This window comes from Lutjanus erythropterus, chromosome 20 (genome assembly GCF_056507025.1).
Source record: "Lutjanus erythropterus isolate fLutEry1 chromosome 20, fLutEry1.hap2, whole genome shotgun sequence".
Lineage (NCBI taxonomy): Eukaryota > Metazoa > Chordata > Actinopteri > Lutjaniformes > Lutjanidae > Lutjanus > Lutjanus erythropterus.
In genome coordinates this window covers 29770550-29914728 of record NC_139336.1, presented here as the reverse complement: position 1 = coordinate 29914728, position 144179 = coordinate 29770550, and the positions used below count along the sequence as shown (strand labels likewise).

At 39.8% G+C, this 144179-nt stretch overlaps 2 protein-coding genes across 2 annotated transcripts; both read right to left on the bottom strand.

The window, feature by feature from the left end:
• Positions 1 to 64768: 64768 nt before the first annotated feature.
• On the bottom strand, positions 64769 to 118565 carry eng (endoglin). The gene is made up of 13 exons (XM_084746212.1): positions 118407 to 118565; positions 97955 to 98097; positions 87502 to 87615; positions 80744 to 80921; positions 75884 to 76064; positions 75695 to 75797; positions 74968 to 75160; positions 73627 to 73781; positions 73236 to 73466; positions 72892 to 72958; positions 67372 to 67482; positions 67239 to 67286; positions 64769 to 67148 (listed from the first exon to the last, which is right to left on the bottom strand). Exons 1-13 carry the CDS (start codon positions 118462 to 118464, stop codon positions 67027 to 67029), a joined length of 1704 nt encoding a protein of 567 aa, XP_084602338.1. The 5' UTR covers positions 118465 to 118565; the 3' UTR covers positions 64769 to 67026.
• A 15919-nt stretch (positions 118566 to 134484) lies between these two features.
• ak1 (adenylate kinase 1) lies at positions 134485 to 141769 on the bottom strand. The gene is made up of 7 exons (XM_084746016.1): positions 141651 to 141769; positions 137120 to 137156; positions 136357 to 136392; positions 136093 to 136256; positions 134939 to 135055; positions 134658 to 134849; positions 134485 to 134568 (listed from the first exon to the last, which is right to left on the bottom strand). Exons 2-7 carry the CDS (start codon positions 137124 to 137126, stop codon positions 134503 to 134505), a joined length of 582 nt encoding a protein of 193 aa, XP_084602142.1. The 5' UTR covers positions 137127 to 137156; positions 141651 to 141769; the 3' UTR covers positions 134485 to 134502.
• Between the last annotated feature and the right edge of the window lie 2410 nt (positions 141770 to 144179).

The window sequence follows — 144179 nt, the reverse complement described above, 5'->3', positions numbered from 1 at the left end:
TTGTTGACATGTGGAGTGTGTCAGGCATATTCAGAGGTTTGAGGCCCCCCACGCCATGACACTTACAGACTAAATATGTCTTAGTTAGGAATGGATCGCTTTCATGCATTTTGTTTCCCTCCATCTATGTGCTCTGGCAGGTATATGCACTCAGTCACCCATCCTCCACTCCTTTATTCTCAACTCCCTATTAGCTTCACTCATAGCTATTTTAATGGTTCCTGCTTTCCTTAATTATCCAATTAGTCAAAACTCTCTCGGATTGAATCAATTGGTTTTCGCTGTCTTTTAGTCTCATGTTTGAGGGATTAAACGTGCTGCCGCCCATGCTTAATGTCGATGCACCCTTCCCACCCTCCAACACCACCTGTGTTAAGACTCCATTAGCAAACAAGACAATGAGGGGCATAAATTGTTGTCCTTTAAGTGGGTTCTCCTGAATAAATATTCTGAAATGTAGCCAACCCTTTCTTGTAAAACTTTGTACGTACAACTACTTTGCTAATTGGCACAAGGGGGATTAGTGGGCTTTCATAGGCTAATATAATAATGATAGTTTGAAGCAGGGAAAAGCAGATAGCTGATTAATTGGTCAGTATAAACAATCTTTCACTTTATTAGAAACTGCATGACCGTCAAACTGAATATCTGAGTCCATGCTTGCTAGCAAACCGAGACAGGATGTTTGGCAGAGCAGCAGTTATCCTCAGTCTGATGCAGGAATATTCAACTTGCTCAGCAGAGGCCACTTTTACAAAATGACAGGAAGCCAAGGGCCATTAATAATAAATTACTCATTATATAAAATGCTAAAAAATATATATTTTCTTGCAGTGCTACTAGGGGGAATGCTGCTCTGAAGCTATCATGTTTTGACACGTGGCACCCGATATTAGCAACCTTGCGTTTAGCAATTGTCATTTGACAAATGACAGTGGTTTAAGACCTTAAGCACTGCAGCAGCCCCATGCAGCTCAGCTGTGCACAGACATGCGTCACCGTAGGCAGAGGATACAGAGAATTGGAAAATAGCTAGAGAGCCACCACGTACCCTACCAGAGACCAGATTTGGCCCACAGGCCCCAAGTTGGATGTTCCAGGTCTAACGCATGGATAATGCTAATAATTATTCCAAAAACCTTATTATGCTCATAATTAAGGAATAAAGCTTTACCTTGACTTCTTGTATGGAGCCTATGTGCAAAACGGTGATGTATGTGTGTGCGTGACTTCCTTTATAATAATCAGCATTGACCATTTTTCCTCACACAGGAACTGAACCCTCTCCTAAGTTAAAGTCCTGTGTCTTACCAATCCATCCACTCCAGCTTACTCCTGTCTTACACTTGACAAACCCACTAAAACCACTAACATCTGGCTTTTGTCTTTAATGAGAATGGTGCAATGGGCAAATAACTCTGCAGTACTCACAGGTATTTATCTGCACCAGCTCTGATCAGCAGTGAGATAAATGCTAATTTTCACCTCTTTTCTGGTGGAGACAATGAAGGATTGTCGCCTCTTAACTTGGTTTGACTCAGCACAGAGTTGTGCACCTGCTTGAATGTGTGTATTTAACCAAGTTTGTCTTGTGTCCAGTAGCATGGTGGATAAAAGTCCTCATATGTTGTTATCTAAAAGCTTTTTATGAAGCAGCAAAATCAGGAAATGTTGGGTTTTCGTCAGTAGCAACATGACTCCTATCCAGCTGAAACCGAACATGGAACAGCAAAAACTGAAAGTGATACCTGAAAGTATAAACAGCAATGCAGGAGAGAAACTAACCTTCAAACCACAGAGATTCCGTTAGAAGCTACAAAAGTACTGAGAGCTAAAACGACAGACTTTTATAAACACTTTTCTCTCTGCTGTCCTGCACACACAAATTGAGTCTCTGCTTTCTGGTGACACACCAGAAAAAATAAAACAGAAGGACAACTTGTCTACAGGCAAAGAAAAAAGTCGTCGTATTTACCTGCTTTTAAAAAAAACTGCATATATGTACTGACATTGGTGTAGATTCTGTATATTACATTTGTTCTTTGCTGCTGTCATTATACTCCACGTACAAACGTGTACATATCATGCCTAGGCAAAAACATGACCCTCACATGGTAACCTCTGAAGGATTGGCACATCTTTTACATGCTTTGGCATGAGAACAGTCTGCCTTGTTAATTCTGCACACATTTGGTTACAAAAACACTGCTTGGCTAAACTGATTTACAGGGATCTGATAAAACATTTTTAAACACCGACACATTTTTTGCTGGCCAAAACAAACATACAGCTATATCAATAAATAGGCCTCAGCCTGGACCATAAGGCCATTCAGGCCATCCAGGCCAAGCTGCCCAAGTACTTATTGTAACTCTTTGACAGCCAAAAGCCAGGCTGCCACTCTGAGACACATCTAAAAAATAAGTGAAGTTAACAGCAGAGTCAAATCCATACAAGGGTCAATCATGGAGCCAGCACTTCACTCAACCAGCACAGCTACTTGCAAATATTGAATATACTGCATTCCAAAATATTTTGACTGAAATATTGCATGTTAGTTTTAAGAACAAACAACATGCATAAAGTGCTGCTTGGGAGTGAAAACAAGGTGTCCCTGCAGTTTGAAGATCCGGTGTTTGGACATGCTGAAGAAATCAGAGGCACTCAAGAAAGTGACGATTTAAAAAGCCTTGAATAACTCTTTAACTTTAATAATGTACTTGCCCCGATTAAGGCTTTAATGGCTGAAACGCATAGACATGTTTTTAACTACTCTATCCTTGAGTGCCTCAGACTTCAATTCTAAAAGGATTTCCACAAAGCAAAAGCACAAAGATCAGTTCACCCACTAAATGTCAAATTAGACTGCTTCATTCCAGTTTCCATGAGGTAAGTCACTGAAACTTCCTTCATTGGATTAAACTCAAAGAATCTTCTGAGCTAACTTTGGTCTCACCTGCACATCTGTCAACATCTGGCTTTATGGTGACAAGTTTGCTGAGAGCTGCTAAGATGTAACAGGATGGACACATGGCCTCTTCCCGTGGTCAGTCTCACCATCATACCTATAAACATCATAAACAAAGAAGTAGCACAAGTGGATAAATGAGTAGGTTTGTAACATCGCTGACTGAAATGGGTGTATGGAAGTAAACATGAATGAGCTTTAAAATTCTCATTAAGTGACTGTTTTTACCTTTCATCCATTATAGTATTACAGTCTGTGGTAACAACATGTAGTGTAGCTCATTGTAGGTACCTCCTACAGACTTGATTATAAGTTATTTTGCATTAAAAAAAAAATGGATTATTCTCTGACTCATAACTCAGTCAAGCTGAAATACAGAAACATCTCACACACACTACTGAAATCATCACAACTTACTCTTTGATATCTGTATTTCCAATGTGCATCACGGATATACACCTGTAAATCAGCTTTGAAAAGATCACCTGATAATTAAAATCTTGCCTCACAAAAATCATAATTTTTGTTTTTCTTAGGATCAAAATAAATCCAGGGCATTATTGTCTGTACATCCAGCGTTAAATTTAGGTTTGTAAAAGTTGTGGGCTTAGCTTAGGTGTAGCCCCACAGCTAATTTCCTGCATTATTGGAAATGTAGTATTTTTATGAAATTAGTAGATAGAAAATCCAATTAACAAGGTTAAAATATGCATCATGGTCAATGGTGAGAGGTAAAAAAAAAATTGATCCAGTTTGAACTGTGCCACAGTGAACAGTGAATTTGTTAACTGCATTGTAGTGCATTTTACATTTTCTTCCCCAAATATCACAAAATATAAAAAATTGGATTTAAGGCAAGCAGACCCTCCTGCTGTGGGACTTGCTCTTTATTTAATTCCAAAGGTGAAGTGAGAACGTGTGATAATGACTTCTTCCCGATATAGACTAGCTCTGGGGCTTCTCAACATTGATGCTTCCTTGACATTGACACCTTTGTAAAATAAATGCCTCCCAGTGCTTCCAAAGTGACTGCTACAATGTCAGCGAATATAGTATTTTTCTTACAGTTTAGTCAAGCTGAGCTGTCAGACTACATGTAGGGCTGCACGGATGATTTTCATTATCAAATGTATATAAAGTATTACTGCTTACCCACAATGCAGTTGTACTTCCAGACATGGTACACAGCAGCATAAACTTGTTTCATATTAGCTGTCAGCTATGCTAAGGCCCTTTTAAGCAAAGATTAATTAGCAATAATTTTTACATTGCCTTTAATATTGCTATAATTTTACTATGTATTATCATTCTTGTGCTCCACTTTTCAAAATGATTCATCTCAGCTCAACAAATTAGAGCTTACAATGACTATTTTTAATTAATACATCAAAAACATTACAACATACTGTAATAAGCTACTAACATGTCTAGTGCATCGTAGTGGGTTTAACTATATTTAGTAAACTGGCAGCTATTTTTAAGATGGTAGTAAATGAATATAAAAGAGAAAGATCAACATATTTACAGGCCAAAACCAACAACATCTTAATTTACAGATTAAAATGAGAACATTTATAAACCAATACTGTGTGTAAGTCATTTCATATTTTTCAGTCACTTTCCAAAACAATCTGGCCAGCACACCAACAGACAGATAATACAAATATGCTTAGTATGTGACAAACTGGTCTTGGATCTCATGCCTCCAAAACTTATCCAGCGATAACAGGCTGGAGAAATTAATGGGATTTTTATGCAAAAGAGGGGATGAAAGATATCTTTTCTCGGAGACATACACAAAGAGTATTAAAGAGGTTAAGATAAGGGTTCAGATACCGAAGCCAAATATCACATCCAGCAAAGCTCTCTGAGGAATCAGTCTGTGATCTGAGCTCCATTCCCAGTTGTGGCTAAATGACACTTGAGGACTAATACTGGGGGTGGTGAACCATGAACGAAAGGTGCCCTCTGTAACAGTCGTTATGAAAACTCAGCCCGCTCTCGCTCTCAACGTGTCAAATATGGCAGCTTGGATAGCGCCCCTATGCTTCAAGCTGCTAGGTACCCCTCCAGCGTAATTTCTGAAGCCACCTCTCTAGTGTTAGGCGATATTTTGATGTGCTGTTGAAATCAGGTGATGTAATACAAAGAGTGAGAAAACCTGCATGTGAAGGAGGTGGGATGGATGGAAGGGTCAAACAAACACAGGACTTTCACTCACATTGACATATGCAAGCAGTGTTATGTATGTTATGTTAAGCAACACTGTATGCACAAACATAACACATATTTTTAGAATTTAATGTTCACGACTTACATGTCTAAGATACTTATTTTAACACCAAACCAAAATCTTTAACTAAACCTTTTCTAAAACTAAGCAAGTAGTTTGCTTGCCTAAACCCAAGTTGTTTTGTTTTCTAAACCTAACCAAATAATATTTATGCATAAATGTAAGTAAGTTTCTTGTGTATAACCTAAGCAAGTAGTTGTTATTCCTAAACCTAACCAAATAGTTTTGTTGCATAACCTGACCCAGTAGTTTTTGTGCCTAAACGCAAGTTTTTTACTTACACATGTGTGGCGGTGCGGGGGGATGCAGAAGGATCAAAGGTTGTTGTGACAACGCTACCCAGGGGAATTTCACCCCCCAGGAAATTATATGTACTGGTATACAAATTATCTACCAATTCATCCAACAATTGTTAAGGCACATGTTCGATATCATCAGGGCAGGAGACATATTCCAATAATGCAATAATATGCAATAATATTTTTTATTTAATCAGAACAAAAGAAAACAAGTAATAATGATTAAAATGTCTAGGTCACCAGGGCTTAAGGGTGAAGGCAGGTACACTAACTAAAGGTGGGGGGTGTCAGGCTGGCTTACCAATGGCGGCAGGGGACAAACACAAAAGGAGAAGGGTCCTAAAATAATCCTACACCCGTGACACAGCGCACCAACCAAAACACCACACCACCACCAGGGGATTGGACTGCCGCCAAGGTTCGCCGTACCTGGAGAAACAGAAATGAAACAATTAGTACACCTGCCCTGAAAGGCTAGCAGTGCCTGGTGACCAGACAGCTAAAATATGGTCATGCATAAAACTCATTCACTCACACACTCAAAACAGAAATCAAAATACAAAAGAAACCCAAATCCAAATTAAATAATATACCCAACAGAAATGCCAATTAACAGAAGTAGAGTAGAGCCGAATGGAGCCAATTGGAGCCGAACACAGCCGAAACAGAGAGCCAAATAGGCTAGCAGAACTGAGGAGAGCCAAAACAGTCTAGTAGAATCGAGACAAGCCGAGACAGTCTGATAGAACTGAGAAGTGCCAAATACAGCCGAGACAGCAGTGGCTTATGACAGGCCACACACCCGACTGCAGCCGTTTAGGTGAGGCGCAGCGTGGCAACATGCAGGTGGAGGAGAGCCACCAAAAGCCGCGGCACAATACACTGCAGCAAATATACAAAACAATCGACCAGGGCCCAAATGACAAGCAAGGTAATAAGGCGGACAACATCAGCTTACCATGCAGGCACCAGACAACCCACAGCACGCCGAGCGGAGCGACCCGTCTCCCGGCGTCTCAGCAGTCAGCTGCGCAACAGAATGGAAACAGCTGTCACCAAATGCGCACTGCGCGCATAAACGAGGGATACTGGCAAAGCGCATTACCTGTTCAGGTGGTTATGCGGTGCAGACAAATATTGCCAGGCCACAGACCTGCTCCACCAGGTTGTAGCCACCTCCACGAGGAGATCTCTGAGCGGAAGGAACGAGGAAGAGGTGAGGCTGCCCACCTGTATATCCGCACCTGGTGCCGCCCCGCAGCCACAGCGCTGGTAAACTTGGCACAGTGCCATGCAGTGGCCAGGAGGGAGAAGCCATCCGGCTACACATGCAGTTTGGTTCCCTAAATTTAACCAAGTCGTTTTGTGGCCTGAACCCAACTAACTGGTTTTGTTGCCTAAACCCAACTGAGTAGTTTCCCTGCCTTTGTTTTGAAGGTCTACTCAGATGTTGCATATTTATTACAACCAAGTTCACCACGTAGCTCTGAAAAACTGAAACTAGAGGGGGGCGTACAGCATCATAGTTTGAAGCGTAGGGCCACTGATCAGGCTGCTGTATTTGATGAGTTGGTAGGGAAATAATTCGAAACCTCAAGGCTATCTTAAATAGGAAGATGTATATTGACTGCATATGTTCTTGGCCCCTTTAGTGAGTAAGATTTATAACAGAGTACATATTCTGTATATATTCTGCAATAATAATGATGATAGTGGTAGCTTAATTGTAAAGATGTTATTGAAAATTCAGTTATAAATTTTTTAAAAGAACAGTGAAAGGCTCAATTCAGTAAAGAGAACATATACAGTATAGTCAGTATTGATGGCAAAGGTCAACTGAGTCAGATATTCAATTACTCTGCTGGAAAACCTATAAAGTGGAACCAATGTACAGCACAGTGTGTGACTGCACTGCTCACTGTAGAGCAACATGATCTGACTCCAAATATACACAAAAACACTCAAAACACACAGACTCAAGAGTTTTTTATTTCTAGTTCTCACTTCACAGAGAATTTTGTCTCTAGCATCTCAGTTCACCTCGGGGATTACAATAGTATGCAGTCAAAGTAAACAAGTGCACTGTAGCATCTTATCCCCCAGACAGACAGGAAAGGCAGACAGACAGGCAGACAGACAGACAGGCAGATAGACAGCAAGATAGATAGATAGATAGATAGATAGATAGATAGATAGATAGATAGATAGATAGATAGATCAGTGAACATAGCACGCTTTCCTGTAAGCCAGTTACGCTGTCATAACAATGATTAATGTTGGAGTTCGTATGTGACAAAGTGAGCTACTGAAACAAATGATAAAAGTCCTCTATAAATCTGTGTGAAAAAAAGGCTGTCTGAGTCTGCCATGCTTACAATTTCATATCTGAAACTCAACGCAAAATAAAGAAATTGTGAAGGGTAAATACAGAGCCGTATGTAGGACACAGGCGGCAGATAGGAGGAAATGACAGATAATCGCCTTGCAAAAAGAAACTGAGTTGACACATTTATCTTGAATTCATAAATAAATAAAAGTAGTGGCTGAAATGAAATAAGCAGCAACAAGGGTCTGAAACTTTGCTCACAGCAGTGGCAAAAATTGCATTTTCTGTTCTCTGATTAGTTTTTAATGTGAGGAATGAAGGTGACGCCGAAACCTCATCAGTGAGAGCAGTTGCTGGAGAAACATATCGAAGGCCTTTGTTACCGTATCATTTCTCTGTCTAGAAATCCTGATCTGGAGCGTTGTCACGTCTCATCAGTAAGGCCTGATGTTATCACTTAGCACTGCTTGAGGACAATACACAACAGTGCAGATTAGCGGAGTTAAAAAAAAATTCCAATTAATCAGGAGTTTAGCGGGAAAGAGTTTCAATTTAATCTCCCAAAGGAGGAGGCTTCATGTACCTCATTGAAGCATGTCAGAGTTCAGGGGTTTAAGGGATTGTGGCACAGGCTTACCGCGTCTGGACAGGGACAGTTATTGAGTGCACTCGTCCTTGGGGTCGGACAAGGGCTTACGTGCAAGTGATGAGAGTGACAATGGCAGTTGTCCCTGATTGTGTCCCGCAGTGTTTTGGTTTTGCAAAGGAAATGAAAAGAAAGTAAAGGAGGGAAGGAAGAGTACGGAAGAATGCGTTCAACTGCCGCTGAAACGATTAGCGTTCATTGAATTCAATTAGCGCTTGAAAGGATTATTTGATGCATCAAATAGTTGGTCGAAAAAGAGTGAATAGATAACTATTGTGATGAATTAATTAGTCGTTGGAGTCATTTGTCAAGCAAATGTGCCACACATGCTCAGGTTTCAGTTGCTCAAATGTGAGGATTTGCTGCTCTTCTCTGCTTTACATTGTTGCTCACAGAATATCTTTGTTTTCTTTTTCGTCTGTTGATTGAACAAAAGAAGCAATTTGAACATGTCATCTCAGCTCTGGGAAATTGTGGCAGGGATTTTCACATTTTATAGACTAAATGATTACTCAATTCAAGCAGTCATTTTTGTTTAAAGTTACAAACTTTTATTATTCTGTTGTTTGTTTAAGTTAAAGGTACTACATACAATATTTATTTCCTCAGTGGGTTGCAGGAGACCACCGGCATTACAAACAAAAACAAACGCATCAATAAATTTGGGGAAAACAGCATCATCTGAACACAAGCTGCTCACAAAACTCACATCAAACTGTGAAACTAGACAGTGCTGATGAAATATGGATCAACATTGTCACTACACTGTCGGTTTCTAGCCTAAAATCTTTTCAAAAACCTATTTCAGTGCACTGCTTATCTGTAATACAAGACATATTGTGAGTAGGCAGCTGCCGTTTTAGCTCTGGTTTCCAACAAGACTCCCAAAACTCAGATCAGGCTGTGAAACTAGGCAGTGTTGATAAAATGTGGATGGAAATTGCCTCCTTCTTGACTAAAAAGTTTTCAGAAACATTTTGGTGAAATGTTTAGCTGTAATACGAGATATATTGTTACTTGGATGCTGCCATATTGGCTGTGGTTTCCAATGGAGACTCCTGAAACTCAGATGAAGCTAGTCAGTGTCAGTCACAGATGGCTCAAGATTATATTACTACATTACCTATTTTGTTGCTTACATGTTTTTTTAAGGAACATATATTTATACTGTTTAGCTGTAATGTGAGATATATTGACCAGGTGGCTGCCATTTTGGCACACTTGAAACTGTGAAACTGTGAAACTAGGCAGAGATTTAATCCCAGGAGATGGGATTCCCGGGAAATTTAATCAAGACCATTTCCTGTTTCCTGGGAAATACAATGATAGGAAACGGGAAGATTTTTTAAAATTTATTTATCTTTTTAAACACAGGAGATATACTACAATATATTCAGAAAAATGTACTGTTTACTGTCATAAAACATGCAGCAGATATGTGTGCTGGTAAAATAAAACACAGCCTATTCATTAACACAAAGCGCTATGATTAAAAAGCACATGCATGCTCAGAGTCTGACCTTGTGGGGTTGCACCTCTATTGTAGGTATTACAGTAACACCTTTTGGCCCATCAGATTCATTCTGTTGCAGGCTGACCTCTTGTGATTGTGCCAATAATGCAAATAATACGGTTGGCTCACTGAATTCATCTGCTGCAGGTAGCTCGCACTCGCAGCCTTGACTCGCACCAGCAGAGCAACTGCAGAATATTTAGTTTAATAGAATGGCTTAGAAAACACCAAATTACCTGCTTTAATGAATTTTGTTAGTTTATATAGTGAAGATTTGTAAAATATCACTTTCATTGTTGTTCTCAGAAGACAAATCACAGACAATAAACTGAAGCCGACGAGCAGCAGATGTAATGAAGTTCCCGCTGGATGCGAAGCTTATATTAATTTTAATGTTGATGGACATAAATTGTGCTCTTTTGCCTTAATAATGATCAAAATAATACACAGAAAAAGTCAGGTTAGGAACACATATATGCATAATTCTTGCTGCATTTAGTGTTGATGAAATGACCAGGGCTTAGCTGAAGTTATACCTTTAAATAAAAAGGTTACACCCCAAGATTCCCAGGAAAACTGGCTTCTTTTCCCGACATAGAAAAAGTCTAATTTTCGAGAAAAATATTCATTTCTAGTGTTGATCAAAAATTGCTCAAAATTCTGTTACTGCTTTGTCCGTTGCTCATCGAAAATGTTTTCACAAACATATTTCAGTGCACTCTTTAGCTGTAATATGAAGAAGTTACTGACTAGACCGCCATGTTGACATATACAGAGCGAGAGTGACTTCATTCTCCGCTCAGAACACCATAACTCCACTATATCTTTACATAGCAAATACTTGTTTCCTGACATCTAGTGAGGCTGAATGTTGTATATTTCATATCCACATTCTTGGCACAAAGTCAAGTCTGCTCCTTCTCGGAGTAGTTTGTAGTCAACAGTGTCAAATCTGAGGCCACTGTACTCTTTGGGGAAAAGATGGCTCGCCCTCAGCTGGGATTGAGTTGTTGCCCCACATGAGGAATTTAAGTATCTCAGGGTCTTGCTCACGACTCACCAGTGAGATTGATGGATTGCAAGCCTTTTTATTTTTGCTTTGCAGTCAGCAAACCACGGCTCGGCCAGACTCCCGGTTGTGTTGCTTAAGATTCAACATCTGTGCGTGTTTTTGTCATTGTACTCTCAAAATATTCACTGCATTATCCACCCTTTTGCTCACCGGCTGTGAAGGACACAGCTCTGAATATTTGTTACTCATTTTATCAAAATTCTGTTGGTGTCAGTCAGTCAGGTTAATTGAGTCAGGGCTGATGAAAGGGCTCTCTCCTTATGTTCACCTGTGTAAGCAAATCTGAACAAAATACAGTTCAGATTGCGCTCCATGAACTCACTCCTGCTGTTGAATATAGAGAATCAAAATGACATTTTTATTGTTTATTGAATATGTTCTCTTTAATCCTCTGGCACACTGTAAAATAAATCATAGAGGAGTTTAGTGGAATCAGTTCATTTTTTCTTTTTCTTATTAACTTAAAGTAAATATACTTTTAAACTTTTAAACAATTCCTAGTATTTATTTTTCAGAACACTTCAGAACTTATAAACACGAGTTCTACTAACTTAAAGTCATTTGACTTGAAATGATGAGTTGAGTTAATGTACTGTGCAGACTTCAGTCAACTCATTAAATTAAGTTTCTAAAGAAACATGAACTGCATGTTAGCAAGCCTCCCAGCATGCATTTTTTGAGAGTTAAAACCCTTCTTTTTTTATATAGTTTTAAGAAAATATATATAATGAAAGCTGTGTTTCTCAAATACGCTTGTTTTCATAATAATGAAAACACTGCAAACCATAATGGAAGTTAGTGTTTAATTCAGTTACACTTGAAATGTAATAATATTTCACATATTGTCTTTTGCGCTGGAATAAAGTAACTCCAACAAGAGTTACTGCAGCTGTAAGTTCACTGTGGGAAATAAAGAACTTACTCTTCAAACTGAGAAAACATAAAAAGAAATCAGATTTGTTGTATTCGGCTGTCTGAGTGAAGAACTGTTGGTCAACTTAAATATCTGAAGCTTATCAGACATGTTTCATCAAGTACAACTGACCTAATAAAGTTATTTGCCTAGAAAAGTTCCTTTTTCGTGACTCATTACTTCAACTTGTCTTTTACAATTCAGTCAACTTAAAAAATCATGGCAGCCCAGACACTAATGTCTGTAAGTTGAAAGAAATTGTTTATTTTTACAGTGTACGTTTTGTAGCACGCTCTTCCAGCCACAGTAACTTGCCTCTTTTTTGAAAACTATTAAAAAAAAGAGTAGCAATGCAGAGTGTCTGTTTTTCTGTGTCCTGAAAAAAAAAAATCACTACACGAAAGTTAATTCCTCGTGCCAGGTCAGACAAATGGCATACGAGCCTGTCCTTACCGATATCATCCGTCAACCTGAGCAGGTCAGGCCCTTTCTCCTCTCCCTTGCTTCTCATCTCACCTACACTTCATTAAGCGGAGCAGAAGTTCAGGTTCAGTTGCTAAATCGTTAATATCCACGCTCCTCCAACAACGTTAACTTGGTGTCGGTTATTCAAGTTCTGCAGATCAGAAACCCTCTTTGTGCTTTTGTGCAATTCAATATTTCACTTCGTTGCTTCTCTCTCCTCACTATTGTCCTTTTACTTTATTCTTTCTTTTACACTTGAGACTCAGAACTTTGACTCCAGACATTTCTAACTTGGTTGCACACACACAATTACCCATCAGTAAAAATAATTGTACCAGACAATGTATTCCCTCTTATGTGATTGCGACTCTGGTTGAAAATGTTGAAAAATTTTCTTCTTACCATCATTGTATTTCTGTATCACACTGTTCCCTAAGTATGAAGCCCAGATATTAATGTTTTATCCCGCTATTATCATTATTCTGATCCACACATTCATCCCCTGTAGATGCCCTGCTTGCACTTTATGTTGCAGTACACTGATAAGACGTAACAAGCCGTATGTTGAATCAAATTAGACAAAAATATAAATATTATGTTCTTTATTGGAAAGTATGAGACCCTTAGAAAACTTTCTCAGAGGATAATTTGGGGCCCATTACAACAGAACTGTATTATAAACTAAAGTGTATTATTTTCATTTTGATTTTATATTTTAAAAACTTTAGTTTACAGTATATTTCTGTTGTAATGTGTCCCACATTACCCTCAAAGAAAGTCCAATAAGAGTTTAACAGTGTGAACTAATACATTGTTGTCATGTGTCTCAAATTAAGAAAATCTAATAAAAGTCTAAGAGTTGCAAATAACACACTTTAGTTTACAGTACAGTTGTGTTTTAATTTAGGAGTCTCATACTGTCTAATAAAGAATATCATTATTTGTAATTTTTGTCTGATTTAATACAAAGTGCAGCTTGTTTTGTCTTATGATGATATTCAGTATTGAGTGGGAATAAACCACGATGCACTGGGCAGAGAGAAGTCACCAGTCAGTCACAGGGGCAACACAACACACAGGTACAGCTCATATAAACACTCACTATACTGTAGGTTTAAATTGTACTGCGGGTGTAAAAAGAAAAAAGGATCATTAGTCAGGTAAGGTAGGATCATGAATTTGTTTGCTAAAATTTCTGCAGCATCTTTACTTCTTTTCCCTTCTCACATTCTCTTTTCTTTCTTTCACACATGCAAACTGGTCACATTTGAATTATGTTCAGTTTCAACTAATCAAAATGAAAAAATGCCATTAGTGCATAAGCACACACGCACATTTTATGTGTAATTTCTGTGTCTGTTTGTGTTTATAAACCTGAGGGGGGTTGCTCCTTGGGACTCATTTTCAGGCGAGGGTTTTTTGTTTTTTTGTCTTTTTGCTGGCTCTACAGAAGGCACACAGTCATGATTGAGTGCTTTTCCTTGGATCAATAATCCTGGACTATGCGGCATCAAGGACAACAACAGATTCCTAGATCTCCGCCATCCCTCTCCGACACCTGCATCAAGCCCTCCATTGTGGAGACAGGGTCCCATGGTTAAACGACGGACACGATGCACAGTCACGATTAAGCACTACACCCAGAGAGTTGAGGCAACGGCGGTGAAACAAGTTCTCATTAGTCACCCATTCCCTATTCTGCTATCTAGCCTGGAGCTAGTGCACATGCTTTGAATATATTCGCACCTCACACACACACCCATGCAGATGTTCAAATATGTTCAAATTCTAATTCAAAAATACATTTGAAATGGAATTAGGTTTAATTTTAATGGCATGTTTTATGAGACCACCGGACATCTCCTGAATAATTACACAGGGCTGTATCATATTAATGCTTATTTGTAATCTGCTTTGGTGTAGCCCTTGGCTGGACTTCCTGACTTGCTAACTGGCTGGTTGGGATAGATTTTATGCAAGCAGCGTGGGAGGTTTACATATTATCAAACTGCCGTCATGGCCTGCAGTTCATCTGCTTGCTTGTTTATCTGTTTATCCCTTGCCATTACTGTAATTAGGTCTTTGTACTGGAAGCCACAGCAGTCGTAACAAGAGCTCAGAACAGCATGTGAAGACAGAATGATGGTAAATAGGGCAAAAGCAAAATGGACTATGTGTACAGTGCGTTCTCTGAAGAGATATAAGTCAGGGCCCTGGCAGCAGTGAACGCTGTAATTGCTCCCTTCAAAGAGCCCCTGCCTTGCCAGGACACAATGGAATGACCTTTTTGTGATTGCAAACTTCTATTAATGGTGAACCTCAGTGGTCAAAGCCACAGTCTTCTACTCGTACTGTCCCACACTGTTGTAATTCTAATTATGTAATTCAAGGGTTCTTTACAGCATCACCGTTCTCTCATTTATTTCAACAGGCGGCGGTTTGTGTTTGTTCAATAGAAACCAGACCAGTTTTGCTTTGTTTCTTGCTGTTCATCCTGTGTCCTTGTTTGAGTCATTTTCGGAGAAGAAGAACACACTCCCTGGCCGTCAGCTCAGATATTCACCATCTGGCTGTACTTTGAAAGAGTGACAGTTTTCGACACGGTTGTTTGAATTACTAATTTGCTGTGGAAGTCCTTCAGTGACGTAAGGGTCCACAGGAAATACAATTTTAATGCACAGTGCTGCACTGGATGAATGTCATTATGTGGTTAAAAGCAATACACATGAGCCATTGTTGTTTGACCCCTAATTATAACTTGATAACTAATGAACCATTGCACAAATTTCCTTTACTAGCAGGTAATGATGCTGAAAATAAATGTATTGACTGTTTCACTGTAATATTTTTCATGCCTATAAGTAACTGTACATAGACAAAGGACCTTAGCACTCAAGTGAATTGGAACATGCAAATGTGTTGTCCAGAAATAAGGTGCAGTCACTAGTCTTATTGTAATTAATCCATTGTAAAAACTATCATCAATGATCCAAATATAACAGAACAGACACATATGATATTATTAGTTTTGATAAAGGGTAGAGCATGAAACAGACAACGCTTCAGCAAGGTTGAGACAGTGCTACTCCTTCATTTTCAACACCCGTTTTTTCAGCCAATGAAAGCATTCAAGAGCCAATATGCTAGGAATGTTGAGCTATTTACTTTGCCAATATGCCTTGGACTACACTGAACACCAGATGCCACCTCGAAAAAACTGCTAAATCAATGACATGCCATAGTTAACTGAGGTAGAAGTGGAGAGAAAAAGTATGTGCTGTAAGTTTTTTTCAAAGCTAACTTCATTTATTTTATTTCACAAGGAGATTTAAAGAAGCCGTATGTAAGAACTGGCAACCTGTCAAATTCATGCTCCAGAAAATCGAGTGCAGGAATTTTGGGTGTCCACGGCTATCGTAAGGAACAAGGCAATGCACAGTCCCAAGATGTTCACCACATCAAACCTTGTCCTGCTTCACCAAAATACCATTGTTACAGGCCAGCTGGCTGGAATTTATGCACTTAGAGAAAAGTGGTATCTGTGACAAAAGATGATGTTCAAAGCATTTTACAGTGGACTGTTTCAGCAGCTAGCTAACCTTTGCTATGTGGAGACTCACTGATTGTTACAGTACAAATGCAAACACAACTTGATGACTCTAGCCACTGGTTTAGGTGAAACTGCATCATGATTTAGGGAGAAATTGCTTTCTGGTTTTCCCTCAGCTTCAACTCTGCAGAACTTCTGCTAACTTAGCTGCCGCTAGCAGGTCACAGAACCACACTGAGCAGTGAACACAGCCAGAGCAAGACTTAACAAGACCTCAGAGACAACAGGGATTACAAACCAAGGTTGTTTACCCAGTTTCCTGATGCTTTCCTGAACATCCTGACTTTACCACTGTCGGTAACGTTACACAATGATCTCCCTTTATAAGCTATCACTAAATATTCAGTGTTAGCATTGACAACTTAACCAGTCTAGAAGGAATGTTGCAAGTTCAGCATCAAACTTTGTTCCTTTTTTCGCCAGCAGCCATCTGCAGAGGTGGAAAGCAACATCAATTTTAACTTTTGTTTGCCTCTATTTTTCTTACTTCTTTCTTTGCCGCCGAATGTGGTCTCTTGCCCTTGGCGCAGCATTACTTCTTCATCCTCTCTTGGTGGGCAGACTGGATGGTACAGTGACTCACTATTGCCTCTTGAGGTGCAAAGCAGTATTACAAGACATTGCAGGCCAGGGCTAGCTGGTAAGCATCCTAACTTCAGTTGACGAGCTCTCTGCAACACAATAGATAGTTTGACGCAACATCAGAACTTTTATTTCCTCACATTCTGTAGATAATTTTTGTTTTTTAATGTTATAACTCCTTCAATTTTCTATCAGGGTCTGACTCTTTCAAAGTCTTTAGCCTATTTCGAGACTGAATACATCATAACAAGGCTGTTCCAAAAGCTCCGCCATACGTAGCTGTGAAATGCAGCCTTCTGTTGCTTATATCTGAAGGACACAAGCAGCTTTTGTACACACCAGACTCATGAGCCAATCCACTCAAAACAGAGTGAAAGTAATTGGGACTACAGGAGAAAGCTTCTTTGGCTTAGATATGATGATATTGTGAACAACAAATACATTTAACAAAAATATGTGAGCAATCATAATGTGTTCTAAAGTCTAAAGTTATTCTAAAATAAATCTGTTTGTGCCCTGGCAAGGCAAAATGCAGTATTTTGTGGCTTATCTGTAGTTCACTTGAATTCAGTAAGTTATTGTTTATACATATCCACAGTTATGTGACCATTGCAAATACTGTGTTCAGAACTGACAACCTCCAATAATAATCCATTTACATGACTTAAGTGCTTATTTTGGGTTTGCAGAGAGAACTGTCGAAAGTCGACTGGTGGCAGACTGATGCCAAGCAACATGCTAAAAACAGACCTGCAACGATCCTGTGAGAAAGGCATCACTCGAATGTGAAAGATCTAATTATAAATCTGTGCAAGCTTTTTTGCTTTGCAGGATTAAATTTACTCCACGATGTCTTTGCCCACAGAATTTGATCTCCTCTACATAATTAACATCACAACGTATGATGTTTTATTTAAATATAAAAATATTGACTGTACATCTGATGCGCAGACCAACATTACGAAGGAGACTGTACCTGCCTGCCAATCACACACCCCATCAAACTGTCAGTTAGTCAGCCCCCTCCAGGATGAGTCCAGATGGTGCTTCAGTTTGAGCCAGGAAAAGCCATGGTAACCATATGTAATACATAAGCTCAGATTTTAAGGCCAAACATTTCATAAAACGTCATCAAAGTTGTCCAATTTTAAAGGCTTCCCCTAATTCAGATGTGGCCTCAGAATTGCAGTATTTCTGCATGTGTTTTAAAATTGTAACACATACACAGATTATCCACCAGTAGAACAGTAAGTATTGCATTAATAGAGAGAGGAATGGATTCGTATAGGTGGGTTTTTCCTTTACAGAGTATCAAGGATAAGCATGAATTAAGAAGGCAGAAAAACACACTGACAATTTGTCTTGATAGTTTACATGTACATACTTTACACTGGACATTTTCAGCATTTATTGACGAGTAAAATAACTTTTTTTAGAAATAAATTTGTGTGGGACACTTTTTTCTGAGAACGGAGAACACTGACAACTCTAGCAAGCATGCCAGATGGAATGAAGTGGTAGTAATGATAGTAACCCAATGCTATGCCAATAAGTTGGTTCTTCCATGTGGTGAAAAAATCTGAAATCATCCCTGACCATGCTGGGGTGAGCGAGGATGGGAGCCCCCCCCTTCCTCAGTTGCAGTAGCAAATATGAAATTCCTGCCATTTGTGAGCAAAATAAGCCCTAGACATATGCCAGAACTTCAGTGCAGAACTTGTAATATGATACAAAGTTTGATTAATATAAAACTGTACCAATACAGGATGTAATTGTACAAGTAAATGTATTTTGCAACTGCTGGGGAACATCCATGAATCCCTGTTTTCCCACTAAACATATAATAAAGAGCTGAATAGTGAAGCCAGTGCGGACGTGCTTTAAACCTGATTTAAAAAAAAAAAAAAGAAGTCTTATTGTATGTACTCTTATGGCAAAATGACCCTACTTCTCACTTGATTTGTTCAGTAAACAGTTTCCTAAAGACTTTATGGTCTTGATTGGTAGTTTCTCATCTTCTTCAATGCAGCATGATGATCATTTTGTGAATTATGGTCCCATTTAGACTAAAATAGATGATAAACCAGGGTACGCTTTAGTGGCGTGACTGCCTTGTGATTGACAAATCATTCTCAGTGATTCAATCCAGTGCAATGAACAGGGCTCAACAAAACCCGGATCAAACTCTCAGTTTCAGCAACATTGATCAGATATGGATCAAGATTGTGTTACTGCATTGCCTATTTCATTCCACTCTTGCTCTGATTGCAAAAAACTAAGATGATGACCTGCATAAAACTTGAGAACTCAGAACAACAGTCCACAAACCAATCGGTGAAGTCATGGCTGATTCACATTTGTTTTCCCCCAGACAATTTATTTTAATAAAATCACAGTTTCCATTCAAAGCTGTGAATCTGCCATCTCTATCAAACTTTAATTACAAGCTGTCACCAAGTCACACATTGAAGCTCTTAACGCTAACACATCCTGACACACACCGGATAGAAAATACTGATCTTAGTCCCGGAGAAAGCAGTTGGTATGTTGGTCGAAGCATCACAACAATATTAAAATCCAGGGTTCTGACTACATCTGCTCTGTCTGATAAAGGATGTTCCAAGTTGGACAGAAAACACCTTCCCTGACAATTGGTAACTAGGCAGTACATACTTTAAACTCACTGGATTTGAAACGTTTGCAGCTAATTAGGGTGCACCAAGAGTAACTTGCACAGATCAGTTGATTTCTTTTTAAGGGATGGCAGTTTCACGGCAGGGGTCCAACACGCCTTCTAAAAACCCAATCAGCCCAGATCAGATCAGCACAAGACTCACAAGTCGATCTCTAACCGCTTTGCTCAATAGACAATGAGGACAATCTCCCAGCTTTCCTTGCTAAAACGGGATGGAACGAAGAGGAAGAATTAGAGAGTTACAAAATTCCCTCGCTAAAGCAATCCAAAGTTTTTAGAGAAGCCCTTCAAATTGGGTAAGTGACCTTGCAACTGAGGAGAATGGAGGAAGAACATTGTTTCTGGTAAGGCACGTCCTTGAAATACTGTAAGCACCGCAGATTTGTTAGCAGCTGTTCTCGCTGCCATTCAAGGAACTACCGTGCATTGTGAAATCTCCCGACAACTGACCCTCCCTAAGTTCCTACCCCTTTTGCTCCAGTAACAATTATATCTTAAGTTAGCTAGTGTTAGCAAAAAAACAGCTAACTAGCCAGATAATTATTGATGTAGATGAGATGATAATGAGAAAGTTGACCAAACTGTCATTGGAGCACAGAGAGAGAAAGGTGCGTGGCTTATGAAAAGTCAGCTGGTAGGCAGTGAGATTTCCAGTTGTCTGGTATCATGAGACTAGATAAGCACAGTTCAATTGCCATGATTTGAATGAGTAACTCCAAGTTGCCAAGTTTTTGGTTAGACAGTCTGTGCTACATTCTCCCTTTTTCTAATTACATCCAACATCTTAGCAATACTATTGTCTGTCTGCAGGCACAATGTAAAGTGGGGCCACTGGATGACCCACCTGTAAGTTTTAACAAATCTAATGAACACAATGTCAGATGAAGCTAAAAAAAGAAGAAAAAAAAACAAGCCTGAATGTTTCAAATAATGATCCACATCAAAATCAACCATGAACTACGTGAAGAAACAAGAGATTAAGGTCTTGCATTGGAATTCACAGTCCCTAGACTTGAATATTTCTGAATGTCTGTGATTATATCTCAAATATGCAGTGCACATAAATGATCTATGAGTATCAGAACTAGAAATGTTTTGCAGGAAAATGTGGAGAAAAAAAAACTCTGAAGCAAAGGTGAATAGGTGCCTACTTGAAACTACAAGGCTGTGGTTTGTATGTTGTGTTCAAGAGTTCCCTGCAGAGGTTGAATTAACTTCTTTTTGCTTATAAAAATCTACAAAATCAACAATTGTCCGAGGGAACCAAACTATTTTCTCAGCTACTGTGTGCCTACATTTGTATTATGTCTACTTTCTCTGTGTGCCTTCCTTTTTGCCGCTGCTGCTTATGTGCACTTGGTGTATTGTACATCAGTGGATTTACTCCAAACAGCAAGGCTCCCCCCTACCGCCAGTCATCCCCTCTATTTTCTGCATGTTACGTGAGTAGCATTGATGTAACATCCCCAGACACTGCCCCGGGTTTCTTATTCAGGAGGTATAGGGCCTCTAAGTAGCCATCTATCAGAAAATCAGTGCCCCAAAACCAGTTCTAATTGTGCTCAGACTCTCTGGTGGCCACTGCCAATGCTGCATCAGATCAAGTGTGTATGACCAACCCATTAATTTCCAATCCATTGTTTCGTGAGTGCTGTAGCCACAGCGAACGTGAGTGTTGTTTGTTTTCAACCCCCTTCACCCCTACTTTGTTTCTTTCTCTCCTTTGCTTTCCCTCTAACTTTGTTAGTCTCCCTACTTCAACTTTTTCTTCATCCTTTTTTTTTCTTTGCTTCAGCTTTGAGCTTGGGTACATGAAAGCAGGGCAGCAAGCCAGTCACAGCCACGCTGCAGGACATGCTTGTTTGTCATGGATGCCTCTCAATGGGCGCAGAGAAGAACAGCAGACAGTGTTGCTCTGGGCAACACAGCCATCCTTGGGTATGGTCACTGGGTACATCTGTCTTTATGTCCGTCACAAGTGCTTTCAAGTGCCATTAGAGATGTCCATGGCTACACGGGCATTAATCAGGTTTACCTCTTAAACTGCATTAAACTCATTATTACAAATGCATGTTGAGTGGCCAGTCATCGTTCAGGCCAACATAAATTAACTTTAAAGTCCATTCTAGGTCCTGATGTTTCAAAATAACCATAGCTCGGGCAGAATTAGGAAATCATACACAAGACATATTTTTCATTTCATATAATGGCACAGTCAAAATGGCATCTTGGGTTTGATTGATTTTATTTAAGCCTTTTTATGTTTTTGTTTCATCCACAGTCAATCCTGTCAAGGTTATTACTCTGAGATATATTTCTATGAATACCTAACTACCAGGGTATTGGTTCTCAATGTTCTCGTGTCATGACCCTCCAGAATAAACCAGTTGGTGTTTGCTATACCGACAAAAAAAAAAATCCATAGTTCAGAAAGTCAGTGTGATATTTTGGAAGCGTGGTGGGAGCTCGAGGCTGAATTGAAAATGTCGGCGTGTTGCGTTTCTCAATGGTGCTGCTGTTGGACATTCAGGTAACCCATCTTGAGACACAATCTCCATTTACTGTCCAATCTCCTGTTGAGTCTTGAGCTGGAACACTTTATTTTCTGACAAGCCACTGCTCTGTAGTCATTGCTCCATGTGATAGCTGGCGAGGCTGGATTTTGCTGCTTGCTTAAGCACGATACTGTGCCACAGAAGTGCCAAAAAAAATCAATGTTTTGTCCAGTATGAACTTGTGCACACACACACTTTGGTTTGGTTAAAACCATTCCTTAGTCTAAAATGTGGGCCTCATCTAAGTAATCTAAGTAGTTTGTTAGGTTTGCTATTTTGTGCAAGAAATGCAAATGCAAAATTCATTAGTGTTTGTGTCAGAACATGGTGGTTTATGTTGGTATTGTCATTTTTGTGCTTGTGCTTATCGTTTTAACCATTAGTGAGGTGGCTGTTACATTTCTCAAGGCCATCTGTAATTTGCATATTTTTGAGTGCTCATCCCTGCTTGCCACAATATTTTATGTTATTCTCCACAACCATCTGGAGACCCCTGGGGATTATCCCACGACCTCCTTGGAGAGAAAGACTTAAAAATAATATCATAGTCTAGACTTTTCAAGGTCATGTGGCTTGTGGTAACAAATATTATACATTCAGCAGAAACACTGACATGGGCATCCTTTTCTTGTCTTGCTTTTTTTTTTCTGGTCAATATTCTTCCAACTTTAAGCTGTGGTTTGATACACGTTTCTTTTGTCTGCCGTTTCAGACCAGGCAGGTAGAATAGCATGAATTCAGCTTGTCTGAACTTGTTTGCTGTAAATGGGTGCCTATATAGAGGATCGATAGGAGCCAATGGGGAACAACCATACAGTCAGACTGGGCTGGAGGAGCCAAACAATTAGCAACAAGCTGCTATGTGTTGATTCTCTGTAGGTTTGGCAGTCGCCTACAAGCAACCTTTCTACATTACGCAGACAGTTTAATTAGGCAGACATTTATTTAGTCTTAATATCTCTTAATGGAGCGATAATCACACCTGTCCTCCATCAGTCATTCTTAATGTTTATACAGTTCTAGCTAGCGTCCTCTCCTTCTGTTCCTATACATTTTCCCTCAGTAACTGCCTCTGCCGTGTTTTCTTTCGCTCCTTTGCAGCCCACCTTCCACTACCTCTCTCTCTTAATCCCTCTAGCGATATTCCACATCTTTGTGACTCTCACTTTTGCATCTTTTAGCTCTCCCTTTCCCTCAGCTTTTCTATCCCTTCGCTTTCTCTCTCTTTGAGGTGTGGCTGTCATGAGATGAAAAGCTACTTTTTGTGTCTCCTCCTTTCCCCTCACTCAGTACATCACCCTGTATATTTGACTGCCTCTCTCGCTTCTACTCTGTCTGCCCCCTCTCACTTCCATCCTAAATCAAGCAGAGTGGCACAGCCAGGAACTGTTCAAACAAAATGCTAATGGTCTGCTAATGGATCCCTGCTTTCCGTAGCTTTGCCTGTTAGCTGGCAAACTATAGACTCTGCAGAAGAGTTTACACTGTGCAATGAGACAAAGGCCCAGCCTGAAGACATACACCCATATTCACCTTATTAGGTTCACATGCTTTGTACAGACTGAGAAAGTGCTGCTACTGTTTAAATAAATATTAGATTATGCAAGACATGTTGTTTAAGCACATTTGAATGGTATGATCTGCCTGTGCCAGATACTGCAGCTCAAGCACCCAGAAAAAGTTGTGGAGATTTTACTCCTTAGATACAGATGGGCGACAATTTAAAGAGGGAGAAAAGACATAAAAGGTCTCAGTAAGGTCTTGGACCACCAGCTTCAGGCCCCTTTGACAGATTATACAAGTCTCTGAAACTGTGCCCAAATCTCCCACCCACCTGACACCAGCCTCTGTGGAACGCTGCCCAACAAACACATTTTCACTTCACACTAGCTTTTCTTCCTCCTTCCTTATTTGGGAAAGAGACAGCAAATTTGCAGGAAGTAGGTCAAAGTTTGATAACTCTCTGCTTTAAATCAACATTATATAACTCATTATTTTACCTTAAAAAACGCTGTCAAAACGATTTTGATGTTACACTGACTTAAAAAAAGGAGGATGGTACCTCTGTCATTTCCGTTGTGCACCCCACAGTCCTATTCATACACTATTTAACCTGGTTTGCTGTGTTTGATCTTGGTGCACAACATTTTACGGCAGTATGTCGCACACCACCACCAATTTGATGAAACTGGATCATACTTTATGGAGAAATGTTTTCTGGTTCCTCCAGCTGTTCTGCCTAACTAACTGCCACTATGTGCTGTTAACTGTAACTGTTAGCTGCCGTTAGCTAGTTAGCTCAGCTGAGCAGCTAGCTGACTCTGCCCAGAACTCAGAGCGCCGGGGGAGTGTTGGTGTTTACACCACTTGCACAGGAGCTCTGGACTGCTAGGAGGATGAGGTTTTCAAGCCGGAGTCAATGGGGACCCAGTGGGGAATGCTGGCAGGGAGCAGTGCCAGAATGCACCAGAGCCGAGCCAGCAGGTAATGGAACTAGGCTCAGCAGCCTCTACTGACAACATGGCAGAGACAAAGGGACCAAAGAGGACTGCTGAGAGAGAGGGTGACCAATTAAGAGGCAAGAGGCAAGAGTAAATCTCAGACTCGCTTTTAGTTGTTGACAAGAGTTTCTCAAAATGAAAGGCTGCAAGGCAAGCACCAAGCTGGCGTTCTATTCACTGGCTCGGTTTGTGTGGCCTTGTAGCACTTGCTTAATGTGTGGCTGTATTAGCAAAGTTGCCGACTTGCTAGTATCTGATCATAATCACAAAGGCGCAGATGTAGGCTACAGCAAGCGGCAACTTCCAGGGGTGAAAAATGAAGCCAACACAGATGTGCCAAAAACTCCAGTTCCTAAAACAGCTCTGAAACTGAGTCGGTCCCCACAGACCCCAGAGTTAAAATAGCCAACCTTACCGCAGAAATAAATGTTTACAGCCTGGTCAAAAAAACCAACAACAGTTAATTTAAATTATATAAAGTCATAAACTTGTGCACAATTAAGCCCGTTTTGAGTGATAGGTGGGCGCTATCACACAGATGGCTAGCCACTAGGTAGCTACTTCATTAAGCCATCTCAGCTCCACTCATGCTCCACCTCTATGCTCATTTTTGATCAACCAGGAGTTAGCCAAGTCAGGCACCGCCAAGATGGCGACCGCCAGAAACACCACACTGCGAGCTTCAAAACGGCTCTTCAGAAACCTTTGGGTGACATCACGGAGGCTCCATACATTATTTATTATACTGTTTATGCCATGCAGCTGCACAGCTTTCCAAGTAAGCATTAGTTTTCACAGAACTACCACAGTAACCCCAACATTATTTTTTATAGCTTCTTCTTCCAACTCCTACTGTGGCATCTCTAAGTGCTCTTATGTAGTTCCTCCAGCCGGTGCTTTCCCGGGGTGCCCTCTCAGTTGATAGTGCCTGAAATACTTGGAAGAAAAATGAGTCCACATCAGGTGCCCGAACAACCTTTTCTGGCTCTTCTCATTGCAGAGCAGCAATCGATTGACTGCAAGGTCCCTCCAGATCACTGGTGTCCTCACCTCATGCATGTGCAAGTGCCTTCAGTTGTTGCAACATGAGGATTTATATTTTTGCACTTACAAATTACATTAAAAAAAACAAGTATAATTAGAACTGCATAATTATGTTAGAATTATCTAGTAATATGGAAATTAAGTGGTGCCCATTTATTTGTCAGTATTCAATTGGGGAAAATAAATATTTAAAAAAGGATAAATTCATTCAGGGTGCATGTGTAATCATCTGTATGCAATGTGGTCTCTGTGCCATTTGTAATCGTGTGCGTATGTGCGTTAGACTGGCAAAAAGAAAGTGAAATAAAACAACTGCTTTAGTAAAGCTTCATTATGAGAGCGTATGCTGGAGACTGTATGTATAAGGCATCTGTGTGTACAAGTATACAAACACTGTATCTTGTAAGCAGCTTGATGGGCTTGAGAGTAAATACAAACTATACCAATTTGTTTGCTCAGCTATATTCCGTGAATACATTACACAAAGATAAGAATGCAAATCTGCAGTCAATGGAAAAACCATTCAAGCCGACCTATCACACTTCAGAATGCAAACAAGCAGGACATTTTCTGAAGTGGTGCACGGCGAACATCACAAGAAGAGATGTCAGGAACGAAGCACCGAGCACTGTGATTCTTGATTAACCTGTCGTAAAATACATAAGCAGGCAGGCCCAGGTTTGTGCTGTAAACAGAATACACCTCTTACCCAAGGTGGGCACTCAGTCCTTCGAAAGCCATTTCTCAGCATTATCGATTCATTCCCTGCTTGGTGAACTGAATTACATTCGATCCAATTTGGTTTCCCACCTTTTCTCCTCTGCAGGACAGGAGACTTATTTGCATGAAGTTGCAATTGAAGTGTAGTGGGTAGAGACAAGAGAACAAGGGAGGAGAGGTTAGACAGGGACACAAAGTCAGACACTGAATCACAGATATTACTGCCTTTTTTTTTTTTTTTTTAATGACCACATCAAATACGAAAAAGTCATTTGTGTGTCACATTTGCACGGTTTCACTGAGGCACAAACTGTGGTCAAACAGCGCACAAATAAGATGTAACAAGCTGTAATTTGTATTAAATTAAACAAAAATTTGAAATATTATGTTCTACTTTTCTGGTGTAATTTGTCCCTGCCTACCCTCTAAGAAAGTGTAATAAGGGGCTAATAAAAAGTGTAATTCTGTCTAATAAAGAAGACAGTATATATAAAATGATATACAGTGCAAGATGTTATTCCTTATAAATGTACTGTTAAGTGTAAGTACTGTAATAAAGACCATATTATTTCTTGTTTTTGTCTACTTTGATACAAAGTAGAGCTTGTTACATGTCTTCTCACAGTGTGATCCAAACTGTGATACATAATAAACTCCAGGATAATGGTCGTCTCAGCCAGTGCAGCTGCCTGCCATACTGTTTGAACAGCAACGGAGCCTGGTTTCAAACATTATCAGTTGGCCTTGGTACTCATGTACTGTATGGCAGAGGGTTGTCGTGGTAACCTTTAAATTAGAAGCATTCCTGGGTGGAAAAGAGGCTTTGTGGCATCCAGTTTCTCAGTTACACAGGTCACACATGTATCTAGCAACAGTCAAGATATGCCACTCCGGCACATTCGGTGTTGTTTCTCGTAGCCCGGGTCACACTTGGCTGCATGTCTGCGTAGGATGGTCCAACGGTATTATAATGATGTGTGGACGCCCCTGCCACATTTCCCTCTTTTCAGAAGAACACATCTGGTAAAGCCAGGGGCTGCTGACAGGACAGCAGGCTTATTAATGATTACCTTCAGCAGGTGTCCCGTCGTACTGTATCCTCTGACCTTTCCCTCTGAAGAAAACAGTCGATGGACTGCAACAGCGCCCAGTCAGATGCCCTTCCTCCTCCTCCTTATGCCCCACCAGACATGTTAGAAAGCCAAACAGGCTAAAGCAAGGAAGCAAGGAAATGCATAAGTACTTTCAAAGCTTTCTTGTTGGTTTTAAGAGTTGGCTATTGAAGTGCATCATTACTGTTTGGGCAAAGTGGGTTGTTCAGGATGTAATTCTTTGGGCTTTTGTTTCTTTCTTTCTGCATATTTTTGCACCTTTTCTTTTTTTCCACTGCCTCCCCACAGAGGTGCTTTTTCAAAACACTGCATTTTGCGCTTTATGCCTCACAATTATGCACAAATGTGGGTCAACATATCCCTAGGATGAGAACTCAGAATTGATTAGATATCTTGACAAGCACTCCAGCTATGCCATTATCAAATATTGCCTAGAATCCCTAAGCAGTGCTTAGGGGGGGATGAATAAATTCACCTTTCATTTTTTGAGACAGTCAAATGGGTTAGCTATCCCCACATCACCTTTATTTTATGCTGACAAAAACAAATTAGTGACAGCCCTTAACGATGCCTCATCTGTTTTGTACCTGCGTGAAAAGTGAGGTGTTATCTAGCGCCCCAGCTCCCCGCTGAGGAGCGAAGCATTACCCCAAGTGTATCTTTTTTTAATTTCTTGTGCTGTGTGCACAGAAGAGATATCATGGGCGCCGTGAGCCGCACTGCTTCTGTCTTTGCTCCTGTTTGAAGCTCCTGACAGGCTATATAGCCTGAATCTTCCTCCAGGGGAACCAGCAGGACATTCCTCAGATAGAGACCCTTTAAAGGGTTCCAGTGGTTTGGGCTCTGAGTGAGAGCAGAAGCTCCTATTAGAGTAACCATTTCAATCTGAGCTGAGGCTAATTAAGAGGCTTCTCCATTTCTGACTGAAAAAAAAGATGATTCTTGTCTTGCTAATTGGGTAAACATCTTTATTTAATTTGATTTACACATTGTCTTATTTTATAGCCAATAAGGGCTGGAGCTGGTCTGCAGCCTAATACTTTCTGTGCACATTTATGACTGTATGCTAAACAACCTCCCATGGTTACTGTGCATTTTTTGAAAAACCTATAAAATATATATTATAGTGACTCCTCAGTACAGCTTTCATTACTACTGCATTATAGTAAACATCAACTACTCCCCAAAAGTAGTCACATTTTTTTTTCACCCAATAAAAATGGTCATTTCTCATCAAAAAGGTCTCAAATACAACCAGTATTGTGCCACAGACCAACCTGGCGGTAACTGAAATTCGCAGTTTACAAATGAGCCATGATCTGATTAGACTAAAACCCTGGCAGGCTTGTCTGAGTTGGAGATACTGTTTGCAGTAACAAAATGCATGTAACATATTTCCCTGAAAAAAGCATAAAAAACCTCACTCCTGAGCACCAAATGACACAGTTGGCGACTAGAAAGTGGCAGATTTAGCAGCTAAAGAGCCACATATTTTCCCCTGGGAGTTGGTGGAGACCAAAAACAGAGCTAAAAGAGAGCGAATATGGGACTTATATTCATCAAGTAGCCAGAAAAATGACTGAAAATATTCTCTGTGACATCTTATGTCTAGTATCAGATTTTGTGTTCACCCTGGCCCTCAAGAAGAGTTATCAAATGTTTAATAACTAGCCCTTAAAACTGTCTCTTCACTATTAATGCTGCAAAGATATGGTTCTGATGTCCCAGAGGTCAAATTTAATTCGAAACCTTCAACAGCTCTGTTTTCTTTTAAATATAACCTTTAAAAATGAAAAGAACTGAAGGGATAGTGGGAGCCTTCCATCTAAAAACGCCTTAAGTTCTCTTAAAACAGATGAACGACTGGTCTAGTCTTCTTAACTGGCCAGTAATAGCTTCAGGTCATCGGGAAAACAAGGATTGCCTGCGAAAAGTGTTGGAGAGTAACTACGTACATGTAATTATACTGCAAACTGCATTCCATCACAGTTACTGTGACAAAATATGTAATTAGATTACATTTGCCAATCAAAATGTTAGTGATTACAAAGGGATTACGTTGGAATATTCTTTTTGGCTTGCCTCTGCATTCTCCTGAGTGCACTCTTAAAATTCTCCTCTCACAAATGAGATCTAGAATTGTTGCAGGCACAGCACATAATAAGTATTTTAGATGTTTTTATATGCCGTAGCAAGAAAAGCACATGTGTAATCATGTAACAATGTAACTACGGCCGCATGCCATTTAGGTTTTCTGGTTTCAGAGCCCTGCTATTGTGCAAGTTTGTTCAGTGTGCACATCCTACCAGAACGCTCAAATTGTAAGTGAAGCATTGTGTGCTTTTACTGCCATCAGAGTCAAAATGTCTGCTATGAAAAGGGCTTATTTTCCAAGAATGTGAAAAGGATGTCTCATGTCTTACTTGTAATGTTTTGCAAGTCACTCAGTTGCAGTAAATTAAAGATTTGGTCTAATTTAATAGCAGTAATTAAAATGCATACCAATATGTGAAGCAAATAAAGTTGAACGCAAATTAGAATTATGTGTCGGGTTTAATAAAAGTCAGACAATTAACATTTTGATAAGTGAGTCTGAGGACCATAATAAGTAACTTATGGTGCAAAAAGCTTGGGCAGTTTTTGTTTACTCGTGTATTATTGAATCATTTGTTGTAGCCACTACAATATTATGTAATGTGTCAAGTGCCAAACACAGGAATACTGCGCTAGCAAAGATAAACAGTGCTGACAATTAGACCCACACCAACACTGAGTGAAGGACACTTGCTGGTATATTTGCTTAACAACATCACACAACTATGGCCTCATAATTTTCCAGCATTGAATCAGCATCTCCCTGACAGAGTATCAACAACAAGTCGAACATTTCACAGTGGTTCTATTTGTTGTTGTGTTATTGCACGGCGCTACATGGCACCGCAATGTGCTCTTGTTATATTATCCACCCCATGTATGTGCATCACTGTCCTGAGGGAGTCCACACTGAGCCTGTCATCCAATTAGGACTAAATCTGATTTCACTAAAAGGCTCCATCATTTAGGAGGTCTTTCAGGGAGCAGGCACTGAGATGCATTACAACTGGGGGATTGTTTGCATTCATTTTCACAGCCGTTAACACATTCTGCTTCAGCTCTTTAGCAATCTCTTCATGCCTCATGTTTGAAGGGGCAGCTGGCAGATACAGACAGTCGGGTCTATAGTCGGAAAATCATGTGCTTAAAGCAACTATACATAATTTCATAATGACGACGTGTCAAACGACATATGACAACAACGCAACAGTGTGAAAGGAGTGCCTGAGGTCTCCACGGGTTTATGTCACGAGTCTCAGCATATTGCTTAGATGTCTGGCATGTAACTTGTAGTTTCACTCTTACTGCTCTTATAGCATCATTTTCTGCCTCAGCAGGCAGCTATGAAAACCTCACTGCTGAGCACCAAACAGCAGACAGACAGAGTTAGCAACTAGTTGGTGAACATAGTGAAATATTTAGCGATTAAAGAGACCGATTTTTCCCTCAGGAGTTGGTGGAGACCAAAAACGGAGTTAAAAGATTGAATACTGGACTTTGAAGTCCAACTTAAAGTGGTAGTTCACCCAAAAATGAAAATTCACTCATTATCTACTCACCCCTGTGCTGATCTGACGATGGGTGAAGATCTCCAGTTCACTAAACACTCCCGGAGCTTCAGCGGAAAACCGTGTTGCAGCCAAATCCAGTACAATTGAAGTGAATAGTAACCAGTTTTAAAATGTAAGAAAAGAACACAAAAAAGCACAAAATGTCTCCATACTGCTCGTGTGGTGTAATCCAAGTGTCTACAAGATGCAACATTAAAATTTGACCCAAAAAGACACCATTTACACCATGTTTTTAGACTAAATGTCAACTGTAGCCTCTTAAGTGCTGCGTGCACATAAAGTCTGATGTTAAATGTTGAGTTATCGGTGAATGCAGGTTTAGAAGACCTCAGAGCTGTGTCTCTCTCCATTATCAATGCCATAGGCATCAGATGAAGCAGGAGCAGGTTTTGACAACAGAAGGTCAAAGGTAATTCTAAAGATTCAACAGCTCTGATTTCTTATACATTTAACCTTTAAAAATGAACGACCCACTGCTTTTAAAAATTGAAAGACCTTGTGTCAGGCATGCAACTTCTCCTCGGTGCTCTCATATTGCCATTTCCAGCCACAGCAGGCAGCTGTTTTCGCAGGAAGAGCTATAAAAACCTCACTGCTGAGCACAAAACAACAGACAGAAACAGTTAGTGACTAACTAGTGAACACAGTGAACAATTTAGCAGCTAAAGAGACAGATATTTCCCTCAGGAGTTGGTGGAGACCAAAAACAGAGCTAAAAGAGTGACTATTGAACTTACATTAATTAGATGGCCCCAAAAAAAACTCCAAATTAATGAAAATGTTGCTCTTTAACATCTGATTTTCATTATATTCACTTGAGACGTGTTAATGCTGTTCATCCTTGCCCAAAGTTGCCAAAATTATGATTGCAGGTTTAATGAAACCTTAAAGCTGGCTGTCTCCATTATCGATGCTGCAGGTTTTAGACGGAGGAGAAGCAGGTTTTGACAACAGGGAGGTCAAATGTAATTCTAAACATTCAATACTTCTGCTTTCTTATGAATGAAACCTTTTAAATCCAATGAATGACCTGCAACTTTTAAAAATGAAAAGAACTAATTAAAAACTAGATAAAGAAAAAGACACGCTTGCTTTAGCTGAGAGGCAGTGCTTAAATAGACATCATAAAGAGTTAAAAAGCTTATTCAACTGATTCCAGTGGAAAGTCAAGTGTCAGGGTAAAGGGTAGTGGTAGTTGAAAGGTATGCAACCAACATAAATGTAGGTTTGACATGGAACTAAGGACCTTTGAATGGGATGGCAGTGTTTACCACCTCAAGAAATACTGACCTCTCCAATGACTGCCATTAATTAAATTTAATTGAATTAAATGATCACATATTTTATGTATTTACATACAATCATTCATATTATTTGGTAGTATTAGTATTTATTAAATGACCTTATCTCAAATATGTGACATTTCACAACATACCATTAGAGAGAGTACCACAGTTTGAGAATAGAGGAGCAGTAACATCTATGGGGGAAACTACTTTTTGGTAGTTTAAGGTTTTCGGTCTAATTAGCGTGTGTGAAGTGGATAGTCTTCTGAAAGAAGGACAGTCCTTTGGCGAGGGGTGATTTCAGAAGCATCTTTATTAAACAACAGAAAAGTCGGCCATGCCGGGGACCAACCAGGGACTTTTTATAGTGAAGCGCCAGTTCTAACCATTTACTGGACATGCCTTCAAGGCAAACTGACCTGAACAAGCGCACATTTTCCAGAGGAGAAGGCTAATTAGCCAAATGTCATACGCCTGTGCGGGATGGAAAGCAGAAGGACATGGAACAATGAAGCCTTCAGTTCAGATGTCCTTCAAAATTGTAACTTGTAGATTTGTAGGTGTAATTATACTTAGCTTTTAATTAAGTGAGAACCTTTAAGTTAAAAAAGGAAAAAGATGGAGAAAGGTTTATCCCTCCATTTCAGTGGCAGTACATGAGAGCTCGACAGCCGTCTACCCAACAATTAAACAGTAAAGCTCCAAACTGCTGGTTAGACTTTTATTTTTTGAGAAAGGAGAGGAGGCTTGTGGGCAAATTTAGATCTATGATGTGTGTCTGAAATATGGACAGAGCTGTGAACAGATTTATTTTTTCTGAAATACCATAGCTCCTGCCTATGGTGAGCTTACACTGTAGCTTTACATAGACTTTAATTGGAGCAAAAATAGGGAGGAAAAGAAAAGAAAAAGTTTCCATGAAGTGGTTAGTGGAGTTATTGGTTATAGGCAGTTATGGACTTGCAGACATTACCCTGAATAGTTAGCAAAAGCTTAGAGACTAAAACAACCAATTGAGACCAACAGAGGCCAGTTTGACTGCAGAGAACTGGCCACAGTACCGAGGTGGTCTTCTTACTGGGTTTGACTCATGGCCCACTGGGACTGAGTCATGGCTAATGGAGCTAACTGCAGTCAGCAGGTAGTTAACTTACTTTAGCAACAAGTAAAGCTATCTTTCAATCCAGAGACTCCATAGATGAGATTGGTACTGCATTCCCTGTCATCTCAGAGGCTGTTTGTCCCCATAACCAGTTGTGTTCACTGGGACAGTGTTTCCCAACCCTGGTCCTCAAGGCACACTGCCCTGCATGTTTTAGATGTTTCCCTGCTCCAGCACACCTGATTCAAATGATCAGGTTGTTGTCAGGCTTCTGCAGAGGCTTGATGACGAGCTGATCATTTGAATCAGGTGTGCCGGAAACATCTAAAACATGCAGGGCAGTGTGCCTTGAGGACCAGGGTTGGGAAACACTGCACTGGGAATCTGTTGCCCGCTAATGGCAGCTAACAGCTCCGGTTAGCTACTTTAGCAACAAGCAAGCTAAAGCCCTGTTCTTGAAACCGAGAGTTGAAGCCAAGCAGCTGACGTACATCAGAGGGGAAACTCTGAAGAAAATATATTCTCCACAAAATACAATCCAGTTTCACCCCAGTCAGTGAATAAAGTTATACAGTTGTGCTTTTGAACAGTGAGGCCCGTTCCCCAGAAACACAAGCTCCAGTGTATAGATGTATTCTCTGTGCATGATCCGCCATGTAATAAGCGAGAAAGTGTTTAATTTAACATTGAATGCAAATTTAATGTACGCCTCTGTGCGCAGGATGAATCATCAACAGTTTTTAATAATTTTTCAGAAAAAGACAAACTCTGAAATGCCATTTTAGCCGAGACAAACCAACTTTTTCGTAATTTCTGGGCGACATACTGGCACGTCGGTGACATGATAAAGATTTTGACTTCTTTTACAACTAAAGCAATCAACAAGTTGAACATTTTCAACTTCAAAGTTTCTAAGTGAAAGTATGTAAGACAAGTTAGGTGCAATATTGCTATTGCAACTTCCACAATAATCAACTTGCCAGTTTTCTTGAGTTATGAGTGTAGTGGTACTTGTAATCCATTACCTATTAAAGGGCAGTTACATTAATTTGGGATTTGTTGAGGTTTTTTATATCATTCTGTAGTTTCCCTGTAGTGTTCTTCATGTATACAAATCTAATTTTGGTCGAAATATGTAGATTTTTGTGTCAAAATACCATTTTCCAGATCCTTCTAAATCTTTTTCTTAGGTTTCTGTATGTTGTTGCTATATAACCCATGAGGTTGAAGGAGCACTATGTAAAATATGGCCACCTGTCAAAGTTAACTCCAAACAAAACAGGGGGCAGCATATCACCAGAGTAACTACCAACTGCAGCTCACTATACTCTCTTTGGCTCCAGCTAGCCTCCCAGCTGCCATTAGCTCAGTTAGCTGTGTCACTACTAATATGACTAGAGTCGGGCTGGACCTGAAGCTCGGAACACCAGGGGAGCATTTATATTTACACCACGGGAAACTGAACCAGGCCCAGGCAGGCGGGGATCCGAGAAGTGTGAAGCGGAGAAGAGCGATTGAGAGGTCGGACTTCAAAGAGGCAGCGGGGAGCCACAATATTTCACATCTACCACGGTGGATTAAGGATTTATTTTCAACCAAACCAGAACTGGTGATTGTTGAACAGTGGAGAGACTAACAAAGAATGTTTGGTGACTTTTATTTTGTTTCTGTTTATTTTGAAATGTGTTTTACCGACAAGCTCATTTCATTTCTGTAAAAGAGAGAGCTGAGACGGTGCATGCTTTACTACAGACAAAAGGTGTAAGTTTTGTTTATAAGAGTTTATTTTGTTTTGCAGACTACAAAAGCTAAGAGCTTGTGAAGGTTGAATTGCGCTGCTCGCATACATCTCCCTGTTGACACTACAACAGGAGAGGAGGAGAGCGGAGGGGAGGGATGGCATCAGCGCTGAAACCTACATCACTGCTTTGTGTAACGGCCGAGTGGGCGTTTTCATCTGAAAGACCTGGAAAAGAGCAGCGCTGGAGTCGCCCTTAAAGCTAAACAAGATCTCCATCTGTGAACAGCTTATTATTTGTTATATTTATCTGATGCTTAATGACTTGGCGATGGCCTGTTTTAGCACAAATGCATCAGTTTGACTGAGCTGAGCCTGGAGTGACAGCTTGACATGAAGTCACTCTGACAGCACCCCATTACAGTCTATTAGATGAAAGAGAGCATATCAGTCTCCCACTCTGTCATGATTTTATATTGTAGGAACCTTTGAACACGTTACAGGGCTGTCTTCATCTCCAGCACGTGCCTGCTCTTAAGTCTTTTGACCAGCAGGTGCCTACACTGCAAACCCTGTGAAATTAATCTGTTTTCAGTGCACATGCTGAAGTAAGTCCTCATTCATTTTCAGTGATTCAGGAACCACAAGCATCCTGAATTGTGCTCCATCCCCAGATTAACCTGTAAGCATTCAGGTGCTTATATTGCTTATGCGTACATTGTGGTCTTTTTGTAGATGGAGTAATCTACGGCCATTCTAGACAACGCTTGTGAATACACGCCAAGTCTATTTTTGTAGGATGCTACGTCAATTAGCACAGAGCAGCTCGAATGGGCAGGAAGTCAGACACAGAAAAGGCAGCGAGAATCTGATTAATCTTCAAAATAAAAGACCCAATGCAGACTCACGATCATAAAGACAGACAGAAAAGAAACTGCTCAACCACGAAGCCTGCTTATCCATGGTAGAATCACAAAGAGCAAGAAAAGAGGACCTAATTAACAAAATCTGAGCAAGTAAACACAATCAGGAGGGCAAAACGCTCCACTGCTGAATTGCTTCTGAAACGCTGCTGGTGGGCGCTGCAGCTGTGCGGAGGACGGATCGGAACCGTGGCACAGACTGGCGTCACACCTGGTGGGATTTACCGGCTACTCACTTATTCCTTTTTATATTTGTGACAATTGAACATTGTGTCTATTATCTGAAAGATGTAAGAAGAATGCAAAATAATTTTAAAACAATAAATATAAATCATGTTTGAATTTCTGCAGCCTCAGATATGTGTTGATCACTCCTCAATATCTCTATGTAAACATAATCTGTGAGGAGTGATGAGGTCGGAGCCTCAACGCCAAACTCTAACTATGTTCTGCTGCTGCAGTAAACATTGTAAAACATGAATTATCCGACTGAATTAGTATTCAGTCCCCTTACGCTTAAAATGTAATAAATTCAGTGAGAGCAGCTGGACCAAAGTAGCTCCAACGGGAGTCACCAAAGTTTAGCTCTTTGTGTGAAATGAAAAAGTTCAAACTTAACAATGACAAACAAATTTGTTTGTAATGTTCATCAATGTGATTAAAGAGTTGTTGGTTCAACCCATTTTTTTTAGGTTTATTGAACATGTTTTCTTAAGCACAACAAAATCTAATAATCATCAGTAATCATTTTACTTGACATGTTTATTTATTTTGAATCATTACAAAATTGCTTCAACTTGTCTTTTAAAATTAATTAAGCTTAAATGTTTAAGGCAGCCTGGATACTAACTGCATTCAATACAGTTTGATCTTCACTGACTGTGATATTCATTCATGGCAGCACAGTTGTCTGTTCTTTTCTAAAACACTCCAAATACGTATTTTGCTATAATTTCAATGTTGACATATTAAGGGTTTGAGACTGTTGCATCTCGGTCTTCACAATCCCACGTACATACCCTGACTTTGACCTTCAGAACGATGATTGACACTTTTATATGCTACAGACAATTAACCAAATTGACTTGGATTTGCAAAAAGGCCAAATATGTCAATATGTATAAACTATATTGAGAAGTTGAATATACAAACATTTCGAGGGTCACAATGGGGAAACATGAAAAGATATCTTCCTTTATCAGGCGCTGGGAGCCCAGGTATAAAAGTAGACTGGCAAAGGAGTCAATTTCACCAATATCTTATAGAAAGATCTCTCAGTAGCAGAGTATCAACTCTCAGTATCACAACCTCTCGGTGAACAGGAAATTTAAAACATGATTCAGAGAGGATTTTCCAGTAATGCTACATGACTTGCAGGACAAATGCACTTGTGTGTTAATACCTAGAAAAATATTGGGCATTATGCATGTATAGGCAAAAAGGTATGAGGGAAAAAAAAGTCATACTGTAATATCTCAGGAGGAAACCTCAATATTTCACACTTCCATCTGGAACAAAATATAGTAGGCTATTGACAAAAGGAGCATCAATATGCCTTGCAGCTTCTGCTCTACCTGGAGATTCATTAGGAGGAGAAGACAAACACGTTTGTAAAGCAAACACCCCCATCGAACCATCACTGTTAAACTAGGAAAGTGTTGTTTTCTTAAAAAAGGCATGAGGTAGATCGTCTTCATTTCTTATATTATTCAGCTACTGTCTAATTAGCCGTTAGCCAAGTCTTCACTTGACAGTATTGAATATGTGTATACGGATCATTCCCTTTGTGTGCATCAAATTTACATATTCGCTGGGAACCACCAGCCCCCGAGACGACTAACATATACAGGACATGAGGCACTGACAGAATGCTAATACTGCAACAGCCAACCTTCATTATACACCCCATTAAAATGTACGACATATACAATATTTAACATATTTTATATGTATTATATCATATTTAAATAAAATTTAGTGACTAATTTTTTCCTCTTACCTGTAGCGCCATTTATCCATTTATATAGTTTTGGCATGAGTTCCTGAGTTTTGGAGACACTGACTGTAGAGATGTCTTATCTTGAATATAACGGAGCTGAACATACAGAGAGGGGTGGGGGAAAGAAGAGAAACTGTAGCAAAACAACTGAAAGAAGTGAAGTGTCTTTAGTGCGCAGATCAGTCAGAAGCTAAACTGAACACAAACACACACCACTGATGCTGCATGAGGCACGAGTGTTTTTCAAAAGTCAAAAAGTTTGATGTTGTGGCAACACTAGTTCCACTACTTGTCAAGAGAGGGCAGATAACTCGGTGGCTGATATCTCCAAAACCGGACAACTCGCACTAAAACAATTTAGACGAATAAATAGCGCCACAGATAAGAGGAAAATGTACATATTCTTGATTTTGGTGTTAACCGTCCTTTAATTTCAAATAAAAACACGACAAGGAATTCAGCTGTCTGTTGATTTCCACAGCTTTAAGCTGAATAACGGTGATGGTTGGCATGCTTCATTCTATTTTTCAGTCGCACATACACTTCTATCAAGTTCTTGGAGGCAGCTGGTTTTGGGGCCACAGAGAGATTTCCTCTGACTGGATTTTTAAGACTGTCTTTAAGGATTTGGCTCTTTCTAACATGACGTTTCTGTGACAGCATATTTCTTGGTCAGTCCATTTCTGTGAAGAAGATGCCGGGAGACACTTTCTAATACTTGGGAATTCTAGACAAAGCATTGAGTTTTCTTACTTCTCATGAAAACAGGCTGAAACTGCTGCTTTCACTGCCCTCCAGCAGCTGAAATATTGACACAGCAGAAATGATGCGCTACTCTGCACAATTTGCACAAATGTACAAGTTGGCATTGCCGTTTGGTGCTATCAAGAGTTTGAAGCATCACAGGACGAGGATGGAGATGGATCTTTTGGTTTGGGTTACCTCAGAGAAGCTTGTGCTTTAAGACCTGAACACCTGCCAGAACCCTAGGATGAAGGCTGACTTCTGCCCTCATATTTTATTACCTCTTGATGAGCAGGCCTGTGGTGCCATTAATCAAACGCAACATGGCAGACACATCCTCATAAGCCTCGGTAAGGCTCAGCTCCATCTTCTATCCCTCAGAGGCACCAACCTCCACTCTGCATTTTACCTTTGAAATTACTCTGCAGAAAATGCAAAGTAATTTCTGCATTAAATTACTTCACAAGTTAGTCCATTAATATGACGGGCTACTGAGGCTAAGCATGGTAATCAATGCCTTGGCACATCAACAAGCAGTATTTCTTGCTACTGTTGAAAGCTAGTCAAAGGCAGAATTTAAAGGCACACAATTCCAGTCAGTAGAACAGAAGGAACTATTAATTCAGACACAAGCCTTCGACAGGAACACCTCTGTGTGCTATAGAGTTACAGAAGACAAATGCGTTTTTTTAAAAAGGGAAGAAAAGGGTATAATAGAATTCCTGCGAATGTGTTGTCACTGCCTTACCTGAACCCAACAAGAAAGGTCAACCCGTCCAAGATGCACATTCCTCTGGTGAAGCATGGCCACCTCACACACCTTTTTATATAACAATCATCTTCATTGATCTTAAACCTGACATTCATGCCCCAAAGCTGCTTTTTTCCAAGTATTCTCATCAAATCCCATCCACAGCAGACACAGTGCTCTGATGCAAAATGGCCTTCCCACAGCGAGTTTCTCTGCTGCCTCAGCTCCTGTCAATACATCTTGCTGACCTCCATACGGTGGCATCTCATCCCCATCTCATTAAAGACCCTCATTCTTCTCTTTTACAATCCAGCACTGGTGAGTGGATTGAAATTTCTTTGTTGTGGGATTTTTAAGATCCGAACTAGAAACACCCCAACACTCTGGACATGTCAAAAAGTACAAAAAAAAAGGCATTTGTTCTCTGTTTTGCATTTGAAAAAATGTTTCTTTTGTTATCCTTTCTTGAGACATCCACAGTATCCTGATTTAAAATGCTATGCCTGAACCACCAGCTCTGAAAGAGCAAATGACAAAAGGGAAAAAGGGAAAGACCTGATGAGAGAAACTAGGGAGAGAAGCTGTCGCAACAGGTGTTGCCTGTCCAGATGATTTCATAAAAGCAACATGGCTGTGGCAAAACAACTGGGACATATAACACTCTTGTTGAGTTGCCAGAACCCTATGTTGTTGGACTTTCTTTTTTTTTTTTTTTTGGTTGCTTTGTTTGATTTCTCTCGTGTCTCACTATGTGTTGTTTCACTAGCGTTCCACAAAGGCAATCTGGCAAGCTGACTTGTGCTGAAAGCGGTGCATGGCATGAGGGGAAGTGTATGTTGTCAGGATGAATAATCATGGAACAGTAACTTAGACATCGACTAGTCCTGACCTGCGTGTCATCCCTGACTTCTCTCATTTAGTCCAGCTCAGGATAAATGCTAAGCTGTTTGAATCCTGCGCTTAATATAAATGACATAGATTAATTCATCCCACGTGTCCATTCAACACTCATTGACTGACTTTGTTAGTCTTTTGTCTTTTGTCTTGCAGGAAATAAATACAAAGAAAAAAGTTTAGATGCACACTACTTGTATACTTGTACACTGTAAAAAAAAAAATGAGCATAATTCAAATCTGGGAGGATGATTGTACATGATTGTTGTGCATCTTAGTGGATGTTAGCAAAACATTAGCTAATTAGCTACCTAATCATTGATATAGATCAGCTAGCTAGTTAGCCGGTGTTTTACTAACATTAGATAACTTAAGATTAATATAGGTCACTGACTTTTAGAGGTACCCTAGCAGGTCTTTTAGCTACCTAAATTTGGTTTTCATTTCTTTTCTGTATGAGCCCGGCACATAGCATATCTAAGTACAATAAAACAGAGGCAACAAACAAACTTACAAACTGTCACTGGAGCACAATGAGAAAGGGGGCAGGACTTGAGCTGACAAAAGGGTCAGTTTTCAGGGTTATATTCAGTTAATGTTAATTGTATAGCTGGAAATTCACTGTTGTCAAATTACAGAAACAAATATCAGTTCTAAATAATACACTGGTGTCTTTACTGTTGTTTCTTTGTGACTGATAAGTTGTTCTGTGACGTTACTAGGGTGTTGCTAACCAGTGACAGGGGTGTCTGTGTCAGTTGCTATGGTGATTCTGCATGGTTGCCTGGAAGTTCTGTCGGTGAGTTTCTTGGGTGTATTTCAGCACCATGGACAGGGACAGAGGGGAGTAAAGCATTGAATGGCACTGGCAGCGTCCAAATGGCCAAAAAGTACAGTGTATTGGTGCATCTGTGGCACAGCAGGTACAGCGAGACATCCACTAATCAGAAGGTCAGTGGTTCCTCTAATCTACCTGTGTCCATGGGCAAGATACTGATCCCTAACCCTGTACCACGGGTGTGTGTGTGAATGGGTGAGCATAGAATCATCATGGGGCGCTTTGGCTAGAAAAGTGCTTTATCACCCCTGATGAGCAGGTTGGCGCCTTGTATGGCTGCCTCTGCCAGCAGCGTATGGAGGCGAATGGGCGAATGTTGACATATGTTGTAAAGCACTTTGAGTGGCTAGTAGACTAGAAAAGCTCTATATAAATGAAGTCCATTTACCATTTACCGCTTATATCACAGAGATTCTCCTTGATCAGTGCAAGAGACAGCAGTCATAGCTGAACATATTGCTAAAAATGGTCAGTGCAAAGTGCATCAAATTATGGAAGTCAAGGTGGTCGTTGAGTGCCGTGTATGTGTCTGTTGCCAATTAAGCGTACACCCACTGAATCCTCTTCCATCAACTCTGAAGATTATGTTCAGTCTCTGTAATTACCACCAGAGAAGGTCAAAGTCAAGAACTCTCCAATGACTGTGACATTATAAAGGTGTGAGTGTGTGTGGTTATCTGAAATTAGAAATAAACATAAATTGAAATCAATGCAAAGGTCTTTGGTTGTGGTAATTCAATCAAATAAACTAATTAAAGGGATCATGACAATAATCAGTAATTAGTCAACTAATAAGGCGACCTTGATTAAGCTAAAATAACTGACATTGCCAATGTAATAAAGTGTGATACTTATACATATTAGGTATATTGACTAAAATACCCAGTAAACAGGCAGGAATATGAAATAAAAGAGGAATAAAACTTAAAAACAATGGATGATTAACCATAAATAGAATGGATAAAGAATGGATGCAACAGTTAAGAATTAAAAGCAAAAGAAGAAATCATATGGAAGCCTTTCAATAAAAATAAGTCTTTAAAAGGGATGGAAATAGTGATGCAACAAGCCAGAGTTCCTCAGGCAGGTTGTTCCACAGCCAAGGAGCTCTAACAGCAAACGCTCAATCCCCTCAGTCCACTTTAGTCTAAGAGCAAGTTTAGGTCTTCCAGAGCAAGAAACTTACTGGCACTGATTAAACAAACATTGTGAAATGAATATTAAGACTCAACAAAATCTTTCGTGCATTAGCTTCTAGGCTGTGAGTGTTAGTGTAAGTGTTAACTAGCACTAGTTTTAGCATCATGTTAGTTATGCTCATCATTACACTAATGTAACAACATACATTAAAAAAAAGAAACTTTGAAATTGGAAGTAGCATCTTGCAGTCCAACTTTTGGTTTCCACAACTCTCGCACACAGTTTACAGATGATTCAGTCAGTGGACAACAGAGAGTAAACAGAAGGTTAAAATGCTTGTATGTGCATCCAGCTGAGGGTTTTAGGTGTCAGTTAAAGTGAGAGAGAATTTAATTATCAGCTCAGTGCCTTCTCTGATGACTGTTTAACGTTCCTGAAATTTGAGAGACTGACTGGTTCATTCTGACCTATGAAAACCATCCAACTCTGTCTCCTGCCTGCCAAATCAATCAGCAGGTTTCACTGTGACCACTGTGTTCTTAGTCACCAAAATACACCATAAAATCCCTCGAAAGCTGCAGCAGCGTGTCCGTTGATATGTGTGGTTTGATGTGCGGTTGCCAAAGAAAATAACTCGTATAAATTTGTGCATTTGTGCACAAAACTGCAACATGCACATAGAGCGTGGACTATATTAATGCATGACATAATACAGTAATCCTGTTTTATTTCCAGGTCTAATGTCCTAGCTGGAATCCAGATATATGGATGTCATAACAGCGCTGGATATATTATTGCAGCTCTCTTCTCTTGTTCATTGAGGATTTCTCAAGTTTCGCGTACACATATACTCTTTGTCCAAGCTTTGTACATTTTGTCCTCAAAACTGCATGTCCACTGTTCTTGACCTGAGTCCCGATCTGATGTGTTTGTTCTTCTGTGGCTGCCAGTCAGTTTTAAAGTGATTGCTTTTTTCCATTGTTGTGTTTTGATTCCTGGTCGGTCTAAACCTTTGTTTATGTTTGGATCACAGAGTGCGACTTTAAAAGCAGTCTGAGAGCACTGTGGTGGAGTTGAATAGTTGTGAATGTGTGACATGATGGATGCCCGGGGCCACTGTTGTGGAAAACGTGATTCCACTTCACACCTAATGGACTGGCAAGCCATCCCCTAGACTGCTAGAGTTCCTAAATAAAGGCCTAGACATTTTGCCAAGCTGACAACAGTGCTGACATCAAATTAAAGCTTTACTATCCGTCTCCACTGTCATGGTCAGATGAACACGCCCAACATGTTGTATAACAAAAGTACAGCCTTCATGTGTGGAAATCAGCATCCTTGGTTGCAAAAGTTAAAAAAAATAAAAATAAAAATCTAAGACTTCCTCTATGCACACAAAAGGTTTACTTCTCACAAACTTTATTCACAAATTTGTTAAAAAGCTGTGTTGGTGAGCACTTCTTTGCCAAGATAATCCATCCACCTGATAGAGATGCTGATTAAACAGCATGACTGTGACACAGCTGTGCCTTGGACTGGTCACAAAAAAAGGCTACCCTAAAACATGCCGTTTTTATCTAGGAAAAAATACATTTATTCTGTGCTTACTTCACATAGGGCTACAATACCTTTTTTTTCCCTAGGAGGACAAAGTCATGACCTGTCCTACTCTGCCTCTGATTGCCTTACCCTCATATTCTTGTCCTAAACCGATAATTCCTCATGCCTAAACCTAACCAATCCAACTAATGAAGGCAATGAACCCAAGCCAATCAGAGGCATTAAAGGCAGGTCATGACTTTGCCCTCCTGGGGGAAAAAAATGCTATCTGTAGCCCTGTGTGGAATAGTCATAGTTCAGTGCTTAATAAATGCCTAAAAGTTTATAGAACACATTATTAGGCACAGAACTACTGCTATTTCCCACAGAGCTACAGATGCCAAACACTTTTTCCCAAGGTGGGGATTGGGGGAGGAGTGTCATGTCTTTCCCTCCTAGGAAAACAAATGGTATTTGTAGCCCTATGTAAAACAGCCATACTTACGTGCCCCATGAATGTCTAAAGTCAAAAAATCCTTTATTAGGCACTGAACTATGACAATTTAACATAGGACTATAAATAACCATTTTTTTCCCAGGAGGCAAAGTCATGATCTGCTTCATTCTGCCTCGTGCTCATCGCCTCTGTTTGTTGGATCGTTTAGGCTTAAGAGTGATTTGTTTGGGTAAGGGTAAGAATATCAGGCTAAACCAATAAGATGCAGAGGAGGGCAGCTCATGAATAAATGTTTCTTGTCAAGAAATGAAAATGTGGTATCAGTGACCCTGTCTGAAACAGCCATAGTTCAGCGCTTAATAAATGTTTTTCTTTGCAGATAAAACCCCAGATTTTAGAGTGGCTTTTTATTGTGACTAATCCAAGGCCCACCTCTGCAATAATCATGCTGTTTAATCAGGCAAAGTGCTCACTCACGTGGATTTTAACCCATTTGCGGATAAAATTTGAGAGAAATAAATGTTTGTTTGCACAGAAAAAGTCTCAGAACATTGTGTTCGACTCGTTAAAAATGGGAGCAAAAACAAAAGCGTTGCATTCATATTTCAGTCGAGCATATTTTAGAACTTGTATAAACCCTGCAGACATTTAATAGCTTTGGTGATGCATTTAAGTGTGAATCAGGCAAAGTGACACAATCTACCTCCAGTTGTTCAATGGTTGCAAACAAAACGACAGAAAGTACAGTATCTAGTCTCGCTTCTGTTTAGAACGGTATCACCACAAAGCCTTAAGCTTCACAGCTACGTTTGATATCATATCTCTATGCGGTGAGCTCTACGCAAGGACACACAGACATATATAGGCAGAAAGACAGTGAGACAAAGCACCATTCTGCTTCTAACCTTTTCTTAAAGCTCTGGGTATTTAGGCATCACAAACATAGAAGAGAAGAGTGGGCAAACAGGGAGGCTGCCCCAGTCTGACCTCACTAGGAATGGGATGACTTTGATATTCCCTGGGCACACGACACAAGGTACTCAGATTAAAAGCCTTTTATTCACCGTGACCTTTCCCTCGCCGTCTTTCCTCAGAGAAATCTTCCCTCCTTCTACTGCCATCTCAGTGACAGGCCATCCCCACCAAAACAAAAGGCCAAGTGGAGGGGTGACACAAAGTCAATATGGGCGACTTGTTCGCGTTTGAACACATCACACAGCAACCTCTTGTGTTATTGTTGTTTATATACCGTAACGTATAGGGGAGAGAATGCAACCTGAGATTGGGCGTGTTGATTAATCACCAGTGTTCAGTCCCTGATGCATTTGCAAATGTAGATTAACTGTATTCATTAATGTCAAATGTTTAAGTAGTACATTTTGAGTTCATTAGAGTTTTAAATAACAACCTTAAAACTTTAAATTAACATTTTCAGTCTTTTGTTTCTGGGTTTTTGCTCTAATCGTTTGCATTTAACAACAGGTACTCTATCATCCAGTGTTCTGAGGTTGACAAGACGCGACATGACACGTACCTGATTGAGTTCCAGTCTCCATCTTTGTCCCAGACATTGGTCATTATCACCTTCTCTATGTGGACGTGACCTCTCGCCCTCAATATGTCATGTCTGTGGGTGGACGTGGAGCCGATGCTTTCCTTAATCTTATATTTCGTTGCTTTATGGTGCCGCTGCAGCTCCCGCGAGGTTTTGACAGCCCACCTGTGTCAAAGGTTTTAGAGAGGTGATGACTGCTGGACTAACAAATATAACAAAAAAAAAATAACAGAATATCCTTCCTTCCTCAGCATTTTAGAAAATTAATTGTTCAGTGAAGCTGTAACAAAGGTTAGCAAGGACGTTGGTTGAACTGTGGCACTGTGTTTAGTCACAATTAGTGCCCATACTTTAAAGCAGCGGTACTCAACCTAGTGGTCAGGACTCCAACAGGGTCACAAGATAATTTCCAGGGGTCACCAGATGGTTGTGGAGAATAAAAATAAAATAACACATTTGGCAAGCAGCCCCTCAGCATCCGATGTGATCAGAAAGCCTCTTTAAGCACGTGGTTCATGCTGTTACGTGACGTCACCCCCTAGTTTTGCAATAATTCCGTCCATCTATATAGGTGCAGGGGTGGAAAAATGAAAAGGGTGCCAGCTGCACGCAGAAAGCCGGGATGCATTTATGGTGAAACAGTTCCAAACTTGCAGATTAACATTTCATTATGTGACTCAGACATCTGTAATAAAAACACAAAGGGAACTAACCATATAACCGTTTAGAGGCACATGCAGGCCAATTCATTTTCTGCCATGTAGGTAAGCCTATATGGCATCACAGTTTCTGCGCTGAAGGGCACCATGGAGGGCACTTTATCACATTTTCTTGCACCCTGGGTCACCACATAGGGCACTTTATCATATTTTATCTACCAGAGTGGCATCCATGAGTGCACTTTTGCTGTGTTTTCTGGTTCGAACACGGGGGCACCAGGGGGGGCAATAAACATACAAATGTCACTCGGGTCTGGTTAGACGCCGTTGTGGTCCTGACTCTGCAGTACACACTCTCTGCCTGTGACATGTAAGCAACAACAAAACTTTGTTTACTTTGTCTTTTGTTCTCTGCGCTCTGGCAGCCTGCCAACTGAAAAAAGGAGCATTTCTGATATTTCCCCAGAGACCTTTTTTTTCCTTCCTTTTAATGATAAAACACTTTTAACAATACATTAAAAAAAACATGTTGACATTATTTTTGACTACAAAAACAGATGACTAGTTGTGTTTACAGCTGGACTTTAAGGCATTAACTGTGGGGCATTCTGTCTAACAGGTGTACCAGCAGAAATCACAGAGTGTTAAATAGTTTAAAAAGAAAGGTGGCAAATGACAAGTAACCCTAAAAGACAAAGGCATGTTTAATCACCATGCTGCTAATGAAGGAAATGTTTTGACAGTCCCCTTCATGTAAACGCTACTGAAGTCAAACATACTCAAGGCATCAAACGAAGAATCATTACTCCATATAATAACTCTGCCTTCTGGAGGAAAAAACAAAACAAAACAAACAAACCTCCCCAAAAAAAGGAAAAAAAATACTTGCATTATTTATGAATAAATCCCATTACGTTGGCTTGCGCTTGAGCAGCACCTCACAGATTTGGAGCTGTGCTGATGACATCTGACTGCACACTCACTCTTTGGCCTACAGCCTTTGACCCACAGCCCAGCACTCACCCACAACACACTAATGATGACAAACAGGAAGTGATATGTAGCACATACTGAGTGAAACAGTGCAACAGAACTTTTATACACACTGACAGTAGTGTTTTTCATGATGCAGCTGAAGTTTTGAAATGCATATCTCTCTAATAATCCACATTTTCACTGAAATGATCTGTAATCTTATTACATATTTTTCCCTGTAACTGTAATGAAATACCTTTTTCTTTCTGATCTTCGTTACAATATCTCATGCACCTGTTACTTCCCAAGTCAGAATTTTGTTTGAAAATGTTGCCTGGAAATTTCACATTTTATAACGTAATAATACTGGTATTAAAAATTAATATGTCCAACAATCTGTTCATCTTGCTGTTATTTTTAACACATGATGAAGTTCCCCAGTAGGACTGAATGTTGGTCGGCAAAAACAAATCGCAACTGCAAACCATCATCTCTCGCTCTCCCCAAAACACACACACACACACGCTTCCTCTCCGCTTCATGTGGAGATAAAACATGGAATATAATCATAATAATTTGATTGTCGCACATTAACATGTATGTTGTTCCCCTAAATTCATTACGGCTGCGCTTTTGGCTGAAGGCTTTGTTTGTCATTGTCCAATTGGTCCATGCCACCCGCTAGTAACTTTATCTCTCAGTCCAGCTTTCCATCCACCATGGCCAATTCCTCCCTCCCTCCACCCACAAAAAAACTGTCCTCTTTGCACAAGGCCACCTCATTCATTCTAATTAAGCCAACTGAAACTAAATAGCAGAAGCTTTGTTTACAAGGGGCTAGCTGTGCTCAGCATTCTGTGCACGGAGGCACTTGTCTTTACAGCCAGTCAGGGGTTTATCTAGAGCTACACTTACTGCTTACACTAATTTACATTTGTGTTTTCCTTTCCAGTTATTTCCATATCTGCCACTGTGGGACTAGGGTGCCTTCACAGAGGAAATTTATCAATCACATTTAAACTATAACTAACACAGACTGCTGCAGCATCACAAAAGTCTGTGCACAAATTCTGTTTTGACAGGCTGAATGGTGATGCAAGCTTGTCAGCACCAGCGAGGAAAACAGTAAGCTGAGGTCAATAATGATTTTGGTCTTAACAAAAATAAGCCAAATAACATTTAAAAAAAATTCAAGCAAGGCACTTTCAAAGAAAACATCAAATCCCTAAAATCTCCTCGACGACTTCACATGATAACAGATCAAACACCGAACGGCTCAACATCATGCATTCTGTGCCATCCTTTGGAATAAAGATGAGTAAAAAGACAATATCATCATCTCTCATCATTTCATTTGAGAAACAAGACACAAGACTGCTTGTCAAAAACAGAATGTCTTCACATAAGTGATGAGATTGTGCCAAGGCTCGATTGCCTGGTTACCAAATATCTTTCACCACTGTTAAAGGCACACCATGCAGCATTTTTCTAAAATGAAACAAAAAAGCACATTATATAGACTTGTATAACATAATCCCTGTAAATCACCACTTGTGACCCACTAGAAGTGTGTGGTGGTGTCTGTATCTGCAGAAACCCTGCCCTCTTCTCTTAATTTTTTCATATTTTGCTGTGTTTGGGACTTTTCTTGGCTTCAGCCTGTTTGGCAGTCATGTGTAGCCTGCAGGCAATACAATGCACGGGTTTTAAGGTCAGGAATCTAAATGTAGCTTTGCATTATCTGTCTCTTTCCTCTGCTCTCTATCTGTTAGAGCTGCTGAAAGAGTTTCACACACGTACACAGACACACACACACACAGGCAGAGCAGACTGAGGACTGCTTTGGCTGTGTTCACACAAAATCCGGCGTTGTGCAGACATTTTATGACTCCGATTCACTGCTTTATCCTCGCTAACGATTTATTTGGCCTGACCGGAACCTGTACGGAAAACTGTGTGTATCCTAGATAACAATAACAATGCTTAGCTTTTCCAGCTATTGCTAGCTAACTAGTAATTAACATAGCAGTGACAGCAGGTACATACTATTCAAACATTTGTTAATGTAAATCATAACTTAGTGACAGTGTTGTGCAAGTTCACACTTAAAAAAAAGTTTATTTTTACTTTTAAGTTGATTCAAATAATTAAAATAGTATAATAATAATAATACATGCTAATAGAAAGCTAATAGAATAGTAGCCTCTGTTGCAGAAATAAAGGAGCCTTTTGTTTAAAATGCAGACAACATCTAAAATAATTTGAAACACATACAAAACTTTTTTTTTAATTAAGTAACATTTTTAGATACTATAGCAACAATGCGATTACTTTGAGGTGTGCTTTTATTTCAGATCAAAGGTTGAGGTTAATAGAATTTATTTTTCTTGTATTAAATGTAATAGTCTTGTCCTTATTGTCCTTACAATATAGTAATTGCATCATTAATAAGTGCACATGCATATGTTTCTCATATTAAAAGATGACTAGTGTATTTCATGTTGTCTCGTGAGTTACGAAGAGAAAAAAAATAAAAAAATGTTGCAATTGTCCCTGGTCTCCCCTATCTTAAAATATTGAGTTAGTGTCTCTGGTGCAAGTGGATTTTGCAGGTGAAACCAACCGAACTATGACATTTGTGTATCTGTAAAACTTCAGCCAATAAAGTGCTCTGGAGCGAAGACGGGGGCTAATCAGATTTCACCTTGAGCCAACGCCGAAATGTTAGCTAATTTCTTGCACCTGTGGCTGCTTAAAGTTCATATGTTCTCTAATATAACGGTTCTAGTGTTGTGACTCATTGACAGGCTCTTGAGAATTGTACCAAGTGGAAATATTAATATATATATGCATTTCATGAGCATGGTGCTAAATTTGCTGTATTAAGTAAAATAGTGCACTCATCCACCACGGTGATTAAACTATATGATTTACCAGAATATTCTGTTCTTATCCAGATACATATTTTCATGGTATCTGTTGTATCATTTTGGCTGTGTAATTTATGCATATCTCTAATGAACTGTTCGAGGGTGCTGAGTCGAAGCCGACCAACAAAACACATTACAGAGTCAAGAGGTTGCTTAACAAGCCAGTTTCAGTGGTGTCTGGCTGAGTTTAGTTACATCAAGTTTCACATGACATGCAGAAACACCACCTCAGCTGTGCACTTAATAAGTCTGGTACTGGGCTCAGCCCATTTTCAGTAAAAGCAGTAAACATGAAAAGTGCTCTGAGAGAGCAACATTAGCAGTTAAAAGAGAGAGCAACAAGGATGAGAAAGCTATAATCTGTCGTGGCAGCAAGCAGAGAGCCAACCCAGAAGAGAAACAAAACCCAATACCTGTAAAGTATTTAGCTGTGGCCAATTACACATCAACTTGATCACCAGGCAAGAAGCTTAAAGAGAAAATGTTCAGTGCCCTCCGTCTCACTCCAACAGTCGATTTTTAAAGCAAAAACATTACTCCAGTAGAATATTGAAAACAAACGTGGGGTGTGGTGGGATTGTGGATCAGGAGTGCTTATCTTGTTTATTCCGGCAGTGCAATCCAACAATGGAGGTACATAAAATCTACTGAGTGCTAAATCAAAGCAAGTATGCTGTCAGCTATTGTTAAGCCAGGTAGCCAGCAAGCTAGTAAACCCTGCCTGCGACAGTTTCTGGAAGCACATTACAATACATTTTATTGACGGCTCTGTTGTATACCATCTGCTGACCCTCACTCTGTAACATTCTGGTTTTCATCATGTCATTTCCTGTTTTATTTTGTAACTCTACCTCTTGTGTCTTTTCAGTTTCCTGTGTTTTCCTGCCTCTCATCAACCACACCTGAGGCCGCTTACTCACCTGCCCCTGATTACCCTCCTTGCCTTCCCTGTGTATTTATACTCCCACCAGCTCCACATGTCTTTGCCAGATTGTCTTTGTCTTTGTCTTTGTCTTTCAGTGGTGCTGCTTCTTGCTTTGCTGTGCTTGGCTCCATGACTTTGTTCGGACTTCGCCTATTTATGGGATTTTAGTTTTGTGCCTTTTTTCCTGTCTGTTTTTGTTTGCCTTTTGGACTCTAGTAAAGACAGTGATTTTTATTTGAACCTCACTCTGCCTCCTGTGTGTTCTCTGCACCTGAGTCTCAACCTTCCAGAGTTGTTACACACTCCTCTTAACCGGGCGCAAGGGGCTGCAAGTTATCAACAACTGCTAGGCTAAAAACAGGGCTTACCTAAACAAGGCTTGAAAACCAGGCTTACCTAGTCTTGATCTTTGTCATGGCTCAAAAACTGGCATCCAGAAAAGTTTAATTTCATTTTTAACAGTGTTATGATGAACTAAAGTTGGGCACGGTATGAGATGAATAAATCCCCACTATGTCTCTGCATGGTCCTCATATTGGAACATTCAAGGACTGCTAGCAAACAAATAAGAGATGCAAAATGCACAACAAAGTTGACTGTAATTTGTTTAATTCTGAGCCATTTGGTTGGTCAGAACTGTAAGTAATTGGACGTCTCCCTCCAAATTGAACAAACCTCCACTGGGTGCATCTGGCAGTCGTGGCATTGCAGAAGGTGCTTCATCATCTGTTGCCTGATAGAAATCTGTACTCTACAGATTGCACTCCTCTAGTTACCAGTTCTTTCAGTAAGTAAATATAAAAGGGTAAGATTGCAAAAAGCTGAGCTTTGCAAAATTAATAACTACAGATTAGATAACTGGTTATTTGTTTTTTGCCTACTTAGAGCATCTAACAGCCGTGTGTTTGCTCTGTCACATGATGCGAGGGAAATTTCTGATCATACAGGAATGTTTGAATCTGTGCATTGAGACTGTAGTTGACCTGAGTGGGCTTCACTGTCCTCCACACATACTGATGTGAGCATGCTCCAGGATGTCTAGAAGTACAGGTAAGGTGTGTTAGGTTGTTGGTGTTCCAGACATCCTTCATAATAATAGACTGAGAGACACTTTCTGCCTCCTGCTCTTGGTTCTCTGATGGTACAAGATTCTGTCTGAAGTACTGTAGGCTATATAGCTGAGTGAATGTAATGTTACTTTTTTTGGTATCGTGGATACATGGATTTGTGTTGGAATAAATGTATATATTCAAGTAAGGACAACTTGCCCTCATCAAGGTTATTCTTTTATTCACAAAAGTGAAGATTGACTAGTTGTGCAGATTTTCCGCATGGCATGCAGACGTCTGTCAGAACCATAGGTCTATGTTTATGGCAGATAAATTGCACTATTTTTGGCTCCACTTTTAAAAGAATGACTTGAAACACTCACTTGGAGCACCACTGACAACCTGGCAATTTTAGACAAGGGGACGAGCAAGGACGTAAAACTGCTCCAGAAGTGAGACCTGCTGTCCCCTTCAAGCTGGGGGTGTTCGAGCTTCTGTCGGGGACCTCCCTGGGTGGCACCCTCTGGAGGTTTTCTTAGCACAAGACCATGGGGAAGTCTGGGACACATGCTGGGAGGTTTACTTCTCTCAGCTGGTGTGGAAACAACTGAGTTGGGTGAATTCGCTTGGATGAGTAGATGGATTGACGCGCGCTGAACTTCTGGTCGAGAAATTATTCATCAGAGATAAAAGCATTTAGAATTTACATAAAGTGTTATGTGATTTTGAAGAAAAATTGTGCTTTCGGAAATTGCAACCACAAAAATATGAAAATTGAGACAAAGCACTGGTTATCAGGTGGAAATTAAATTTGTGTACGGGACTACAAGGTTTGCATGGCTACCCCCAGTTAGGAGAAACAATGTGGAGCACCGAAGCTAAGCAATGTACTGCTATGGGACAGGGTCAGCAGCAAAATGAATACTAGCCACACACAAAAGGTCAGTTTAAGTGAGGGTTATATTTAGATTATTTTTCCTGTTTTATTTTGCTGTTGGACAGCCTTTTCTGGTGGGAAACGGCCGTTACATGAGCATAACATGGCTCCCTCCAAACCAGCCAAACTCCATAAACAAAATCAGTCATTTTATCTCAGAGAGCAGAGGAGTTGTTGGTCCACCGCTCCTTCAATCTGATAGTTTGTTTGTGTTGCTGTGTGACTTTTGTGAATCCAAACTATCCTTTTAAAACCACAAAGTCACACACTAACCCTAACTAACTAACAGATCAAGGCAGCAATAGACCAGCAACTCCTGTATTCTATGACGTAAAATTACTGATTTTGCCAGTGGAGTCTGGTTGGTTTCCCACCTGAAAAGGCTTTCTGATGGCAAAGTAAAGTCATGAAAATATTCACATACACTTAAACTGATATTGATTTTTTTTTTTTTTTTTTGGTGGACCTTTTTAAAGTGGTTAAAATACCTTTTTACTGCTGACCCTGTCCACAGCAGAGCACTGCTTAGCTTACATGCTGGTACTCCAAACTGGAGGCGTGCTGACCACCATCTACACTCTCTTCAAGTACCTTATACAACCCCACTTCAAATAATCCAAACTATCCATATAATGCAAGTAAGCCCTAAATCACATAAAGGAAAATCAGCCACCTGCTGCTCATTCATCTGTTGAACAGTCACATATCCAACCCAAAATGTTTTATAACCACAAGAAGTTATAATGGCAAAAATAAGTCCTTCACTTTTATGAAATAATACATGTCTGATAGTAATTGGCATGTAGGGCAGCAGTGCAGTGGAGCAAAAGGAGAAAACATAAAAGAACAAAAAGCTGTGTTATATCACCTCCGAGGTGTTTGGGCCACAAGTCAGCTCCAGAGGTGTCTGCATTTTGAAGGAATGGGATTTGCTCCGAGCGCACAGCAGTGCCTATAAGTTAGAGGATTACCCAGGACCAGGCTGTGGATACTCAGCGAGGTGTGGGCAAGTATATGGGTGCTTGTGAGGGAGTGAACATCTCAGTGTGGGTGAGAGATGGGGAGAGAGGCTGAGCCTGTACACAGTCTCGGTGTGTGTAAACAACCTTGTGTGCAGCACAGCGCCTCAGGGTGTGAAAGTCTGAGGGAGAGGCAGCTTACTCCGCGTAGCTTCAGTTATGCTCACATGTAGCTTCCTGAATTCAACATGCCCTCCGGGCTTTATGGGCTTCACGTCAGGATCAGTCACAGATTTGTAACCCGATTCTAAGAAAGGTATTCAAATATAGCTGCATTGTAAGGTGAACTGCAAACAATGTGTAAAAAATCTGCATGTTTATGGCAAATCAGAGAACGTGTGGTAGCCGGTGTGTTTTAAGGCTGCAGCATGATGCAGTCTGCACTGCTTCGTTAGTGATTTCATTCAATTATTCCTCAGCAAATTTGCTTCACAATGAGGTTCATTGTCTTCTTCTGCTCACAGGCAATGCAATCTGTGCATTCAGAGAAAATAAAAAAAATACAGCACCATCTGCTGGTGGTCATTGTTAATCCATTTATCAGAGTAATTAAATGTAATGGGACGTTTCCCTGCAGCCACTCATTATGCAGTGTTACCAGCAAATCTAAGACTATAATGAAAGCTATAGTGGGATAGTTTATCTTTTTAATTTCATCATCGTCGCCGGTCAACTCTGCACAATTGACAGTTTGTAGAGTACTTATGCAGTGCTCAGGGACATACAATTAAACACTTGACCTTTGCTGTATGTAACCACATTAGGGCTATTATTAAACTCAGAAAATGTTATGGCTCCTATGACTCACATTTTCCCATGCTTACATGTTTTTACTTTTTTATGCATCTTTATTTGCACTGTGTGCTTCCTGTTTGCATCACTTAAAAGCACCTTGCAAACTTGTTCTTGAAAAATCCTGTTTAATTACAGGATCTTATTAGTGCTGCAATTAGTTGGTCCATAAGATGTTAGAAAAATAAACGCTGATCAGTGTTTCCCAAAGCCTGAGGTGACGTCCTCAAGTGTCTTCTTTTGCCCACAACCCAAAGATATACTGCTTACATCACAGAGCAAAGAAAAAAGGGAATATTCACATTTTCATCCTAAAAAATTACCCAACAGTTAATCAATTATCAAGCACAGGAATTTAAGCAATAGAGAGGCATTTTCAGACAGCAGTGGAATTTAATTAATTAATAGCAATTTAAATAATTGACGCTTAATTAATTTATTAATTAATACCATAAAGATAATATAGCTTTTAAGTTGCAAATTAACCCATAAATGAAAATAAATCCAGACTAAGGAAAAACTAAATTATTGTTGATGTATTTCTGTAGGTAGTCACAACCTTTAATGCATAATTTTTTTTTCCTCCTATATACAGACAAGAGGTTAATTTTGTTGAAGGACCTTCAATAACCTCATACATGGCCTCATAAATAGAGGAAGGAAATATTCAATAAAGGTTACAGAAAAAGGCCAAGCCTTTGCTTCCATTCACCTCCCAGTGATCTGTCTATTCACACCAGCTTTGCTCATCTCTCCTTGTCTGATCCCATTTTTTCGGTCTCTTTCTCGCTGTACTTTTCTGTTGCAGCTATTTTCTACATTGCAGCATGGTTAGGCAAAACTGAGAGCTGAAAGTGTTTGGAGCATATCTGTTGGCACCGTTAACGGTGGCCAAAAGTCATTCAAATGATGTTGGAACCACAAAAAAAAAAAAAAAAAAAACGTAGGCAGAACGCCCAGAGGCAACGCTGCCGCTTTTGTTTAGCAAACTTGTTTTACAGATATATGTTAGTTATGGAAACACATGTAAAGTGGACATATTATCCTCCACTCAGTGTCAAGAGGTCAAAACGCTTTCTGACAACACTTCACTGCAAATTACCATACAAGAAATGTATGGATACAACAAATAATTTCTAATGTGAATATACAAGTTTTATTTATACAAACTGATTTAACTTAAACAATTCTATTATTTATTTTCTTCAGAACAAGTGTTTTGATTTGAAATGAGTTGACTGACTTTACAGTTTGAGAGTTAAAACTCTACAATGACCCTTTTGTATATAGTTTGAAGAAAACATATATGATGAAAACATGTTCTGTGTCTCTAACACACTTTAAAATGGTTGTTTTCACAATAATGAAAATTCCACTGCAAACCATCAAGGTTAATATGAATTCAGTCCCCTTACACTTCAAATTTAAGAAATCCTCTGGGAGCAGGCTCACATATTGTCTTTGTGTCAGTGCCAGAACAAAGTCGCTCCAGCTGGAGCAGCCGAAGATGGAAGTTCTTTGTGTGAAATGAAGAACTGACTCTTCAAACTGAGAAAATGTGAAAAGAAATCAAATTTGTTTGAAATGTCCTTCGGTGCGACGCGAGAGTTAGTTCAACGTAATATCTTAAGCTACCGAACGTCTTGTCTCTCTCTCAAGTACAGCTGAATTAATATCAAGGTAACAAGGTGATTTATTATCGCCATACAGCAGAGGGTTGCACCATGAAATTTTACTTCCTTCATCCTACACACATGCAACTGACAGACACGGAACAGAATAGGACGAAAATATAGAACAAAGTAAAAATAAAAATTGACTGTAAACAGCGGCAACAAGATGGTGATGATGATATCGTCGACATCTTCACATTTACACTTTGACATCTGGGAAACATTCGAAACACAAGAGTCCACCTCGCTCCCCCTCCCCTGCCAGACTCTCGCGCATTGCCTCCTGTCAGCTCATCCACCCGTCAAATGCAACACCTTGATCCTGTGGCGGTGCAGGTCTCTCGGCGTGGGCTCAGCAGCCTCTGATTTCCTGTTGCTTGACCAGCCCAAGTCCCATTACATCTGTTTCATTTTCCTGACCGGACAAGCAGCTTTAAATCTTAGCATAGCTTTTACCCTCGCTCTCCTCTCCGGTTGTGGTCAGTGGGGGTGCGTCCAGCTGATCTGGCTGTGTGTTCTTGAGTTCTTGATCATCTCATGGTCTGGTGTTCTTTGATCCAAACCCTGTGCTTCCTTTTCTAATGACCAGGAATGTATTTCTACCATAGGTGATTCATGTTTCAGCAATAAAGCCTAAAAAAAATAACAGATTAAAGGAGAAAAGTAGCAAAATTTGAAGGCGCTTCCATCACCTATAAGCGCAGCCGTTTCCAGTATATCAAGTTTATTTGACTGGAAAAGTTTGTTTCTTTTAAATCATTACAAAATTACCCCAACTTGTCTTTTCAAATTCAATCAACTTAAAATCTAAAGGCAGCCCTGACACTAACTTTTTAAAAAAGAACAGCAGCATTCAGAAAATGCATGAACATTGGCCGGATTCCATACTGATTTATGATTGCTAAGATTTTTGATTATGTAATGGGTAAACAAGGAAAAAGTGCCTGTATAAAGTGCACCCAAAGATGTCAGCATGCATAATATAAATTTGCTCGGATTTTGAGTGTTATCTTCCTACACAGTGCAGTGTAGGTAGGAAAACTGTGATAAGAAAGCTCCAGAAAGCAGAAACAATGAGGTGTTAAATTTTTTTGAATAACATCCTTTATTGAGTTTTTCAATCGTGCAACTTGTTTAGTGATCTCAATTAACATTTTTCATTATCAGGTAATGCTGCAAGCTTGCCGCCACCATTAACAGTTACAATCTACAGTACATTACCCATTAAACTTCTCTTAGTCGACTGAACAAGAAGTTGTTTTTCTAATGTTCTGACTAATGTCTCACAGTAATGTGCCACCGACTCTGCTGCCCTTGAGAGCCTAGCAACACACGATGATGTATACGGTCGGGAAGCAATTCCTTGGCAACAATAATACAGTACTTTCATCCTCTTTTTCTTCTGGAAATGTATCTATTACATTCAATTTGCAAAGACAGAGGGTTTTTAGAGGAAGCAGCACTATAGCTCACGGCTCCATATAGTACTGATGACTGTTTCTTTATACAGGCCTTAACACACAGACTGTATGACAAGACAAAAGGAAAATCTCTCTCTCTCACAGACTCACACCTTAATTTTTATAGAACAGAGCTGCGAGGACTGCTGTTGCCCTGAAGTCTCTGTTTCATTCTTAATGCATGGACAACAAACGCACTTCAACAGGCACAATTTTTGCAGAAAATAACGTATTTGTCCTGAGTGGTAAACAACCTGAAGAGGCATTCAAGAAAGCACGCACAAACACAGAGACAGACAAACATGTCACATAATGTATCCTGTGCAAGTCCTAACGGTTTCATGGTCATACTTGGAGATGATGGCAGAGCATAAACATGTATTGTGTGCATTGGCTCAGGTCCTGAAAACATGATTGAATTTGTATGAAAAGGAAGACTCGAAACTTCAGGAAAGGCCATGGATGGAAAAAAACACCATTATTTTCATCATTCCGTCCAACAATAAAGGTTATATATGACTCATAACACCATTATAGCATGATGTTCACCATTCTTTGAGCTCATTGTGTTGCAGGTCACTCAGAAGTCAAGCTCTGCTGAATCAGATAAAAAATAAGGAGATAATTTTCTGTTATTATGTAATTTGAATAAACACATTCTCGAAAGGAATCACAGGTGCAGCGTTCAATTTTAAACCACCAATCTGTGAGAATAGCTCAGAAAAATGACATGGCAAAAATGCTACTAAGTCGTACACCATCCCCGTGATGATGTGATGACATCACTTGAGTTTCATCCTGATTGTGCACATGTAAATTAAACATATTTTGCACACTCAGAATTAAGCCTCTCCTGATTACTCTGTATTTCGCTCAAGCACAATTGCTCCTCCCTGAGTCCCGCCCCTTTTTGCTCCGTGCTCCAATAACAGTTGAGCAAATTTGGTACCTATAGGCAACATACAGGTACACATTTAAGTTCTTAGCTAAACGCTAACTAACTAGCTAGCTAATTTTAGCAAAGCACTGGCTAACTAGCTAGCTTTTCAGCTTAGATGAATCTAGCACTTAGCATATCTAAGTACAGGAAACAGTAAAGAAGAATGTTGACCGCGGTACCAAACTTGCTCAACTGTTATTGGAGCACACAGCGGGAAGGGGTGGGACTTAGAAAAGGGTCATTTTGAAGTACATGTACTTAAGAATTTCCATTTTATGCTACTTTATATCTTTCTTCCACGACACCACCAGAGTGATATACAGCTATTTTCTGCATGAATTTATCAGCTGCAGTTAATTTGCAGATGATGCTATTGTATAAATTAACTTCACCTCAGCCAGCTCCAACATAACGTGCTGCTTAGTGCTGCCCATTAAAGCATGACTAATAGCAGTCCAATATTACAATATGTACATAATAATACTGATGGAGTGACAGGTGGCATTAACAAGTACAATAATAGTATATTTTTGCTGCTGTACTGATGTATTTTTACATTGTGGTATTGCTACTTTTACCTGTTTAAAGGATCTAAATACTTCTTCCACCACTGAGCTGACTACAGGTTGATGCTGCATGAAAAATGCTATGTGATACAGGTCTTAATCTTGCATCCTGTGGTGTAGGGTGTGTGCACACTGACAGCAGGCTGCATGTTTATGAGACACCACCAGAATCTAGTGATTTAATGTGTTCAAACTGTGGCAATCTGTGAGATCTTTTCTCATCCGTCATTATGCCAAACCGTACTGTATGTGCCTACTACTCACACTGAAAGTCAGGTAAACTCTTCTGAAGGTCATGTCTATAATGCTTTAAGCACTTTCATTTTATGTGCATTTATACACCCATTGTTTATAATCATGCAACTTATAAAAAGGTTTATAAAGTTCAGCATTCATAATGCTCTGTATTGCTATAGCATGACTATGTGAGCTTTAAGTGACAGTATTAGTATAATAGCAAACACTATAATACAATTACAAGGACTTATGAGCAGTATTTGTTGGCTGCAAGTAAAATGTAAGACAAAATATCACAATGATTATCAAAATCATGTCTATTTTCCAAAAGGCACAACTTTTAACAACCTCGTAACACATTTTAATTAAAACAGACAATGGAACCATCACACCGAAGTGAGTAAGTAACCCAGCGCAGGGCGGCTGAGCTCGCACGCTCTCTTGCAGCGAAAATTGGGAGATTTCCAAATGCCCCCGGTCTTGTACCGCAGGCCACTGCGTGACTGTGCAAAAGTGTTACCAAAGTCTCTTCACAATGCTGATGTAGAAGTGTCACCGTATCAGGAACAGAGAGGTTCGCCTCACCTACCATGGATGTGACAAGTCACCAAGTGAAAAGGTCACAGCAATTGTAGCAGACAAGACCACTCAAATAAATAACTGAGCATTTTTTGCATTTCTCTCAGTTACTCAGTGACTATTTGGACTAAAGCAACCAAATCTTGACATATTTTACTTACATCTCTCCCCTAATTACCAATGCTATTGAAACTTACATCTGACATATTACTCACATTATTTATTTGAATGGAAGAAGACAGATGTTGCCACTGACAGTTGCAACATGTTAAAAAGTCATTAACTTTCAGTAAATTTTTCACTGCTTTTAGAATTCTGAAAATTTGCATTGCTTTATAATATTCTAGCATTGTTTATTTAGTAATATTTATAAAATGTTAAGGGTTTTTGTTTGTGTTATGCCAACGTTGGACTTCCTTGAGTCAGTGCACAGATGTTATAATGCTATTCAATCTCTCTCTATTTCAGTGTGAGACAAGAAGAATCGAGCAATTTGCAATGCAACGTCTTACTAAATTTATCGTTTTAAAAACTTATTTGTCACATTCAAGGTTATGAACAATCCACACGCAGCTATATTTACCTGAATGACTTGGTTATGTTGAAAAATACTGTTGTGTGCTCTATTTTGACATGGCTGCTTAGCTTGGGGAGACTCGCAGCACCCATTCAGCCGTGACCGAACATCATGTCCTAGCTAGACACACACTGACCTTGACACAAGGATTCAAACTCAGCAAGATTATTCATCCAAAAGGTCAGGACAGTGTGAAAAAAAAAACACAGCTCGTGAAAAAAATTACTTTCATACCTCCAAAACATTTTTTTTTTTTCAATAAACGCTGCAGCAGAAGTTGAATGTGTCTTCTTCCTTCCTGGTGAGGAGAGGGTCAAACAAAGTGTGGGCAGTATGAGTGTCATCATTCTAGTATGTTTCAGATTGGAGGATTAAGACTCGTTGCAACTGTCCCCCGTTACAACCGCCCCCAGTGTACCCTATTAGAGTTGCCATATTTGCTCCTTCTGTGTCGTCAGTGCTCTGCCAAGTACGCTGCATTATTACTCCCACTGGCGTGTCATAAGACTGAAAGAAAGACACAGGAAAACACACAGAAAGTCTGTCATATTTACTTTATTAAGATAATTTCAGACAAAACTTATACAGTATTTCTTCAGAGACGACACAGAATTACATGACATCAGTTGAGTACTGTCTCAACAAAATAGACCCATTTTAAATGGTAAAAGGCTGCCCACTCTAGCACAAAACAAAATAACACTGCATTTTATAAAGCAGACATTCTGACATGTTGTTAAGGCTTCCGATTCTTTGGTTAAAAAAAAAAAAAAATCAGAATTTGGACATTGTTAAGAAACTGGAGGAAGAATACGCTCACATAAATGTAGGCACAGTTTCTATTGCACGCCTACACGCAGACGCTCTCACACACGCATACAGTACATATACCGGGTACACGCACACGTAGACACACATATTTCGTTTGCTGCGTGGAGTGTCTGAGGAGGAGGATGTTGTTTTCAGACGTAACGCAGAGACCCGGAGGGTTAACAAGTGAATTAAACTGACAGTGTGTCTGATTTTACTGTCAGCGCTCAGACAGACCCCGGTGCTCACAGGGCTGCTTTAACACAGGTACAGAATACCTGACATTTGTGGCGCAATAAAGCTAATATTATCGCCATTTTCTAAAATTAAAAGGAATTTAATTAAGCTCTGCTGCATTTTCACATTTTCACAGTTTTAATTTTGAACGTGTCCTGCAGAGGACAAGCTCGTGTTGAATATTTAACTTGGAGGCTTCCCCTGTGGTGAGAGATTCAGACAATAGGACGTCAGGATGTCAATATGAGCAGAGATATGCTGTGTTTTTGGACAGCAGGGTGAATCTCAGGGCAGGGGCAAATGTGAAACAGGGATAAAACCAACAAATGTACTGTCTTCGGCATGTGATGTGACACGTACAGCCTGTGGCTACAATGTAATCGAAACTTGACTCTATATGAGAGTAAAAAAAAAAAAAAAAAGAAAGATTACTACTCAAAACAAATCGTATGCATTTGATAAGTGCCTTGATTAGGAATTGTCCCAGTTCTCCAAATACATAAAAGAACAAAGCATGTTAAAGGGATAGCTCGGATTATTTGAAGTGGTGTTGTATGGGGTACTTATCGAAAGTTGGTGTATTACCTTCAGTAAATGGCGGCTGACACACACTGAGTTTAGAAAAGGAGAGGGGGGCACTGGCACGTAAGCTAAGCAATTTACTGCTGTGGACTGGCTCGGCAACAGATTGTATTTTAGCCTTTGCTGACAGGAAACTGCTGTCATATAAGTAAAATATCACTCTCTCCAAACCAACCAAACTCTACTGGAAAAATTGGTGATTTTACCTTGCAGGAAATGGGACTTGCAGATCTACAGCTGCCTTGAATTGTTAGTTTTTGTGTTATTGCGTGACTTTGGTGAATCTGAACTATCTCTTAAAATACTTTTAAGTCACACAATACCACATAACAGATCAAGTCAGCGGCAGACCAGTTGTTAAAGGTGAAGTTTAAATGACTAATTTTGCCTGTGGAGTTTGGTTGATTCAGAGAGAGTGATATTTGGCTTGTTTAAACCAGTGAAATATTTGAAATACATAGTGTATTCTTTTTAGGTGAACCTGCTGGTGTCCTTCTGTGTCCCATCCAGCACCTGCTGTAGCTAATACACCAACAAGAACTCATGCAATCCCACAACAAATAATCCAAACTATCCCTTTAAGAAAATGGTTCTAAGTAAGAATATCATACAACACTTACAAAAAAAACAGTAAAAAAAACTACATATAGACATTAAATACAAGTTTACCTCATCATATTGCACAAATACTCAAGTGGCAATTTGTACTGGCCCTCTTTGTTCTCTGTCTCTACACAAATACACAAAGAAAATCAGGAATGCACATACATGTATGAACGCACAGTGAGGGAGCGGTAACAAGCTACATAGCTCACATACAATGAGGACACATTTTACAAATTGTTTGAATGTTTTTGAAATAAGGTTTGAAGGTGAATAAATTATTTTTTAACAATCCAAATCAGAGGGTGAGTAACTACTGGGAGTGTGAATATATATGCATCAGTAAATCAGTGCGCCAAATGTATATAAAGACGTTTTTTAACATCACAGTTTTCTCGCTCGGGTCAAAGCTATGTACTGTGGATACAGATTGCTTACTTACACCGCAAGACTTGACGTGTGATGGGAATATTTTTTTTTCAAGAGGTAAAAGAGTGGCAATAAAAATATAAAATACATTTACATCTGTACATTGAAACAAACAGTGGGTTCACGGATCAACCGCCGCGCTACAGCTGTAGCCCTCATGAAGGTCCCCATTACGCATCTAAAGCAGCTTCTGTCTAGCATTAGCACTGCAGTGGCTGATGCAGCCTATCCAATGTAGACACAGTTTCCATATCATTAGGCATGTCGTGTGAAGCTAAAGTTGAATTTTTAAAAGCAGTCTTCATGGAATTAAAACAAAACGGACTGACTAACGTATTGATGCAAACAGTACATACAGTATAAAATGTGGTCTTTTACTATTGCTGCTATTGATTATACAACGTTCAAATAGGCTGTATTCAGAGCTGGTTACTTATCTGGGAAGTTTAATTTAAAGCTGGAGTAGGCAGTTTATTTTAAGGCAATGGTTCCATAATAACCATTAAAGGGAAAGTTCACCAAGTTGATGGTGAATGTGGTCAATATAAATCCCTCAGTGTGAGCTATATTGAACAACAAAGCTGAGTTCTCCTGGTCCAGCCATGCCGGAAGTGCCTACATGTACCAGGATGCACTGGGTGCGAACTTCAGATGCCCACACCCATGTTGGCATGTATTACCATATAGCTAATGCTCTGATGTCAAAAACGTAGCATTAGGTGACAAAAATACTCATCCTATGCATCTTCTGGGTACCCAGCGGTGGAAACTAGAAATCTAAGCTGAAACTGCCTGTAGTCCTTCCTGCATCCAGTGATGTCCCTGGATGCAGGAAGAACTACAGATTTTGCAACTTTAAGAATTCAGCTTTCTCGGTCAATATGGCACACAATTTATTGCTTTGACTGACTACATTTAAAATCAACACTCAACACATAGCCACATGAAAATTGCCAATTTTTCCCTTTAAGTTTCTCCTCTTGGCTCTGTCTTACAGGAGTCAGAAAATCTAATCCTGTCAGTAAGACAGTCAATTGTTGGGTTTCATTCCCAAAACATATTTGATGACTGATATAGAGCTGCTTACTGCACCTTTAAGTCAAAAGTCTGGGGGAGCTTACAGGTGTTTAACTCAACTTTTGGGTTTAGATATATAGATATATCAAAATTACCTCTAAAGAGTCCACATGTCTGAGTTTGCCAGTTTCCACTTTAAAATGGGGTTGTCTAGCCCATTCGTTTAAAACAAACATTTGCCTTTAATCTCACAGATTTCATTTCATTCTGCGTTAAGAATGCTAATTAAATGTGGATTTCGTTATAGGACGTTTCAGCCTCCTGTTTTTCTTTTTTTACCTACAAAGGAATAAAAGTCTCCAGGAGTTCGGCCACACCGAGGCGGCAATACCTCAGGATGCAGCAGAGATCAAGGATTGTGTGTTTGTCAAAGCAGAGTCTCTGAATGCGTTGGTGATCCATAACATCCATTAGAGGTCTAAAAATTCTTTCCCTTCTGGGCACTCATCTCTAATCACAAGATAGAGCAGAACATTAGTGTCTGGCTACATTCTGAATGAAAAGACACTGAATATGAGGCAAGCAGTTTGGACAGTTTATACTTGCTTAATGTCAATCTTCCAACATAGGAAAAGTAATGGTTTATACAGCATAAATAGCTGCAACTAGTGCATCTGGTGATGATGAAACTGGCCTGAAAACACTTTGATGTGATATAAGAAAGTGTTTTTTCCATGAATGTGTTAGTGCATGTTATCACGGCTATGAAATTTATGGTGAAAAATTGTCGTTACAATAAACTGTCAGGCATTGGTGATAGACTTATTAGAGATCCTGGCAAGAATAGATATTGTACAAAGGAAAAGTACTGGAATTTCACCTCCAGACACTATTTTAGGGAAACTCCACCCTGTGGGTGTAGCTGTATGAGTAGTGCTCAGCTCCATATATAAGTCTGACGTCTGAAAAAAAAAAAGATTTTTCCTCATTAGGGAGACATTACTCAGCTCTGAATACAGCCATGTATCTCTGCGTGCTGTACTGTACATTACAAGAGTGATTACTTTTGAGCTCACATAAATGAAGGTACTTTTTTTTATAAATGGTTCATTTATTCATTCATTTATTGCTACCTTTTGGCAATATATATGAGTTAGGATTGTTTTTTTTTTGAGTTGTTATGAAATCAAGTATATTTCTCTGAGAAAAAAAATGGATTTTGATATGAAGGCCCTGATACAGCTATTGGATAGCATGAAAATGGCACCATAACTTTGTTTCAAACTATAAGATTCACTAAGTGACACAAGCAAAACAATAATTGCAAAAAATAAGATCAATTCACCAGAGAAATCTAGTGTTAAGTTTAAACTTAAGCTCCAGACTTCTAAATAATAGGAGGTAGCTGTTTATCATTGACCTCGAACTCCAATTAAGACAAATACCCCTTGAAGTGAGCATTTCATTGAGTGGTTTGAGATCCTAACACACTGAGCTTTGCAAACCCCGAGGCGTTGCTGATAACTTTTTGGACTGACCTAGCCAAAAGCCCTTCGTTTTTGGAAGCTTAGATGTGAATGCAAAACAGCTTTTCATCTGTTTTTCAAAGCGAGCCTTTTGACTGGTTTGTCTCCTGTCTAACTATTATTGTGCTGCCATCACACAAGCACAATTCATTGAAAGGAATGCAGTGAATTTCCTGTTAGCTCTTGGGGGATATGGTTTGTTTTTCCTGTTGCTGGGAGCCAATTTTTTTCTCTCTTGCCCTCTTTAACTTCCTGTCTAGGAGCTTGACTTTACAGAGAGGCTGCAGAGGTGAGCGTCAGAAGCCATTGATTAGACTTCTGTTATCCGTCACTCAGCACCCCCCCAAACCCCCCCATCCACCATTACAAACTCCCAGATCACATCCACGCCGGGCTTGGTGTGTCAAAGACGTGGGTCGTGCCTTTTAATTAGAATTTGAAGAGGGCAGGGAAGGGAGAACGCTTTTTGAGCATTACCGAAGAATAAAAAGCACAAAACCCATATAGGTGACTTTGAAGGGAGATGGTGGCCCTGCTGGTGGTGGAGATTACCATAATCTCATGCCATGCTGCTGGTCGGTGTGCTCTGGGTGCTTCCAATGCTGGCGTTGGCGCTGCTGTTCTCGGAGGGGGAAGGGTTGGTGGAGACAGGTTGTCGTTTTGCTCCTGAGCAGGGACATCCTGAAGAAAACACGAGAGATAAGCAAATTAGATGAAAAGAAGGAAAGAAAATAAAAGAACCAATGACAAGAAAAGAAAAAAAATCCTCACCAGGAAGGTTTGCTGCGGTCGAGCTAATGTCCAGACCGGTTGGGTATCCTGAATTAAGCAGAACGGGACAATTTCAATTTCAGTTCAGATCTACATTCAACCAGGAGCTCTTTATTCATAGTCATACATTTACCTGTTTTAATTTTGATAAACCACAGTGCTCCAATGAGTAAAACTCCAATCAGAAACCCTCCAAATGCGATGCCCAGGACACCAGGTAGGCCAAAATCAAAGCATGGTGGGGCTGAAACATAAACACGAAAAACAAAAAACAATGTATGCAAGCTTCATTTGAACAACAGCAATTGCCATTTATGCCAACACAGTATGAAAATAGAGACTTGAGTTGTTCTTGGTACACAGCAGGTGGTCAGTCTCAGTGAACGGTAGCAAGTTGTCGATGCTACAGAGGTGATATACTACGGTATATTGGTATATCAGCCTGTTCTCAGTCCCAGTGCATCAAACACAGCAGACTGGTCAGTGTATGATTCAAGCTATGACACTGTAGGTGACCCTCTAGTGTAATTTCTGGAGGTTATGTGTTGATGTGCCGTCAAATTAAGGTGACAAGAGAAAGCTTGTGTAAGGAGGGGATGGGATGGGAGGATGGGTCAAACAAAACCAGGAGACATTGACTTCTTTTTAACTTATGGAACATACATAAGTTACGTAAGCTAAAAAATACAGCTACATAAGAAAGTTATGTTACGTTAGCTTACATAGCTAACATACTTAAAGCTATTTTAAGCCTAAAACAAACACCCGACTTTCACCCAGGAGACTGGGGTTCATGTCTCGGGTGAAACCAATGGCCAACGTTGACTTCTTTTTAACCTATGCAAGTTATGTATGTTCCTTAAGTTACTTGATGTACATTCCTTTGCTGTAACTAACATACTTGGGCTATTTTAACCCAAACCATGATATTTTCCTACACCTACCCAAGTAGTTTTTGTGCCTCTATTTTGAAACTCTACCTGGATGTTGCATGCTGATTATTGCTAACTTGGGAAACATTTGGGTAACAGCAAAAAGTTTATAGGCTCTGATTTGAATCGGCTGATTTCTCCAGAGAACCCTAGCAAACAAGAAGTCAAAGTAGCAGTTGGCAGCAGCTAATTTTCTCAATTGTCTTGTGTGTCTAGTGAATACTTACTTTTTTAGACAGCAACATCTTGAATTTAAGATGTAGGAATGCCTGGCATGCACCAAGAAAGGTGTTTTTTTTTTTTTTTTTAGAAAGTCCTGCTTTCAACTACATAATCACAATGTCAATGAATTTTTGACAGAAAGAAAAAAGGGTTTTGATGCCTCTAAAATGACTCAAAGTAATGTAAAATACAGTATATGCATTATGCCTATTTGTACAACCTAAGGTATGGTCCTTTAATACCGCTCTTTCCCTCCTCCTGGTTACCGTGACAATACAATGAAAGCCCAGGTAGTAAATAACAGTCATTACTTCCAGGGTTAGACCTCAGCCTAAATGAAATAACCAGGGAAATTTGTGCTCTATCATTTTCTCTGTTCTAATTTAATGATACAAATTTCAATTTACAATCAAGTTTGGCATTGGCGATGTTCTTTGGGCAAGCTGTGTGCTGGCTTGTGCCACACAACGTGCTTCGCTGCGAACAAACTTAATAGAAAACATAAAACCCCGAGCCAGCAGCAATAAAAAAATCATTTTCCCTCAATTCAGCTCTGAAAGAGTAAGAGAACAGGCAAACACTAAAGCTCGCTCAAGCCTCTGACACACAGGGCTGTGGCACAGACGTACTGTACTCGTCCGGCAAGGCCGTCCCGCTGTTCTGCTGCACTCTTTGTGGTCCAACAAGGCCAGGAAAGGATTACCTTGAGACCGATGTCTTTTCAAGAAGGCTGTACAATAGATCACTGACAGTTTTCCCCTTTAGTCAGACATCACCTTTAAACTCCTCTAACATGTGATAGTACAAAAGGAACCACTCACTGACCAGTTATCGATCTTTTTATGTGATTTATAAGCTGGAAAAACATGCCAGATATTCTAAAAACTAATTAAAAAGGTTCCACCAAAATCAGTTTTTAAAGAATTGTGATGCAGAGAGCAGTTGACTTGGGAAAGTTAGAATTATGATCAAAAATTGGACTTGTATCTGCTCAGGCTGTAACGTGTTCATGCTATGTGTGTTGCATATCAAGACAAAGCTGTGTGCAAACATATGCTTTTCCTCCTCCCCTTCTTCTGCTACCTGTAGAGATCCTCCCAACAAGTATCCAGAACATTTGAAAGAAACTAATCATCACCTTTGCACGAGTTCCTCTCACCTGCCTCTGCTGCCTCCTGCCTCCTGCCTCCTGGTGGAATGTGCTAGGCTAAGAACTATACTCGGCTTCATAAATTACAGCTCTCCTTTCCTCAGGTACATTAAAGAGAGGACATGAAGACAGAAAACAGCGGGTTTGTTTTGTAGAAACATGTCACCACTCTGTGCATAATGTGTGTTTGAATACCTCGGTGTAATGCAACTTAAAGGAGCAATATGTATCACTTGGGCATACATAAATGAGTACTGCAGTCTAAATAGTAAGTTCAAGCCATACACTAGATATTAAATAGGTTGCAATCCTATTTAATATAGAGCCTGTGGGTGAAGCGAGTTGTTTCCCCCCCACCCCCTCCTCCTCTCAAGGACTCACGGAAGCTCAGGCAGACTGCAGGAGTGCAAAAACAAGCGCAACATTGCAATCTGACAATCACATGCGACGACAAGTCCTGCAGTGTAAGTTGTTTATCAATGTAAAGCGAAGCCTGTGATTCTGAAAACAAAAGCCCACTGCTCCGAAAATACACACTCTGGAGTTTGAGTTCGGTGACTGCCTGCCTTCTGCATGCCAGACTCCATAAACATATTGCTCAGTTTAACCGTTACAAACATCTGCTCCTGCTAAAAGATGATGAAGATGATTTCCTTTGACTCATAAACAGACGCTTACTCATTCAGCATTAATTTGAACCTAATCTGAACATACAAAAAATCATTCAGGCCTAGAATTTCAAAGGAGAACATCACTAATGTAGCGTCAGACTAGTATTTCAACTTTACATGTTTCCTGATGACACATCATGTTCATTTTATGATTTACTGCAGTAAATATTACAGATTTCTCCTGGACATTAGGTATAAAGCCTGATATTTGTGACTCCATAGAGTTCAATTTATTTTCTAAATTAAAATGAAATGCATTAAATACTATCATGTGATATATGATTTAACAATGCCAAATTCCAACTGAATTAAATATGACCCAGAACACTGAAACAGTGACATCTTGTGGCTGTTTGTTCCAACTGCATCCCAGACAGCCAACTCACTCTGTTGCTCTTTAAGCATGGAACATTCCTCGGCCCCAACGAATGGGCCAGAAACATCACAGCAACTCAAGCACGCTTTCTCTTGAGACTCTTTTTTTTCTGTAATCAGTCACTATGTTAGTTTGTTTAAGTGAGGCTTTGACAGCAAAGCTGAGTAAACAGGAGCAGGAAGCAGAAGCTCCAGCGCAGGTGGAGAGGAGGAGACAGACAGCAGGCCTGTGCTGCGACTCCCCCGAGCCCTCTGTATGAAAACTACCAAACAGGAATGATTGCTGAATGGAGCGCTCAGCCCTGCCCAGTGAAGCCTCGCAGCAGAACACGGTCCGCTGATATAACCCTTGTATCTCTGACGCCGGCAACCGCATAAACAGACCTACTAAAGCAGCATTGTGCCTTACGACCAGTTCATTTGGTTGTAGTCTCCAGGAAAACATTTCTAATCACGTAAGTTGAAGCAAAACAGCAAAGAGGAGGACAAACAGGACACAGGAAAGCATGGATGAGTAGTTCAGTCAGCTTCCATCACACATACCGAAGGAAATGGAGGATAAAGGAAGCTTAAAAAAATAAACAAATCCGTTATCAGTTTTACAAAAGATGTCCAGGTGATCCCCCTTTTAATCAACACTAACTTCCTTGTGTCTTTTTAATCAGAGATTAAATCAGAACTTTCCTAGAAATGAATCATCTGGCTGGAGACTATTCATTCTTTGAAGAAAGACATCTTTCCTCGTTTGAATCAACTGTTTTGAATGGTCCGACAATAGCACCAAGCCCAGTGGCTCTGTTTGGACAGCATACGGAGTCAGACCCCCTTGGAAACACAAAGGACTTAGACCCCCTCCCCTGAGGGCCATTACTTCTGATTGTGGCCACAAGGTCAGCCTGCAGACCTTCCTAAAGGACGAGGCCCTGCCCCGTAAGCCCTTACTGGCTTCGCTGCATATCCTGAGTTCACTGCTATGACAACCGCCCGCGCAGCAGCACTTGTTGTGCACTGAAAGCAACAATAGCAATGAAAATTATAGTAGCAAGCAGCAATTCACTGGCCGAGCACCAGACTAGCAATTAAGTCCTGAGGGCAAAAAAGGAAATTCAAAAGTTCTACAATTTAAAGGCTTCTGAGAGTTCAGAGAGTTTATTGCAGGAGAATTATACATGAAATATTCTTCACAGTGAGAGTTTGTCAAAAAATTACACCATCAAGACAGCTTTTCCCACAATCTTATTTGGATCATTTAGGAGACCGGACCCAGGGCCGGCCACAGGTTGTTTAAATGCGATGCAGACTTGCAGCCAACAGAGAGAGCAAGAGAGAAAGTGCTCATGTATAAGGGCTGGAGAAAGGAAGTGTGTGGATATGGACAGAAACGTTGATGTGATTTTTAACTTTCTTGGAACATTAATTATGTGGTTTATACTGCTGTTCGTTTTAATTCAAAGTGACTTTGCACAATGCAATAAAAACACTGGTATTTAACTAATTCTACAGCCTGCCCTGACTGGACTGTACCGCATTTGTTGTGTTTGGTGTGTTTTCATTGATGTGAAAGAAATTTCTCTCATGGTTTTTTGTATAAAAGGACCAGTGTCTATGATATAGTGGCATCTAGGAGTAAGGTTGTATATTGCAAACGACTGGATGGAAAAAAAACATGTAGGAGAAAACATGAGAGACCCAATCTAGAGCCAGTGTTGGATTTGTCCATTCTGGGCTACTGTAGAAACATGGCAGTTCAACATGGCGGATTAAGTTGAAGATGACGGCTAAGATAAACGGCTCAGTCTAAGATAATGATAAAACAACTGATTTTATTTTCAGGTGATTGTACACTAATGAAAATATACATTTGAATGTTCTACTCAGTTTCTGTAATATTATGCCAATAAATCCCCATAAATCTTAACATTGGACCTTTAATAGTGTCCCAAAAGTTTCTACATAGCTGTTGTAACATTTCATGTTGTATTTACCTGCTTTGGAAAAGTTTTGTGTTTCTTGTGTCAATTTTAGAAGTAAGTTGGAGCAGGAAAAGAAGAATAAACCAATAAACTGGGGCCTCGCTGCCGAACAACAAAGTGGGACTTGTGTGTAGGCACCGCAGCAATTCTGGGTAGAAATTGTTTGTTTTCTTTAAAAGTGGAGACAAGAGCAGTGAATGTGAAAAGATAAGAATACTGGAGAAGGCTGGATGCAGAAAAAAAAAAAATCCCACGATAAAGAATATGAATACTCTATAGCATCTCATCAAAGTTAACTGATCCATATTTTGTTGTTTAAACTGAACTCACTTGGTGGTTGCAGACAGGGCTGGGTAACCTCCAGGTTCCTCTTCACTCTTCCTCCATCTCCACATTTCTATTGAAGCAGTGAAAGGAAAAAAACACTTATCAACAAAAGCCAAAAGGTCACTGGCACTGGTCACGTTTGTCATAAACTTAAAATTTAATATTTTGATCAAGTCCTGCCAAAACCCTCCCACCACAACAGATCTATGCTCAATGGATTGTGTCACAAGTTATACTGAGCTGTCAAACATTGCTTTACTAATTATAACGAGAAATTTTATTCATTAATTAAATTACTTTTGATTGACGTGGTTTATTTCAAGTGCTATGTCAAAAAAATCGTTTACCTCACTGTAGCAAAGTTGGACGGCGCATTCCAGGTCCCATGTGGTGGACGACAGCTCTTGGAGCTGATCTAAGGAGAAGCTTAGTCGTGTGCTGTTGGGACAAGAATTTAAGGAGCAGGCCTCTGGTATGAAGTGCAGCTCCTTCACTACAGGGCACGAGCCCTTGGAGCGCACAACGCAGTTGATCACCTTGATGGTCAAGACAATACCTCCTAAAGTGTGCCCCGAAATCTGCAGGAAACAGAGAAAAGATAAAAATTAACTACAACAGAACGGAAAAACACAGGAATCTGTTAAGTGGGCACCAGTTAAGCGCGGTAACTGCAGGTAAACAACAACGCAATGAGTCAGGAGACGTGAAAAACCGCTCAGGGGGTGAATGATTTCTTACCTCTGCATAAATTCTCTTGTCACTCTGCACCTTGGTGTTAGCGTCCAGCGGAGAGCGGTAGTCCGGCGAGGTGTATAGCTGCATCAACAGAGGCATCTGGTGAGGGGCATTAGGTGTAATGGGAACGGTTGGTGTTACTACAACTTCTTCTGGAACTGAGAAAAGCGAGAAATGGCTGAAATTAAAAAAAAGGATCAACAAATACATCCATTCATTTAAATCACTGTCAGTGTACTGTACTTTCTTGAATGTCTCGTGAACTTAAAGGGATTGTTCGGATTATTTGATGTGGGGTTGTATGAGGTCGATAGTCAGTGTATAAGCTAAAGTAGATTGTGGTCGACACTCCCCCAGTTTGGAGAGGCAAAGCAGAGCAGCAGCAGGGAAGCTCAGTAATAAACTGCCATGGACAGTATCAGCAACTAAAGATATTTCAGCTACTTAGAAAGGTCTGCTTAAAAAAAAAAATCAGTATTAGTTTATGGATAGAATATTTTCACCATTTTATCTCATTGTCAGACAGCCTTTTCTGAGCCAGTTTTTGGTCTTTTCAAACCAACCAAACTCCAACGGCAAAATGAGTAATTTGACCTCACTGAACCCAGGAGTTGCTGGTCTACCGCTGCCTCGATTTGTGCTACTGTGTGACTTAAGTATTTTGAAAAGCCAGTTTGGATTCACCAAAGTCACACAATGACACAAACAAACTAAAATATCGAGGCAGCGGTACACCAGTAACTCCCGTGTTCTGTGAGGTAAAATGTCTGATTTTGTGTATGGAGTTTGGTTGGTTTGGAGAGAGTGATATTTGACTTACAGATTTGTGATTTCCTATATAGCGAACGCTTAAACTGATATTTATATTTTCAGGTAGACCTTTTTTTTAAGTGGCTAAAATATATTTTTGTCGCTAACCCCGTCCACAGCAGTGGATTGCTTAGCTTCTGTGCTGGTACTCCCCTCTGCTTCTCCAAACTGGGGGGTGCGTCAAGCGTTATCTACTGTAACTAATACACTGACTATTGATAAGTGCCTCAATACCCCACTTCAAATAATCTGAACTATGCCTTTAATACAAATAGCTGTCTGTTCCAGTGCACAACTTGTAGTTCTACCAATTTTCCTGAGGTCGATACCCTCAAAAGCCCACAATCTTCAAAGTTTTTAGGATTTAGCAAAAAGACTTCTACAGAGAACTTCACAGAACCTCCCAAAGGTCATTCAAAGTGCAGCATAGTACATTGTGCATGCAAAATAATATACTAAATGTGATAATGATAGTGATCATGGCATGAGAATGATTACTAAAGCAGTCATTAGACTCCTGGTGCCTTGTCTTACCTTGGTTTTCTCTTCTTCCAAGAACCAGTAAAATCATAGATTCTTCTGGTCTTAGCTCAGTATAGCTGGTGAAAGCATTGACTTTAAAATGTTTTAAAGCCTGCCTTTGTACACTCTCTGCACTGTCATTGTTCGCTGTAAGTGACGGCGGGATACTGTGTGGGATGGTGGGCAGCAGGATGTCATTGTTAGACTGTAGAAAGAGACGAGTTCAAATAAATCACTCAGACTGTCTTGTGCAAGGACTCATTCAATAATAAAGCTTATTATGTGTACAAAATCATTTAACCCTTCTTTAAGGCACTGTATCACACTACTGACAACAATGTAATCACACATGCTGTGCTGCACCAACAAGAATTACTTTTTACACACAATTAATCATGATTTCACTTTAAATTATGTTGCATTAAACTTTAAAAGTAGCCTAAAATGAAGAAAGATTAAATGTAAACCTCTCTTTAAACCACAGTTTATTTTTTTACTCTAAACCTAGATTACATTCAAATCTGTTGCACCAAAACTTTAAACTTTGAAGGTTAAGTTTTAAAATGGCTGCCTCCTCCTTTGACCAAACAAGTTTCGGTCGAAGGAGGAGAGGTAGGAAGAGGAGTAAGCAAGTTTTTTTGTTTTGTTTTGTTTTTTAAACCTTATAACTAGCTAGCAAACAATGCAAAATGTATTAAGGAATACATATCAGCCACTGTGTGTGTATGTGTAAGCTTACACCAAATTGGGTGTGTTGTGGGTTGAGGAAGGACCACGTGGTGCCCTGAGGGCCTCTCAGGAACATGCTGCTCTTCTTACTGTCTACTCGAACTGATATATTGCTGCAATATGAAGCATCAAACATTACAAGAGAAACTTCACAGCCAGAGACAGCAGAACAATACAAATTATGAATATGAAGGTTTACCGAACGCTGGCGGTCTCCGGGATGTTTATGATGTGAAGCTCAGCTTCATCTCTGGGGTTCTGTTGCTGTGGGGAGCAAGTTTTAAACGAGGAAGCCAAGGTTGACTTTTCAATCTTCATAAAGTGCTTCTCTGATGGATCTTCATATTTAAGTACGCAGGTACGAGAGCCAGGTTTGGTTCCTGTAAAAACCACAAACATTCATTTTCCATTATTGTTCATTCATTGTTAGCCAAACAAAAGTGACATCCCAGCGGAAATTATGAGTAATAAAATTATTTCTGCATGCATAATTCCATATAATAAAGAAGACAACAGCTCCAAAGCATGGACTGCCAACACTTTTGTTTAAATACATAATTGTGGCAGTGAGACTGCAGTGAGCAATTACAATTATAGGCTATTTTTGTATTTATTTAAGAGGGTCATTTGGCTGAGACTGATGCTCTGTTTCTGTTCAGTGTGGCTGCCGACAGAACTGACAGTTTACAGCATTTTACTCTGTGGCCAGCACTGGGGAGCCACGGCCCAGTGTGCAACAGGAGACCAAACTGCTGGGTGAGGCGCATTAGCACCTTGCCTTCCCTGCAATGGAAGATGCTTCTAGAGCAGTCTCATGAGAGCACGCTATGCTCAGCCTTTGACCAAATAATGGTGACGGATGGTTTACAGGTGCACCGTGGTGCAGCGCTCAAATTGCTGCACACATTTTGTTTCAAAACAGCTGTCGGAAATGGGGGTGATACACACTTCCCACAGCACCTCATATAGTCTCGTGACACCAACAGCCAAGTGTGCTTATTTGCAGCATACTGAGGCAAGAGTGTTCTGGGGTTGACCCCTGAAAGTCAAAGATTTGAATCATCAGTTGGAAACCCCTCAGTTGACGAGCAGTCTTTTTTTCAGTATGCATTAAATAACATGATAAAAAGGATAAAAGCTTACAAAAATGCACCATAAATATATTTTAATAGCTTTCAAACTTATTAAACTCTAGAAGAAAGCACTTTGTTGAAGTGCAGATCTCTGCTATGACTTTTGATTGGTAACTCTACTTTAATACACATTTTGTAACTGTAACGGATTATAATTCTATTTATTTTTTAAATTTAATTACATGCAACTAGTTCCATGTAAGTAGTTACTCTCCAGCACTGCTTGTATCCTGTTGCGTGAAATTTTGTCATACTTAGTGTATCAATTCTTGAGTTATGGCCAAAAACATGTGTTGTGAGGTCACAGTGAGTGAAATTCCCTCAAGGCGCTCTTTTGATAGATCAGTGAAATGTAAGATTAGCTACAGACAAGCTCCAGGTCAGTTGGTCACGCCTACATGCATGCAAACACACCGGCATGTGATGGAAAAAGGTGATAAAACGTTAACGGCTTAACTGAAAAATTGGCAAATCTTCATACAGAACTTGACTGACAAAATTCTGCGTCAGGTACAACCCTTGAGCGTTTGGAACACACTGAACACATGGATGCGGACACAGTGGAGTGGATTATGCCAGATTTTTTTCCACTGTCAAGATTAAAGATAAAGATTAGAACCATTAGAGTACACTGAGAGTTCTGTTCAACCTCATCACTGCTGTTCTCCTTGCATAGAGGAGAGTACCAGCTTTTACCAAGGTCCTCTCAAGCCTGCAGGGGTCTAGAATGATTTTGAGAACAGTATCACTTCAAAATACTTTTAGCTACTATGTCCTGACTGGCTTGTAGCTGGGCAACTGGAATTCAAAAGTAGCTTCCTTTAACACTGCCTCTTTTGCACTGGCGATTACATGACCTGAATTTCAATTCACATTCAGACACTCAAGAAACCTGAAGGACATGTATTCTCTCTTCTGCGAACCTTCAACTTGGCAACATCCTGCTGTGTAGTCATTGCGCAGACTTTTCAAACGCCTACAACAAGGCCTACGCAAGTTCACCTTACACCCCGTCATGGGCCAAGGGAACAACAAAATAGCGATGTGAACCGCTCCACTGCTTCGGTAATTTGAATGCCCTTGTGGACTATGATTCAGTGAAAACAACTAAGACTAAGAGCGGCTGAAAACATAATTTCATCAACACATTTAAAATTGGAAAAGAGCAGGATGAAATTGCCAGACAGGGACATTAACCCCTCACCTACTGTAACACCTTATACTTGATAGACCTGGAGAAGGAGAGGCAATCATAAAAAGAGACATTAAAACTTAATTCTGCGAAAATACTGCAGAAAACAGCGGAGCAGCCATCACTATTCAAGCATCACCATGTGAGAGCTCTGCTTTGGCACAGACCGCCTTAAGGAGGCTTTGTTAGAAAATAATTGCGCTTGCATTAAGAATCCTGCTACGACTGCTGCTGGAAATAGCAGCAAATAATATTCTTAATGTCCAGACTTTGCTCATGTTATGAAAGCTCTCTTTAAATCACACTGTTTTTCTGCCTCCATCTTCAGCATCAGTGGCCATTTGGCCGTTCCGAATCTTTTGTCACACGCAATGGCGTCCTGTCAACACTGAGAACGTTGAGCTCAGTCCCCCGGCACTTTACTTAACCCAGGATAAGGATTTGCACCGATGACAGCACTTGAGTTTTTTCCTTATGACAACCTTGTGAACGTACATATTTGTGTTTCAAACATGCAGCATTATGAGAGGTTTAAAATTAGCAGCAGTGCTTCTTGTTGTGGAATATACAGTACAAAACATTTTCAGTTTGGTTGCAAACTCAAAGCTCCATATACTCGGTGCTCCAGGTATTTATAATAAATACATCTTTTCTAAGCTGGATCATTAATGATGTTGTTTAGCTCAGTGCTGTGTATGACAAAGGATTAAAGGATTCCTTTATTGAATGGTCACACATAAGACTTGTCCAAATAAGTATGGGCAACCTTAGTATGTCCATATAAAATTTGAAAAGTATGAGTGTGCATACCGCAAGGATGGAAATATTAAAGGGACAGTTCAGATTATTACAGAGTATTACCTACAACAGACGGAGGTCGGCACGCTCTAACTTTGGAGAGCAGAAGTATATGCTTTTTATTTAGAACATTGTCACTGCTTTACCTTTCTGTCAGGCAGCCTTTTCTGATAGGAAACTGCCGTTATATCAGCCAAATATCGCCTCCTCCAAAGCAACCAGACTCCATTGGCAAAACCAGTAATTCTACCTCACACAACAACATTTTTGCTGTATTTTTGCTACCTTGATCAGTTAGTTTGTTCGTGTTATTGTGTGGGCTGAATCACACAAAAAACTAACAAACAAGGGCAGCAGTAGACCAGCAACTCCTCTGTTCTGCAAGGTAAAATTACTGTGTTTTCTTAAGGAGTCCAGTTGCTTTGGAGAGAGCGATAATATGTCTCACATAATGGCAGTTTCCTGTTGAAAAGGGTGTCTGACTGTCTGTCTCCATCTACTGTCCAACCCAACTTCAAATAATCCAAACTATCCCTTTAAGTGAGGAACTAACGGTCCCTAAACGATCAAATTCAACTTGTTGGTCTCGTAGAAATATCTGGTCAGGAACAACGCAACAAGGCTGGAATGGCAGCCCCAGATACATGTTACAGTTGTACACTAATACAGTTTCACGATGGATTAAATTATTTTTTAATAGAGCAAAAGAGCTTCCTTGAAGATTGACAGCTTTATTTTTCAGGTGATGTTAGGTATTGCGCCCACTTGGACAAGACAGACAGGATTTTTAGAATTGCATTTTGACACGGTGATATATTTCAGTGGGCTGTATATTCCCTCGCTGGTTTAAGGTGCCTGTAGGAAAATGGCCATATGGCAGTCAGTGCTTGGCTCACACACACACACACACACACACACACACACACACACACACACACACACACACACACACACACACACACACACACACACACACACTTAGAAAGAATATTCCGAATGCAAGGTATTAAAACAGCATGGGGTCTGGTCCTGGTTATGTAGCTTTAGCGGGGGCAGGTTTTGTTGTCACATCTCTCAGTCAACTCTCTACAGTTTTCATCTCATCTTATATACCTATGTTTCTGGTTTGAAAAGAAAAAAGATGTTCAAAGCCGCACATTTGATTTCCATTTATATATCTGCGGTTGAAAAATCTGACCATAAGAATCAATGCATAACAAGTGTAGTTTTAAGTTCCTCTGGCTAAAATGAAAAAAAAAAAAATTAAAAAGCCAGGTAGAAAATGCAGGCATAGCTTCTTTTTTTTTAATGCAATGTGGTCTTCATCGCAGCACAGAGTTTTCTCAGCGATTTCATCAGAAAGGGTTTTTATACACACTCAAGATAAGAGAAGAGGTTAGTAGGCAGAGAGAGCCCTGGAAACAACACTGCATCCATCCTTGATTACTATACTGCAGACCCGCTGCTGAATTATGTAAGCTGGAGCTGTATGTTGTGCCGACTGTAATTACTTTGCGCACTCCAGCACCAGAAATATTGTTTTCGACCACAACAAAGATGCAGATAGTACAGTCCAGATAAAAACTGTAGTGTCAAGGTGGATAAATCTGAAACACTTTTAGGCTGGCAGAAAGTCAATGCTGTAATGCTGCAGGTGGCACTCAATTTGAAGAGGTGTGCATAAGACTGTAATGACATTGCTATAACCACATCATGACTAGCACCTGTCATGAACATGAAGGAGTCCTTATCTCAGTGTGTCATTTGGTCAATTGTGTTTTTACAGATCGCATGGATTGAATTCTGAGTCATTTCACAGAAGCTGGAACCCAAACAAATCCCCATTTAATACTTGCATTTTACCAAAGAAATACTTAGTAGGAGGGACCATGTTAATATAAAGGGTATTATAAAATTAATAAACAATATTTCTCACCATTTGCTCCTGTCGCTGTGACTGTTTTCGGATTTCGGATTGTGGTGAACGACGTCACACCACCGAACCTCTGTCTCGCCCACTCGACCAGCTCCTCGTCTTGAATTGGGAAGTCCAGGTGTTGGAGGTTGTTGAGATGGGAGTTACCCATCATGGAAATTGAAGAGTTCTTTTTTACCTGCAAAGCAGAAGCATTAATTAGAATTAATTTCATTCTATACTATTTCCAGAAAGCTTGCAGTTGTAATTAGAACCAGACCGATGTGGGATTTTTGAGATGATACCAAGACCGACAGATTTTAGAGGGGAAAAATTCAGCGATGTGGTGGCTGATTTTGAGCTGAAATAAAAAATATGCCTTTTCTATGTGGATTGGGCAACAATTTTGCACCGATATGACTATGTAAAGGTACTCAAAAGGTTGTATTCTTAAACGAATAACTTTATTAAAGAATATTATATATCTTATTTACCATGTTAAATCATTTATCATATACATTTTCAACCACTGTAGAAAGGAACACTGAGAAAGTAAAGAATAAAGAAACATGAAATAAACAGCTAAATAAAATCAATACTGTTCAGCACTGAATTTACTCCTGCCAGGGAGCTCTTCTTCTCCTCATAAATGTCGCCCATTGTGCTAAATCTAAATCACCCCAAGCATCATTTTCTACATAAAGAAATACATTTTCATGTTGATGCATACTGGTAAACATATGTCTGTGATAAGCCCATATAAGGCCCATATCAGACTCCAGTCATAATCCTCTACGTCCTGAAATGCACGAGTCTGTCTGTCACCCACTGCGACAATAACACAGAACTGAGTGAATCAGCTTTATATTTATTTATATTTACTTCATGTCTGCTCACATTTTGTCATATCAAACATGTCTGCCCATCCCTCTCATTCTCCTCTATTACTCCACCCAACTCTCCCTCTATTCTCTGAGCAGGGTCCTGTTAAAAAGAAATGTTTATTATGGTTAAGTATCCACGAGCCCAGTTGCACAACCCTGTTGGAGCCATGGTCTTTCCTTTGCTTCCTGAGTGGGGCCAGGAAATGGGACCTTTTTTAGCTTTGTGCGTCACCACAGTCGGCTGGAATCTGGCTCCATACAAGGTATAAATATATACATCCATCCCATCGACTAGACACCGCTGTTTCCGCGTCTGGGCCAATGGGAAATAATGGAGTTTACATTGAGCTTTGCATGAATAAAGAGGCAGGGGAAGGCGTTGGGAATAGAAGAGTGGAGATTGTAGGCTTTTAGACAGATATGTAAAAATGGGCTCAATGAATAACAATTCAAGAGAGGAAACATGTGCTCTGGTTTTATTTCGGGCTCAACCTTCAATGTATTTTAATCTCCACTCATTTGTCCTTCTCTTCTTCAGCAGTCCAAATGCTTAAGTGGAATATTAAAGTGTTGTATAAGTGCTGGGCCTCTTCATTCTGTAAACACTTATGCCCACTGACACTGAAGAACAGCTCATTCTGCAGAAGGAAACTCGAAAAACCTTTACAGGACAGGACAATGAGATCACTGAGCAGAAATATTTTTAGGAGATCATTTATTTCAAGTGCAATTTTAAACCCAAATAAATTGTGCTGCATACAGTATGACTGACCACCATATTTTAGTTTATGGTTTAAAGGGATAGTTCAGTGGGATTTTATGAGGTACATATCATCGTCAGTGTATTAAGTACAGCAGATGGTGGTCTGAACACCCTGCTGTGGACAGCATCAGCAATAAAAGGTAGAATATTTTCACCAAAGCTACTATTAAATAGGCCAAATACTGTTCTATCCAAACCAACCAAACTCCAAAGGCAAAATTGGTCATTTTACATCACAGAATACAGGAGTTGCTGGTCTACCGCAGCCTCGATCTGTTAGTTAGTTTGTGTTACTGTTTGACTTTGGTGTTTTAAAATGACAGTCCGGAGTCACCAAAATCACACAATAACACAAACTAACAGATCGAGGCATATTGTGTGAGGTAAAATCACCGATTTTGCTAATGGAGTTTGGTTGGTTTGGAGAGAGCCATATCTGGCTTATTTATTCATCCTTTTTTAAGTGAAATACCTTTTGTTGATCCTGTCCACAGGGCCTACAGTACACTGATTATCAAAATAAATACTTCATACAACCCCACATCATTATAATAAAAAATATATATATATTTCATTTATTACTTTTTTGAGTATAGAAATACACAATGCTTGGAAAGTGTGATACACACTTACTGGATTCTGGCTCAACATTTATTCAGCCTCCTTTCTGTCATCAGTGTTTTTATCACTCTTAACCACAATACTTCAACTACCATACAAAAGCATATTTGGACAAGGCAACGAATGTTTTACAACTGACAGAATTTCATCAAACCGAGGCCAAAGTGAAAAAGAATGTGAGAACAGAAGAGCGGTGGTGGGCTGAGAAACTCTACAAAGAAATGTATTTTCTATGAATCATCCTCTTCATGTTTATCAAGTGTGAATATGCTTGTTTAAATAATAAAAATCCCTCTCCTGACCTGTCGAGTATGTGTGACTGTTTGTGTGTGTGTCCTTGCATCACAAAGCGAGACATGAAAAAAAAAAAATGTTGAAAGCCAAGTAAGCCTGAGGGAGCCATTGGTCTTTCTACATGAATATTTGATTGACGCAAGATCAAAAATAGCGTGAAGGGAAACTCCAAAAATAAAAGAGGGAAAACCAGTCACGACAGAATCAGGCAGATGGGGGGAGGCCCGAGAAGACGGACGGGAAGAAAAAGGGGGAAAAAAACAGTTGTAGTCATTTTAATTATTACAATGGAATTTAACTCATTAGTCATTGTGAAATCAGTTTGATATTCTGCAGGCTTGCAGAGAAGTTCAAGGAACTCAGAGAGGTTTTGAGAGAAAAACACATCTCTGGAGGTTAATTCTCAAAGCTCTGATGGTACTTCTTTCCTGTCAGTCAAATATCATGATATTTGTAACCTAAATATTGGGGTGACTCAAAAAATATTAACAAAATATTTTATAAATAATCATCAGCAAAGTGGATATGACTAAGTGGGAAAAGGCAAATAATCGAACAGCTAGATCTAGTAAATTCAGAAAATTACACCTCTAATGCAGAATTTAAAACCAGAGAAGGACATCACTCATGCCATATCACAAGATAACAATGTACAAAATTAAAGACAATATCTAGTGTTATGCACAATATCAATATAATATCAATACATTGCCCATCCCTCCAAAGGAAGTCCATTGATTTATATTTTTATGTATTTTGTAGTCAAAATCTGTTGTGTTTCAAAAGCCATAACTCTATTTCCCTGGTGAAGACTGAGGGTTTGGAACAATTATTATCACCCTATAAGATTAATGGAAATACTGTTCACTTCTCCAGAAAAGCACAAACCTTAGGTACGACTTTGGCAACTGGAGATATTTCTAGTCCACTCAGCTCATAAAACTCTTTGTCTCAGCTATGAACCAGAAAGCTAACGTAATGCTAGCAAGATTCAAAGTCAATAGCACTGCATACTGTTAACAAACAGTAAATATAATTTGACAGCATGTTTAACAACAAGATTTACTGGCTATCAAGTCAAGTTTTTGTAGTAAATTATTTGATGGTGTGCACATAAGACTGTTATTACACTGTCAAAACCACGTCATGACACCTGTCATAGCCTTTATGAATGTTTATGACTGCTGTCAAGTGTCATGCAGTCAATTATATCATTTTTGATATCACTTCATTTTTCAACATCGTTTCCTTTACAGCTTTTTCTTGTCAATTTGTTATAACCAATACAGTATTGGCTTGATTAATGTCAAACTGTCATAACAAAGTCATCTCACATTATGTCTTTGCCTTTACATTAAAAATGACACAATTGATTGAATGACACTTAATGACAACTTAATTCTTATAAAGATTTCATATTCGTATTCAGTCTTATGCACACCAGTTCAAGTCAAGTGTAACCATGGTTGCCACCGGAGGGGCAGCGCACTTTTTGCAACTTGTGTGTTACAGTCATCCTGTCATGTTCAGATGACGAGACACTCAGTGTTGTAAATAATTGCAGCTTGTTGGAATAAATTGTGAACAGGAGCTTTGACTGCATCCCTGTCGCTATGGTTACTCATTTTAGCCAACAAGAATCTAGACCATGGTATAAAAGTAAGCTTGTTATACTGTATAATGCAGTGAAAAAACTGCTTTTGTGACCAACAAACTGTTTAATAATATACTGAATAAAAGTACAAAGAGTCAAACGACTTTTATAGACAAAGATTTGCTGTCCCCATGTTTTTTCCGTTTTTTAACAGCCCTGTGTACTAAGGTCAGCTCTGAGAGGCCAACAAAGTGCTGTGATTGTGACACTGTGCCAAGCTGTCAAGCTGGTGACGTACTTTCTCAGACACAGAACAGATGCTGTTTCTCTTACACTGCAATCTGCAGTAAAACACTATTATCCCCCAGTGATACTGCTCATCCCACGAAAACATCCTGTAGTCGCAGGCAATGTTGTCCAGGCTCCCGACAGGACATGATACAGGATGCGGTATCACACTGCTGTCAGCGTATCACTAACTGATGACACTCCCATAAACATTTCATCATTCTGATTGGTCAGCTGCGATTTTTATTTTATTTATTTATGCCTTCCTTCACAGGTTTAGCCTGTCATCTAGATCTGCTGAGAATATACAATACTGCTGACCATTTTTCAAGCATATCATAGCTTGTTAAAGCTTCTTCCAGTGGTGTCAATTCACGTCAGTACAAAAGTACATTGACATATAGGTTATGAACACAGTAGTTTATTTGCTTTTCTGTCAACGGGAGACTATATTTGTGTGTTGAAGCTGTTAAAAAGTTAAAGTTTGTTAAAAATCCTCCAAGTGTGCAGGAGGAAAGCTCTGACATGTTAGTCAGCTGCCAAACAGCTTTGCTCTTATGAGCTATTTAGTCACGAGCTCAAACATGGAAGACAAACAACTAGCTATAACTTTGATGTGAATTTAGGAGCCTCTTATGTTTAAGAGGCTACATATTGGCAGCCGACTGTCAAACCTCAAGTGTTCCCAAGACGATGGTCCAAGGTTGCACAACGATATGTTTGCGGGAAGAAATAAAGCTGATAAAATGTTCATTGTGATTCTTCCTCTGAAGGAAGTTTCACATCTCAGTTCAACTGTCATGTTGTACTGATATGAACCGACACAACTGGCTCTTTGTAAGGCAAGAAAAACATTAATCAGCACACAAAAATGCAGATTTGACAAAGGAAACTGACACTAAAAACTGAATGAGGAATTTGACTAAATGGTGCAACAAAACAGCACAAGAGGCTGAAACTGCTTACCTCATGGACCGATAACCTTTGAAAAATGTCCAGCAGTGATGTTACTATGGCTGCGCAACATGATTATGGTAAAAAAAAAGAATAAATAAATAACTTAGCGATTATTTGACAGATATTGTGATATTATTCTAGATTGGTGGAGATAATCATTTTTACGTAACAATTTTCATTTTCATTTGTCCTTCATCAAAAAATTGTAGCTTCAGTGATTTGGATCTTGGACTTGGACAGTTTCTGATTTCGATAATATTTCAATTAATTGTGCCGCCCTAAATATAACCTATTGTAGTTGGGCTCTTACCATACATAATATTTAAATATTGGTTTAATCAAACTGTCCATGAGGGTAAGGCTCCTTATCTGCAGACGCTGTTCTATGTCTAGACCACAACTGAAATTAATCAGTGTTTTTCATTAATAAATGAGGTGTTTCATCATTAACATATGTAGAATTAATAGTGCAGGCAATCTCATTTATTTGGAAGCCTCAGTCCTTCTTAATTTAATTTCCTATTTAAGACAGGCTATTTAGCTTGGTGATAAAAGACAGAGGCATGTTCTAAGAAGACTATTCTGTCAAAACCAAATTTAAGGACTGAGTGTTTTGGTTCAATAACAATATTTTGTGTTAGATTCCTCACCAGTCTGATTTGAATACCAAAACAGCCTGTTACACTACAACAACCAAACCTGCAACACTTTGTCCACATAACAGTATTATTCTTAAACTTAATTAGATGCTCAAGCAGCTGAATAAAAGTTGTTTTGTGGCCTCACTAGATTTAATTCACAGATATAATCTGAGGACACAGTGTGTAAAAGTCAGAATCTCTAATTTCATTGGAACATTAATTCTACAGCCCTTCTCGTTGCTGGCCACTTTAAAACTTCTCTTACCGATTTTATGATGTGGATAATAAAAAAAACACACACACGCAAAAAAAAAAAAACCCACAAACTGCCTCATGCAGAGCAGCCACTGGGGAATATCTATGGAAAAGCAAACATGGTTCACTGTCTCTTAACAGGCCCACAGAGCCGCGCAGCTGTGGCAGTTTGACTGTATGTTAAACAGCTGGCACTTGACGGGAGCTAAGTACATCTGGAGAAATGTGAAAATTATACAATACACTTACAGTGACGTCCCCACAACCTGTTAATTTTTCATGATTAGTTAGCACTTGTCAAACAATCTTCTGGATCAATAGAAAGCTGAGAAATGAAATCACATACAAGAGAGTAACACTCGAAATAAATAATGGCACGATCAGCATTTTCCCTTCGCTCCGCACACATCCGCCCACCTTAAAAGGCTTAGCGTGAGCACAGTTGTAATGCAGACATAGAATAACAAAGAGGCATTACTCACGTAGATCTTAACATCAGAGTTGATGTTGTGAACACCCCAGGAACGGTCTGACGATGACAGGATGAGGTTCATTGGCTTGGCGTTGTTCATCATCAGAGAGAACATGTATTCATTCTGACAGAGAAACAAAAATTTTGTTACTCAAAAATGGAAATTGGAAATGAATCCCAATGCATTCTATTTACTTTAACTGTACCTTTAAATATTTACAGTCTCTCTAATTTGGCTGCAAATTCAGCGTGTTAATGAGTTAACAACTTCTAATTCTGTGCAAAAAGCAAAGGGTCTGCAGTTTATGATTGTGTTGCAGGCAGCAGAGAAGTTTGGCATTGGTGTAAATCGCAAGGTGGAACACTGGGACTGATTAGGAACACAGAGAAATCGCGTGGCATAAATATTCGCTCACCCTGTGAAGCCATCCATACGGGAACTACTGGGTTGCCTATAATGAGTTTTTTGGTGAGTGTACCATGCTGAATGTGTGGTGTCTTATGCAAACACAGCAGTTAAATTAAAGAAAAACAAAACTTTATGAAATGTTTGGAGTGCCAGAAACAATGCCTCTTGCTCCTATTATATAATAATTCTTAACTGTGTTGTCACACAGCATGGTGCAGGGACATTTAAAAGTGTAGTGCTGGAAACACTTTGGATAATGTAGGTACACAACTTAACAAAATATATAAGATATGTCTAGCATTTTTAGGCAATTTAATGCAGAAGTTTTACATATTATAGCTTTAAGTTAAATGTACTTTTTGTAGTTATAGTTACAGACTCTCTCCACACTTGTATTTTGAGTGTAATTCATTTGCCAATAAAGAGACAAAACGCACAACAAAGTTAAAGATGAATTTGATTGAAAGCAGTTTTTTTTTATCATTATCATCAATTCTTTTTTCCATGACAATCATGTCCTAAAACTCTGTGTGCTGTTTACTGGGATTTACTGGCAGAATATGACAGAAATAAAATATTAATTTTACATTTTACAGTTTCTGACATTTTACTGGGGCATGTGGTATTTCCGCGGTATTTGTGTAAAACTTCAACTCCACTGCAGACTGAACTCTCTTCATGTGGACACAGACACAGGAGCTCTGCTTTGGACCAGCGAAGCTGCAGGGTTTATTCACTGACAAACTCCAGCCTAAACTGTATATTTACTGCCAGACTGACAACTTCACCGCTCACGTTCATTTCTCCATTCAGCGTGCATTCAGCATCACTCTCTGACAGTAATCAGTGTGCCACTCGCTGTCTCTAATGATCATTAAAGTTACAAACTCACTGAGATATGCAGCTCAGCCCTTTTGCTAGTCTGCAGGGTTTACTAGCTTACCTTCATGATCAGGACTAAATCAAAAGTACTCCTAGAGCAAAGGGAATTTTCTTTTTACTAGTTATTCCTGTAACTTTATTCCTCCAGGCACCATGTTTCTCACCTCAGCTGCACTGCCTTGTCCACCAGTAGAGAATGACTTCTCGTGGCACATGCTGTGCACCATAATACAGCCTCTCCACATCAGTTTAATAGAGTGTATTTACGACAGCATTAAAAATCATACTGCCTGGATTTCTTAATACCCTGGTATACCGTAATACCTTTATACTGCCCAAGCCTTGTATGTTTTAATAAGTGTACAATCACCTCAAAATAAGACTCACTGTTTTCGTTATTTTAGAATGAGCCATTTATATATATGGAGGATGCAGATCCTCTTCCATAGAGGCAGAACTGTTTCTATAGTAGCCCAGAACAGACAGAACAGTTTCACAGCCACTGCAGGTTCTCCTCCACTTTATAGGGAAAGAAAGTGAGATGAAGTGTAGATGCCACTAAATTCTACACACTGGTCCTTCCAGCATTTAAAAAATGTGACCTTAAGTATAAGAACTTTGTAAAACTCTTAGCCACATATCAAAACAAATAATGAACAGTAACTATTATGACTTTTACACACAATCAAAATCTGCAAATATGCTGACATCTAGCCTGCATTTGTTTTGTGTGTAAAATAAGATATAACTCTTCCCCAATTTGCAAAACTCCCCATCTGGCGTGAAGTGTCATTAAATGAACAGACCTCAAGTTGACGGCGTACGGAGAGACATTTTGCTTGCAGCACCAAGTTTAAAAATAGTTGCAGCTGCAGTTTAATTTTACACAAGTTTGATTCCATTTCTGCCCTATTGCAAAAATCAGTGGGGGATATGACAATTATCTTTTGTTTTCGCAACTAGGAAATGTCAACACATGCATCTCTCCAGAAAAAGCAGTGTCAGTCATATGAGGAGGGCTCGCATAGACAGACAGGAAGCTGTCTTTGCTGTCTGCCTTCGTATTGACAGAGACATTAATGAGGTAATGCAGCTTGGTTCTATTCTTACGTTTCTATGCGGTGCAAGTCAACAAGGGGAAAAGTCAAAAGGAAATCAAGAGCTATCAAAATTATTTATTTACGTGATGTCTCATGAGTTGCATATTTTTATTTATGCTGTATGTCTTTGTAGCATTGAAACTATGAAGTAATGACAAGAATTATTTTAGTTACAACAATTTATTATCAATTTATGTATTTCTCACAACTTGCAACCCAGCGTCCTCCAACACACGGCTGATGCTGGCGGTGTTTATATACTCAATATAAACCTCATTAACATAATTTAACAATTTAATGTAATACCTCATTAACCATATTTTCAGCTGAGGGTAACACAATGGTGATGTGATTCGCTAATCACCACCACAGTCGCTCTATGAATCAGCCTTAATTACCGTGCTCCACGTGCGCGCGGGGTAAAGCTAGTACCGCTGAGCTTTACGGATGTAAGTGGTGGTGAGTAAACCTTTTCACTGCTGTATAATAAGTCTGAGTTTAGAGACTTTTTTTTTCTAGAACTGACTTAATTCCAATAAATCCGAGGCCTAATTACTTTTACTTCTGTAATAACCCCAAGATAATTGGGTTTGAGAAAGTGAAAGAGTCATGGATTTGAAATTGGTTCAATTTTATGACTCAATGCATTAGAAATGAACAACAGCTTTGAAAAAAAAGAAAAAAAAAACAAGGAGCTTGGAAATATCTCTCCAGTGGGATGCTTTTGTGGGAATTTAACATTCATAAATACAAATTTCTCCTTTCATCCATCTGTGATGCCTTTTGACACCAAATACTTTATTCTGTTTATTTCAAGGCAGATTGTTTTCAGAGCCTGGGCCTGCTGGGGAGACAATGAGCATGCTGGGGAAACAGTGTGAATCCCTAATATTAAATTCATTTACTTGCTACCTGATGCAGCCAGAGCTTGATCCAAGAGAATTGCAATGAGCTCAGGCCTCGGCTATGGAAATTTTCAGACCGGTACAGAACAAATTAGGTCTAAGGAGACCATCAACAAATTGCCTATGAGCAAAACACAGATGCGTTGGAAGGAGAGGCTTGCACCCTGTGCAATGGACAGAGGGATCTGTCATCACACACACACACACACACACACACACACACACACACACACACACACACACACACACCATATTATCAATGCCTTGTGCAGAGTGGGTTTTTGCATAATGGCTGCTGCACCTCATAAATGTGTTCAGTCCCTTCCTTTTAAAAATTAGCCAAAGGGGCCACTGCAATCCCAGGCGAAAACATGGTGACATTTGTTACTGAAAGGACCGGGAGTCAGGATCATCTGTGAAAAAGATTTGCTCACTGTTGCCTTGCTTTCTTGTTGTTGTTGCTTTTGTTTTAGCATTTTAACAAGACAATACACTTGCTCTCCATCTTCAGTGCAGAATTTATTAATAATAAAAAAAATAATATGGCTTGATTGCCCTGAAGACAGGCGGGAAATAACAGCTATTATAACATGAGTTTCTACTTACAGCAGAGACGGAGACATGAAATTGTACACCCGACAAAAATATTAACGCAATACTTCAGTTTTTCCTCCCTTTTTAAAGTTAAATTAAAAGGTCTAAGACTTCTTATATGCGCACAAAAGTGTTATTTCTCACAACTTTGGTAAAATTCCTGTTAGTGAGCACTTCTCCATTGCCAAGATAATCTATCCACCTGACAGGTGAGGAATATAGAGATGCTGATTAAACTGCATTATTATACCATCTGCATTGAACTGGAGTGCAGCTTCATCTTAAAAAATAACATTTATTAGGCGCTGAATTATGGCTATTTCACATAGAGCAGCAATAGATACCTTTTTTTCCGAGGAGGGCAAAGTCATGACCAAACTTTCTCTGCATCTAATTGGTTAGTACTCACTGACTTTTAGGACTGGGTTGGTTAGGTTTAGATATGATGAGTTACTGCTTAGGACCTGGATAAGAATATCAGAGTAAGCCAATCAGAGGCAGAGTAGGACGGGTCATGACTTTGCTCTCCTGGGAAAAAAGACATTTATTAAGTACGGAAGTACAGATACTATTCTACCATCCTAGCCAAATAGCCATAGTTTTCAAGATAAAACTCCACACCTGTACAATAATCATAGTGTTTAATCAGCATCTCTATATGCCACACCTGTCAGGTGGATGGATTATCTTGGCAAAGGTAACTAACACGCATTTTAACCAATTTGTGAACAGAATTTGAGAGAAATAAACCTTTTGTGCGCATAGAAGAAGAGTCTGACCTTCTACTTCAACTCATGAGAGCTAATACAAAAATTTTGTTATATTTTTTACGTTTACATTGTGTTGAGTGTAGTAACGCAATGTCTTCCCAGAAACTCCACTTAGTTTTTACCTGAAATGCGTTGCACATGTGTGCGGTAAATGAATGAATGTCACTTCCTACAGCGTTCATTGTGCCTCACACAGAGATAACTCAGTGGTGTTTTCCTTAAATACTCTTTTCTAATGAGCTTCATTGTCTTACTGTCTAATTTCCCTCCCTTCATCCTTTAGTAACTTTCGTTCTTTCATTCTTGAACTTCCAATCATGACTGCTGCTGACCCTGATCACTCACCTTTGCTACTTTTGTTCCTGTGCTTTCAAGATACAATTGTTTTCCTCTTCGGACCTTTTTTTTTTTTCTCGAGAGCATTTTTTGAAGGGCCTTTGCTGATGCAGTTTCCAGTTATTCTTTTGGCTCTCTCCCTTAACTTTGAATTGGCTCCGTTGGTCTAGTCTCGGCCTCATGCCAAGACCCCGACTACCCAAGCTAGTGTGTGACATCAATGGGCCCCTGTACAAGCAGCTCCTCCCAATGAATTCTCCTGGCCTGTGGCAGCCCCTTGATGCTCCCTTTATAATTCTCTGTGCGGTCAAACTGTGAGAGTCAACCGTCTCTGGCAGGTTGTAAATCAGTACGAAAAACAAAAGGGATGGGGAAGAAGGTGATAAGGAAATTTAAAGGACAAAGAGAGGGGGAGGCAAGAGCAAACCTCCCATCTGACCGGATAGTTTGGCAAGAGATGAAGACGTTCGCCTTCCTCTGTGTTTACAAGAAAAATCTGCTCTAAACAGACAGTCAAGAGCAGATAAGGGGTCTGTGTTAGGAGATCTTATGTCCACTTTCTTCTTTCATTTGATAAAACATCCACTCATAGTCCCACAAGAGAACAGTTAACTCTGTAAAACATCCATTGCGTCACACAGATCCCGACCCAAATTCCTCCCACAAGCCCCCACACCAATTTATGCCATTTTATAAGCCAACTCGCACGAACTAGAACTTTTTTGCAATAAAACGTGTATTTTCTTATTCTCCCACACAGCATAATGTGTCTGGATTTACTCTTGAGACCTGCTACGATGACTGAGAGAAGCATTTCTCTCCTAATATGCTTTAAATCTGTTTAGTCATCAAACTGCTTTTTCTTCTGATTTCCAGTCCATTAGATATGCTCTAACACCGCAGTCCATTAAATCAGACTAAAGACTTGGCAAAAGAGTTCAGCAATATTTATGCCAACAACCCAGTCTTTGAGGGAAAGACAATCATCTGCATGCACAGTGTTAGCAGTCTTACTTAAGGCTGTGACGATAACCGCATTACTGTAACACCATGGCCATGTGAGCTCATTACCGTCATCGCCACAAAATTTATTTTGAAGTGTTAGTCTCACACTGACATCAGCCAGTCGATCTCTCAATACATCTATGGATCAGCGCTGTCGCACACAAGTGAGGAACACATCTTCTGATTGGTTGACAGACTCGATCCAAGGCGTCTTGTGGTTGCTAGTGGGAAGCTAACAACTGTTTTCAAAATGGAAAAAAAAGGATGAATAACTATAGAAGAAATTCAGTGTTGGATGTATCATTACGGATGTATTTTACCACTTCTCAAAAATGAAACTGCAGTTCAAGGCTGGATTACAAAGCTTCTGAAATGGATATAATCGTACTTGAGCTAAAGCTGTAAAGGGGCAACACTTGCTTTATTGTTAGCAATTTCTTGAAGTTAGCTCCACCTGCTCAGGTGACTTTGGGGTGAACCTCTTCACTTCAGAGGTATTTCAGAAATAAGAGAAATAACTGACAAGAATTTTCTTGTTCTTGAGAAGCTCCGGCATTGACAACTGACACACATTTACTGCTGGACTTAAAAAATTTCTACTACGCTATGAGCAGCAGCGTCTCCCTCACTTGCCCGCCACACACACTTATGCACGGTCCTGTTCCTTACAGGAGCTATGCTACTCCCATGACAGTACGCTTCAATAAAGTCCAATAAAATAAAATTATTAGGGCAGTCACGGTAAACCACCATCCCATGGGAAAGTGTTGCTGCAGTAAGAAAAAATCCATACCATCACAGCCCTTCTCTTACTTAAAACAAACCTAAGTAAGGAAACACACCTCTTACAGACCTGCGTGTCAGACACTTATGTTAATGTGTCTTTGTGTAACATCAGAACTAAACTTCAGTATCCTCAAATGTCAAATTCAAAAGAATTAATTCTGAAAGAAAAGCACTCATGCTGTATAAGTCAGCTTAGCTTACCAGTGAAAGTTTCCCTTAAAAGAAAAATTATGACAGGATTCTCTAGATTCCTGAAGGCAACTGAAGGATTTATAGAGGTGATGGATTCAGGCAGGCATTGTATTGCACCATCCTGTGATGCTGCCTTAGCTTAGACTGCACATGGCACATCTGCTTCCCTCCTCATAATCAGTACCAAATGAGAAAGAATGACCAACAGAGTGCAAGAATAAAAAGAGACAATAAATAAACAGCAGCTGCTTAACACAAGTTATGTGAAAGTACTGCATAAAGAAGTCGAAGTGAGAACAAACAAAAGAAGCAAACAAACAGAGCACACTGATAAAGAAATGACTAATGTGAGCTGACCGACAATGTTGGACAGTGAAAAATGGAGTCTGGCAGAGCAATAACAACATATAGATTAAAAGTTTTCTGGAGTTACTTTCCGGTGTCATTCCCTAAAGCTAAAAGTTTTACAATCAAAATGACCCATACACTATCTGCAATTATGGTGGGTGTTTGTTTCGCTGAAAAAGGAATTCTTTAAAAAACAAGGCAAAACTTGCAGATCTGAGCTGTCTGTTTAGTCTAAAAACAAAAAAAAAATGTGGCATGTTGAGAAACCCTGTCTTTCTGTTATTCCTGGCATCTGTTGAGGGTTAGTTAGTTATTTGGCTGATAAATGTTGGACACAGTTTATAATTCGCAGTGTGGGAAGAAGATTTTTGGGGCGTACTGCTCTGAATATCACTCGCCTCACCCTCCCCTTCCAAGTGTGTAAGCGACTGCAAAACTTGCAAATAACACGAAAGGAGCCAGCGTTTGGTTTGTCCATTCTGGGCGTCTGAAACATGGCAGTTCAACATGGCAACATCCAAGGGTCTCAAATGTATTAATACTCTCTCAATACCACAATAAAAATATTGTAAAACCAGACCAGATGCAGTGCCGGCACAGAAATCTGTAAAATTATCCTACTTTTGGGGGGTGGTATCAAAAGAGGTGTTGTGTATCTTTTTTACACTTGCCTACTACCTTTAAAGGTTAGGGTTAGACTTAAACAAAAACAACAAAATTTAATTTAAAACTAAAAAGAATTAAGACAGCACAGATTTATCAGATTCATTTTACAGTGAAAAGGGACGAAAAAAAGGATCAATGCAGCAAAACCAAAAATATTGTCTTTCTTTATTCCATATATACTTATCTTGCTTGGTGCCTACAAAACCCACAATGCAACTCAACATCAGTTGAGGCAGAGATTTAGGTGTGTTCTGCTAGTGCTAGTGTAGCCTTGAGTCGCTAGCCTCAAGTAGAGATGAGGAGCAGGCTGCAGAGATGTGGTGAACTCGCTTATTAAATCCATAACCCAGTATTTTTCAGTATTTTCAAACCTGCAGTCTTTACACCCAACTGATGCTGACTCCAGTGACATCAACGGAGGCCATTTACCAGAGACTTTATCAGATTCTTCTCACAGTTCCCTCCAGAGCCATAAAAGGCTTTGGACATTTTTAACATGTAGTGCTCTCCAAGACCTGTAAACAGACCTTGATGTGTAAAATCGATGGAGTTACTGAAGTAAACCAACTAAAATCATGTATATGTCAGTTGCTCCTTCCTCCTAGCCTCCTCCGACTCCAGTTTATCTGCTGCATCTCTGTGTTGTGCACACTGACCTCTCATTAGGTCTGTCTGAACCTGCCATTTTTCTCCTGCCTGCCAACCATCAGTGTTGAGTCAGCTCATCACGTAACCCTCTCACCTGCCTCCCCGGCTGCTCCTCGTTTGCAATTAGCCTGAGTAGACTATATACAGAGGAGAGCCATCCACGCTGCCTTAGCATTACAGCCTTAATGTGCCTTTTCCACTGCACACATTTCAATTTGTCATGGTAGGAAAATCACCTTTGACTAAAAACTGTTGTGTTCAAGTGTTCCAGTAAGACATGAGAGTGTGATAGTGAGCCAGCGTGCACAATAACTCTTTTAACTTTTTCTGCAAATCTGACTAACAAGTTGCAAACATCACACATGTACATTTCAGTGAATCGACCCGTTACTTTATTATTGTGTTTTTGTATTTTTATTTTGTCACAGGTACTGAAAAGAACACCAGGTTTGTGATTATTATTGATATTTATCAATGCACTGTACACTTTTATATTTTATCATTTTGTGCTTACAGTTTGGACAGATTTTGTTTTTTGTGGAGTACCACCCCAGGTGCATTTCTTCATTTACAAATAAAGCTTATTTTATTTTAATTTTTAGTCAATCTTTTTGGTGAGGTTAATTGGAACACTTAGAACAGAGGGCTGTTTTTATTCTCCCAGGAAGATGCCTTTGAATTTTATTGAATTATACAAAAAAAAAACAAAACACTACACTACCACACTACAATTGTCACTTGCTCCTGCAATTTTGTTGAAAAAAAAAAAGCCTAAAAACATCTCAAATTTTTCTTTTTTTTTTTTTTTTGAAAAGCTGTTGTGTTATCAGGCATTTTATGCAGCAACAATCCCCCCAAAAAAGCCAGCGAAATCTTTGGACTGAAAACTCAAAATGTTTCTTGGGGAAAAAGGAGCCTTTTCTGTTCTGCCTGACATGAAACAGTAGCAGGTAACAGCTGTTAACACTGATTCCTATGAAGGTCCCATTCCATTTACTGTAGCAGAGCATTTCCAGTGAGTCAATACGCACAATAGCAGCACCTTGACTCCGTTTGACCTGAATGGAATGAAACCTTATTAGTATCATTGGTAACACCTGCTCTTAGTTTATTATTCAATGTCAAAATGGCCGCTGTGAAAGTCTGTTTTGTTAACTCACCATGTCTTTCCCACTGTTGAACGCATTCTACACTTTTCAAAATGTTCGTACCTATTGAATATTAATAATCTCCTTTACACATTTCAGCATCCTTGCTTGATTTGAATGCTGTGACATACCACATGCAATGTGACAGAGCCCCCAGCTGTGCACATAAAAGAGAAAAATGAGTTTAAATGGATTCCCTGTATGTGTATCAATGAGTGACATGTTCTATTATGTGAAAGGTGTAAAATGCATACAAGGTGAGAACGTGTGCAAAGCGTTGACTGGCACACTGCTTCTTAAGTGTGACTGGACTTGACATATTGCACTGTCCCCTGAAAAGGATGATTAATTAGCAGATGATAACACAGGCTACACATGACAGGCCACGGTATTGGATTTAAATGACATGTGAGTTTAGTTGTCAGCTTGACAGATAGCTATGTGTTGATTGTGCTGCATTTCACCTTTTGACACTCTGTTGCAGTTCAGCTTTCCAATTACATCTGGTCTGCTGAAAAGGTTTCATTTGTGCGCCAACTTTTACTGCTGTTTTTTTTTTTTCAGTTGTAATATTGCATTTTTAACCAGCCATGCAGATTTTTCATTTGCTCAAATTTACATAATTAGCAGCGCCACTTCTCAGCATCTCATTTGTGCAACCTTGACATGCTTACCGGGTTGTCATAGTTAATCTTAAGGATGTGGACCTCTGCCTGGTCGTCGCTGATGAAGCTGGTCCAGCAGCCAATTAGCATCTCTCTCATGTTGATCCACGGGTTCTCATTAACCTCCTTCGGATCACATGTCTGAGGCGAGGCTGAAAGACATCAAGCACAAACGGTTAAGCAGTGTCAGCAGCATATAAGTTACACAATCACCACGCAAATTCCCGCAGGGTGCGAGATTACAGCTCCACAACAGTCTTGTCATATTTGGACATCAACAGCTCATGAATGAAGACCTATATTATAGATGTTACAGATTTCTTGTCTGAAAGGAGCTAAATTTGTTATTAGTCATTCTGAAAGCTTTCCCCCGGTCTCAGAGTGTGGATGTTAAATGTGTGGGTAGGACTACATTGTTTAAAAACGAATCCGCCGGTTCACGTTTATCAGACGTGTCAGGATACCGGGCTGCAGTCATCCATCATGCCTGCTCACTCTGCTCTCTGCTATGAGCCTGCTGTTTAACCTGGGGATCCGTGTCTCTGGAGGCTGAATTAATCGAGTCGAGGCTGTGCGGTCATGGATGAGGTTGGGTATAAATGCCTGGTGTTTGACCTGAGCTGTGTGCGTGTGTGTGTGTCCTATTGTGTTAGATTAGGGTGAGTATGCACCGTGCGTGCACATGCTCTCTCTAACCTGTCCGTGGTTGGCAGGGACAAAATATTCTCCTGCAAAAACTTCCTCTTCCCTCCAGAAGAATGCAGTTTAGGGGGTTAGATGTCTTTTCCAACTCAATCAGAGATCTCCTTCCTGGCCATCTCTCACCTTTTGCTGATTAGAGGCGAAAGGGTCTGAAAGGGGCATCCTGTGGCAATGGTGCCAACCACCATGGCTGACACGGTCTCTAATCTAAATTTACTCCACAGGACAAAGCCTTAAAGGGATGATTCATCACTTTTCCTCTAATCTGGAGTGCTATTTATCCGTCTAGATTCCTTTTTTGTGAGTTGTGGAGATACCAGCCTTCGAGATGTGTGCCTTCTCTCCGAAACTAGATGCTACTTGGCTTGTAGTGTTCAAATCACCAAAAAAATATGTGTAGGAACTATTTTCTTTCTACCAAACTACGCCCGCCAACTGTATCACCACACTGGCTAGCTCAGTGGTGCTAATGTTACAAATCAAGAAGGATGCTGTTAAATTTGTGAAAAGCAATAATAAATAAGAAACATGATTAATAACCATTCAGCCAAGTTTGAATGATTAAAAAAATGTCAGATATATAAAAATAGGTTTCAAAGTCATGAAAAAATTAGTAGTTAGTAGTGTCCACTGTCTCAAGTGTTAAATATCACTACGACCTGAAAACAACCTAAGAGATGCTCCGTGTAGCAGCTTTATTGGACTTGCAGAGACACGTTTGTGCTACCTGAGCCAGAGAACAGTGACCTGTGATGGTAATTTTTGTTCTTTGGCACTGATTTGTTGGGTTTGAAGCAGGCTGATTTGCTAAAGTTTGTTTGTCCTCTCATCACTTGCACTGCTAATGCTAAATATAGCATTATATAGTGTTAGGGGACGTCTTGCTCCAGTGTGTCAAATCTGGAAACCATTTTTCACTCAACAGTTCAGGACTACATGGTTCACAACATGTTTCCAGCAATTATTTGTATGTGTTACGCAACTAATTTCTTCACATCCTGTACTGACATGGTTTCAGGCCTCTCCTCCATGAGTTGATGCATCCTTCTGCACTGCGATACAGCTGACGGGTGCAGTTTGGTAGAAAGAAAACAGTTCCTAGATAAAACTGTCTCGCAACAAGGCCTGAAGATTAACCAGGTCATGATTTCTGGAAAGAGACATTGCTGTTGAGGTTTTCCAAATGTATTTTTTGGCATTTTGAGCACCACAGGCCAAGTGCTATCTAGAGTTATTATACTCCAAGGAGACGGCAGACATCTCTATGACCAATTTCTCCAAAACTTGGCAACTCACACCAAGTGAGCAGAATATGTCTTTTTGATTTTTAAGTGAACAGTTTCTTTAAAGCCACCCATCTCTCGTGGGATCAGTCAGAACTTCTCTGCCCCATGCCTAAACAGTATATAAGCCTATTTATACACCTAAGCATGCAGTATGCATGCCTCGATCAACCCCAGCCCACCCCAACAGCTGGTGCTGAGGCATTTAAGCGAGCAACTGTGATATCATAGCAGAAACAACTAATTTAGGAAGCAAATGCTGCATGACATATCGCTCCACTGACTTTTATGATGTATTTGGTTTGTTTACCCAGCAGGACACAATCCCTCAGAGAGGAGATGTGGTGTAAAACAAGCGAGATGTGAAGGGAAGAGGAGCGAGAAAGGAAAGGGTTACTAGGAAATTGCAAAGTTTGGAAGGTCAACAGGATGTGCCTTATTTAGAAGCGGCACTAATCAAAGACCTTGGTTGAGGCAATGTCATCACTGGTGGTGGAGGAGAATGGACAGAGGCAGAGATAAAATGGGATAGAAAGTGATGAATGCAATGAAAAACAGCAAGAGGGAGCTAGAACATGTTACGTAACCAGCTCTTTCTTCTGCTTTTGTTGTTCCCCACAATGAAACTTGGAGGTATCATGGACTCTTATCCCTTTGTTCAGTGCATTTATTTGTTCAATGCATTTGTTTGTTCATAACATCTCTGACCCACAATATCTATGACGGAAAAAGAGGCACTGACGAGAAATAATTTTAATTTGATCATTTTTAGATTTAGCTCAGATGCTGCTAAATGATGTAATTTTTGGAAATGATTCATCTTTTGTTGGTATCCCACAGAAATCTTTTCCCTTTTTCCGAGGAGATGATCCTACCACCACCCTTATTTTACGGTCAAATCAAGGACACATTTGGTACTAATTATGGGATTGAGGGGGGCTGTGTGTAACATTCTTGGCCCAGCATATTCACTGTTTCAAAATCTGCTCAGCTCTGGACTGCAGCTTTTCTTGCAAATCAAGATGGAGAGCCATCCACGCTCCTTTGCCATCTCTTCTTCCCTCCCTCACCACAGAGGTCAAGGCTGGTTTCCTGTTATTCTGGCCCCCTCTGTTAATGTCTGTTGCTCAATATCCACATCCATAAAGTTATTTCTCTCTTGTTCTGCTGTGACAGAGTCAACGGCCCATGACTGTCGCCCGAGAGGTCTCGGTATAAATCACGCTGACTGCGTAAGAGCGAGCGTGTGTGCGTGCGACTGTGTGCGCACATGCATGTGTCACTGTTCTCCTTTTTTTACGAGTCACCATAGGATATGAAGAACATTCATTTTGCCCCCTTGACCCCGGAAATGCCAATGGCCCCGCTAAGCGGTCTGCTGGTAAATGAGGTATAGAAGAACCATTCCATTCCCCTGTCCTCTTTATCTACTTATATCAGTCCCCTCCATTTCCTATTCCATGAGAAGACATGTTTATGGATGGTAGTGATTTCCATTTAGATGTTAGGTATGAGGGGGAGATGTGAATAAAAAACATTAGGGGGCATTAGAGAGGACAAAAATGGAATAAATTCTTTAAAAGTGCATATGATGAGATTTGAACTAAAAGTTTGCTTAAATTTTTTTTCACATATTACATTTCAGTAAATACACACATCATATTGAAGAGATATCAAATTAATTCTATGCCTGAATACACTACTGCTAATTCCTATATTAACAACCCTATGTGGGCAAATTATCGGACTTAATAGGCACTTTTCTTTAACAGAAAACAGATTTAACATATTTTAGCAAACTGATGAAACGCTTATAAAATTTAGACCAACGAACGGGCTGCCAAAATCAATACTGGACAATTTGCTGTTAATGAAGCAGCCTTTGGAAAAATCCCATTTTTGTGGACTGTGCCAATACCTGAGAGCCATGAACAACTTACAGTACGATGCACCCAGCTGCCCTCAGCAGTTCCCTCTGGTTGTCTGCAGCCCCCTGGAGCCACAGCTAACAAGGAGAGCAAAAAAAAAAAAAAAAAAACCCATCTGGTAACTTCAAATGACCAGGGTCTGTCTGCTCTTTCTTTCCTAACCCTCCAGGGCATTCCAGGAAAAAGATAGGAGACGAGTTCACCAAATCACAGACATCCGTTTTCCGCATGTGCTCAATTGTGCATAGTACTACTGAGACAGGACCTCTGCTGTGACCATTTTAGGCAATCTCAGGATCAGCTTGACATTAACTATATTCTCCCATCAGTCACATTGTTGAATCAATTACAGTTAAATATGAACAATGCATAGTAGGATCTGAAGTGCAGCTGAGTCTTATGGATATGGAGCTTAGCTTCACAAAGTAAAGGTTAGACTGGAAGAGTCAGGTCTAGAGCTGAGCCTGACAAGTTGAGTTTGAGATGTGCATAACATTTTAATGCTGTTGTGTTGTTTACTGTCTTTTTTTTTCAGAAGTTAGCATGTTAGCAAAGGTATGAGCTATGCAGGGTAGAATCAGCAATGCAGCTTAGTCTTATCGATGAGGAGCTTAGCCTCACAAAGTATTGATTATAGTCCAATAGCATCCCAGTTAACAACTCTCCATGTGTGCCTTTAAGTATAATCTCCATTTGTGTTTCAAGATTTAAAGTAAGGGACTGTAAAACTGTATTTAATTCAGATTGTCAACCTGAACCTCCTAAATTAAGTGTCACTTTCCATAGTTATGCACCACAGCTGCACTGAGGCCAGTAACTGTGCTTGGGCGTTACTGGAGACTTTGCAGAGATTTATCATTATTAGGGATCAAAGTAGGCCTGCACAGTGCTGACATCCTGTATTTCTCCTTTTTCTACTGTTTTTTGACAAAAGCGTTTGAACACGAAAGCAGCAAAGGAGCTAATGCAACACCCTACTATGACGTCAAACGTCTCTGGAAGACTACAAAATGGTGAAAATGATGAGTCACTGACTGTCCCAGTCATCTCAAAATTTGCTGATTGTATATTTTCAAAGCTGGTCACACCAGATGACATGATACTGTTGTTAATGCTTGAGGGAATAAGTTTCCATAATGTGGGCTCCCATAGAGGCATTATAAAGGCCGAAAATGTATGTAGGGCATGTGAGCAGTCCACTCACAGCTCCATCCCATAAGCATTACATTATGCTAACAGCCCATAATCCAACTTTAGGGTTGTATTCACTACATTGTTACACACTATGTTAACATTACGGCGATAAGAAAAAAATGAATGTTTCAACCAATCTTTTGGAGCAAAGTGGAATGAGTTTTATCTCAGTGTGAGAGAGAGAAAGTGGAGAGCTGCAAGTAGAAAACCTGGAGTGGCTGGGAGTGGAGTGATGACAGAACAGAGGAGATGAACCTGTTGTCGCGCTTCTCATTTATATGAGCAATAATCGGCCATACAAGCAACAAAATATGACTGAGAAGTCACAGCACAGTTCTAGGAAATGTCACACTTTGGCTCCAGACTGTCTGTAACTACACAAAAGCAGAAGTTCCTAAATGTGGAAAGCAAACTTACTGTACATCTGACTTGACTAAATTATCACTTTGTTACAAATTCATTGGTCAACAGAAATAAAAATGACCTCATCTAAAAATGTAAGAACTCTGGTGATGGGGTCAGAGGAAAAAAAAAGTCACTTCTTGGAAAAAGGCATTTTCTTCATTCGATGGAGTCCGATAAATGTTTCCTTGAACGCACACGTTTATGGTTTGCTTTAATTTGCTGTGGTTATGTTTTAAAGTATACACTCTTAAAAAATAAGGGTTCACTGAGAACTTTCATTCAAAGAACCCTTTTTGGAAAAAAGTGTTTTTCAATGATTATTGAAAGCATGGGTGTGAAAAGATGTGTCCTTGATTTAAACAATGGTAATTATGACCATAATACCCCATCTATGGGACTCAATATTTTTTGCTTCATCTGTAGAATACAATATGGTTCTTCCTAGAACCCTTAAAAGAGAAGGTTATACGTGAAATCCTATTTTTAGATCCCCTTGTGTGAGCTGTGCATGAAACCCTTGGAATATAAGGAGAACCTACCCAGGGAGTTTCTTCGTTAGCGCCCCTAGAAGGTGGAAAGGGTCTAATAGATCCCCATGAGAGGGTTCTAGGCGGAACCATAACGCCATAGAAAGATTCTCTAACCTCTCATATAGGCCTTTTCCACCAACGTAGAACCAGTCGCATTCCAGTTCAAGCATTTAATTTTTTTATTTACTTTTTTTAGTTTTAAATCAATGCAGAACCTGAAAAGTTGGTTCCCAACTGCAACCAAAAAATACCAGGTACACACTCTGTTGATGACAACCTTGATCAATGGTTCCATTCAAAACCGGTGGAAACGCAGGTGGTTTCCTAGATAGTGCCGAGGTTCCAACCATCTTGAGCTGAACAGGTTCAGAACCAGAGCTAAATTGGTGGAAGGGGTCCATAGAGGGTTCTGGGTGGAACCTCTCACCAATTGTTCAAGGTACAACCCTTCATGCTGGGTTCGAGGTAAAACCCTCTGAAAGGGTTCCAAGTGGAACCTTTATAAAAGGTACTAACAGAAGCCAATTTTTTTTTTTCCTATGGAGGAAAGTTTCTAGTTAGCGCTTTAATTTCTAAGAGTGTAGGTGCAAACTTATTTGATGGAAGTGGTGGATGAGGTCTGTTGTTAGTGCTACTGCCAGAGCTGTTTGTGTTAGCTAGCTTCTTCTGCCAGTAAATTAAAGATCTCGAGAGGTGCCTGCCTGTCTGATACACTGTTGCCTCATCTTTGAGCATCTCTGCCGTGCCGACTCTGCACAGTACTGACAGGCAGTGGCGAGGCCTTGAATTTTAAATTTCTATCACACCTTAACTAAATGTTGATTTAGATTCAAAGGGTTGAGTACCCGCGGCCCAATAACTAGCTGCCTTTTCACTCACCTCAGGCAAGCAAGCGGCCAGCTTGATTTCGTGCCCTGTCTTTCACGCCCTCCCTCATTGTAAGTCACTGTGGAAAAGAGCATCGGCTACTTGCCTGGAGTTTAGATACAAAAGCAAGACTTGCAGAACTTCAAGCTACAGCGCATGACTGCATTTGAAAGAAAGAAAGGGAGTTTGGTGGGGGGGAGAGACAGAAGGGGAAACCCTGACAGCAGACGACGTCAAGACCAACTGTCTCCCTTGGTCCCCCGGGGTAGAGTAAACTGTTTGTGTCCAGGGTCGGACGACGGAGTCATGATGGGGAAGGGGGAGGGAGGGGTCAGCGGTCCTATCAGAGTTAGTCGGAGAGGGAAAGGGGAGCTTCAAGGCTGGCTCAAGTCTCTCTCTGGACTCCACACACACACATACACACACACACCTATTGTCCCGGCGTTTCCGCAACTGCAGATTGAGGCCTGACCATCCACAGGAAGGTAAACAAGCTCTTATCAGTGCTCTGCAGGGGCCTGCGCTGTCCCCTGGCCTCTCACCCCTGCATACTACACATTACACACTCCATACAACACACAGGCTTCCTGACCATCTCTCCTCCCTCTCCTGAAGTCCTGAAATTCTATCACCACAAAAAAAAAAATTGCTGATTAGTCTTGTCAGTTTAATGGCTTAAGACTTTTCATGTGTGTGCCTGTGTGCCAAGTCCTGCGTCCAATGTTTGCTGGAGAGGAACTGAGGATGTGATAGCGGGTCTGGAGACAGCCTGTCTTCACACTCGCTCTGTTTACACCTCTGGGAGCCATTCGTCCGTCGTCTCATCGTTGTCGGAAGCCGGCTGAACAACAAGTCCAACAGTGGCGTATGGAAGGTCTATGGCTCACTTCCTCCGTTGTTCACTCACTCATTTTATGCTGCGTCTGCTGCTAGTAATTAGCCATTCAGTATTTTTTGATGCAGATGTATTTGGTCGTATGGATTGAGTGTCTTTGTGAGCAAGCAGCAGCTGCAGGCATGAAAAATATACCATCATTTTTATGTTGATGCTAATATATGCTCTCAGGTGATCTGTTATATTCTAGACACCATCAGTTACTGGATACAGTGCATCATTTCCATTCACTTATGTGGTAAGTTTTCCCCCCAATACACTGGCAGAGCACTAGCAAAACACAATTAATCATCTGAGTGTTAATTGGTGGATAGACAGACTAATTTAGCAAGTTTCATGCTAACTGCGAGCAAAGCACAGCAGATTGAAGCGTTAGAGATTCATTGCACAGTGGTTGCTCCCAATCATTCAAGATTAATGTAGCTTTGCACAACATATGCTTCGTGTAGAACCAACAGAGATTAGCCTGTTTTTCTTGACTGATTTTTGCCAGTAAATATTAATGCTTTCCGATACGAGGGCGGCATGCTAATGAAGGCTCTAAACATATTGAAAGTGAGTGAAGTCAAAGGTACAATCCATGATCCAAGCGTAAGCGAAAGAGTCAAAAAAAACACCAAAGTGCAACATTCGGGATCAGAAAAGCTCACTCCCACATAGACTGACAGCTCTAATACTCCCACACCAACAGTCAGATATGACTTTCTGATGCTGAAAGTTTGTTGACATCAGTAAAAAGAAGTCTATTTTCTATTATGATCAGTTGAACACTGAAAATAAACTCAATGAATGAATACAAAAATGTACATTTTCTCCCTAGATAAAAGACTACAGTTTCTGGTATAAGGGTTGGGTTTTGTTTGATGTAGGGTGATGAGATGTCCCGCTTTTTCTGGGGACAGTCCCCATTTTTGGTGGCCTGTCCCCTAGAAAGATCTCTGCTTTTATTGCACATTAAAACAAATCGCAGAGTGAAAACTATTTTACGAGACTGAAAGAGCCAGAGACCAGCCAACTGGTCTCAATTGCAGAAGGGGCTGCTAAATGCAGTTAAATACAATAATATAATATTTTAATAACATTCTAATGATATAATGATCACCAAACTGGAAATGTCTTTCGTTTCATGTCAGAAACCTCATCACCTAGGCATTAATGGTACTGGTACCATACCAAGAACATTCTGTCATTTATTTAGAACTTTTGAACATCACACAAAATAAAATCCCCCTCTCCCAAACCTGTTCTTAACACCCTTCAGCCTGTCAGTCTGTTCTCAGGACATTTAACCCTGGATTATTCTGTATCCTATAATATTTCCTTGCTAATAAAATGCAATTCATAAATATTGGTTTCATACTAAGGTTAGGGATGTTCTAATAAATCTCACATGGTTTTATCTGTGCTAAATAGCATGCTGGTAAGGAATTTCAGAATGTTAGCCAATGCTAGTAAAAATGCTGAACCAACTACCACCAAGACAGTGAAAAAAAAGCCCAGTTATATCCAAGAACAACTGAACTAGCTCGATTGTCGATTGCCTCACTTACAAGTTTTGTTGCCTGAGGAAAGGCAAGTTAAAAATTTTCGGCACTAGGTGGAGGCTGCGGCTGCTATGAGGGACTTTGCTTTCAGGCTACAAAACAGCCTACAGTCATGAGCTTTTAGATGTACTTTGTGTTTGATTAGACAAGTTGCCCTCACCACCTTTGCATTTCACATTACAAACACTGCAGCAGTTTTGTCCACCTCAATTTTTGAAAAGTTAAACCATTTGCAACTGCTTTCAGCTCACACCACTGTCTTTTTCTGTATACTCTATTACTCTTTCACTCAGATAAGGTCCCAGATCGGGAGAATTTTGCACCGACTGAATTAACATGGCTTGTGCTTGGTGGTGCTGACGAAACTTGGTCAGCACCCTTAAAAGTAGCGAGTTCAGTACCAAACCCTTGTAAAAATATCTTTAAATTTATATGGTCATAAAAAACTTACTGGGCCTCCGAGAGCATAAAGGTTTTAGAATTATTTCATAGAGAGATCTATGAGATGGCTTCAGGTTTATGATTTCATTTTCACCGTTTAACTAATGGAAGTGTCTGGACTGGGGAGAGTTGTTTGACAAGTGTAACTTTATTCCCCCCAGCGTCTGTGAAAAGATTATTAAGTATCCCGAGTTTGACTGTTGGATTTGTTGTAGTTACACTATATGAGCAGATTAAAATAATCTGTCAGATGTCTCAAGGCTTTTTTTTTTTCTTTAAGTCACATATTCTGCTTTCTGACATATCAGAGAAATACGAGCAAAATGAAAAATCTAGTGTCCAAATCCGGAGAGGATTCTCTCATCACATCAAAAACACACACATACTGCGCGCGCGCACACACTGTCAGACATCAGAGAGAGGTTTGAGCTCTCTAAATACAGATTGACCGGTGTGGCACCTGAATCAACAGGAAAACTACCCACCCAGTGCTTGAATCAAGAGGTTCTGCCTCACAACACTGCACTGCGCATAACATGGACCATTCTAGAAATCAGGTTATGTCTGTGCAGTTCTATTACAGAAAAATGCCAGGTAATTACATTAACATTTACTATTATAGGTTTTGTTGAAATTTCCTTTGGGCCATGAGAGGAGTTTCAAGCAAGGTCTCTTTGTTCGTGCGAAAACATGACATGAAGCATTTTACATCATTTTAGCTGAGAACATTTTGTTCATAGATACTCTGCCAGGGACAGATTAAGTGGCTGATTGTGCCCTGCATAACATTACCCTCATTAATTAAAGTCACTAGTGACTAAAGTTTCATAAAATGAAGACGTACAATGTTCTTGTTTTGCCAGAGAGCGGAAGCCCTCCCAAAAGTTTCTTTAACCCTGCCCTCAGCACCTCTGATCTGAAGTCATAGGTGAGTCAGCCGACCCATGAGGAGTTCTTCCCTCCAAATTTCTGTCCCAGTACACAGGTACATTTCCTGTGTTTGTGCAGACCCCGGGGTTGACCATTGGCAGACAGACCCTAAGATAAGAGTACATAATGCTATGCCTTATCTGCGTAGACGGCGGGCATGTTGACATGAGCACAAGTGGTCGCCATGCTGACGAGGCGTTTATCTTGACCACAACTAATGAGCCATTCGGTGCTCATGAAACTGCGCAATTGGGCCGGAGGGCGCAAGACCCAGTCATGAGAAATACAGCCATAATCTTGAAACCAGATCCATAATGATGTACATCATAGATTACCATACTCTTCATAGACACTAAACTCTTTCTACACTTAAAATTAGAACCAGGCTTGGTTATTAAAGCACTGCTGGAGTCCCATTTAGAATAAAAGGATCCAGTTATGTAAAATAGGGGTCAAGATCAAACTTTAGACAGTAAAAAAGGGTTATCTTTTTGAGATTTTCACCCAAAAAATACATTTTTTTCTGTTAAATGCATGAGCACACTGTTAAACACAATTTTCAGAAAACAGGGTCCTCTCGTGGCAAGGACAGCCTCAAATATGTTTTCGGTAATGGAAAGTGAAAAGAAAAACAGGGAGATAACACAAAAGACGTGCTGAGTGTGCTGCAGATTAGCCGGAGTCCTTCTGAGTAATACAATAATAATTGTGACACTAGAGATTGCAGGATTTATCTGATTCTCGCTTGTTTTTCTTTTTTTTTTTAACTATTCAAAACAAATACTAATAAATTCCCAGATTCATTTAAGAATCTAAAATAAACAGAGAACGTCTAACGCCGAAGCAATTAGCACCACATCTCACACATATCATCCCTAAAATTTACATTACATGCCATTTATATGTACTTATTTTTCTTTTAGGATCCCAGACGTGTCATTATTTCTATGCTACACTGCATGCTCAAACCATCTTGATAAACAGTCGAGTGTTAGCTTGTGAAAAACCATGTGGGAACAAAGAGAAGAGAGGAACATGGCGTTAGTGAGTGAGGCTCCCTCGCACTGCATTCTGTATTCAAACAGAGGAAAAGCACGGCAGTCAGAAATGGATTGTTATTTGGGAGGGGCATAACATTGGAGGAGATTGAAATCGGTCTGAGGCAGCGACAAGTGGTCGCGTCTCCCTGCCACCCAGTCTGACTGCAGGCAGAGCTGGCTCACCACAGTAAAACAGGGGAAGTGGACTGTTTTGACTCTCAGCGCCATTTTTAACATGACGTTTTTTCTTTTCTTTTTTTTTTTTCCCTTTCGGCTTATTCTACTACAGCACGCCTTCCGAGAAACCTTTTGTCATCTCTTTCCATCTCTTTTTTTTCTTTTTAAATCCCAGACTCCCCATTTCTGTCAGCTAACAAATTCATTTATTAGCCTTCTGTAATTACTCAGCCTTTTAGTTTCACTTTTTCTCACTTATAATTTAACTGGGTCTCCATATCTGCTCGCCTTTATCTGTCTTGTCCTTTTTCCTATCTCTGTTTTTTTCTAATCCCCTATTTACTTCTTTCCCCACATCTTCCCTCTGAACCACTTATCTGCTCTTTGACAGTCACATGAATTTGACCCCCCACTCCCTTGCTGTCTCCATGAATCAGTCTTTATGAATTCTGTTATCTCTGTTTGTCGGTCCGTCTGTCTCGCTCTTTTTCCCTCTTTGAGATTCATTTTCAGACAGCCCTCCCTCCTTCTCTAGCGGCTCGCTAATCACTTTTGTGCTTTTCCTTCAGCCCGTGGAGGGAGACTCTGGGGTAGGCAGAAATGCAGCAGGAGGTCTGGCAGTTAACATCATGATGCCTGGCTCCCACTGGGAAAGTCGTTGCAGCGGGGGGCATATTCAACACTACTTCCCTGCCAGGAAATGCCGGGCACACAGTGGATAAAATCGCTAAATACAAAGACTGCAGCCAGACGCATAGATAATTGTTAATGTGTCCAACTGCTTCAGTCAGCTTAAGTGGTAGCGGTTATTGTGCTCGCCATTATAAAGAGCTCTAGATATAAACATTTGAAAATTTCTCCGATGGCGGTGCTACATAACTGTCTCCCATGTAAAAAGCAACAAGGCAGACAGACTTCCATTTTGAAGTAATTTAAAGTCAGCCTCAAAATTCTAGCTGATAGGAATGCATATCTGCTAAGATTCTAGGCTCTGAACGCCTTAAAGGGACACTCCGCCAATTTTGCACGAGAAGATCAGTTCACTCATCACAGACAGCACTAATTAGCCTGCTAAAACGGTTGCATAACGTCGTCTGTGTCTCTGGGGGTGCTTTGGCAAGTGTGAGAAAATAACCATAATGATGTCATCAGGGTTATCTCAGCTTGGACTACACTGGGAGAGCATAGTTAGTAACACATGGACATGTATACGAGAGAGAGAGAAGGTCTGATTTAACAAACTGTCAAGTTGCGTTATGGGAATGTTTGAACCTTAAAACAAACTACAAGTCAGACTATCTCTGTTTTCTTTCTTTTTCAATCTGTCCCCCAACTACGGATGAAGAATACCACTATAAGTTGCCGCAGAAACCTTTTTGGAGATATATGAAAATATATTTGGAAGTAAATAATGTAAAATTGTCTGTCTGGCAGATAAATCACATCCATAAGGCACCAAAATAAATAAATCCATTAAATGAGTCATAAGTAAGAATTTTGTGCTGCAGGGATGATGTGTTTTTGTTGGCATTGCTTTTGTTCCCTCCACAAAAAGCCAATGGGTTTTTTGGATTAGTCTAGAAAATAAGTTTTGCGGCGAACAAAAGTTTATCACACATACTGACATGTTTTGTTCAGCAAGATTTTTATGGTTTTTGAGTTGTAAAGGTTTTAAATGAACTACACCATGGTCATCTGATTCAAAGCCACCTATCCTAAGTACTGACATTTAACGTCTCCGACAACGACTATAGTTTTTGAGATATTTACTGACGTACTTTGTCGTAGAACTCAACGTGAAAATCTCTTAACCACGTACCTTATTTCACACTTTCAGACGAGGGAAGCAAAAGTGCGAAAAACGCTAACTGAACTCGTAATACCACTTTGTACCTCAAAAAGCAACAGCGAGTCACTGGTCTGCTTTCAGTCCAACATGAGAGGATGGAAGGAGGAAGCAAAAGTGCTGCTCCAACCGCAAGCAAAAAAAAATTCTGGCAACAAAGAAAGAAGTGATTAAAAATAGAAGCGAAACCATGGTTAACAGCTCTTTGAAAGTGATGAAGTTTGATGCTGTGCTTGAAAAGTTTCTTCTAGACTGGTAAGTAAACAGCTGTCAATGCTTAACTTCACTGTGTGGCAGCATAAAAGAAGCCAACAGTAGAACTTTACTGACAGTGTTAACAGGTTTGCTAAATTAGCTGTTTGTTGAAAGGAGCTATGGGGAGGGAGTGTACATTCCCCTGCTTCTTACGATAGGAGTGAACACCCCCAAAATTTCTGGTGATATGCAGTTTGTTAGGAGTATGAACTCAACAGGTGGCCAGTTCTTTAAACAGCACATTTGCTAGAAAGTGCCTTGTAGCAGTGCAGAAATACACCGACTGAAATAAACAAGATTAACAAAAGAGCAACGTCCAAACAAGTGAATGAAAACAGGCAATACAGTTAGAAGCCCAGGAGAAAGGGTAATCCTTTAGTGCATTTTATTAAAAAGAAAGGACTAAGTTGACCAAACATACAGAGAGAGTTGATTCCACCAGCGCAAAGGCATCACTGCCTGTATGATCTTGGCACAAACAAATACCTCCAGTTAAATGACTAAAGGGATTTAGCCGAATTGTGGCACCACAGGCATTCGGAGCAAACCCGTCGGCTGGACCATGTAAGGACTTCAAAATAAAACATCAACATTTTAAACACAATTAACCTCACAAGGAGACAGGCAGTGTAGTGAAACTAAGACCGGTGTGATGTTGTCTGTTTTACTGGAGCCTGACAGAAGCCCGTCCAGAGATTATAGACGAGCCGTAAACAAGAAAGAGAAACCTGACTGGTTCCAGCATAGGGGGAATTTTAATTATCAAGGTGTGAGGTGAAAGTAAGGATGGTCTTTTCTTGGTTTGAACTAGAGCCGGAGCTGATGAAAACAGGATCTCTTTATCAAAGTTAAGGCGTAAATTAAGAGTTGTGTCTTGTTTGGTTTTTTTGCCTGTGGCTTCAGACAGACAGTGAGTCTGATCTTAAGACCATGAATCTGGTGGGCTTAACAACACACGCAGTTTGACTCTCATGTCACTGAAGGAGGCTGTGAACCATCAATTATTTTAAATTTTGCAGGATTGTTCAGATTGTTTGTAAGATATGGGAGCAACAGTACTGACAGTTCCACCCGTCGGCATTTAAACAGCTATGGAAGTAGGGCTTGGCGATATGGATGAAATAAAATGTCATATCAATACCAATATTTATCCATATTGGTGCTTTCACAAACAGGGTTTCCCCCAGTGTACTGCAAGCTGGGTTGCCCACCGTGCCTGTTTGACCTCCCACCAGGCCAAAGCATCAGGAATATTACTTTCAGGGGATTTACTGAACAGCAGAGAAACAGATATAATGGTTGCAAAGGAAATATGACTCATATGATGTGTCTCAATTTTTAAAAAATTCTTCTACAAATTAATAAAATTGTTATTTAATTTGTTGTTGTTGTTGAAAACACAGCATTTCAAGGCTGTACGTTGTCATATTGTTCATAAAACTCTACAACAGAAGTTGATTTTTTTTTTAAATATGAGTTGAATAAATGATTAATTTATAACTACATATTATTGGCTTGGAGCCACTGACGGTATTGTCATCTCATGTCTTCAGTGTTTAAGTACTGCAAGAAAGTGCAATATTTCTGAAAATGTACATTTTTGTTTCCTTTACTAAGATATTTTCACCATATTTAACAAGACAAATATGCAATCAGCAATTTCTATACATCTTTATGTCCATTAATCTGCTGTGCAGTGGACACAAACTCAGCAAATCTTCTGTTACTTTAAATTGGCCCCTCAACCAGTAGTTTGAGGGATCCATGTAATCTGTGTTTTGGACATTGTTATCACAGAAAGTACAGAGTTGTACCTTAATGCTGCCATCATTCTACTGCTGGCCCACACCAGGCCCCCATCAAAAAAGACACTTGGCCACCCATCAAAAGATATTTGCCACCAGGCCAAACAACTTTGCTGGGGGAAACCCTGACAAACTACTAACACAATCAGATTAAAAAAAAAAAAAAAAATCATCAGTAATGTGGATATAATAACTAAGAGGGTAAATAACGGCTAGTAAGTTCAGAAAATTACATCACATTACTATAATGCAGCCTTTAAAGACAACACTTATGCCATATCACAAAATAACAATAACCTAAATCTAAGACAATATCTGGTCTCATATCACAATATCGGTATTAACATTGATATATTGACCAGCGCTGCATATTACAAAATGTTGCCAGGTAATGAGGTAGTGTTGAAACTGCATAACACCAGTTCCTCCATTAATCAACCAGTCATCTGTCTCACACTGCATCCGTCCAAAAATTAATAAATGCATTACACAGGCCAGGGGGTTGCTCAAAGGAAGAATTAAGTTTCCAGTTCCAGGAAATGAAGTAGATAAGTCTCAGACTTAGTCATCGTCCTCTGGCTTTACGGAGTCACTGGGCAAGGTTATGTATCCATCATGCATTATATTTATAGAGCCGATCTGGCAAAGTTTGGGTTGTGTTTGGGTTACTATAACTGGCAACGTATTAGCTGCTGTACATTCAGATCATGTTTCAGAGATCACATAAGGATTTATTGAGTCTGATAGCAAGGAGCTGACAGGAGGTCAAACGTACAAAAAGTTTTAATAAATCTAAAGCAAAACTGAGCTCAAGTAAAACACAATATACCATCGCCTGCAACTGGCCGAGGGCACCATGGGATTTGATGCAGCTACAGGCTATTTTTGATTTACTTTTACTTTTTCTGTGTTTACTTCTTCTTTCTAGGAACTTTCACATAGTGTCTGCTCTCACTGTGGCATGCAGCTGGCGAGGATGCTATTAAAACAAACAGACCTCAAATCACTGTGAATATATGGGTGCTGGTTTTTTTTTGTTTGTTTGTTTTTTTTTTCACTGCACCTTATTCAGTCTGAGAATGTGCAAATTCAATTTTGTGCAGAGTATACTGTCGGCCTCGGCGTGTCACACCCAATGTTAGTGCTTCGTTTGTTCAATAACGCCACGCAGCACAGAGCCCAGGAGACAACGTCAGAGAAAATGACAAATTAATATGACAATACTGGACCACATAATGACGAACAAACACCGTCCGAGACAGAGGAACTCATACATGTCACACCAATGTTTTGATTAATGCCTCAACATTCGGTGCACAGGGTCAGAGTTACTTCTGCTGTGTCCTCTGGGTCTTCTTCTAAAGCTGCTGTATCAGATGCATAAATAAGAGGAAGAGAAAGTGAAAATTCCTGGAAAAAATGATAGCGAATTCAGGACTATGTGTCACAGGGGCAATTAAGGCTGAGCTAAACAGCTCCTTGCAGACTCCACCAGCAGACAGAGAGACCGGTCCCCTGCGGTGCGAGCTACGTGAGGTCAACTCTCCGCAAGTCTGCCAGTTGGCCAAAAAATACCTCTGTATCACTGCCACCAGCACCCCTGCTGAGAGGGTGTTTAGCACTTGTGGCAATATTGTGATTTGTCATACAGTAGGTCAGCGCTGAAGCCAGATTCAGCAAACAGGCTTGTTTTTCTGGCACATACTCTTTAGCAGTGATGTATGCTTGCCAGAGCCAATTTTGTGCCTTATTTAAAAAGCAAGTCGAAAATGCCAGTTTGTTTTTCTGATGTGTTTTTAGACGCACAGAGTAAGGAAAGGGTTATTTGGCTCCAAAGTGTTTGACTCACCTTCAAGTGCAGCATTGAAAAATGAATGCAGACAAGCTTATTTTGCTGATGGGTCATGTTAAAACTGTATTACATAACAGCACAGCGGGGTGCATTATACTTTCTGTTATGGCATTTAGAGTTTGAGGGAACTTGAAATTCAGCTATTAACCATTTCCATACCACCCCTCCATACTATACACTTATTTTTGTCAGATGGCTGGTCAGTGGTGCCACATAGACGTGGTGTCCATCATCTGAGAGAGCAATCCGATCCAGTATTGGTATCAGGGCCAAGTATTTATCAGATATCGGACTACTATTCGTAAATGCTACATTAATACTACTCTGCATTTGCATGTAATACAAGGAAAACCTTCCAAACTGGAGCCTGGATATACACCTGGAAGGAATGTACTAGCAACCACACTCAGGGTGTAACAATAAACCAGCACAAAAATGACCATTACCAACATAAATCAAAACACTGGCACTTTGGACATAAGATAGCAAACTTTAACTCTCAGCCATGCATCATGGGAAATGATGCAAATGAGGGCCACAAGGATATATGAATGTCACAACCCACAATCCTACAGGAAACAGAAACATTTTCACTTTTTTCTGACATTTTATGGACCAAACAACAAATTAATTAATCAAGAAAATGACAGATAATGACAATAATCATTAGTTGCAGCCCTACTGAGGATTAATCAAAGATGCTGCCCAACAGTGTATTAAGCTTCTATAATCATAAACCAACAATAAACATTGTGCTTTCTTTAGCTGCCTATTCACATCTTGAAGTTTAGAGCGTACACAGGCTTAAAACATGGTGAAGTTCCTCTGCTCTACCAACTTATCTCATAAGCTGTTGCAGCTGTTTTGGGGTTGATGCAATGTTTGGCACACATATTTAGTGCAAAATTTAACCATTTTTTACCACTCATGAACTGATAAAATGCTCAAAAATCCCCCCATGATATCACATTAAAAAGATGCTTGTAAGAGTTTTCACGTGTAATGATTTAGTACTGTCTGACAGTGAGCGCAGAGTGATATATACAGTATAACTATGATATTTATAAAGTTGGATAGAGCAGTTAAACTCAGACAGATTTAAAAACTATGTCTTCTACATGCTGCACTTAGATACTGATATATTTTTAAATCAGGTCAGTAGATTTGGAACATTATATTGACAATATCTGCACAGAAACGGAATAATAATCAAATAATAATAAATAATTGAGCATTGTTTCATTCATTGAAAACCATGTGGCCACCACAAATGCCAGATTGCTGCAGGGAAGTGAGACCCAAACACCCCGAAGCAGCGAATGTAGAGCATTGGTAAGAGATTTCAGGTTGGGTTGGATTATGGCCTGAGGGCATAGAGAGGGTTTCAGCTCCCTTTGCCACCTTGTATGGATTACAGGTTTGAATTTGATATGGGCAGCCACAGGCAGCCGGTGGAGGGAGCGTTTGAGGGGGGCCAGCAGAGGAGGATCACACAAAATCAATGAGCACCCCACATGTTTTTCTTCTTTCTTGTGCCTGGACTGTCTTTCAATAAAAATATTCTTTATCACAAGAACCTGAAGAACTATACAAACAAATGCTTCCCTAGATGACTCAGTGGTTTAATAGCCTGGATGCCATTTGGAGTTACATTATGTTTTGAACTTCTGTTATATTTGCCTCCCTACTCTATTAAAATACTGCATGGTGCATAATCTTTGAGTTGCTGTAAGGATAAACCACAGTGCAAGCCAAAACAATTTTGCACGTAGCCTCTCTCCACAGACTGGTTGTAAAATCCTGATTTAGCGTGCAAGAAAAACAAAACAACAGAGCATATAATATTCTTTTATGTCTCAAGAATGAAATTATCTCAGAACACAGCACAGGACAAGATTAAAGGGATAGTTCAGATTGTTTGAAGTGGGGCTGTATGAGGTTCTTATTGATAGTCGGTGTATTAGCTACAGAGGCAGCCGGTCAGCACGCCAGCACGGTCAGTTTAGAGAAGCAGAGAGGGGCACCAGCATGAAAGCTAAGGAATGAACTGCTGTGGTCAGGGTCAGCAACAAAATGTATTTTACCCTATTAAAAAAGGTCCATCTAAAAGAGGAATATATATCAGTGTATGCTATTTTTTGTATTTTTTCACTGCTTTACATTGCAAAACCACTGTCATCTAAGCCAAATATCATCCTCTCCAAACCAACCAAACTTCATAGGCAAAATTAGTAATTTTACCTCATAGAAGACAGGAGTTGCTGGTCTTCTACTGCCCCAATCTGTTAGTTTGTTTGTCTTATTGTGTGGCTTTCTTGTTTTCAAAGGATAGTTTGAATTTACTGAAGTCACACAACAACACAAACAAACTACCAGATCAAGGAAAAAGAAGACCAGCTACTCCTTTGTTCTGCAAGTTAAATTACTAATTTCGCCTGTGGAGTTTGGCTGGTTTAAAGAGAGTGAGATTTGGCTTATATAACAGCGGTTTGCCACCAGAAAAGACAAAGTAAAGCTGTAAAAATAGTTACAATGTAGTGTAACACTGACTATCATTCACTGAATGTACATCATTCAAACCATTTTCAAATAATCCAAACTATCCCTTTAATATGTAGTTTTTGTTTAATAGAAATGTCCCCTTGAGGCTGAATCCAGTGGCCTATACAGCCTGATGTCTAGGGTTAAAAACTGTATGTTTTAGCATGAAATCCAGTAACAAAACACCTAAAAGCTGAAAATATTGAATATCAGCTGATAGACTTACTAGAGGCTGCAACAGTGATGCACAGAAGCAGGACAAACCGCGCCGTGTGACCCTCCATCTCGGTTGAGTTCGAGTCTGACGTGATGGTAGAAGCTGAGTCTGGGTCTCTGGGGTGTGAAGTGTTCAAGGTTGAAGCGCTCTTGTCCGGTGGCAGAGTGGCGATGGCTGCGACAGATGAAGAGCAGACAATTTAAGTCTCGGAAAAGGTCGAAAGGTCAGGAAAAGAAGAAGGCGGGAATCAATGAGGAAATGTGGTAGTAGCCAGAGTATGTGAAAACATTGTTTAATTAAAAGGTTATAATAGGAATATATTCTCTGATGCTGATTAGCCACACATGTGCTAACAAGTCCTGATGATTAACATGAATATTTAAGGTAAATTTACATCTTATATTTAATTAAATGCAAGTTCCAAGCAAGAAAACTGAGCAATGGTCATTTACACAACCTTTTCAACCCTGACACTGAGAGAAACGTTGCTCAAGTGTCCAAAATTCCTGCAGTGGGATGACAGGATGGTCCTCCTCCTGAGACAATCCCACAATATTTCTGCCTGGTGCACAATAAGGGTCTGAACCCAAGGGTTATCTGCTGGTCACCAACTACCAACCGACTGTTTCAGGAAGCACTACGGCATCGCTTTCTTTAAATAAAACCACAATGCCCAGATCAGATAAGGGGGAGACGGCTCTTGTTATATGATTCATATAGAGGGAAAGGAAGAGCCTGTGTAAACTGTTTATGCATTTCCAAAGGAAAACAAAAAGTCACGTTATTTCCCTGCACTTCTGACTGTAGAAGAAACACATTTCTAGCAACATTATCACAAGAAGAGTGCTTAAATAAGAATATTATTAGGCTTAATTTGTGAAACAAGCGACTGAGTCCACTAATAAACATTAATGGACTCATAATGAAGTGTAATTGTCGACTTTTGGCTACAACTCTAATATTTAGCTATTTCTACTGTTATATTTTTACCTAAGCAGCAGCTATTCATTTCAGAAACATACATAAAACGGACTGTTCGAGGATTAAAAGGAAGACTTTGGCTGAGTTACTGCCCTCTGTGCTATCAGGGAAATAAAATAAGTGTTAGAGCGCACATCCCCGAGGCAATACGGAAGTGAAAACAAAGTTATGAAACACAAAACTTACTTTTTAGATAGGGTGGCTTTCTTGGAAAAAGGTAGGCTTCGGGCTATAATCCACGGGAGAGCGTGTGGCCGCATACAGCGATGTAACGTTCACGGTGTCAGGACTTTCCAAAGTTTTTGTGCTCCCTGGGCGGTGCAGATTTACTTTTATACCCCTCCCACCGGCCTTCCCCCCCACTTTTCCTTGTAAATGCTGCCCCTGTCAAAGCATTGTCTTCCCTGGTCAACACAGAGTGTGTTAAAAAATAAATGTTAATTAAGTTAGTACTGGGATTTTACAACACTGAACTTTATTTTAGATTTAATAAGCTCATTTACTATTAAAATATGGTCATTATATGATATTCTTTGCTTATTACCTCTTTTTTGTGCTTCATTAGCATAGGAAATAGATGTTTGCATCGCCAAAGCAAGTGTGACATAAAACTAAAGAAAAATATTATATAGAAAGATAGAAAGAGATAAAAGAAAGATAAAAAAAAAAATCAAATAAACCTCCACTTGTTTGCTTTCATGCCAAGAGTAAACTAACTATAGATGAGAATATTAATATAACTCTACTATCTGTTAGTGTGAGGCTAATGTAGCTGATTTAAAGCCTGGAGGAGGTTAGCTTTAACGTTAGCTAGGAACACTGGAGGCAAGGGGGAAACAGCTAACTTAAGCTAGGTACAGGTAAAAGTAAATAACTAATTAACTAATTAACAAGCTGCATATATCATATTTGTTTATGTTAATTTGAAAACTGAAGTTTAAGAGCAAGTTGTGGTTTGTGGGTTCAGTCCTGAACTATTTATTTATTTATTTATTTATCAGCTGGCATAATGTCTTCTGGGATTCTTGCCATAAAAAAACAGAATTTGTCATGTCTCCAGCTCTGGAGATAAAAATGAGTGCCAATTAGTGAATTTTGCAGGTGCTAGTGGGTAATTTTTTTTTTTACCTGACAGAGTAAGGTAGTCTTTCCACGCTGCTTGCAGTTTTTATGCATTTTGTGACTGCACCTGCATACATTTAAAGGCTAGCTAGCTAGGAGTTCTAAATGATCACATTTTTCCTATAAAACAGGCAGGTGGGAAGGGACACCCACCTGCCATGCAGCTAAAGCAGTCCATGGATGTAACACTAGGAGAGACAACGGCCTTATTAGCTGACTCTTCCCAGACCGAGAGCTTCCAGTGAACCTAGCTGGACCAGAACCAAAACAGCTTCAGAGACCAGCGAAGGTGGTGTTATTGTTGGGTTTGCCGTCCAGCAGCCCAGGGCTGAGACACTGCTTAACCAAACTAATGCCAGTTAGCTAGGGCTAACTGAGCTAAAGTAAGTTAGCACAGTTAGCTTGGTTAGCCTTGGGGTGCTAGGAGCTAAACCCAGCAATAACACCACAATCTCTGTGCTGCGTTCTCTGTCGTTCACAGAGGCTGTGTTTGTCTTGGTGACTGGTCGTGTTCACTGGAAGGCTGCTAACAGCTAACAGTTAAAGTTAGCTTAAGCTAAAGCTATCTGTCCATCACAAACCTCTGTTGTTAGATAACCAAGAGTTGAAGCTGAGCAGCCTGAGGACATCAGTGAGGAAGCCATATAATATTCTCTCCATGAAATATGATTTAGTTTCATCTCAGTCGGTGACTAAAGTTATACAGTTGTGCTTTTGTGCAGTGAGATTCACTCCCCAGAAAGGCCCCAGTCCACTTGCTCCAGTGAACAAATGTATTTTTCTTCCATGCTCCTCTGCATCATAAGTGAGAATGCGGTACTTCAGACAAAAATTTAGTAACACCACCTGGAATGAATCATCAACCATTTTAAACTGTTTTGCAGAAAAAGACAAACTAAAATACCAGAGAACATCTAAAAAAAATGACTTTTTTTTGTCATTTTTGGACCAGATACTGCTGTATAGGTGACATTTAGACAGTGTTGGGCAGTAGCGGCGTTACTAGTTTAACTACATTTCTCAGTAACGTGGTCGTTACGTCGCTACATCAAATAGCTTTTCAGTAGTGAAGCTACTTTAGTGATCAAATAATGCGGTAGCGTCCACAGAAGCTACATTTCCCCACGCATTTCTAAACATTAAATGCGTCTCTCCCATGTGACGTCACGTACCTGCCCTCCTGCTGATGCCCGCCATAGACTGGATATAAAAAAATACGCGCGAACTGTCGCAGCGGGGCAAGATGGAAGACGGGCAGCAGGAGACAGTGGCAGAGGAGGGGGGCAGAGACGTGTACGTGTCGTGAATCTCCATGACCAAACCTTAACAAGTTCATGTTACTTATCGAGTCCTCACAGAACAGTCACACGTTCTGGTGTTTACTGTGGAACCCCAATAGGAAGCTCCTGTCAACATCCAAGACGTCCAACACAAATTTAAGGACACACATTCAGGTATTTCCCGAAGTTTACACAACAACCGTTAGCTAAGCTAATCATCACAACTCATCAGCAAACACCAACAGCTAACATGGCGCTTGCTAGCAACATGTCCATTGGCAGCAAAAGAATACAGTTGTGTGTGTGCATGTGTGTGAAGGGAATTAGGCAGGAAGAGGTAGGAAAAATGAGAAGACAGGAGAAGCTGAAAAGTATAACTCTGGGTTATGTTACTCAGAAATATTACTTGTGCAGTTTTTTGTTTGTTTGTTTGTTTTTACAAACTTTACAAAACCAACTTGTGGTCAATTTAAACAAATAATTTGATATTTGTGTAGATGTCTCCTAGTACAAAAGGGGGTTAATAAATATACTACTAAACACAGACAGACAGATACATAACTAGATGCTTTGTTTTTACTTTTAAAAAATAGCTTTGATGTAGTTAAGCTACTTTTGTCATTTTACTGTAACTTGGCTTGCTACATTTCTCTGGTGGGTAGCTTCAGTGTATTGAAGCTTCATTTAATGTAGAATAACTTGTAGCTTAGCTCACTACATTTTCCAAGTAGCTTGCCCAACACTGCATATAGATTAATACACATTTAATATAAACGCTTAACACACGTAACATTTTTGACTTCATGGCATCTTTGAAGCTACAACAAGGAACTGTCATATTTTGTTGATTTTGGAGATCCCTATGGACAAAAGTAGTAGTTTTTCCTCCACCATAACCTCAAAATATAACTTCAAAAATACAATTATCTAAACAAAAATCTTCTCCCTTTTCCTTTTAACTGAATAATGTAAATAGAGGTACTACTTACTCTAAGCTTTACAGGGAAAATGTAAACACAGGCTTATGTCATCTGATTTCACAGAGAATCTGACACGGTGGCACGCATTCCTAGAGTATATAGAAATGGCCGATCTTCTTGCCTATGTGGGTCATATAGAGGCATCAGTGTGAAAATGAGACTCTTTCATAATCAGTTGCAAAACGTCTCGTACTGTAGTAGATTTAACAGCACAGCATGAAAGTTGTATCCACTGTCTCATCTCTTGACAAGACAGCAATTTCAGCATACTTCTAAAATGCTGAAATGTTCCTTTAAACTGTTAATAACGAAGCATGTTGTCCCACAGTGGACGATAAAAAAATTTTCTGGCCATTTCACCTTAACCTTATCCAGTGAAGGGTTGGTTTAGGACAGGGTTTGATTAAAAAAAGAAGAAAACAAATGTCACATATTCAATATTAAAGCTAAAATCCCACAGAACAGTGATAATGACGATTGCTGAAAACAGTAATAGCCTGGTATTTTCTCTGAATACATTCTTGTGTGGCAAATTGTAGTTGTACTTTCCACAGTGGACTAACATTAGGATTTTCAGACAAAGGGTGGATCCAATTACCGAGGTTTTACCACAAAGGACATGAATTTCGTGGAAACACCTCATGAGTCATCACCGTTTAAATTGGCATCAGTCTGTTTCCGGGAGAACATCGGTCACCTAGGCTAGATTAGTAATATCCTAACATTGTTGTCTCTAACGTTCTGTTAGATTCCTTTTTAATTACGGGTTCAGTGTGATGAAAACTCAGAATCTCACACTTTTTTTTAAATCTGTCATTCACTTTTTTTAATGGCAATAAATGAATAAAACTCCACACAGTATTTGGAGAGCAGGAAACTTAAAGGCCACGTCTTTTGTTTAGTTTTGTTCCTCTCTGTTGTATCTGTATCATTATTATCCATTAGAATGTAATTGTAATGCACCGTGTTTTAAGTCTGTGTGGCGTGTGTCCCTTCTGCTTTCCGTTCTGCAGAATTTGATGTTTTGTTTTGTTTTTTTTTTGGTTAGCGTGTGATTGCGATGTGTCTAACCACATAAATGTCACGTCTTTGTCGTGCTGCGACGCTGATGAGAACGGCGAGCTCAAAGCGTGTGTTGTCATTATTGTGTCACGCTGTCACCTCTTATATGTTGCAGTCTGACAGCAAGATTCAGGAGGTATGGTTTTTCCTTTCATCTGTATCTCCAGATAGATTAGCCCAAGCTGTCCTGAGCTGTTGCCATGGTTTCAGTATGCACTACTCTAGAAAAAAAAAAGGTACTCATTTTGTGACTTCAATTTTCCATTTGTTGACATTTACCTGTTCACATACTCAGGTATAATTTATTAATGCAGAAGTGAGTTTTTGTATGCCTCGGGGAGGCTGTTTCAGCGTAATTACAGTGCTAATGTGGAAATTATCAGGTAAAGGTCAAAGCATTTTATGGTCGGGGGCCTACGTAGAGAATGGATGCAAAGATACTGGCAAGTCCGTTTTTAGGGAAAATTATTGAGAGGAGACCGGTGATTGTAGTAACATTTTTTTAATTTGAGCATCAACAATTCAGTGGTTGCATAAAAACCCACAGAGACGAGGTGCTTTTCATGTGTGCACAAAAACGGAAATGGAAATCTTTTCTGGTCGGTCGTACACACAATATTACACTTAACCTGGTGTTACAACACCACCACGTCTCCCCTACCTGTTTGCAATGTGGCTCAATAAACGGCTGCGATCCCACGTGCTATTCTTTGGTAACTGTTGTCTAAATTATTAGAAGAGGCTCTTTTCAACTTTAACATTCTACTGTAACACCTCATTGTTTGCTTATTTTCTGCACATCCATGCCCCACCAGTTGGTCCCACCCCACAGTTTGAGAAACACCGCTGCAATTAGAAACAACATGGCTATTTAAACCACTTCATTGCCTTTTTATTTATATTTTTTACCAGCCATGCACACGTAATTGATGGACTTTCCAGCTGATATTACCATATCAGCTGGAAACAAATAAGTAACAACTGTCACCACATATTGTATGACAGTGGAGGGAGCCCTGATTCTTATTTTAATGAAGTAGTGCCCCATTTTTCTGCCCCATATAATAATTGTGATTACTGTTTTTGAGATGTAAAAGCATAAATGCAAAATGCATTTGAGTCTAGTCATTATGGACCTATAAGACCCTTCACACTCACACAAGTGCTTTCATTTACTCCGATTAGACCCCTGCTTAGGTTTAAGTTGGGCGGAGCTATGCATGGATCTTTTTTTTTTTTTTTCACAGCAGCCATTTTGACACAAAATAGTAGCGTAAACACAGGTGCTACCACTGATACTAATTAAAGTTTTGTTCCATTCAGGTCAGGCAGATTCAGGGCGCCGCTACCGCGCATGTCGGCTCACTGGAAAAGCTTTGCCGCACTTAATGGAACAGGATCTTAATTAGAGTAAATCAGAGTAAACACAGGTGTTACCATGATAGAAGAAGAAGTCATACTTCATCCATCTGCGAGGAATTAATAAAGTACGCTCTTTTCTTCTATTATTGGTAACACCTGTGTTTACCCTACTATTTCACGTCAAAATGACTTCTGTATAAAAGGTGTATTATGCGACACTCCTCACTCCTCATGTACGATACAGTGCATATAAATTTACATTTTGTGCCAGTGATGATGCTAAATGACAATGACTCATAAATGTCTAAAATCTTGATTTATTCCACATTATGGAATAAACTGTTTAGTGTCTGTTATATTGGGAGTAGTAATAGATTTAACAAGGGAGTGATATCAGACACAGTTCCAACAAATTATAATAGTTTCAAAGTTAATTTCAGTATCATTCTATAACACAGGGTTGCACAACAAGACGCAGCCCCCTTCTACTCATAATATGAAATTATACAGAGCAGGCGTGTCCAGACTATTACATGAAGAGCCACGTGGTTGTGGGTTTGTGTTCCTACGAAGCCGGAGCTTCACACCAGGCTCAACTTATTTAATCATTTGATTTCAGTCTTCAAACAACAGAATAGTCGAGTCAGGTGCGCCGTTGGTTAGTCAGTTGGAGTAAAAATCTGCAGCCACTTGTCCCTTTGTGGAATACATTGGACATTCCTGATGTAGCATAATTTTACATAAAGGTATTTTACATGATGGAGCGCAGAGGATGAATTGAGGAGTCTCAGGCTGAGGGTGATAGTTCTTTAAGACCTGAAGGTGTTTGGTTGACAACTGAAGTGAACTCTCTGCAGTGGGCGTTTTAGCTTGTCATAGTAGAAAAGGTCTTACTAATTTAGATTTAGTTTTTATTTGCTCACACATATATAATAAAAACTTCATATATAGACGAATCCAGCGACCACTTCATGTGTTCCGCCATAGCTGTCGACGTCGTATCCATCAGTCTAGGTGTCTGCTGGTTGGGTTTAGAGTGGAACCCCAAATTTGCGAATCATGGTTTCGGTGAAAATGTTCACTCTTACGAGATCTTGCAGATCCGAGGTTCCCCTCTGGACACCGTGTCTGCTTTTACTTGCTAATAGTAACAGCATGGATAATTGGATTGACGATGTTTAACAGTGGCCAGTAACTGATGAAGCTACCTTTTAGGATGGTGATATTCAAATTTTCAAAAGCCATAAATGGAGAAAACACAGAACGCCTTTTCCACATTTAAGTGATGAAATACTGTGTGATGTATATTAAAAATATATATATGAATTCACTTTTTTCATTCGATGTTCATGAAAAAAGTTTCTTTCTGCCAATATTTTTGATCCACTATGACACATCATGGTCCTCTGTGTGCTCAGTGAATCTCTGTAGAGTCTCTGGTCTCAGACAGCAGCACTCTTCATGAAGTAAAGGTCTGTGTATTTCACATTCTGTTTTTCCTTTTTCCAAAGTTGAAGTTTGATACAACTGTTGGACCAGCCGACCTGCGCAGCTTCTCCCCGACTTTATAGACATTGCTGTCAAAAGTAAAGTTACATAAAAAAAAAAAAGTAAGTGTAAAAGTAGAAAATTGTAAACTTCTTCAGACGGCTCGTATTTGCGCTCAAACTGTAGGGAGACGCCACCGCAGCAACGGCAGCTTGTTAACTTCTGGTGCTTCGCCAAATTCGTCTAAACATAAAAGGCTGCAATGTGATAGAGAGGTGCAGAAAACCCTCAGTGGGGGCTTGATCAATGCTCTCTCCAGTGCAAACCCAAATCCATTAATAACATCTAAGATTGCTCTGTTCTATTCAAGTGTCCCAATAAGCCCTGACAGTGAGACCAAAGTCAAATTTCCATGCAAATGTAGCACAAATTTGCACAGAATTTCTAGAAAGCTGGAGAGAGAAAATGCTCATCAGTCTGTGTTTCTATCCACAGCTGTGATGCAAATATTAGGAGCTGGGTGCACGTAAATTTGTTTACAGTTGGTGGTGCTAATTCTCAAGTTGGTGGTCATTAAACCACAAAAACCGCAGGAAAAAAGTGATTTTTCATGTGTGTATTTGAGGAATTTTAGCTAAAGGCAACCATATCTACACAAACATACTTTGTGAGTCAGTACGCATGAGAGACCTCTTCACATTTTGACTTGTCATAGTAGGAAAAACACAGGTGACACAGATTTAATTAACAATGGATCAGTTCCATCATCCGTCCCACTTGGCCTAACCCATGCCAGTTAGTCAGCATGCACAACACCAGAACCCTGGAGCCAGCTCAACTAAACAGAATGCGGTCGTGTTTAATGTTATCAAACAATCACCTGTCCTTTTCCTGTCGACGTGCAGTGATAAAAGGTCTAAAGCGGGACCAGAAACAGTGGAAAATAAGTGTGATTCAGCCATCAGTAATATTGTGCTTTTGGGAAAACGCTCAGATGTTTTACTTGAGATTTGTTTGTCGAGCTCAGTCTGTAAATGCCCACACAGTCCTGAAAGTAATCAACCAAAATAAGTGAAAACACCTGTGTGGGTGTACAGTGGGTGCGTGGGCTGACAGTCAGAGCCACACACAATTACAAAAGTGTGTGTTTACTGTACTTTGAACTCACTGGATGGTACTAATGTGTTGTGAACTGTACAACCTGTCTAACAACACCTCACCAGGAGCTCTGGGAGATGTACTAATTTAAATTTGAAAACATATTTTGTTTCTGCATATTTAAAAATCATGGTCTTTATTATCGTTTGATTAATTTATCCCGATGAAAGCTAAAAGCGAGAAAAAACCAAAAACAGTATTTATCTTTGGCTACGGTTTGCGAGGAAAAATAGACTGGAGCGCAGAGTAGACACAACATCCTCTCTGTACTGAACAGACTCAGAGGAGTCATCATTCCGTCAAATCAACTCTCCACACAAGGTCTGTTGGCAGAGCAGAGGAGCAGCAGAAAAGAAAAACACACATATAGACTTCAACAATGCTACAAAAGCATTTAGAGTAATTGCGGCAAACAAAATTTCACAGCAGCCCTGTCGATCTCTCTCTGTTTTGGGTCTGTGTGTGTGTGTGTGTGTGTCATGTGTTGTATTAACAGCAACAACAGGAGAGCAGAAACAAGCTCTATTCCATTTGCTCTTCAGTGAGAAAAAGGCCTGTGTGAGCTATTTTCAGTTAGATTTGTTCCCAATCCTGATGTTGCAAAAAAAAAAAACAAAAAAAAACAGTTGAAAGGAGTGTTTGAAGTGAAGCCTATCTCCTTTTCCCTGATATGGACTTTGTGATTCAGGAACATATTGTACCTGCACATCACAGGAACGAAGTGCAGTTGAGACATGTTCTGAACTGCTAGTTACAGATTTAGAGCAGACAAGTCACAAATATGATTATAAAAAAAACAACAAGTCTTGAAGGTGCTGGTATAGGCCCCAGAGTAATGTGAAACCTCGTCACAACTAGTGTCACTTCTCTGATTTGATCATCATCGGTAAACTGATGGCTTAAAGCTACTACACAAAATCTTTTCACTGGTTATGAAACCGTCTCAGTTTATTTATCATACCTCTATATGACCTACATAAGCAAATGAGACAGTCTTTTAGAAGATCAGCTATTTCTGTATAGTTGTTCTTAATGCCTGCCACCAGGTCGGGTTCTTTGTGAAATCAGATGAGACCAGAAAAACAAAAAGTTACAGAGTCATACGTCAGCCAATTAAAAAGAAGATTTTTATTCAGATAATTTTATTTTTGACATAATATTTTGTGGTTATTATTGTGGAAACACTCCTGCATCCAAAATTAATGCAATATGAAAATTCTTTGTTGTAGCTTTAATTTAAAGGCGGATGCTATTTACACCCACGGTGGAACAGACAATGTTGCTATGTACACTTGGATATTCAATGTATAGCCTTGTATAAAAAAAAGCAAGAATCCAGGGGTCCATAGCCAGCAATGCTATTTGCGCCTTGGGTGTAAATGTCCAAGTGGCTATTTACACCTGGATGGCAGAGACAAACCATGACCTTTTCTTAAACCTAACCAAGTAGTTTTGTTGCTTAAACCTCACTAAACCGTGTTTTTAAACTACAAATAGTATTTTTTTTATCTGAAACTAGTAAGTCAACTACATCGAAATATTAAAAGTTACACCAGACTCAAAATCCAGCCTCCATATTTAAGTGTTAAATCCCATTCACAATACTAGTATTGTTTTTAACACTGTAAAAGTAAGAGTATTTCAGGAGTAGCTGAAGTAATGTAATGTTTTGAATGAGTCCCATTCAGTTTTCTGCTGTAGTGATGCTGGTCTATTTTTGTGGATTACAGCAAATTGAGATAACATCTCGTTCCCTGAAGCTGCTATTCTGATTTCTGATTCTGACTTATCTCTCGGTGATTCAGAAAGACAGTTCAGTCGAATAACACACTAAGGTTACTACTTAAAAAAATACTTTTCCTGAAACCATATTATTAGGTTGTAAAGGAGCAGTATTAGACTTTTGGCTAAAGCAAATAATTAAGTTGTACAACTTAAGTTGATTTACCTTAAATTTAGGTTGCATTTATGCAAACTGCTGATTTTAAAGGTATCGGATTAAATTCATCTGTCTTAAGGCTATTATGTTCATAATATCTGTTGACTTGTTTTGACCAAATTTAATCAATTTGTATGTTATTTTTTTAAAAGTTGGTCCAAAAATTTTCTTCAGTGCATAGAGCCTTGTTTTCTGAGGCCAGTTGATATTCTGCATGTTGACTTTGTGAACTTGCCTTGACCTCGTTCCTTCGGGCAGCGTGAACAAAGAAATGCACATGGGATCCTACACTAAGTCGAGACAGTTTTTACTCAACTTGTACTCTGTTACTTAAATGATTGCACTCCTCCGGTAATTGACATGACTCGGATTTAGAGGCATATGTCGCAGCTGGCATTCATAAGAGGTACTCCATCACATCTGTGGCCGGCCAGAGGACACTTCTACAGTAGCACTCTCCTTCAATGGCCTTCCTTTTTATTGGAGCCTACCCCCGCCCATGAGTAGTGTTTCAATAACAGGAAACAATCGGCCATCGTCTTTCATCACAGGTTTGACGCTGGTTCCCGCACGGTGCCACTGGGTCTCTGTGGTGCCAGCCAGCCAGTCCGCCACAGTACATAGCAGTACATAGCAGAGGAGAGAGAGAGAGAATCAAGTGTATGCGCCAGCTTTCCCGTTTCCTTATCGTCCTCCGAGGGGGATCTGACGCATGGCCTTGCAGCGGTCATATCCGAGACTGATACAACTGTAGATGAACAGAAGCCTGTCAGCCTTACAAAGTCACTGAATGTATATCTACAGTCCCATAAGGCAGCTAATTGACAAGACCGTCATTATAGAAACGTCCCATTTGCAGAATCATATCTCACTTTTGAGTGTAATTCAGGATTTTTCGCTGGAAGTGCAGTGAGGATCCAGTTAAGTGAGTGGTGGTTAATTTTACAATGGAGTCACAAAGCTCCGTGTGATTGTCTGTGACAATCTAAGAAAGGGGTTATTTTCTTAGCAAACTGTGAAGGTCCCTGTATCACCCTAGGATGGAGACTGGTAACTCCATGACATGGGACGCTGCACGACCAGGTTACATTATTTGGAACTGAAGAACTGTTTGTGTAATTAAAAGTAGAATAAGGAGAATTTTTCTGTTGCTATTCTTGAGTCTCATCCATACAGAGCACTACTGTTCTGAATCAAGTGTGCATGCAGGAGTTTCACAAATCTAGACACAGCTCATCCCCAGGTCATCAAATACCAATGCTTTGGGCTGGTAAAGCATCCCAAATGCAGCAAAATAAAAATACAGGCAGAAGTCAGGGTCTCTGCAGATACAGACACCACCACTCTTGGGTCATAAGTGATGATTGAAAGTCTATACATTGGAATATCCTGAATAGTATTCCTTTAATTCCTGGGCTGTTAACTTTTTTGTTTTAACACAGTCATAGTCAAAAGTATCATGTATGGATGCATTCATGAATCTGCACAGATTGTATACTGTACATACAGTATTTCTGTGGCAAGCTTTATTTTGTTTTTATATTTTTGAGCTGCTGTTGCCTCAGTATACTTTCCACCTCATCTATTTAAGGATTACCAATCTAATAGAGAAAGTAGGTGTTACCAAACTGCTATGTGATATTCATAGCTGATTGCACATTTATTCCCCTTATAATTATGTCACACTCTGCAGTGACTGTGAGCTCGCACAATTATAGAGCGTGTGCATAGTTTTTAGGTTTTTGCAGTTTGCTTATTAACCCCCCATTTCTGTGGCCATTAAACCCTGTTTCAAAGATTCCACCATTAGTTCTGCAGGTAGGTGGAAAATAAATTGTTTTGTTGACACTTGACATGTGATGAATGAATGCTCTTCTCTTGATTGGATGCATGTTTTTTTTTCCATTTGGTTGATTGTTCCTTTACTAAAAGTTAATGTGTTTATCATCCTCTATTTTACCTTACTTTATTTTGATTTGATCATACAGATTAGATGTAGTGAGGTTTGAGATGATCATTTTATACCAAAATGAAAATGGTGAAGCGCATTGCTTTCTGCCTTGCTGCCACAGGAGGTCAGAAATGTTCAGATTGGACACAGTGGCTTCAAGTAAATTGTCACTTGTCTTTAATGCTCAAATCTTCTGCACTTGGCAGTTCAAGGAGTCCAACTTAAATCGTAATTGGTTAAATTATGTGACCCCTCAAGTGCAGGACTGTATGGGCTCATAGTTTTATCTCTCCTCCACATTCACAGACATGCGTCTCCTTCTTTCTCTCCCTGCAGTACGTGATAAATACCACTGCCACCTCTTTTCTTCCCCTTTGTTTTGCACCTTTATGAGGTAAGAGCAGCATTCCAGGCATTCAGGCAGCATCCTCGATGACTTTATGAAAGTGCTTACAGACGCCTCGTCTTGATTGACTTTCCGATGGACACATCCTGTCCCCCGCTCAGAAGCCGTTTTCCTCTTCCTAATCCCTACAGCGCGGAGTCATGATCAGAGCACTCCTTGGAGGGTAGTCCGGATACCTGCTGCAGTGTTTGCTTGGCCAGCTGTGTGTGTGTGTATGTGTGTGTGTGTGAGGAAGGTGAGAGGTAAAGGAAGACCTGTTGATCATCACGAGCTCAAAGGAGAGGTTATAATAACAGCAGTGAACTATGGCTGCGGCAGCGTGTCCTGTATCCTGTTGTGTCTACAGCACCTTGACCATGTTTTCTGAATAGAAAAGCGTTTCCTTTTTCAACTTTGAAGCAATGTTGAAGTCACTCGTTTCTGTGTGTGTATGCCGTTGTCCAGGATTACTCACAATGTAATACTGAATAATAGTGCTTGATAAAAATATAAACTGACCACTTTTGTTTTTGTTCCCATTTTTCATCAGTTGAAGGAAAAAGTCTAGACTTCTCCCCTGCACACAAAAAATGTCCATGATATGTCATCAGTCATCATCAAACATGCTTATTTGAAATACTGGCTTCTTCAACAACAATGCTACAGCCAGAATGTTCCCCAATTTTATTCTGAGCGATAATAACTGTTCATGTTTGCCCATTTTATGTTTATTAGAGTTGAAATTAATGCTGAATGTTTGCAGAATATATCTGTTTATGAGTCTTAAGAAATCATTAATAATGTTTTAGAAGGGGTATACTTAGCTTTACATCGACAGATAATTGACAGTTATAAACATCTGATCATGTTAAATTGGTATTCTTTCCGTGCCTCAAGTGCATGAGTCTGTGTGATGTATATATTGTCATCAAAGGGTGCACAAGTAGGCTCTGTGCAGACATCCGTGTATCCAACATTTTTGTGACAGTGCAGACTCATCCGTAGACCTTCCCGTGCAGATGATAGAGAGAGCGATCTATGGTGTACGTGTGGAGCTCGTCCTCTAAGTGGACTCTACAGCTGTTACGTCTGTTTGGGACTATAACAGAGCCCTTGCGGTGCGGGACTCATCGTCACTTGTCAATGTCAAAAAGTAATATTCTGCTCGTCCTGCTCTCCTGTTCAGTGTCCCTGCAGCCTTTTAAATAGCCTATTAAAAACCTATCACAAAGCCTATTAAATAGGGATTCAACCTATTTAATATACCGTCTATAGCTCCAATTCACTATTTGAACTGCGGTACTCATTTTTGAGTTCTACATATTGCTCCTTTAAGGGTTAGGGTAAGAATATCAGGATAAGCCAGTCAGAGACAGTATAAGGTGGGTCATGACTTTGCCTTCCTGGGGGAAAAAATCATTTTATAGTGGCCTTGTATTGTGACCAGTCTGAGGCACACCTGTGTAATAATCAGGCTGTTTAATCAGCATCTCTACATGCCACACCTGTCAGCTGGGTGGATTATCTTGGCTTGGCTCACTTAACATTTATGTTGACAAATGTCTGAACAAAATTAGAGAGAAATAAGCCTTTTGTGTGCACAGGAAAAGTCTTAGATCTTTGGCTTCAACTCATGAAAAACGGGAGCAAAACAAAAATGTGGAAGTGTATATATGTATAATATAAAGTGCATGTCATTGGGAAGTGAATATCAAAATATGATATTTATATACAGTTATATGTTTCTTCTTATACTTTAATTTCCTTTATGTTACATATACCACTTTATAGACACTCATGTTACATGTGTACATCCTGATGAAAAAAATAGAACGTTTCTGTGCTTTAGATATAGTTGTAAATGTATGAAGTTCACAATGGTTGAGAAAAGTAATTTAAAAAATTCTGTTCGTGTCCATGTATGCAGAGTTTCACCAGTTTGTCCACAGCGGGTGATCTCTGCCATTGCTCAATGGCACAATTATAAAGGAGCCGATTATTTTATCATAAACTCTGGACTCCATATGGCAGGGTTAAAGACAAAATTGCGTAAAGTGCAGGTTAACCGAGAAGATGGTCACCACCTCCCGTGTACAGTGCCTTTCCACTTGGATACGTCCACATACATGTTCAGCACAGAATGAAAGCAAGAATTATATACAGAAACAAATGTATTTGTAAGTGCAGCTTTAGGCGATTCATTGTTATGCGACCTTAAAATTGTAGGTTACTATTGCTGGAGTAGGAGTAAAGTTAAGGCATCTTTGAACCTTAATGGCCTTCAGTACTTTTAACCAAAATGAGTGGGAGGGGTATTTTTGTTCATGTTTTGTCCTTATGAAATTGATTCAATAAAAAAAACCAACAACAACCAGCTCATCCAGTTATGTTGTTTTACTACAGTGCATCAATAGCCTTGGAGACCTGGGTGAAGACATCATCCACTGGCAGCTCAGAGTCGACCTGTGTGAAGCGAGACGACACAGTTCGTGAGAATATATCCATATATTACAAATATATTCAATTTTCACCATCACGGCGGTTACACACACCTTCCTGACGATGCCGCGGCTCTCGTAAAAGGCGATGACTGGCTCTGTTGCTTTGTAATACAAGTCCAGGCGCTTCTTGATGGTCTCCTCGTTGTCATCAGAACGGCCGCTGGTCTCGCCACGCTTCAGAAGCCTCTTGACCATGGTCTCTGCTTTTGCATCGACGTACAGCAGCAGGCAGGGTTTGCCGATCTGGGATGAAAGACAGTTTTGCCGGTTTAAGGTTTCTTGCCATCGGTGCAGGGATGAATTATAGATCAACAACTCATGCCCTCTCCTACCTTCTTCTCAAACTCCTCGCCCTGCTTCACCTCACGGGGGTAGCCATCAATAAGGAAGCCCTTGGACACATCAGCCTTGGCGATCATGGCGTCCTTAATCATGTCTAAGACTGTGTCCTGAAAGCAGACCCGGGAAATTATGATCAACCTTCACAATGATGCGGCACTTCTGGTAGAAAATACACTCGGTAGCCAGTTTATTATACTGACAGGTGTTTCTATTGCACTGTAAAAAACAAACAATCTGTTTCAACTTAATAAAGTTAGTGTTTGTCCTGCCTTAAACTGTATATTGACTGAATTTGAAACAAGTTGAGTTAAATTTTTGATGTTTTAAAGCAAATAAACTTGTCCAGTCAAACTCAGTTAATTCAGTTGTGCATTTTTAGTCATGCTGATGAACATTTATAACATTTCATGTTTTAAAATAATTAGCTTTCAAGCGTTTTTATTATTGTGGAAAAAAGCAGCTTATCTAACTTGTCTTAGAGACACACAGTTTTCATCTTAAAAATGTTTTTAAAAAGAGTCTCAGGAAAGTTTTAACTCTTCAACAATGCATGCTGGGAAGACTGCTAATATGCTGATCATGTTTCTTTAGAAACTTAATCTAATGAGTTGGCATCAGAAGACTTCAAGTTAAAAGAAGTGCTCTGAAAATAAATACAAATTTTAGTTTTAATTAACCTCAATAAATAAACCTTGTTAGGTTAAGTTATTGAGAAAATATTAGTTGATTCTACTAAATTGATTTTTGTGATGTGATAATTATGTTTTTGTTTTACAGTGTATTTTGTCCTCCCCATGATCAATCAATCAGGACCGGCTGAATAACATTAACACATGTACATATAATGCAGTCAACACCTCTTTAAGAGTGTTTCAACAAAAACTGCACATTATAATATATTGCAGGACTGTTGTATTAGACTGCATTAGTTTTAGCCATGGTGTAGGTGTACCTAATAAACTGGCAACTATATTAGCATGCATTGTAAGAATTTTGATATTTCCATCTTATCTGTGTGCACATTTTGTTTGGTATTCCACAGCTATATAAAGACTGATCTTTGCTTATGAGAACAAGTTGCAACTGATAAACAGAACACTTTTTTTTTGATGATGAAATAAAATGATATGTCCCGATCTCTTACCAGGGGAACAAGCTCTCCCTTCTGCATGATGGCCTGGAGCTGCTTGCCCCTCTCAGAGCCAGAGGCCACCTCAGCACGGAGCAGATCCCCAGACGACAGGTGGGTGTAGCCGTACTTTGCTACTATCTTCTCACACTGGGTGCCCTTTCCAGAGCCAGGTCCACCTGACAAAAGAAAGACGACAGGACTATCAGTTTAGCACGAGGGTGGATTGTTGCTGTCGTGTGGTGCAAAATGAGACAAATTCAGACTGAGCGTACTCACCCACAACAAAGATGATCTTGGCATCTTTAATTTTGTCTGAAATAAGCATAGACATTTGTGAACATGTGTGTGATATGGCAAAGCATTCTTCTAACCAAATCAATAAAAATGTAAACAAACCATCTCGACAGTCAGTTGTGGCAGTGAGGCATTCGGTGGAATCGGCACTACATGTAGTTCCCATTTTTTAGTTGAATGAAGGGCAAAGTGTCGGCCGGTCAACTAGGCTGTTTTGACTGTGCTTACTATTTTGAAGGTTTGTGCTATTACTCAAACAGTGTTGCCATGGCGACGGTTGTCACCTAATAATGCTATGTAGGCAGGTATACCTGTTTGCACAGAACAACAGCAAATGTCTGAGTTATAAATTTAACAAACAAGCAAAAAGGAAAAGAAAGCAAGATTTGGACTTCTTAACTCTATTATATGATAATGTGTGCAACTACACAATGTAATAATTGTATTATTATTATACAGTGGTGTGTAGTTAATTAAAAGGAATATCATAACAATCTTTTTTCAATAAAAATGAAGTACCATATTTAAATGCAATATCATGTATATAAACAATGTTAAATTAAAGACTCCAGTGTATTCTCAAAAATCACCAGAAGAGGGCAGTAGAGTCTAAGACAACACAGCACAACAAGGCTGCCTCTGCTTAAACTTGAATTTGCACATGACGATTCATTTGAGAAATACAAGTTCCCATTCTCCACATCATTAATCATCATTATCAGTCTTTGAATTCTCTAATATTTACCTGCCATTGTGTTGCGTTAGATGAGTATTTCCTTCAACTGAAAGACAGAAAAGGACATCAGAGAGAAAATTAGTTCATTTTAAGGCAGAGATTAATGTCACACTGTCAAAAAAAGTTACACTTTGCTGATCATGTTTTTTTTATCAGTTCTTTATTAAATATTAACTTTGGATCTTTTTTTCATATTGTCAAACCCAAAACATAGTCCCAAGTGTCAGTTAGGGTTTTTTTGTTTGTTTTTTTTTACTACTGAAGCCACGTAATTAAGGTCATACAGCACCCAAAAGCATTCTCTTTAAGTGTTGCATATGTATCTCAGACAATCAGTGTTGCCGTAACCTGATATCAGACTGAATTTTCAGCTCGTTCCACCCCATTTCCATATAATTTCCAGAGAATCAGGCAACTCGTAACTGCTGTATTTAAAAAAAAACAAACAAAAAAAACCCATCTTTATTGCCAGTAGTTCGTCCTCTGTAGATCTGGTAAACTTAAGCTCCAGAACTTTTAACTTGTGCTATTAAGTTTTTCATTTCCATCTCCAACACTTAAGTTAGTATTGCTATGTAATGTTATTGTATGTTCACATGTGCATGTGTCATCACTGATAAAACATGACTGTGTGTGACTGCACCTTTTAACAGTTTTGCTGTAGAACAGACAGTAGAAAATTCTGACTGCAGCATGTGAGGTTCAGAATAAGATCGTAAAAATTCAAGTTCCTTGGCATTTGATCCGGACAAGAAACGCCTGTGAGTTCTGTCTTAATTTAACAGTACAGATACTGACTGTATATGAGGAAGACAACAGCCACATAGCTTCCTGTTTACACTTTTTTTTTTTAGCTGACTTGAAGACAGAAGAATGAGGAAGGAGTCAGCCGTTCTGGCATGTACAAATAGATATCTTCAACAAGCCGCTTGCCTGTGTCATTTGTCTCAAGTTGAAAATGGGTGTGTTGTGAAAGAACTGACTTTAAATAACCTAAAGAGCTGGGTGACAGGTGTTGCCTGTCAAAATAATTTTACGTCTAGAGAGCACAGTTCTCTTTACGTCAAATTCGATGATGCCTCGACTGAAATTCGGCTCTCTGTTTTTCTTGTATTTTTAACAAATTTGATATTTTTAATACAGCTGCGTCCCACCTTCTGTTACCTGTAAATGTGCAGCACTTGGATTATATACTGTCTATATCCTCTGTTACGTTACCTTTCTATACAGTTGTGCTTTCTCTGGTTTTCCCCATTGTATTTTCCGATTACTTGCATCAGTCACGCCTTAGCACTATGGTAATAAAGCAACCTGAGAAGTCGCTGGTGTGAGTTCTGTCGAGCCAAATTTGTGCGAAAGGTCAAAGGGCATCTTTGGTTACATGCTGAGGTCCAAGCTTAGATTTAAGTGGCATGGCCACCGGGGGAGAAAGAAGATACTGCACACCAAAGAACAGAATTACAAATGTTTTATAGGTATATTATTGAATATTTTATGTATAATCATGGAATCATTGAACTTTAACAATAAAAAACAAAGAATTAAACAAAATAGATACATATGTATATACATATTTAGCCTGAATTTGCAAGAGGGTGTCACTAGATTAGGTTTAACAAGACTTTAACTTGACCTTGTGACAATGTGGCTATTTGCTCACTGGCACATGCCTCCTATTCAGACACTATAGTGCCAGATTGATAAATCAGCTTTAAGGAATGTGGGGGATTATAAAGGTGATACAAGTTGTTTCGCTGTGGTTAAACTGCAGTAGAGGGGGAAGAATTATTGTTACAGTATTCTGCACGCAGTCCAAATGACGGATTTTTATATTTCTAGAGCGAACACGTGTTTCCAAGTTCACCGTAAAGATATACTCTACTCCACTATGCTACAGCAAAGCTGCAAATGCTACCAGCTTGTTCTCACATGCGACACTCCTCAGGACTGGACGTGCTGCGTCTCAGGTGTCCACTTTTATGTAAGTGGACATTAACCCTGTGATCTGTGTAAATGTCACTCTGAGACTGGCATCTGAGTCAGCACAGAGCCTGTTTGGGAATCCCTCTCTGGCCTATTATGGTGCCATCGTCTGGGTCCCCTTCTTCTTTGGCATGTTAGACGTGTTGCCGGGTCCAATACAGTGCAAACATGTTGTGGGAATTACACTCAGTTCAGCATGGAATCATGCAACAGAAACCCACTATGGAGTGAAACATTACCTGGCTTTGCTGCAGTCTAACTGTGCCATTGCATTTCCCAACAGAGGCTGGAAATGTGGCAAGATGTTAGAACTGGACCTCTGTGTGCTCACATGTGGACAAATCTCTGTGAATGTTACACCCGGATATTGTTTCCTCTTAAAATGCATGAACCACTTACAACAACATAAATAATGTAATACCATGCATCTGAGTGTGCTGATAATGCAGAATGTCAGAGTACTTTAGAGCAAGGGTTCTCAAGTTTTCCAAGTCATGACCTCCCAGAATAATTAGGTTGTGATCACGACCCCCAACCCTGTCTGGCCGAGAACCTTATAAGCAAACCATTGCTTTGACTTTCACAAACACACTTGAGGAAATATATTCTATATATTCTAATGCAGGCACATTATATCACTAGTTCAGGCAATGTGATGTACTAAAATATGGCCTCATTTCCCATCATGCTGAGGTCTTGACTGAGTAGTTTGTTAAGTTTGCTATTTTATCTTATATTATCTGACTGCTTTTAAATTGACAGTTTGCATAAATGCAACCTAAATTAAGGCAGGTTAACTTAAAAGTTTCCAGTTGTCCGACTCAATTATTTGCTTTACACAAAAGTAAAATACTGCCTTAACAACCTGATAGTAGGGTTTTAATAAAGTTAGTTCTTTAATAGTGACCTTGGTGCACCATTTAAGTTTGTGAAATATTATAAGTATAATTGCTAATGTTCGCATGACTTCATGTTAGCCTGATTTAACAATAGCGAATGGTTCAGTAAGTTTTTCCAAAAACTTAAACAGCACAATTAAACTAATTCAGCTGCACAACAATGCATTATTGCATCACAAACTCAAACTCAAAGCTCAGCTGAAGGGGGAAATAACTGCGTGAGATGAGGACATCATGACGTCAAACATGCAATATACTAAGAGAAACCTGACGGACCCGCTTTGACTGGAATAGGATAGCAGGTTAAGGTAATGGTTGTTGTTGTTATTGTTGTTATTATCCACAGAAATAGACTGCCACCACTAAAGCAGAAAGCTGAGTGACTAATTCAAATATTACATTACTTGAACTACTACTGAAATATACTTTTTACAGTGTGAGGTGGTGGTTACATTTCATGCTGTGGTTTGCATATTTTTGAGCCTCATGTCGAATGTCGTAACCTCGCTGACATCGCAGAGAACTGCCTCCTGCCACAAACTGTTATTTCATTTGCACTTCCTCTAGAGCCATTTGGTGACCCCCAGAAATTATCTTGCGATCACCTTGGGGGTCCCAACCCACAGGTTGAGGACCACTGCTTTCGGAAATCTTATACATGGAGACACATTTAAACATGTGACTTTGTAATTGTATCCTTGAATTGAAATAAGGAGATGGCTGGACTCACCACATGCCCGTTACTCCATCTCTCCTGTCCCTCCCTCATGTCTTATTACTGTTTTTTTACCTGCTAAAAAAAGCCTCAGCCACTCTGCAGCTGTTAAGGGATAGCATGTCAACCATTCTCAAAAAGCGCATGGCGACGAAGCTTTCACTGACTGGTCCTGAGAAGCAACAGAGGTGAAAACAAAGTACTGAGCACATGATCTGTTGGTGCATTCTCTCAGCGTACCAACGGTCACTAAGGCGCTCTGCTAATTAATTGAGCGTACTGTCCCTTTAAGGGAGAACAGGGGAACCTTTGACGTCAGTGCAGTGGGAGATATTCCATGATGTTTGTGAAAGGATGGAGCGAGATAATTTTGGTGTTAGCTGTGGCTGTTGTGGACGTGTCTGTGTTCCAAATTGTGGCTCTGTTTAATGTTTGAATCAATAGTACTCAGCCCCTAATCAGATGTTAATGAGCATTACTGGGGCTATAGAGGCATGGCAGTGGAATTAGAAGGCTAGAGCAGCTTGAGAAAATGGTCTTTAATGGGTGTAGGTGGAGGATAATGTTAACATGTTATCAGAGAGAAGGAAAACCAGCTGCAATGACATGTCACAGCAAATGTCTGGAGGAAAAATAAGAATGCAAAAACATATTTTTTTTAGCAGACAGTTATGAGTGACATCCCTGTGAATGACACATAAGAGGTACATGCCTTTGCACGATGCAGAAATGCCTGATCTTCTGACAGTGTCAACCATTTTAACCAGTGTGACAGTTCACCATTACACTGTTACTCTCACTCTCCATCCCATCAAACAGCCCTGCCCACTCTGCCAGCCCACACTCTACATCTCTCCTTCTCGTCAGTCCCTCTGACAGACTCAGATCCCATCCCTGTCATTCTGTGCTCTTCTTCTATGGTGCCTTTGTCCTCTGTACTGACCTCTCTTTCGCGCTGTGGCTCTAGATCCCAGTGCAAAGGGGCTGCTGTCCCTGGATCCCCGTGTGTGTGTCTGCACAGTTCCTGCTGCACGGCAGCCCTCCCTCCCCCATGCTATGCCTTTATATAGCTCAGCTGAGCCTGCTCAGCCCGCGGTGCATTCTGGGTAAGAGGGAGGACAGGCAAGGAGAGTGAGGGAGGGAGAGGAATGATGATGGACAGCAAGAGGCAAGGGTGAAATTAGAGGCAGAGAGAGAGAAGGGGAGGGTTGGGGCAGAATGCATGACTGCAGATTATTAGTTCAGATGACTTTGTTGCTGCTGCCTTGTTTTATTTTGTGTTTGCAAATGTTGGAAAGTGAAAATATTATTTTGTGGCAACGGTGTAAATGTTATAATCATGTTATGTGCAGGAGAGTTTATATTTATCAAAGAAAAACAGAAGCTGAATACATGTCTTTGTGCTTTCAAATAGCATTCCTGCTGAATCTCGATTACGCAAAACAAACAGGAAGTTAACCAACAGGTTTGGTCAGTGCTTTGTGTTTTGTTCCACTAAAGATTAGAGCTTGGGAAATCCAATCCATTAATTGTGTTGCTCTCAGTAGGTGTGGGACCAGTTTTCAGTGCACTGAATGTGATGATCGTTCCATGCTACAGAGGTCAGTGTTACTCTTGTGATTTTCCTTAAAAAGATTAATTAAAGGTGCAGGAACTAATATTGGGAAAAGGCAGTTCATTGTTCTGTCTCCCATTCACAGGTCATGAAAAATACTGAACATCTGGGGCGTCACTTTGTGTTAAAAGGTGGCAGGGACGTATTAAGAGCTCAGGCAAGCCCAGGCAAGTCAAACTGGATAACTGTGGTCTGTCATGAAGCATAATGGTGTATCAAAAGGACATAACCCAGCCTACTAGAGAGTAAACAATTTGAAAATACTCAAACAATGTCAGTAGCACAAGTAACAGTCCTGCACCACATCCACAGTTACAACATATACAATGCCAGTATCACATCTACTGTGGAAAGCCCCAGTCCATGTCATACGGTGGCAAACAAGGGCAAATGCGCTGCATTTACAAAAACAAGTTACAAACGAGTTGCATATACAGAAATGCACTGCATATAAGAAAACAAATGCAAAAGGAAAACAAATGCAAAGACAGAAACACTCTGCAAATAAGATTACAAATACAAAAGGAAAATGCTGCATATCCACCATAACTTTCTTCTTCTCACTCACTCCCTTATCTGCTCCATACCATACGCTGATACATCCATTATCTGTCTCTCAGGTGGAAGCTCAGCACTGCCCCTAGAGGCCTGGAGCACTTCTGTTGTGTGACTGGATATGCAGCATTTTCCGTTTGCATTAGTTTTCTTATTTGCAATGCGTTCCTGTGTTTGCAGTGCTTTTCTCTATATGTCGCGCGTTTGCCCTTGTTGGACACCGTAGTGTCAGTTAGCTTAGTGACAAGAATATTAATGTTAATATTAATATTAATGCCCTAAATATGGCAAAATAGAAACAACTAAAATTTCACAATGTGGTGGGGACATGCTCCCTGCATCCCCAGTGACTGGCTGAAGTCTCCTGTTACAGGTTAGATTTTCTAAAGTCTGAAATCAGCTTTTGCATTACATTATGCTTTAAGGTTATTGTGGTACTTTTGCCCAGTGACACCAAAAGTTACCTGCCTACACCAACTTTCATGTTTGCAAACTTTACAAAAGTTACTCTAGGTATGATTTAATCCAAACTAAATAAAAATGGAGGCCAAAGGAACATCTGAAACATTTTATTAAAAGCATGAGGGGACATATTCATGTCCTCAAATGGAACATAAATACAAAATATATTTATATGTACAAATTATGGCAGAGACAAATAGAAGCGTACCAGGTACTTTCTAAAAATGTTAATTCACAAAAACAGAAAAAAGATTATTTAACTTTAGCTCCCAATGTGTTGTTTTATCAAAGATAGATGAATCAAACATAACCACTATGAACTTGATCCATCCTGGTTCAGAATATCTCTAAGATTCATAAGTTTGAGGTACAAAAATGAGGTATGCACTACTTCTGGATAAAAAGCAAGCCCAAAGGTCAAATAGGTCAAATAATTTTTGTACAGAACCATTTTACAGAAGCTCTGTACAGCAAAATTTGAACTTTCATAGCAACAAATAGGTAGAAATGTACAGTGGGTCCCACCTTTGATAATACACTAATAATTAGCAAAAATCTCCATGTTTATGGTAAAACTTGGCAAAACTTTGTTGCTGAAATCAGAGGAAGGTTCTCAGAACCATCATATTTGCACCATATTGCAACATGATTATTTAAATGTTGTCCAACATTATTCAAGAGCAGGGAATAGACTTTACTCTGTATTTCACAGAGGTAATACAAGGTTTTGACCACAGGGAGGCAGCACACCAGCAGCACAACCTCGAATTAGTGCTTCAGTATTGTTCATGGTTTTAAGATTCCTCAAAATGTGACACATCCATCTTATCCATCAGCTTC

Coding starts and splice junctions, on each gene's coding strand:
- eng (XM_084746212.1), bottom strand. CDS start 118,464: ATGGAGGGTCACACGGCGCGGTTTGTCCTGCTTCTGTGCATCACTGTT. Junction 98,098..118,406: donor CATCACTGTTGCAGCCTCTA/GTAAGTCTATCA, acceptor GATGTCTTTCAG/CCTCGCCTCAGACATGTGAT. Junction 87,616..97,954: donor AGATTAACTATGACAACCCG/GTAAGCATGTCA, acceptor TTTCTCTGTCAG/AATGAATACATGTTCTCTCT.
- ak1 (XM_084746016.1), bottom strand. Junction 136,257..136,356: donor CAAGATCATCTTTGTTGTGG/GTGAGTACGCTC, acceptor TTCTTTTGTCAG/GTGGACCTGGCTCTGGAAAG. Junction 134,569..134,657: donor GCCGCGGCATCGTCAGGAAG/GTGTGTGTAACC, acceptor CGCTTCACACAG/GTCGACTCTGAGCTGCCAGT.